The sequence below is a fragment of the Pituophis catenifer genome, unplaced genomic scaffold (genome assembly GCF_029215685.1).
Source record: "Pituophis catenifer annectens isolate HBS135680 unplaced genomic scaffold, rPitCat1.0.hap2 SCAF_6, whole genome shotgun sequence".
Taxonomy (NCBI): Eukaryota; Metazoa; Chordata; class Lepidosauria; order Squamata; family Colubridae; genus Pituophis; species Pituophis catenifer.
Window position 1 is genome coordinate 15,520,313 of NW_027256886.1, and position 132,172 is coordinate 15,652,484.

The 132,172-nt window shown below is 39.1% G+C and overlaps 4 protein-coding genes and 1 pseudogene across 6 annotated transcripts in view; 1 reads left to right on the plus strand and 4 right to left on the minus strand.

The window, feature by feature from the left end:
* The window catches only part of SKIL (SKI like proto-oncogene), a 19,262-nt gene extending 8,811 nt beyond the window's left edge, over positions 1-10,451 (minus strand). For 2 of the 3 annotated variants that reach the window (XM_070944972.1, XM_070944971.1), the window contains exons 1-2: positions 10,375-10,451; positions 5,118-6,217 (exon numbers count right to left, since the gene is read on the minus strand). In XM_070944972.1, the coding sequence (XP_070801073.1) occupies positions 5,118-6,217; positions 10,375-10,381 (1,107 nt within the window). In that variant the 5' untranslated portion in view covers positions 10,382-10,451. Of the gene's footprint in view, positions 1-5,117; positions 6,218-8,447; positions 8,472-10,374 lie in introns of those variants that run through there. The other variant, XM_070944973.1, reaches the window with a different exon arrangement.
* An 8,866-nt stretch (positions 10,452-19,317) lies between these two features.
* On the minus strand, positions 19,318-61,944 carry PRKCI (protein kinase C iota). The gene is made up of 18 exons (XM_070944878.1): positions 61,732-61,944; positions 48,973-49,094; positions 44,422-44,511; positions 43,040-43,090; positions 41,115-41,200; positions 34,610-34,750; positions 34,191-34,236; positions 33,141-33,199; positions 32,783-32,956; positions 31,820-31,917; positions 30,565-30,651; positions 29,008-29,143; positions 27,101-27,188; positions 26,460-26,585; positions 25,885-25,964; positions 23,614-23,703; positions 22,339-22,454; positions 19,318-19,934 (listed from the first exon to the last, which is right to left on the minus strand). Exons 1-18 carry the CDS (start codon positions 61,884-61,886, stop codon positions 19,847-19,849), a joined length of 1,833 nt encoding a protein of 610 aa, XP_070800979.1. The 5' UTR covers positions 61,887-61,944; the 3' UTR covers positions 19,318-19,846.
* A 145-nt stretch (positions 61,945-62,089) lies between these two features.
* PHC3 (polyhomeotic homolog 3) lies at positions 62,090-116,634 on the plus strand. The gene is made up of 15 exons (XM_070946442.1): positions 62,090-62,221; positions 69,199-69,345; positions 72,051-72,209; positions 74,670-74,747; positions 76,342-76,500; positions 79,154-79,252; positions 97,150-97,387; positions 98,785-99,641; positions 101,212-101,362; positions 104,456-104,709; positions 107,272-107,431; positions 110,274-110,388; positions 112,057-112,207; positions 112,304-112,535; positions 116,128-116,634. Exons 1-15 carry the CDS (start codon positions 62,090-62,092, stop codon positions 116,280-116,282), a joined length of 3,087 nt encoding a protein of 1,028 aa, XP_070802543.1. The 3' UTR covers positions 116,283-116,634.
* LOC139318819 (A-kinase anchor protein 4 pseudogene) lies at positions 81,292-83,634 on the minus strand (annotated as a pseudogene).
* Positions 90,388-92,439, minus strand: LOC139318219 (A-kinase anchor protein 4-like). Its single transcript, XM_070945558.1, has one exon. It carries the CDS (start codon positions 92,437-92,439, stop codon positions 90,388-90,390), a length of 2,052 nt encoding a protein of 683 aa, XP_070801659.1.
* Positions 116,635-132,172: the final 15,538 nt, after the last annotated feature.

A 132,172-nucleotide genomic window follows, 5' to 3' on the forward strand; every position in this document is an offset into this window, starting at 1 on the left:
GCAGTGCAGTTGTAAAGTATAGCATCACATGACTGTATCACATAGTGATAGCAATCCCAGCAGTCTCTGTTGCCAAAAAAAGGGGCTGTGGATCATTAAGTGAGACCTCACGTGACTGAGATTTGCAACTTCCTACCAAGTTCTAACAAGCAAAGTCAATGGGGAAGCGGCAGGAAGTAGCAAGCCCCAATCACAAGCTTTTCCTTAGGTGACTTAAAAGCAGGCCGGACAGCTGACACCTACTATGGAGTGTAAGGAGATGGGATGGACATTGTGGAACGAATGCAGCAGGGAGGTAGGCATTAAATGCGTGCAATGGGTGTGCACAGGTGGGCACTGTGGTGTTAGTGCAGGAGAGGTGCTGCAGTGTGAGCGGGTTCTGCAGTGTGGCCCAAGGACAGGCAGGTGGTGGGACCCACGCTCACCCTGCCACTGAGTGTTCCTCAGGACAAAAAGCATCTGCAGGGGCAACTGACAGGAATGATTTGCAACCCTTCGTGCCAGCTTGCTGCCTGCCTTTCCTGTGAGAGGCTGTAGGGAAGGTTGCAAATGGCGATCACATGTCTGAGGAATGATGAAGTCATCCTAAATGTGAGCCAGTTGCCAAATGCCTGCTACAACTTAGAGGACCCTTGTCATAAATCCTTGTTTAGCACCCTAACTTTGAAGGGCCACAGAATGAATGGTCATTAAGCAAGGACTATCTGTATTTTTAATGTGCACAAGCAATTGGCTTATAATGACCCTAAGAAGGAATTCAGATCAAAACTAGAGATCATCCCTTTTCCCTAAAAATAATTTTTTAGATCTGTATTATTAAAGCTCCAAAGGGTTCATATGTATTTATTCATATATATATACATATATATATACTATATGTATATGTATATATATGTTTTCTTTTCTTTTCGTAGGTCTTTATGTGTATTTCTCTTTAGCCAGGTTCTTCCTACGTAAACCAAGATTTTTATGCAGCCCTAATTCAGTGAAATCCCAATCCACTAGTTTCTAGGCTTTTTTTCTCCAGCAGCCAGCAAGCTTCCTGCTGCCCATTGTCCATAGTCTAGGCAGCTCCCTGCTGCCCAGACTAAGTCCCCTTAGTCTCCCAATGGGCAGCAGGGAGCTTGCTGGCTGCTGGAGAAAAAAAGCCTAGAAACTAGTGGATTGGGATTTCACTGAACTAGGGCTGCATAAAAATCTTGGTTTACGTAGGAAGAACCTGGCTAAAGAGAAATACACACACACACACACACACACACACACACACACACACACACACACATATGTATGTATACACACATTCAGCACAATAGCTTGAAAATACACTGCAGATCATATATCAAAACAGATGAGGTCATTTATAAGACTTAGGATGTAAGGCCTTTAATTTATTCAGTATTTTTATTAGTATACATTATTATGAAAGGTAATTACTTTAGACAAATATAGTACTGCAGCTGAATGCAAAACAAGTCAATTGGCTACATCATTAATGAGTAAATAAATCATGTTAAGTTTACAAATGTAATTTCAGCTTCCATAAGCTGAGCTGTATCCTATTTACATAGTTAACCAAATAATCTCTTAAAAACTGATCTGTACTACAAGACTAATTTAAAACATGATATTATTGCCAGTCATCATATCAAGACTGGATTTGCTCCTGTATGTATAGCCTTAAATGAACCCTACTTCTCTCTGTTTCAGTTATTTTATTTTTACTTTACCCTTCCAATGTGCAGGCAAACAAGAAACAAACTAGTTTTTCTTTTCATGGATGAATTTCGTCCTATAATTGGGAAATCAATGCTACTGAAAATGGAAGCAAATTTTCTGGAGCAAATTTTCCTTGTCAAAAACTTAATATTCTAAGTGAAAAGGCTAAGGCATGATCTTGGCATTTTCCAGCTATGAATTTTCAGTCTCTTTCCTGATTATGAAGAAAAACATAGATGATTCTCCTACATCTTTGGCATATGAATTGTTCAGGGATAGGAATATAAAATGGCTAGGTTTACAAACATGCTTCACCTGATTCCTGAATTAATCCATGTTATAAATGCACACAATCCTTTAAATAGTGACTAATTAGACAGCAGGATTCACAACTTTCTAAGGTTAAAACTATCCCATTTTGTGTGAATGCAGCCATTAGGTCTTTGACTGGTATAGTTAAATATGCTGTGTTCATACAACCTATAAAGCACAAACCCAATGCTCATTGAGAAAATTTGAATGACATGTTTTCATCATAATATTAAGCTATAATAGCTTGATTTGTTCATGTAGATGATAAAAAGAAAAATGATTGGCTAAGCATTTTACATGTATTTGACCAAACAGATGCTCTTCATGAAAGACCTAAGAAATGCCCCTAACTGTCTTAAAAGAATCTTTGACAGCTATTGTAATTTGTCTCAGGATCAATTGTGTTGTTTTGTTTTTTTGTCATTCAAAAAATATGTTTAACTGTTGCCCAGAATTTAGGCTTTCGCAGTACTTTAGCCCAGAATTTAGGCTTTAGCAATACGAATAACTGCGGTGGGGGTTCCTTGGAGTCATTGCTGACTCCTGGCAACTGCCTGAACAAGATCCTTTTGCTTTCTTGGCAAGATTTCAGAAGTGATTTGCACTGTCCCCTTCCTAAGGCTCACAGGAAGAGACTAGCGCAAGGTCACTTAGCTGGCTGTGTGCCTAAAGTCGGATTAGAACTCATGGTCTTCTGTACCGCTTATAGAAATAGCACTGAGATTTATATACTGCTTCACAGTGCTTTACAGCCTTTTCTAAGCCATTTACAGAGTCAGCATATGGTCCCCAACAATCTGGGTAATTTTACCAACCTCAGAAGAATGGAAGGCTGAGTCAATCTTTAGCCTGTGAGAATCAAACTGCTGCCAGTTGGCAAAATTAACCTGCAATACTGCATTCTAACCACTTCACCACCATGGTTCATGGTAATTAGTTGTTCCTTGTTTCTAAGAAATTCCACATTAAGCAGATATTTATCACATATTTCTTTGTGCATTTCAAGCGACTTCTCAACAGTAGAATATAGTGGCAGGTTGTATATTTTAGTTAGAAGGTCTACAATCTCAGCTTTAAGCCACTTAAGTGGAGGCTATCAAGGCCTGGTGATTTGTTTATGGTCAATAAGTCCTAGCAATTATAAAATATATATATTTAAATGGCAAACTATTTCTGTATTACTGCAAAGAAAATCATATGTAGGTAGCTCAACAATTAGGCCTGAAGATAAAATGGTCAAGACAAAGTTGAAAAGAATGGACCAATATCAGAAGAAGAGTTCCTCAAAGTGCATATAATTGGAACATGGAATATGAAAGCAAGGAAGCAAAAATAAATAAATAAATCTGAAACTGTCAAGGTGAAATAAAGCATGCTAATTGGAAGATTTATAAATAAGTGGTATATTAGATAGATTGAATGGGCCACTTTAAAATCAGATAATTGTATGTTATCTATGTTGTCAGACCATACAAAAAATGGAAATGTCTCTAGGATTTTAAAAAATGTGCTTGGCTTTACCTAAATAACTGACAGGATTATATCTATTATGGTAGAATTAGTGAATATCAATGTTACACAAGTATTTGAACTTGTAACTGCAGTGGTGGAAGACACTAAGAAATTATATGAGAAATTACAAAAGATACTAAATGCAACTTCAAGAAAAGACATACTGCTACTAATGGATGAATGGAATATAATATAGAAGAAATGGAGAAACCTGAAATTACAGGAAGGTTTGGACTGGATATCTCTCAATTAAAGCATATAAAACTATACATGAAAGTAACAAATTAAGAGAATTAAGAAATATTTCAAAACAAAAAACAGAGAGTCAAGGATGGACATTACCTGCAGGTCTATTAAATGTTTTCAGTGAATATATTATAAGAATGGCAGGATTGGAAGAAATTACAGGCTAAAAACTGGAGGTCAAAACATACCCAGAAATCATCACTTTGTAGCTTGATGTTAGAAAAGCTCATTATGTAAGTAAACCAGAAAGTATAATCTTAAATATTAAATGGTAATGTCAACCAGTGTGCTTAATGAATTTACAATTGACAACCAAGAAGTGAATAATAGGGGAGGGGGGAATTGGACAGAGAGGCTTAATAAATTATAGGACTAGACTGTCTGTTTAAGAAATAGAAAAGGAATTAATTGTAGGAAGGGACACAATTACAAACATAAATAAACTATGAAGACTAAAGATTTTCTACAACAAAACCATTGTAATAAAACATTGGTCTTTCTGGTATCACAATAGTGAAAGCAATGGTCTCGCCAGTAAAAATGTACAGCTGTGAAAGCTGGGAATTGAAACCAAGATAAAGATAGATGCCTTTGAATTATGCCTCTGGAGATGCTTATTAATAATAACATGGATCACAAGAAAAATAAATTAGCCAATCCTGGATCAAATGGATTGCTCCTTTAAGGCAGTGTCAGTCAGCAAAAACTCACTCTAAACATGGAGATGGATGATGGAGTACCAAAACAATTTAGCAACACAGAGAGAAATAAGAGAGAACTAAAAAAAATAGACAGACAGAATCAAAATGATTACAGGATTGGCCATAAAAGAGCTATGTCATACTACAGTAGACAGATCAAAATGGTTATTATCTAACTACACAATTATCAGAAGTCAAACCAGACTTGATGGAACCTATCTAATCAATGGTATTCTTCCATTCCGGATACCATTTAGCCATGGGTCTAAATAACTACAGCATTTGAAAATCTCCTCCATATTTTTTTTTCAGTAAAAACCCTTGCTCCAAACACTCCTGAATGTCCTTTTTTTATACTGCTGCACATGCAGACTGAGCTGCATCTTTACTTTTATCAATGCACAATTCGTGACTATTTTAGACATTCGGGGGTTTTATACCTGAAGCAAAATCACTTAAGACATTTTTACAACAAAATTCTATCCCCTGTCATAGTCATACATCAGAAATAACTATCCAAGTACAGTATTTGAAACATATTACTTTCCCAGTATTGGCTATCATATTTTGTGGTCATAATTTAATTTTTTCAAAAATATAAAGAAACAACTTTATAAAGTATACACTTACCTTAGACTGGGGGATTTTTTGAGTTTTCGTGCTAAATTTTTCTTTCATTTGTTCTAAGAGTTGCTTCACATTTCTTTCTTCAGACGTTCCTAAATATTTTTGGTTAATGTGAAGATAACAGTGCCACTTTGCTGACTCAAAGCCCCAGTGACAAGTCCTCTTGTCTGGAGATCGATGGGAATGCATCACAAAGGTTTGGGGTGAAAACATCCCATAGCATTCTGAACACTGGATACATGGGGAATCTGGCTGAAGATAAAATTGTGGAGCAAACAAACCTTGACACTTGCCCAAGCATTCATGTTCTACTTCAAAGGCACTTCCAGTCTCCTTTAGTTGGGCCAGTGAACTTTTAGCATGAAGCAGGCTGCCATTTTGAGGAAAAGTGCGAGGGCGCAACAATGCATTGCATAATCTTTGAGCATCGGTCAAAGTGATAAGTCCACAAGAAGGGGCATTAAAGGGTAGAATCCCCAAAACTTTTAAGATGTGAAGCTGATCAGAACTGCATCTAGAACAATAGATGTAAAGTTCATCACACACTGTGTTAATTTGCTGTAGAGAATAGTCTCTGAGGACAGAATTCAAAACTTGAGGCAAACAAAGTCTTTTTTCTCCTCCAACTTTAAAACAAGATATAGACTCCCCTTCCAATAAAGTCTGAGTCAACTCTGTAGAACTATCTGAAGGAACAAGCAATGGGCCAGGAAGGATCTGAGGTGATGGAAGAGGTACAAAAACAGATGACATGTTTTCTTGTGAATGTCGAGCAGAAAATGCTGCTGGTCCACCAAGTGAACTCTGACTGCTTAAATGGAACTGTGCCAATGTATGTTTCAAACCAGGATTTAAGTTCAAAGGCTCTGTTGCTGCAGCAATATTTGGCTTGGCATCTTCTTCTCTGTCATCTATAGGATTTTCTTCACATTCATCCAAATGTTCCTTCTTAATGACTGGCAACTTATTTACCATTGTGTGTATTTTATCCTTTACATGGATTTCTGTCATGACTTTTTTTGATGGAGGGCTGCCATCTTCTTGAGCAACAGTCCCTTTTGATGGATGTCCCAGGATGATTTTTTTCTGTGGAGCTTCCATAGCTAAATTTGAAATAGGTAAATTTGAAATTTTAACAAAGGTAGCTAATTCACATCTCAGTTTCCAGTTAGCTTAGTTGCAAAAAACTAATATGGCTTTTTTGAGGTAAATATAAAGAATTACATGAAATTTCTGATATTTAATACAGTATTCTTTCAAAATGACAATATAAAATGTACAACTCAATATCAGACCAAAATAGTTGGCTCAGACCTTTAGATCACTTTGTTTTAAAATGATCCAATGCTATAATCCAACATAAAACTGTGATTTAACATAAAATCTACTTTTGAAATTTTCTATTTTTATACAAATAAAGGATCATATTTCTTTCCATTTGAACCTGAATCACATAAATGCACCTGTTCTCATATCCAAGCATGCCAATTTCAAATTAGACTGAGAGATTAGATGGAGGTAGTTTTATGCAAAAGAATTCTGATATTCCCAGTATCACAAGCAACACTTTGAGTTTATTGGGCAGAAAAACTGTCCAGCAAGAATGACACTTGTTCTTCTAAAAGAAAGCCAAAGGAATCTGATACCAGAGTCCTGGTTTTAACACTATCTATACGTATCAGACGAGCAGCACATCCATACAGAAATAAAGGCCACTGTAAATTCCAGTGTTCCAATCACAATACTTAATCAGGACAAGTAAGTTTGAGACATCAGCAAAATTAACTTCTAGAGCCAGTATTTTACATATATTTATCCATTAAAGGAATATGAACAAAGGGAAGAAAAACAAGAAATTTATAGGAATAGGTTAAAATCTAAAAGCTCCAAATATAATAGGATGCATCCTAAATGGATATATTACTATATTGGGCCCAGAGATTAAAGCATATTAAATACTTGCACACCAACGGTTCCAGAGTGAATATAATTTATATTTTAAAATGCTGGATTAAAAGATAAAGATTTTAGACATGTCTCTAAAACTATTTAATTAACATACTCTAATGTATCCTCTTAGAATCCAAACAATTTCTCTTGCAAAAAAAAAATCCATGATCAATCTTGTAAAGCACAAATCAGCCAAAAAATAAATAAATAAATAAAAAATAGAATAGCAGCAAAGAGCAAAATGTGTTTTAACTGTCCCCCCCCATGATAATCCTCTCCCTGTACATGCTATTTTCTCTCCTGGACATTGGGGGGGGAGGGGATGCCTTATTTCTCCTTTCTACTCTCATACTTCCTATTACATTTATTCATCTATGCAAGCTCAAAAAGGACAGCTGCATCCATAAATTCCAATGACCTCCAGTTCTTGTAAATGTGTCATTTAAAATATAATTTAGGCAATTTGATTGCACTATAACCTGACCATCTTTTCCTGTTTTTAGAGGGAAATATTTCCCTTTACCTCTACATAAAGATACTAACATAATGATAATAATAATGATCCTTCCACTTATTTTGAAAGAAAGGAGAATACAAGAAAAGCTTTTGCTAAATTTTCTCCTTCTCCAATGAGATATTTTACACTTTCATAAAGCCCTCAATTACTAGTGCTTGATTTCATAAATACATACATGGTGCCACATTTCCTCAATTTTCTTTTAAAAAACATCTTTCCTCCAGATCTTTAATTTTGCTGCAAAGCTGTAGACTTCCTCTGACTAGAAGCCCATTCCTATAGTTCCCCATTTTCATCTGAAACTTATTCTGAGTTCAGAAAGCACCAAAGACTCCACAATTTATCCCTCAGCTACATTTATTGCCTTCTACACTTACATACACAATTAGAAAATATATTAAAATGTTTTACACAAATTATTTCTAAGTAATGTTTTCTAGGGATCTGGAGAAGAGACTTCAATCTTTTAAGAGTAATGATGGTGGCAACACTCCAACCACACTCATACTTAAAATTAATTTCTATACTGCACATTCTACCAGAAATCTTTGGAATAAAAAAATTCAAAACACTAAAATCATTAGTATATTTTAAAAACACTAAAACTACAGTCAAATGCTAAAATAACTACTCTATATTTAGAGCAACTTTGAAATCAACATAAAACTAAAGTTAGATGAGCCTCCTATTATGGAAACTTCTGTTGTATACCAGTTGTTGTGCAAAAACAAAACAAACCCCCTCACTATTGTTTTACATAAAGCAACTCAAGCATAATGAGTTTTAAACAATGCAGATTGTATTACAAAACATGACCAGCCAATATTCTTTGTTTTCTATTATTCAGCATATTTCTCAAAACCTACCTCCTCAGCACTAGAGAATCACTCTCTCCCATCAACTAATGTAAAAAGAAATGTAAATCATCTTCTATGACTGTGTATGTATATTCAACATACTTTGTCTAAATTTCAAACGCATGCTACAATATATTTTACTCCTAAACTGAATCATCCTAGTTTCCTATTTACTAGTTATATTCTCATCCTCACTCAATGAAAAAAAAAACCTGCATTATTTTCCCATAAAAGCAGCAAAGCCCTCAGAGTAAAAAAAAAGTCTCCCTTTATTAATTGCCACACAAGTTCCCATGTCACACCAATTTCACACGAAATCTTTCTGAAACTAAAGCGTTCAAATAATTCAGCGCTTATATTGCGCAACCACAGCAAACCACCTCCATATTTATACAATAACCTTAAGAAAGCTATCTGAAAGCTCGGCGTGGCAGTTAGCCGAACCTATATGCTCCTGACAGCGGTTATTTTCAAAGAAAACAAGAGTTAGAAAATGGCAGGCAAAGCTTCCCCGAAAGGCTGATTTAACCGCTTTAAGTCTGCAGAGAACTACCACAACTGATCGGTTGAGGTACTTCTTTAAAGGTTTGCCGTTTACACCCTTTGCCCAAAAGAACAAAAATTGGGCCCGATCCACTGAAAAAACAAACAACAACAAAAACAAACCCCTATACTCCGCCTGGAATCCTTGCAGCCGGCAGACACGCCAAAAAGAGGAGCAAAACTTCCCCCAAGCAGACATTCCGTTCACCTGAATAAGATTACCTGAAGCTGGAAAACGCAACCCCCTCCCCCGAGGGCTTCCTCTGTGTGTGTGTGTGGCCGTCGCTCCTCTCTTAACACCCCCCTCCCCAAAATATAATAACCTGCCCGCCCCCTGAGAAAAAGCGAGGAAACTCCTCCTTTGTCCCTGACCCAATTCTTTGGGTCCAGGACTTTTTGCTCTCCCGCAAATATCACTTGCTGAAGCTAAGCAGCTTCAAAGCCGCCCCTCCTCCTCCTCCAGAAAGCCTCCGGCCCCCCCCCCCCCCGCCTTCCTGTCTTTTAGCCCGGGCGAGAGGCTGGCTGCGTTCGCGGGCGGAATTCCCCCTCCTTTGCCCTGCCTTCAACTCTCCCCCTTCCCCCTTTCTTCAGCCAGACGGGCTGGCTCGTCTGCTGCTCCAGACGCTCCTCCTTCCTCCTCCTCCCCCGCGGGGGTGAGGAAGGTGAAGTCTAGCAGTGGAGGCGGGGAGGGCGACGGCGACGCCGCGCGGGGCTTGGGAGAGACTGAAAGGGGCTGCTGCCCCCCCCACTCACCCTCCTCTGTCTGTCCCCCCCCAACACTCACCCCCAGGACGATGAGGGGGGGGCTTTCCCGCTCCTCCTGCCCCCCCCCCACAGGAAGCTTTATTCCGCCCCGCAGCCCTGCTTCTCACCCCACAGGCGGCGCCTCCCCCCCAAACCTACTCTCGGACCCTCCCTCCGCTCCTGCTTCCAAGCGCCCCCCCACCCCACCCTGGCGATCTAGCCCCCCCCCCCCACCCGGCCTTCCCTAACTCCGAGCTCTCTCTCCCCGCCGAACGGCTGGATTACAACTCCCATCCTCCACCCTCCCCCACACCCGCTCCGGGGAGCACCGGCGTCGTGGCGCAGCTCAGGTGGAGAAGAGGGGGAGGGGGGGGTGAAAAAACGAGTCCTGACTCTGAGGCGGCGGCGTTTCCCCCCCACCCCCGTAACTCCCTCCCACCCACCCACCCACCCCGGGTCGGAGGTGGGTGGGGGGATGGGTGCTCGCCCCTCATCTCTCTCCTTCCCCCCCCCTTTCGCCGCCGTTCCATTACCTCAGTGTAACCTACACGCCGCGCGCGCGCTGCCCTCCGCCCACCCGCCTGCTCTTCTTTTCCCCCCGACTGGCCCTGCTCCCCCCCGCGGGGGGGGGGAAACGTCCTCTCCTTACCGCACATCCCAGCGGGCGCCCCGGTTCTTCCCAAGAGTGGAAGAGAAGCGGCTGCCGCCGCCAACGTACCGCCCACCCGTGACCTCACTGCAGAGACAGGAGGAGGAGGAGGAAGAGGGTGGAAAAGCCGCCGTGACGGAGGAGGCGGCGGCGGCGGCGGTGCTGGTGGCGGCGGCGCACGGGCAGGAATCCGCCCGGCTCGCGCGTCCCGCCAAGCCCCGCCCCTGTCTGGGCCAGGCGGCGCCGGCGCTGCGCTGCGGCGCGTGTGTGTCTGCCAAGAGACGTCATCCTGCTTCCCCCGCCTTGGGCTGGCGGGTGGGGGGGGGGGAATGGTGGAGGCGAGCGAGGGAACCCCCGTCTGCGGCGCCGTTGAAATGCCGCTCGGCTGGAATCGATCCAAGCGTGGGTCAAACCAAGATCACGGGTGGGGGGGATGGGAAGGGAAAAAAAGAGGTCGTTAGATTTCCCTAACCCCGTTCAGGTGCAGTCAGTGCCTGAGGCCACGTGACTCCCCGGCGTCTCTCCCGCCCTGGCATGGTACGATCCTGAGCCGACCTTGGTTGACCTCGAAAACCTGAGCCGGCTCTGTGGGAGAGGAGACCATCAGGAAATCCCAAGCTAGGGAAGTGGTGGTGGTGGTGGGGGGGAAATACTATAAAGCAACCACTTCCCTATCGCTGCAAGCAAAGTATATAGGGACATAGGCTAGCCATGAAGTCCTCCGGATCTAAGGTGACTGGGAGATTTTTATCTTTCCACTGCCTCGACCCTCCATCTCGTCCTCCCCAGAATGTCTCCTCCAAACCACATAGCGTGTTTTATGAGTAGGCAGCGTCTCTTGCCTGGGGTCGTTTCAGAAGAGGAAGCCGCAGGGCGAGGGTGCCGCAGAGGTTTTGCACGGTGCTCCATTCGGGGTGCGGGTGTGAAAACTGAGTTCACGATAAAAGGATGCCTTTGGCGGAGGAGTTCGAGGGGGGGGGGCGCAGACTGATCTTACGTGGTATTTAAGGACCAGACAGAGAAACTAGCCGCCTTCGGATTTTCCGGGATTTTACATCCCAGCATTTCCGAATCTTGATCTGAAGCCAGAATCAGGGCATCTTGACTTAGTGGGTTTGGTGATTCCAGCAATGGGCGTCTAAATGCTAATTCCTGGCTAAGGATTCTGGGAGTTGCAGTTCTGGCACATCTGGAGTTCACCTGATTGGCAAAAGCTAAAGCAGACTCTCTGCTGCCATTTCGAAAACGAAGGGTTCGTGCAATTAATTGCTTAAGGCAGAAAATCCAAATGATGCCTCCCCCTCCCACTTCCATTACCCGAAAGTATCAAGACTTGCCTCTGGATTGCGTTGTGACTCTGATGTCATTCGATGGGGAATTTATATCATCTCGTGATAAACTCTCTTGATGTGTTTGGTTTTAGGTTGTCTGGTCAAAACCCCCATTATTATTATTATTATTATTTATTGGTTAATCTTTAGTGAGATTCACAGCCTTTGAGGCTGGTTAATAGCTCAGCAGCTCGAGTCCTAACCAAGGACCTAGGAACTGTTAAGGTATCGTCAGAGGATGTAAGCTGTTCCGAGTAAGGTGGTTTTTTGTAGAGTCAAAATGTTCAAGTCCGGCAAATTTAGAATTTCTAAATAGCGGGGTAGCCCTTTGGGTATTGCTCCGAGGGCTCCAATTACAATCGGGACAACACACGATTTTTTTCCACAGTCGCTCAACTTCAATTTGTAAGTCCCGGTACTTGTGTGATTTTTTCTTGCTGCTTATCTTCAATTCGTGCATTATTATTATTATTATTATTATTATTATTATTATTATTATTATTATTTATTGGTTAATCTTTAGTGAGATTCACAGCCTTTGAGGCTGGTTAATAGCTCAGCAGCTCGAGTCCTAACCAAGGACCTAGGAACTGTTAAGGTATCGTCGGAGGATGTAAGCTGTTCCGAGTAAGGTGGTTTTTTTGTAGAGTCAAAATGTTCAAGTCCGGCAAATTTAGAATTTCTAAATAGCGGGGTAGCCCTTTGGGTATTGCTCCGAGGGCTCCAATTACAATCGGGACAACACACAATTTCTTTTTCCACAGTCACTCAACTTCAACTTATTATTATTATTATTATTATTATTATTATTATTATTATTATTAATGTAGCTTGCAATCACCGTTGAACCCACAGTTTATAAACCTTAGCCTGGGATTCTGGGAAGTGAAATCCACATAGTTTAAAGTAGCTGAGATTTAGAAACCATGCTTTAACCTCTACATATATTCTGACTGTAAAGTTGGAGCTTACAAGTAACAAGTCCCCCCCCCCTTTTACAGTATTGCTTTCCATCACAGCTGTTAGAATCAGTTTATTTGGCAATACTTTTTTTTAATGTGGGGAGGAGTCATTGTTAACCAGTTTTCTCTCCTTTAAAGATACTTCCTGTATATTTCTCAAACATCTGTGTAGCCTCTAATCACAATTAAATATATGATCCAGTTATAGGTGCACGTAAACCAGGAATTTCAGGATGTGCACAATAAGTGTGTGTGGTTTCAAGACATTTTTGACTTTCAGTGACTACCTGGACTATTCAGTTTTCTTGGAAAACTATTTTTAGAAGTGGTTTGTCCTTACCTTCTTTTTGGACTGAGAGTGACTGGCCCAAAGTTACCCAGCTACCTTCATGCCTAAAACAGTCTCAATTACTAAGGCAGGATGATTAAAACAATATGCAGTGCATCCTAAGCAAAAATATCAAATCTTTGATTTAAGGATCAAGTCCTCTAAGGGTGAAAACAAAGGGAAGAGAGAGGCAACATATTTGAATTTGAAAAAATACATCTGCAATGAATTCAATGATGTCTGCATTTACAAGACTCACTGAAAAAGAAATGACTATACTGTGCCGGAATAACACTACTGGTACAAACAAGTTGTTAAAGACATTTTAAAGTCATCCTAAAATAGAAACAATTGTGATCAATCACAATTTGTACAGTCATGATTTGCTGAGTAAAACATGAGTTTTTGGGTAGCAGATAGCACAAAGAAACATTGACATTGGGTGTATAATTTTTATATAAATATATATATATAGTATTTATATGTTTATAATGTATGTTTAATATTACAAATATATATATGTACAATAGTAATGTAAGTATACAATAGTAATTTAATTATAATTTATATATATATATAGAGAGAGAGGGGGGGATCATGTGTATGGTCTCATTCTTTATGAACAGAAAGCAAGCTGAATGGAAAGAGGAAGAAAGTGATGAAAGATCTAAAAATTCCAGTTGTACTAATAAGGGGCATGTTAAAATAGTAATATGCAAACTAAGTCATTCAAGAAAAGGAGACGTAATGCTCTGCTAGCTACCTCTGTTTCGATTGGCGCTGATGATAGATTTTTCAGTTCAAAAAGCCACTGCTTGCAAAGTTGAATTCCCATGCAAACTATTTGCTCAGCCATAAAACACTGCTTTCAAATCACAATGGATAGGTTCATGTATCACATATACTACACTCAAAGCAAACAGACAATATGATGGAATATTAGGACTATAAATTTGTATTATGGATAACATGCTATGGGAACCCAAATTAGAAGTGTAGTTGTCAATTGGATTGATCTAACAGATTCAGATCATTTAGTAAGAGGTCAGAAAACTGCCTAAGAAACAATAAAAAATGAATTCAAATAGGAATGGGAAAGAGAAATACAGAGTATTTCTTGCAAAGTAACTTGCAAGCAGCACCTGAATAAATCTGGTTGTATTTGACGATTATCTGTAAACCAGCCAGAACCAAATGTGTTTTTACCAGTAGTCCTCAAATACAACCATTGGTTTAGTGAGCCTTTGGGGAAAAAATGAGTTCTGACCATTTTTCGCACTTATGACCATTGCAGCATTCCCATGGTCATTAGCATTAGCATTACATCCTCCTGTGGTATATCGTATATCAGGCAATAAGGGTTCTCTAGCATTATCTCTTTAGCGTGAGTGTCTTCCTATGCAGTCTTTCCATGCAATGTGTCCTATCCCCATGGTCACATGATCAAAATTCAGATGCTTAGGAACTGGCTCATATTTATGACTGTTACAGTGTCCCGGAGTCATGTGATCACCCTTTGCAACTTTCTGACAAGCGAAGTCAATGAGGAAGCCAGATTCATTTAACAACCATGTTACTAACTTGGCAACTGCATCAAGAAAATTTGTAAAATGGGGAAAAGCTCACTTAACATCTGTTTCACTTAGCACTGGAAATTTTGGGCTCATTTGCGGTTGTGATTCGAGAACCATCGTTATTAGGTTCTAATTTATTATTTTTTTTAAATCCAACTTCCTCTCTTAAGAGCCTTGGGTGGTGAGCTCAATTTAAGAAATTTAAACTGGGAACGAGCAAAGGAAAATGGATGGTGGAAGCCATGTAATTGATATAATCAGAACGCCAAACCCACAACTTCCATTATGGTCCACAAGATTGCTAGCGAAGTTGTAAAGCTCTGAGTTCTCATACAAGATAAAATAAATGTAACAAGTTCTTTTAAGGAGCTTTCTATGTGGCAGTGTGAAAATTCCACGGTGCAATTTTAAAATCTCTTTATAGCTCACCTTTCACATTTTTTTTATGTGGTTTCTGATAGGTGATGTCTCTCTCACCCACACATGAACGGAAAAGCGAGACAACTGATCTGCATTTTTAATACACAAGTGAAAATTGCTCTCCCGAATTGCTTCACGTTGAAAGGAAGGTGTTGACTAGGGTTGTACAAAAAATTAAAAATAACCTTCCTGTCAAACTGGTTAACACACACACCAAGCCTGTTTTTCAAACTGCTAAAATGGATTCAGAATTTTATCACACAGTTTTATGAATTAATTTTTCATGCCCATTGTAAACATCTGTCATGCAAAAGAAGATGATTTCTTACATTAACCGAGTACGTAATTAAAACAGGGCAAGAAAAAAGTGCCTTCTAAAAATTCCATAATTATGAAAATTGGTTTGATTTAAAAAAGAATAGTTAGCAACTGCTCAAGAACCATTTCTGATTTTATTTATTCAGAATTTATAACCAATGATCCTTCATCAGTTCCTAGCAGATGGGTGTTGAACAGATTCTAATGCTCAAATATATTGTTAATCCTCACCTAACAGATAATCCCTCAGATGAAATTTTTACTGAATGTGTCTTTAAAGCAATTTCTGAACATTGTGCTTCCAAAACCTATGAACAGAAAGGCCTATGAATATAGAAATCGGACATCTTGCCAAGTGAAATTCTTAGTATCCATTTGCTATCCTCCCTCTGTTTCCTGGCAAATTTTTAACTAAAACCAGATCTTATTATTAAGAAAAGTTATTCTAAATTTTACGTATTGTTAACAGTATGGTTACCAAGAATTAGCATCATGTGTTTGCAAATGATTGTTACAGCAACCATACAAAACAATTTTCATCTCGCTACTATTAATACCTTACCAGACGTAAAGGTAGGTATATATTGTAGAGATTAGAAGGAATGGCCTTAAAGGAACGCCCTTTCACACACAAACTTTGAAAGAAGAGTAAAATGATTGACAGTTGCGTCTTTTGTGGGAGGCAATGGGTTATCACAGAATTATCATCAGTGCCATGAAATAACGTAGGATCTTACTTGCTGTGTTTTGTAAATTCTCCTCCAAGTAATACCTGAAAAGCTTTAGTGGAGATAATGAATACTTATGAATGGCTCGACTATTTTCCTTAGACTTACAACCCAGCCTAAATTCAGTTTTCCCAGTTTTCTTAAAAGTCTACCTCTTTTCAAGGGCCACAAAATGTCTTCATTATTGTAATTCCTTTTCGGAGCTCAGTTGTGCACAGCCCATGTTCCCCATCCTGCAATCGAGGTCTACTTAAATCTTGTATTCTGTCTTTAGTGGCTCTAATGCATAGGCATTTTATTACGTACTTCTCGGTTCTGTATTCTCCTCTTTTTCTTGGTGCATAGTTCTCACTTCTGTATAAAATAAAATTTTCACACACCACCATGAGTGATGTAGCATGCATACTTTCTCTTAATGAAGCATACTTTAACACATTAGTTGTCAGTATGAAAGCTCTGTGTGGTGTTGGCGAGCTTCATAGTACCTCTAGGGAACAAGGAACAGATTTGATACTGGCACTTTCTCCCCCTGCCTCCAAAAGATAAAACTCAAGTACAAAAACAGTACTTTGGAACAAAGTTAACCTTCGCATAAGGCTGTTGTTAATTAATAAAAGAGATATGGGACCCACAGCTTCAACCAACCAGAGAATATAGCATTGCAAGTAATTTATACCTACACTGGTGTCGCACACTACCACCCAACTTATCATTGTTTACTCCTCTGCCAAATGAAGGAATGTAGCTGTGAGTAAGCTTGCGTTCTCTGCTTATCTTAGCTAGGTGGGGCATTAACTATTAGGTTGGCCCATTGAGGTTCTTGCTGCATCATATCCTACATTACAATGGACTTTTTGTCAACAAATGGGGACTCTCTTCAGGGTAGCTCCCTGAAGAAGGTTGCTGCACTATTGATGAATCAAAGAAAACCAAAACTGTAAATGCCAGTGGGGATATCTACAGTATGCTGGTTTTTGGTTACTGGTTAAGAGGTAGACAGACATGGATGGGATTACTCTGAACTGCATGATTATCTTGTCTGCATTCCAGGGCAATACACATCACTAATGTCTGTTTCTCGCCAGAGAAAGCAGAATTAACTGTAAGCAAAAGGCAATGTTTATACCACTCTTACATGAAAAATAGCAAATGTGGTCATTCAAAGGGTGTTTGAGAAAAAAGAGCAGGACGAATTGCAACACAGGATATAAACAAAAGCCCTGCTTTTTTTTTTATTTTGAAACTTAAAAATGACAGTTTAAAAAGTATGTAGAAATTTCAGGAGATGGTTACACAAATATCAAAGGCAACAAAAGAAGGAAACTCACAACAGAACAGAACAAGTTCAGTGAAAACATCCACCAACAGTTTTTATATAAAACCAACCGTTACAGCCCATCAGCTTGTCCATATCTGAATTCCTAATTCAATTATTTTAAAATAGCTTCTACATTTTCATAAAAAGGTTTAAAAATTAACACTTTAATATCATGGCATTTACCTGAAACAAATATGAAAAAAACCCTCAAAATACATGTTTTAATATTCAAATCTTCGTTAAAGTTGACATCACAAAATGAAATATACACTACACATGTACACAGTCAGTCAGACAGACAGACACATTTACAGGAGGGAGTAGAAGCAATTCTGTCTGTAAATGCATCAATTTTGTGCTTAGAATTCTTGAATGTTAAAATTTTATTCTAGACTTGTGCGAGTCAGACAAAGTACTTCTGGTAAGAAAACCATTTTGTACCGAGCCCATTGTAAGTAGCCTAATTTTATTTGCTGTAATGGAGAAATCTGAAAAGGAAGAGGGAAGGAGTCAAGCATTTAAGTTTATGCCACAGAAATAATTGCTGCCCCCCTCAAAAGATTACTAAAGATAATTTACCAGATCTAAAATTTACCAGGACTAAAAAGATGTTTAGATGTACCCTGAGTATGACACAGCTTGTTAGCATTATAATGAAAGTACAAGAATCAATTAGTGCTTTTATTTGAATAATACAAAATAATTCATACTATTCAAATAAACAAATTTTCCTCCATGCACTAAAGTTCAATAAATGCCATAGTAGCAAAAAGAGTAATCTGTACTTGTGAGGATTTAACTGGGAAATCTGTCACCTCATTGACTGCCAGACTGATTTGGCTGGTGTGACTATGTGGGTGCCCCCTTTCTCTCTCCTCCTGATCAGAACGGAGCTGGAAAGGATCTTGGAGGTGTTCTAGTCTAATCCTCTGCTCAAGCAGGAGACCCTATACATTTCAGACAGGGGTCTGTCCAGTCTTTTCTTAAGAACCTCCAGTGATGAAGCACCTACAACTTCTGGAGGTAAGCCATCCCACTGGTTAATTGTCCTCACTGTTAGGAAGTTTCTCCTTAATTCTCTCCCTGATTGGTTTCCCTCCGCTGTTTCTTGTCTTGCCTTCTGGTCCTTTGGAAAATAAGTTGACCCCCTCTTCCATGTGGCAGTCCCTCAAATACTGGAACACTGCTATCATGTCTCTCCTAGTCCTTTTCTCTAGACTGGCCATACCCATACCCAATTCCTATTCAACCATTCCTCTTATGTTTTGGTCTCCAGGCCCTTCATTGCTCTTAGGCCCTTAGTTGCTCCAGGCCCTTAGTTGCTCCTCTTTGCATTTTTTCCCGAAGTCTCAACATCTTTTTTGTTTTATATTATGTATAAATAAAAACATTGTGTAAGTAAATTATGGTCCCCGTTAATATGATGAAATAGCCACATGGAACATTATCTACCTATTTCTCCTCAAAAAGACCCAACAACTGATTTTTTTTTTTTGCTTAAATTAGTTTTATACTATATAATAATCCAAAAGCTGAGGAAGGCACTCATTTATATAGCATAAGTTATTGAAGACTTCACTAAAAATTAAAAACAATGTAATACATGTGCTTGATAAGAAAATTCTCTTTTACAATAGAACCGTTAATGTCATTGCATTATCCATGATTCTATCACTGTCACCGGAAATGCTATACCACTTTCATTTAGTCTGCAGAATGTAGGCTTCATTCATAATTCTTAAGGGATACAGATAATAAGTATACATAAGATGTTTCGAAGTCAGAATTGTCGCAAGAGAGTAATTATACGGAGATTTAATCAGAAGCACAACTCACCCAATTCAATGGGGTCTCAATAACGAAGTCAATTCACAGTAAATTCAGAACGTTTACAAAATGAGAGCAGCTTTTTATACTATCTGTATAAAAGCTCCTATCTTGTGTGGACATAACATTTAGTACATTCAGTGTGGGGATACTTCTTATTTTGCAATTTTTTTTACAATTAAAAGTGTTTTCAAAATTAATTTGGTAGCTTAATTTGGATAATGTAGTAAGTAAAAATAAGTAAAAATGGAGGGAGGAAAAAAAACCCGATGCAGTCTTACTATCTCTAAACCTAGCTGTCAGAAAACCACGCTTTATATACAATTTGCTAAACATCACTTAATGAAACAGCAAATCTATAAAACACAAACTAACTTTACATGTGAAGCAGAACATCTGGCAAAATCTTTTATTTCATATTAGATAACTCCTGCCCAGAACAATTACCGTGTCTTAGACTCCAATTTTGGTGGAATTGTTACTATTCTTTTGTTTCCTTTTATATCAGTGAGAAAGTATTCTGCTTATAGCATGTTAATGATATGTTATGATAAAGTTCATACCAGATGACAAATGCATTGGATCCATTGCTTCCCAACAGAAACATTTTTCACCCATGCAGGCAAAACATTTATAAAAAAGATGGCACAGGTCACGCGTAGGAGATCAGACACATTCTTCGGCTGACATCAGGAGGGGATTGATATATTCAAATCCTTCAAACTCGGACTGATCAATCTTCTTTACAATATCACTGAAAATATGAGCAACAATACCAAAATCAAATTTCTATTCCAAAATTAAAATACAGTTAGTCCTCATTTTAAGACTGGTTACTTAGCAACTGAGTTGCCCCGTTACAATGGACCTCCCCAGGATTACTTATGATTGAGATTTGACGTTCCAAAGGCCACTCCCCCATAGTCACATGACTGCATTTTGAATGCTCTGTATCTGTAACGGGGCCACATTTAAAGCCAGTTGCCCCATCTTGGAGTCACGTGACTATGATTTATGACTTTTTTTGCCATAAACTGGCATGTTTCCAGCAAAACCTACCCATTGCAGACAATGGATTCACATAACAACCATGACCATTCCCTGCAAGTTTTGATTTACAACTGCTGCATTCACTTAACAACTGCCATAGAAAAGATAGTAAAATAGTCAAGGCCACATGGTGACTCAGTTAATAACCAGCACAACTTACAACTGTAATTCTGGGCTCAATTATGGTCATTAGGTCGAGGATCTTAAATGTCTAATATACATCGTCCTCAGATATTCTTCTCTCCACGAATCATAAATAATAAACTCTAGAAGAAGTAAAAGCTTGCTCATTGTTTACAGGAATGGACTCAGATAGAAAAATCCTTGAACGGGCATGTTTGGCTGAACATTTCATCGTTTTGCATCACTCCTCCTAAGCATGTGTCTGCAGAAATACAGGGTATAGGCTGTTTTGTTTTTAATTGAGATCCACCTCCATCCTCTGTTGGCATGGCTGTCAAGTGTAGGAGGACTGGCAGAACCAAGGGGAGGAGTTAAAGAGGCATCAGTTTAGACTCATTATATAGCCACAAGTGAACTTTTATCTATGACCCTTATCTAGTTCTAACCAGGTTAGTCTGAGAAGATTCCTGTACATCAATCTGTGGCATCTTCAGCTAGAATCACACAGTAACTCCTCAACCCAAAGGTTTCATGAAGTGATGTTAGATAATTTTGGACTATATGTGTCAGTCTCTTACACTGAATTATCAGTACACGACCAAAACATTAGATTGGACCCACTGAACTTGAATTTCAGAAGTTAATGTAACTAGACTTTTATTCTCCAATTTACCACCAGCCTTTCTATTCATTACATTAAGAAAGTCATTTCTAATGAAGAATCCAAGTCCATGTTCAATCAGACCATGGATCTATCAAGTTAAATATCCTGCTTCTAAGTGGTCATTCATACTGTATCAAGGACATGAGGGTATAACTTCAAATTGACAGGAAATCCCAAAGGTGCTTTTTCAGGAGGCAACTGGACTTTCTTGTTTTTTCTTTGAAGACAGTAAAAGTAACAGATTTGGAAGGGACCTTGGAGGTCATCTAGTCCAACCCCCTGCTCACACACTAGGGATTCGAACCGCCGAACTGCCGACCTTTCTGACTGACAAGCTCAGCATCTTAGCCACTGAGCCACCTAGCCAGGCATTTCAAATTTCACTTCTCATCCAAGAAGCTTCTTCAGTTCTGACTGGATGGTGGGGAACGGAAGGATTTATATTCTTTGCAGACAGCTGGTCATTTACATCCTTTTTGAGGGTCGTTGAAGGACTTGGATATTTATTTGTGTCCTCAGGGTCACCTGAGCAGTGCTTGCTGGTTCCTGTAGTCTGCAATTTTTCTGGAAATCCGTTCATACTCCCACGCCATTAGAAGGGTGTTCATCCCAAATTGCATAGCTGAAAGTCTATAGAGATTCTCAGTCATCCAGGTCATGACACTCAGGTGACCCTGAGGACACAGATAAATATCCAAGTGCTTCAAGGACCATCAAAAAGAATGCAAATGACCAGCTGCAGAGTATAAATCCTTCCACTCCCCACCATCCAGTCAGAACTGAAGAAGCTTTTTGGATGAGAAGTGAAACACGACTTCAGAGAGAGTAGTCCAAGCTTGAAACTAACTTCCAGCAGAGATAGTGGGTCAATCATTAGTAATTGAGTTTAAAATTGCTTGGGATAAAACACATGTCCATCATCCAACAAAAATAAATAAATAAATAAATAAATAAATAAATAAATAAATAAATAAATAAATATTAATAAAATATAAAAATGATTATTAAAATTAAGAAAGAAAAAAATAACTAAAAAACCAAATAAACTCAAAAGGCAGACTCGATGGACCACTAGGTATTTTTCTGCCATGAATTTTCTATGTTTGTGTATCATTCAAGATACCTGTAAGCCATATCATTCAAGATACCTGTAAGCCATAGAAGATATTTGCCTCCACACTAAGCCACCAACATTCGAAAATGAGCATGAACATGAGCATACATAGCTCTCTTGCACTTCACAGAACATGGTTTCATGACAGCTGCTAGGTTTACAAGAGTATTTTTTCTGATATATTAACTTCTGAAATCATTTACTTACTCATCGTCCGGTGTGAGTTGTACAGGTTCATTGGTAAACTGAGAATCAAAGTTGTCCAGACCAAATTCTCCAGAAATATTTGGTTTAAATGGAGGAACAACCTGTTTTTGTTCCATCTAGGAATAAAGCGTTCAGCATTAAAATATATCTTTTTATAAATAATGGGTAACATTTCCAAGATTACTGAAGTTGTATCTGATCTTTAATTTTACCATTTCCTTGATTGCCCTACAAATTTTAATTCAGATTCTTACTTAGTATGTTATTACAAAACCTCTAATTTGGACTGAATTTTGAATTTGATTGTGCTTTTGAATTATGTAAATAAGCAATACACTGCAGAATCCATAAGTCTTAATTTAGAGAAATAGAAATTCCAGAGGGAAGAATATTTTCCATCATTTTCAGAAAAACAAGACTTTTCAGAGAAAGGGAAATGGAAATAATTAAGGAAAAAGCATTACAAATCTAAACTTCAGAAATATAAAATATATCATGTACAATTTTATTTTTCACATGGTTGGTATATTAAAATATTTTCAGCAAAATATCTGATTAGTAAGATTTCAAACCTGTGAAAATGTGATATAATAGCTAAAATAGGATCTTATGCTTGTCTTTCAATATGGAGTCTTTTTAGTTTGGGCAATAGTAAAGTACTCATTTCTGGATTTTAAAAATTGATTTACATTCCCAAGAAATCCTTCAGCTTCCAAGACTTTTAGCCCTTCCTTCTCTGTCCTCTTAAACAAGAAGAACAAATTATTCCTTATTTCTAATTTAAACTCTAAAAAGTATTGCTGTCCAACCAACTGTACACTAGGCCCTCTAAGAGTGGGAGATCTAGCAACCCTTTGAAATGTAAACCAGAAAGCCACAAGCAAAGAAAGCATGATAGCAGAAGATCCCCTGGCTTTTTCCTTATTCTCACGACAAGAGTTATATAGTGCACAGATTTCAGAAATGATTTTGAGAAGCTGAACAGTGTTAATCTTTTGTCATAGTTATCTTAGTTTTTAAAGACAGTATTTCTTAATTCTTTTAAAAATCTAAGCAACCTCACATACCAAATTCCTCCCTCTGAATTTGTTGTTACCTCAGATTCTTACATAAAAGATTTGCCTGAATCTTACTGAGTTACAAAAGGCAAATTATATAGGGAAATCTCAAAGCATTTAACAACTTTGTCCTATGGGTATTAGAAACTGACTGATTGAATCAGACTACAAAGATCCACTAGTGGTGTCTGAATGTAGTATTTACAGAGACGCTTACCAGATCCCAATCAACATTGCGAAAAAACGGATGTCCTTGAATGTCTGCAAAACCTGTTTGAGGATGGCATCCTAAACGTTCTTTTGGATCCTACGAATGGAAAAAAATAAGCATATATTTGAATAATAAAAGCTACATGAATACTTTTGAAGTAGATACATAGGAACTCCTGCACAACTACTATGACCGTATCTATTTAGCTTTTAGCAAATCTGTGGCATCACGTTCTTTCACACAGACACTGCCTTGAATGACAAGTTTATTTTTTTGCTATTTTTATGCCAAAGCATGACAGCTGGAACATCTGTATTGTTTAACTGTAGATTAAAGTTATGTCTCAATTATAAGCCTATAAAGGTAAAGGCAAATTCATTTAGTTTACAGCTGCTACCCCATGCCATCTTTGTACTTGCATTTTTAGCTAATGTTCCTTTTAAAACAATCTGGAAAAATTACGATTTCTGCAAAGGGGAGATAGCTTTTCATTATCCATTTATAATTACTGCTATAAATGATAGATGTCTGATTTTTTTTATCTTGAGTCTTCTCTTTAAACTATTCACCTTTAATGCTAACACAACAATTAATTACTACTTTATGTAGAAATGGATCAATTTAGGAAATGGTACAAGTACCCAGAGACCTTGAACCTCAATCCTGTAAATCTACCTGTATACACTGGCCATTCCCACTTGAACTATTCTGAGATCTCTTCTCTAAAATAGTGTTTTTCTCCCGCACTGAGAAATAGATGATGCTATCAAAATGGTTGTGGAGGCCTCTCTAACCGATTCCTTGCCTAGATAAATAATTAAAAACTAAGATCAAAGACAAATTTCTTCCACTGTCAAGGCATGCAGGACAGGCAAGCTTTCATTAGAACCCTTCTACTTGACACCATTAAAGACAAATCACCACGCAAGGTCAAGCATCAAATTCAGTTGGGCTCTAAGCAGCCAGAAGAGTTAAAGGTAAAGTCTTAAGTATGTTTGCATTGGGAACAGATTCCACTAGTGGGTTTTGCCTGCAAATAAACCCAGACTAAAATAAAAAGGATGTGGTGGCTCAGTGGCTAAGACGCTGAGCTTGTTGATCGAAAGGTCAGTAGTTCAGCGGTTTGAATCCCTAGTGCTGCATAATGGGGTGAGCTCCCGTTACTTGTCCCAGCTTCTGTCAACCTAGCAGTTCGAAAGCACATAAAAAATGCAAGTAGAAAAATAGGGACCACTTTTGGTGGGAAGGCAACAGCGTTCCATGCGCCTTTGGCATTTAGTCATGCTGGCCACATGACCATGGAGACATCTTCGGATAGCGCTGGCTCTTCGGCTTTGAAATGGAGATAAGCACAGCCCCCTAGAGTCGGGAACAACTAGCACAGTGATGGCTAATCTTTTTGCCATCGCGTGCCAAAAGTGGGGGGAGCGCGGGGAGGGTCGCGCACGTTCATGCCCACACCCATAATTCTATGCGCCCTGCCCCCCGCGCTGCACATGTGACGCTCCCACGTGCTCCTCCCGCTTTTGGCACATGATGGCCTGGTGGGCTCGGTAGACCCATTTTTTGCTCTCCCCAGGCTCCAGAGCCTTTCTAGGACTTCCAGTGGGACCGGAAGTTGGCAAACAGGCTGTTTCCGGCCTCCGGAGGGCCTCGTGGGAGGGGGAGGAAGGCCGTTTTCACCCTCCCCAATTTCCTAGAAAGGCTCTGGAGAGCAAAAAACAGGCCTTCTGGTCCCACTGGAAGTTGGCAAACGGGCCGTTTCCTGCCTCCGGAGGTCTTCCGGGGGGGGAGGCCATTTCTGCCCTCCCCAGGCTCCTAGAAAGGCTCTGGAGCCTGGGGAGAGCAAAAAACGGGCCTTCCCCCCCACACTCAGGTCCTCCAGAGGCAGGAAACAACCTGTTTCCCTACTTCCGGTGGGCCCAGAAGGCCCGAAAATTAGCTGGCTGACACGCACATGCGTGCTGGAGCTGAGCTTGCGTGCCCACCGATATGGCTCCGCATGCCACCTGTGGCACACGTGCCATAGGTTCACCATCACGGAACTAGCACATATGTGCAAGGGGAACCTTTACCTTCAAATAAAATATAAACTCCAGGCAAATACTTAATAAGCTGATCTCATAACAAACTGGCTTTGATCATTCTAAAGGCTTCTTTCTCTTTCTTTTTTTTTAAATAGTTTTTATTAAGCATTTTTACCTTCTTTTTTAACTTTGTAACTGCAAGGTGTTATTTAACCTCGGAATTTTCAAACTATGTATGGCAAACTCTCACCTTGTTTAAAAAGCTTTTTAGAACACTTGCTGCCTTCACAGAAAGGGAACGTGGGATACGGATTTGCTTCTCCAGAATAACTAGAAGAAATAATTAAGGATCACTGAAATTTCATAAATTAGCAATCTCAACATATATCTGAGGACTGGAGTTAAAGTCCCCTTTAAACTGAGTGTAATTTCTGGTGACATCATGAACACAACTTGTAGGGACTTTTCAGCAATAATATGAAAGGGGGGGTTTCCACTGCCTTCTTTCAAAGAGAACAATAGTGTAATCTTTCCTATCCATTTGTTCTGCTAAACCAGACATTTTTTAATGCCACACAGTATCTTTTTATTAATTATTAATTAATTTCTATGTTGATTTCTGTGGAACGCAGTTTTTCCCCCCTAGCAACAAATAATTTACTTACATCTCCTGTGGTGTTTTAAGTATATGATGTGATTAAACATATATTTTCAGCAAGCATGAATGGAAATGAAAATCAAAAGGCAAGATCTGCTATACTCTTTCAGTTTTACCATGTAAGTGATTTTTCTTCATTGACTACTAGCCATTTAGAGTTAACTAACCTTGGAAGAGGTAATCTTCTGTATTTTGATCAGGATTATCAGAACTTCCAACAATATCAAACGGAGATCTTCCCGCCATCATTTCAAACATCAGGACACCTAAAGCCCACCAGTCCACACTAAATCCTAAGAGTTAGAGGAAGATAATATAACAAAACTTGATCAGTGGTGGGATTCAAGTAATTTAACAACCGGTTCTCTGCCCTAATGATTTCTTCCAACAATCAGTTTGCCAAACTGCTCAGAAAGTTAACAACCGGTTATCCCGAAGTGGTGCGAACTGGCTGAATCCCAGCACTGAACTTGATGTTGATTTTAAAAACTGAATTAGTAAGAATTAGCTACAGAAGACTCCACAGAATTTGGCCGAATCCGTTGAAACCATCTTACAAGGGTATTATGAGGAAAAAATAGGAGGAGTCATGTACATTGCTTAGAGTTCCTACTATAAAAGTGAGATATAAACATAATTGATAACTAAAAGCAGGATCAAAACATATTTTTCTGAAACGTATATTTTATTTTTTGATGGCAAGATTAAAATTCAGAGATAGAGTGAATGGTATTGACTGATCAAGGAAAGCGCAACCCTTGCTTGTTTAGGATATTAACTACACATTTTACAAAATAGTAAGAGTTACCATAATCTTCTCCACGTAAAATTTCAGGAGCAATATAATTAGGAGTGCCACAGAAAGTGCTGGTGGTGTCGCCAGGTCTTAATCCTTCCTTTTAAAATAGAAACAAGGAAAAAGTATCTTACACAGTTCAAATATATCTTTTGCTTCCAATTCATTTTAGGAATATCAAGGAATATAAATTTACATTCTAGCAAGGACAAGACTTAGGATATGGACGTTCTGGTTGCTTATTGTAAACAAAAAAGTAAGTCATGCTAACAAATTTCCTAATGATCTGTACTTTAATTTCCTTCTTTTCCAGTATGGACACCTACATCCTTTCAAACTGGAAAAACCAGACTGGAATAAGCTTGTATTTTTTAGCCAATAGGAGTATCTATTTGATATTGCTTATGAATAACCTGGTAATGCAAGTTTAAATCGAGATACCTGTAATCTATTAATAAAATAAAATTTGTAACTTGAACCAATCTTCTAAGGCAAAGAGGTGTCAATTAAAACCAAATGTATCTAACTGACATAGTAGATGTGACTAATTGCAATTAATTGCACAACACTGGACAACAAGATTTTGCTTCCTAAAAACATTTGGATGAATCTTATGGATTTTGAATTGCTAATCATGAAAATAACCTGTAATTTAATCTATCACGTAGCATTTTACAGAAATCTTCTGTTTTTACACAATGGCAATGCCCTTTATGACCTGTTGGCTACAACGCACACATAAAACATACAGAAACATGGAGCTGTTGTTGAAGTACATCTACTGTACAACTGGAATGTCTGTGGAGATCTAAAGTTGCAATACATTAAAAAGAAATGGCCATTCATATTTATCAAGATCCCTCCTGATCAGGGGTGGGTTCTAAAAATTTTTACTACTGGTTCTGTGGGCATGACTTATTTTGTGGGCGTGGTTTGATGGTCATGTGATAAACAATTCTTTAGGATTTAGAAGAGGTACTGGTCTACCAGGTTTTTAACTGCTTTTAGAGCCGTACTGGTCTACCCATTTGTTTTTGGAGGCACCGGTCTACCCATTTGCTTTTAGAGCGCACTGGTCTACCACCACACTGCCTTTTACTGCTGATCAGCTGTAGGGCGGCCCTTTGAAGCGCCATGGCAAGAGTTTAAACAGTTTTTTGCCGCTCTGCCACCACCGAGAGCATCGGAAACCACTTTCAGGCAGCTTGGCCTCAATTGCCAATCTACCACCACCGAGCGGTTTACAAGGAGCGGATCAGTTCTAGCCGATCAGTTGAGAGGCTTCTTGGCTTCTCAATATAAAGCTAAGGTGTCTTGTTTTTTTTTTCTCTTCTTTGTCAAGTGAGCCCTGACTTTTTCCTTCTAGCCGATCAGCTGGACTTGGGAGGCAGCGAATAGATTGGGGGCGGGGGCAGGCAGAGGTGGTATTTACCGGTTCTCCGAACTACTCAAAATTTCCACTACCGGTTCGCAAGAACGGGGGAGAACCGGTAGCAACCCACCACTGCTCCTGATAAAGTAATTCTGAAATTATATTTGTGTTCTGTTTGAAGGGGCCTATTATTATCACCAAGTTTTTCTGAAAGCAAAACCTTTGAAAAAAATCTGTTGTCCAATGTCGACATTTCTACTTCATGTAAACAAATGGCATAAGTTGGTATAAATAAAACATTACACAAATGATATAAAAGACACAAATTATGCCAACTATTACCAACTATTGACACCAACCACTGATAACTTTAGGAAAGAAGTCCACAGGAAAAAATTGCATTCTTACCCCATTAAATGAAGCTCCAGAAAACCAAGGTTTTACTACATTTTAATCATTTTTAAGGTTTTGAAGCTAGCAATTTCTGATCAAAAGGCATTCATCAAGAAATGTTCAGATTTCAATTTGTGGATATTTTGCTTCTCACCTTGCACATGCCATAGTCAGTCAACTTGATATGTCCCTCAGAATCCAGCAAAACATTGTCCAGCTTCAAGTCTCTATAAATTATTCCTCGTTCATGAAGGTAGTTTAAAGCTAAACTGATTTCTGCAGAGTAAAACCTAAAATGAAATCAGCATTTTAAAATACACTTCCAAAAATTTGGATAGATCCCTGCCTACTAAGTCATTTTCCTCAGAAAAATGAAAGCACTTATTCTTTCTTCTCACTGCGCCTTTTTAGGCCATGGCATCACATTGCTCCTAAACCAGGTATTGGATGGGAAGATCCATGGAATATTTTGAATCAGAAACGGGGCAAGGTTAACATTTGTTTTTTAACTCAAGGTTGCTTAAAACCACCATAAATTTCCCAGTTTTATGCCAGATCAGCTTTTTGCTGAGCTGGTTTTAATCCTTTACTACCAGACTCATTGCTAAGCTTCTGTGCCCAAGATTCCTTCTACAGTTTATCTTGCTATTTTTTTAAGGTTTTGCTTTTTATATGCCGTTATCTGAGGAAGCTGGAAGAAAATGGGTATAATTACTAGTACCAGCCAGACGCCACCAAGTTTCAGTTGAGCACCAATAATTGCACAGAGCAGTAGCAGTGGTAATTACTGTTAATTCCACATTAACTGTAATTGTTACTTTTTTTGGCTTTGAATGACAAAAAAAAGTTAAATAGTTTACTATCACTTCTTTAACACTTTTGGAGGCTCTTTGAGGCGGAACTGAATCCACTGGGCCTGGGGCAGCGGTGAAATGCTCCCGGTTTGGACCAGATCGCCCGATCTGGTAGCGATGGTGGCGGGTGGTTCGGAGAACCGGTAGCAAAAATCCCTGCGCCCCCCCCATGCCCAGCTCTGCCCATCAGAGGCTGTTTTTTTTTTTTTTTTTTACTTTTAAAAGCATATTTTCTACCTCTTCGGCCAAAAAAAATGCTTTTAAAAGTAAAAAAAAAAAGCCTCTGATGATCACGCAGCTCAGCTGGGATTGTCAGAGGCTTTTTAAAAAAATGCTTTGAAAAGCCTCTGACGATCCCAGCTGAATTTCCTGATCATCAGAGACTTTTCAAAGCATTTTTTTCTGCAACCTCTTCGGCCGAAGAGGTTGTAGAAAAAAATGCTTTAAAAAAAAAAGTTAGTCACACCCATCCAGTCACATTACCCTCACCACCAAGCCACGCCCACAGAACCGGTAGTAACAAATTTTACATTTCACCACTGGCCTGGGGAAATCAATCTGTGGCTCTTGACAAATTCAAAAAAATATCCTTGGAAAGGCAAGGAAAACTAATCTGGAAAAAAATATGAATATGTAACCAGGAGAGAGAGAGAGAGATTGTTCTCCCTTTCTCAGCCAAGCTGGAAAGAATAAACAGAAGAGGCAGTGCTAGAATCAGAGCCGTTCAACTCCCAGAAAAAGGAGACAAAGAAAACATGCTGATACTCAGGGGGAAAAAACAATAATATGCTGCATTCAAATATATTTGTTTTCTCTCTCTAACTAGTCTGAAAAATTCCCATCAAAGAAGCACACACCTGGCATGCTCTTCTGGCAATTTCCTTTGTCGCTGCATGTGGAACATGAGATCTCCTCCATTCACATATTCGATAACGAAAAATAGCCTAAATCACAAAGAGAGATTATGTAATGGATAACTTTCACATATCCAGTTACCATCATTCACCTTCTTCTCACTTATGAATCTTAAGGGATCATAATTCTCACAATATGACTTCTTCACTATTCATTGTAAAATGTATTTATCCTTTACCAACTTGCAAATTTTTTTTCCATATATGATTGTGCTTTATTTATAAATTTCCCTCTTACTTTTTTTTGTTTGTTTGTTTGATAATGATAGAAGATAGGGAGAACACCAAGCATTCCGAAACACCTCAGGACTAATTATTTCCTTTTATTAAGTCTTCCTTAGAGAATTTCAGTGAGAATTTATTCATCACTACCATGTAAGTATAGAAGTAGGACAGCAGATATGAAAATTACTAAAGATTAATTTGTTGCAACCTACTTTTTTGGGCTGTTTTCCACTCTGTTTTACCAGATTTTCTAACCCTAGTATCAAGAGCTGCATCTATTCGACATAGGAAGTTGTATTTTCAAAGGGTCATTTACGTGTTACATTATTTTGTTCACATCATCACTCTTGATCAGTTTTTCAACACTCAAAGCCATTTTTTAAACTTTTGTACATAGATCTACGTAATCTATAGCTGAAATTTCCAAATACTATTACCATGTTTCCACGAAAAATAAGATCCTGTCTTATATTTTTTTGAACCCTGAAATAAGCACTTGGCCTTATTGCCATGTGCTCAAAAGCCCAATTGGGCTTATTATCAGGGGATGTCTTATTTTGGGGAAAACAGGATATGTGAAAACAAAGTCAAATCTATTCAGAATTCTCATCAAGTCATCCTGTTAGCTTATTATAACACTATAGTCAAATAATATTTTTTCAGAATTTAGATATCCTGCTTTCTCCTTAAGGCTATCGAAAGTCTTTTTTTGTGAAACTTTTCTCCTCATCTCTCCATCTTGAAAACTCTGTATATGTGTATGTTGCTTTATGTGATTATATTTTAAATTACATAGATGATTTCCTTGTTTGATTATCTTTCTTCTGAAAATCACTTTTGCAAATAAGTAATTATGTAATTATTTTTTAAATGAAAGCAATACTTTATTTTTTTTTTTACAAAAGTATAAACAATCTCTTATAAAAAGAATAGAAAAATATATGCAAAAAAACAATCTTATTGCGCAGTTTACCTGCTTTCTGTCTGAAAACATGAGTGAAGACCAACAAGGAAAGGATGATTTGATGCTTGCTCGAAGACATGCTTTTCTGTTTGAACCCAATCAATATCCTGTAACAAATATACAGAGAATACTCTTGTCTTTGCAGTATTTCCGGGAAATGCAATTTAAACCTGTTAGCTAAAGTTGATTATTGAACAGGAGTTAAGCAGTGATATCTACTCTTATAATCACAAGGTGGAAAATCATGTACTCTCTATATCCACAAGCAACAATTGTTCATAAATTCTTAGGGCACCACTGAGGAGTCTAAGGTTTCCAACTTTACTTATCAGTGCAAATTCAAGATAAACTTACATTTCCCACAGTTCTTACACTGGGTTTATTCCACTGCATTCCATCACTGTATTCAATCAATTCTCTTGACACTACATGATGATTTGAGATTTACTAATACATTTATGCATTATTGGGCATATTTAGGTTGAATATATCACAAAATGCAACAAAACTACACTTGAACGTCAAAGATTTCTGACTTCAAACTGTTCCTCTTGTAAAAATTCAGCCTTGTTTACAACATTTCCAGCCTTTTTGTTAATGGAAAAAGTAGCTAAGCATAATAGGAGATCAGAAGTGGAATTCTTCAAGAAGCAAAATCTGATCACAAATTTCAAGAAATTATTAACTGTCTAATCTACTGACAGCTTCATTAAACATTTCCCTGGCTTATCCATAATAAATGTTGTAGGTCGAACAATCATTGAATAAACAATCCCCTTTCCAAGAACTATTCCAGCTCCCTGAAATGGCATAAGGCACCATGTAACAGCCCATTCAAGAAAGAGAAGGTATTCCACTGGATTTGACTGGAATCCAGTCATAGAACAATTTCAGCAGGTAAGGCAGAGGATAAAATTGCGAAAGAGATAATGTGGTATGTAAAAATTAAAAACATTGTTAAGTATCGCTCACCTCATCATCATTAACTAATTCTTTTTTCACAACTTTCATGGCATAAATGCGCTCCGTCTTCTTTAATCGAACTAAAAGTACTTTTGCGTAACTTCCTCTCCCTATAACACGAAGTAAATCGAAATCTTGGAGACCTAGACTGGAAGATACTTTGCCACTTTCTCTACTCTTTGCCTGTAAGTAGAGAAATTCCTTTAATTTAGTGAGGATGCAATGCAGAACCATTCTTATAGCCAACAATTCTTACTACTAATTTGTGGTAAGGTAACCACTTGAAGTGGCACTGCCAATTAAAGGCATTTTCAGTTACGGACTTACAAAGGCACTAACAATTTTAGTAGAAAAGAATTAAGAGTACCTCCTTTTCTTCACCAACGTGGTCTAAACTTTCATGACTTGAAGGATGATAGGGAATCACTAAAAGGAAAAGAAATAAAAAGCTCAGATCACTAGATAAATGCAAATATTTGTAAAAGGCGTGTGTTAAAACTGAATTGGATTGATGCAATTAATCTATATGGCACTGCCCCTGAAGAGTATTTGTAAGTTTCAGTGCGTAATAGCGCAGGGAATTATAGATACCGGTCACTCGGCACCAGGGGTGAAATCCAGCATGTTCTGACAGGTTCTGGAGAACAGGTAACGGAAATTTTGAGCAGTTCGGAGAACCGGTAGCAGAAATTTTGAGTAGTTCGGAGAACCGGCAAATGCCACCTCCGGCTGGTCCCAGTGTGGGGTGGGAATGGAGATTTTGCAATATCTTTCCCCTGCCACGCCCACCAAGCCACACCATGCCCACCAAGCTACACCCACAGAACCGGTAGTAAAAAAATTGGATTTCACCAGTGCTCGGCACATGTGACACTTATGCTCTGCAAGCTGCAATGGCTGCAGGTACAGGTAGCCCTTGTCTTATGACCATAGTTGGAATAGTAATCTCCATAGTTGAGTAAATAAGTCGTTTAGCGAGACGTCACATGACCGCCCACATGACTGCTTTACTCCAAGACTGCATTGCTAGAGGCTGGCTTCAAGAGCTTCCGGTCGAAAGAGTTCAGCTCTTGTTGGTGCACGGAAAGTATCTCCTTTGGCGAGGTGCAGAAATGGTGCCAAAATCTTTTAGGATTTCGGCTCCATTTCTGCACCCCACCAAAGGAGTTCAGGTCCCCTCAGGAGGCAGCTCTTTCAAGCCAGCTCCCAGAGATCAGAGGAAGTCCTCTCGGTAAGTGGCAGCACCTCACAACCTTCCATGTTGGTTTCCTCATGACCTTCTGGGTAGCCCAGCAGAGAAGGTTTCAAATTGGGATCCCGTGATCATGAGGCATTTGATAATCAGTTATAAGTGTGAATAGGTTGCCAAGCACATAGACAGCAATCATGTGACGGTGGGGGTGAATGTTGCAATTACCTGGTTCTATATTATCAGAGTGCAATGAGGAATGATCCATAGGCTCCTAAAAAATACATAAATGAAAAGAAAAGGAAAAATGTAAGATCATAATTTTTCAATCACCTGCCATTTCTGAAAAGAGGCAGTGTGTTTATTTTGGGATAAATTTCACTATTTTCCAAGGAAACCCGAAAACATGCAAGAGATCAAGCTGCATGGTCCCTTCATTAGAAATGGTTTAGTTAAAATAAAGTAACCCTATGATAACTTCACTTAAATAGTTCAACGTACATAAAAATGCTTTAACAATGTAGGAAAAATCAAAACCACCCCACAACCAGATTTCAAGCGTTATTTCTTACTAATGTATTCAGTGTACTGCTATACATGTAAACACACATACACTTGAGAGAAGTACAACTATCGGTTTTACTTACCGGTGGTAAAGCATGACGGCCACATTCTATGCTGACAAGTTTATGACATTTTTTATGAACTAGAAGTTTACAATTGATGCATTTATATCCCTGGCGTCCTAATCCCCATATTCGGTCAGTACAGATGGCACAATGAGCTCTCTAGGAAAAAAAAAGAACATAAATAGTATCTGAATATCAGCTCTCAATCTTGAATTGCACTTAATTCCTATTCTCTGCTTTACTTGTAAATTATTACATAGGAAACACACCAATAGTCTACTTTATTACTCCTAATATTTGTTCTTCATTAAGTGTTGTTTTTAGTTAATTTTCTGCTTTTTTTCCAGGTTTTCTTTATATTCTGAAGCTGTGCTAAACATCATATATTCTACAAGCGCTTATTTTCTATTATTTTGTTAATGTTTGCAAAAGTATCAATAGCTTCCCCAATTATATCTATATATAATATATATGGTATATGGTACCAAACATAATGTAGAATATATGTTTGGTATCATATATTCATATAGTATTTTAACCTATAGCTGGCTTAACAGTAGGGTTTTAAAATATATATATATTTTTTTTATAAATATTTTTTTATTTTTTTTTCAAACTTAAACATAAAATATAACTTTCAAGAGCAGAGTCTCGATCCAGTCCATAGATGGTTACCACGCTTACATTTCTTTAACAAGCTCCATTCACAATTTCCCATTACAGCTTTTACAAATAAAAATTCAAAACATAAAAGAACAAGTTTTAACATAAATTCTAACATCTTCATCTAAACAAATCCATTATATCAATACAATTTTAATTTCAAATTAACTTTCACTCATTTTTATATCTATATATCAATCTTAATTAGATCTTCTTCTTCACCTTATATCTTTTACCATCAGCATCAAAAAAAATTTTTTAACAATATTTTAACTTCTTATTCTAATTATTTACCCTACAATTTTATCACCACAAATCTTAATTTCAAATTCCATACCACTCCATTTTATTACACTTTATAAGACAAAGTTCTATCTAATTCTTAATCTCTTGACCCTTTCCTCGATTCTTAATATCTTAAACTTTATCACTTTATCTTTGATTTTATCCCACTTATCATCTATTACACTTTTCATGTTACACAGATTTATCACAAAAACATGTTTTATTTAGTCTAATTTCCAGCATATTTTCTTCCATACCTCCCTCTATTATTTGGTTATTATCCAACGTATTCTGTTTGGCTGATTCCCAGCATATTCTTCTCCAGAGCACCAACTATTTTTGGCTAATTTCAATATAGTCTCCTCTAAGCCTACCACCATTATTGGCTGATTTCCAGCATATTTTATCTGGCTGATTTCCAGCATAGTCTCCTCCTATACTCCCTCCATTGTTTGGCTGATTTCCAGCATATTCTCCTCCAACTCTCCTCCTGTTTGTTTGGCTGGTTTCCAGCATTTTATTGGCTGATTTCCAGCATATTATGTTTGGCTGATTTCCAGCATAGTTTCCTCCAGGACTCCCACTCTTGTTTGGCTGATTTCCAGCATAGTTTCCTCCAACTCTCCTATAATTGTTTGGCTGATTTCCAGCATTTTAACTAGTTTCCAACATATTTCCTCCGAGTCTCAAACTCTTATTTAGTTGGTATCCATCCCTCTTATTTTAACTTCCTCTTAACATATAATTATCTATTTTATGTCAGTTTCCAGCGCAGTCTTTCAAATTAATTCTCAATATATTTCATAATAATCATCCTTTCCAGCATATATTAAATTAAATCACAATTTGTTGCTAATATCTGTGTGTCTGATAGTTTGTTCAATAAAACCTTAATCCAGCATAATCATCAATCTAACATTTGTTTGCAAATTAAAATTAAAACATATTACATCAAGCAGTAAATTTTTCTTAAAGTTGTCTCACAGTAATATATACTCTTCTTTATTGTTTTAACCACCTGTATATCATCCTCTATTTTAATTGCCATCTCTTATTTTCTATTTTTATTACTCCAGAAACCTTTCTGTTTTTATCCAAAAATCATGTATACCTTTAGGCTTTTAATCTTTACATTTCAGTTTAGTTACATTTAAAATTTATTACTTTATTTCCTCCTTTTCTTCCTTTTTCTATCTGTCCATACATGTTCCATTTCAAAGTTCATCTGTTCAAGTTAAAAAATTCTGTATGTTCCTTTAATGCTTTTATAACGTCTGTTCCATGTGTAATGCATCAACTTCCTGTCTTTTTTTTCCTGCGCCACACCTAATTTTTTTTGCCAAGCTTGTTAATTTCCATTGTCAAATGTCCAAAATATTCCTTCTTTCTTCTTAAAATTATCTGGGACAGAATAGAAATCTCCAAAGTCCATAGATCTAATGTTAATTTCAAAGTAATCCAAAGTAAAAAGCCATTTAAAATGTTTCTTTTTCAAACGGAAAGAAAAATATCTTCAATCCACTTTCCTGCTTAGTCACCACAGACTCCATGGCAATTTTGTAGCCATCCGTCTGTCTGTCTTCATTAGCTTCGTTAACTTTCAAAGGTGTAAACTCCCAAAGAGACATTTCTCCAGTCCGTTCCAAATAAAAGCAAAGTCAATTTACTGAGTTGTTAAAAGCCAATTCTTCCAAGCCAAATTTAATAAAGCAAAGTCTATTTCGGGTCTTCATTTCCATTTTTTTTTTCCTTTTCAATCTTCAAGCCCCACGGCTCTGTAGCCGCTATTTGAAGTTTGGGGTCTTTTTTAAAAAAATCCAAATATATGTGTTGTTTTGCCTGGGTTGGTGTCACTCACCCGGCTTCGAGATACTCGCTCTCTATTCTTCTCCGCTTCTCCTCCTCTCCTCCAGCACGATCTTTGTTCCCAGTTGCCGCAGTTTCGGGACAGCCGCCATGGCTGTCGTTCCACTGCCGCTAGTGTGAAGGGAAAGCCTCCGGCCCCGAGGAATCTGCCCGTTCCTCTCACCCGCCCAAGGGTCCCTTCTTGTCCCCCTGTCCCTGCAAGACAGGGGAGGTCCGCAGACCTGTCGGCGGCAGCTTAGCAGACAGGCTTTTGGCGAAGCTCTGCAGAGCTCGCCATTTCCCCGTCTGTGTCCCTGCGGCACCAACCGGAAGTCCTCGGGTTTTAAAATATTTATTGATCATTTCTAAAAGAATAAAGGGGGATGATGTGATTGAAAAAGCAAAAGGAGAAAAAGAAAAATTGCTGATACATAAATCTAGTATCAGTAAGTGGACAAAGGAATTACTGAAATTGCATAGTTAATACTTAGTGTATTGTTGATGAAAAATTAATCATTAAAAAGTACATTAAATTATTTTAACAATATGAGAAAGGACAATTTGTTGAATGAACCACAATGTCAGATTTACACATTCATTACTGTCATAATCATATACAACAATGACTATGTTTTTAACACCATGATAAACAAACAGACAAACAAAGCGGAGTATAGTTTAGAAATATGTTTACATAATTTAATTTCCAGACGGACAGCAATGTTTAATGCATTGCATCAAAACCAAAAAGACTTGCAGGATTTAAAAGATTATGGCATAAACTTAAAACTTGGCCCAGACAAGTTTTTTTCAACTTGTAAAACAATATCATTTTCCTTTTCTTGAGGAGATCACGAGACTTCACTCTGGCTTCAATTATGTCAAACTGTGTATTTGGCAACTGAAAGCTATTCAAAATAATTCCCACAATATTGTTTTGAGAAAAAAGACTGGGATTTATCTTCGCAGTTTATGTAGTTGTGGCTTTTCCATGTTGGTTAACAGATTGAGCTGACTATCAAGAAGCCCTGGTTTTCAATCTCTGAAACAGTTTTCTAACTTCTAGGTGTGTAACAAACTTTTTTTTTAAAAAAATGCAAATATTTAGGATAACAGTGCTTATCCATACATCCTTCTTCTTTGTGGTGGTGGGTAACAGTACTAATAACCTTTATTAAGAAGGCTATACTCGTTCTACATTTAGAAAAACAATGACTCTCAATATTAATTTCTCTGAATGTGACAGTTTAATTCTCTGCCCTCATATGCTTTCATATGCACCTAGATGATGGAATATTCTCAGAATAGGATGAAAGGCTAGAAAAATTCTTTTGTTTGATCCAAAGTGGGTCTTCTTAAAATAAAGTTTTGGATTATTGCAATGCTCTCTACATAGGGCTGTCCTTGAAGACCACCCAGAAACTTCAACTGATCCAAATTACCACAGGGCACCCAATAATGGGGGCTATAGGTTTGTCCATATACTGCCTCTGTTGCACAAAATGCACTGGCTTCCAGTTTCTTTTCTGGTACAGTTCAAGGTGCTGGTCATCACCTTTAAAGGCCTAGATGGCATAGGGCCAGGCTTCCTGCAGGACGGCCTTTCTCTAAGGCAGGGGTCTGCAACCTTAAACACTCAAAGAGCCATTTGGACCTGTTTCCCACAGAAAAGAACTCACTGGGAGCCACAAAACCTGGGTGGGCGTGGCCAACTTGACATCACTCACTCCCAGCCAGTCACATGACACACAAACCAGCCACACTTACCCAGGTTTTGTGCCTTCTGGTGTTACCTTAGGTAATCACCCTTACCTTCTTAGGCCAGGCGAGGACTGACTGGGAGGGGAGGGTGAGGGGCAGGGCCAGCCAGTGGTGGGTTCAGCGGACAGGGAGCCACAGCAGGATGAAAGAGCCACATGCGGCTCCAGAGCCGCAGGTTGCAGACACCTGCTCTAAGGACATCTACGTATCCTACCAGTTCAGATAGAGTGGACAGGCTCCTGGTCCCTTCTCTTAAGTGCTACTGTCTTAAAGGACCTAGCAAAAAGTGACTTTTTCTATGGCAGCCCCTGCCCTATGGGAAACTCTGCCCCCTGACGTTCAGCAGGCCTCTATCCTCCATGCCTTTCATAAAGCTTTTCCCCAAGCCCTAGGACAGTGATGATGAATGTTTTCGGCACTGAGTGCCAAAAAGGTCGCACGGAAACGTCACGAGTGCACTCGCTCGTCAGGGCTGTGCTCCGGAAAAGCCAAACCTCCGGATTCTAGCAGGCATGCATGCCCGACGATCAGCTGGCTGGCACACATGCCCAGGCTGGTTTCCGGCACTGCCACATGCGTGAAGGGATCACGCTCCAGAAAAGCCGAACTTCCAGGTTTCTAGCACACATGCGCACCCGACAATCAGCTGGCCAGTGCGCATGCGCACACCTGTTTTCAGCACTGCCACGCGCCTGAAGGACAGTTGATCATCACGTGTGCATGTTTCCAGAAATCCGGAAGACAAACAGGCAAGGCCGCGCATGCCAGGCAACATGGCTTCACGTGTCACTTTGGGCACGCATGCCATAGGTTTGCTATCATGGCCCTAGGATAAGATTGGATAATTACACATTACAAAGTTGACTTAGCACCAGGTCTTCATTGTTTTTAGTATTTTAATTTACCCTTTATAGTTTTAATAAGGTTTTTTATATACTGTTTTAAATTTTGATTGGGAGCTGCCCATAGTTGGTTAAAAGATGGACAACTAGATAAATGCTTTAAATAAACAAATAAATCTCCAATTAATCAGAGTTTGCCGTAATGTTCCAAAGCAGGAAGTTATGGTTCCCAGCTTATGATGTTCAAGTATATGTTCAATTCATTTGACTATTATGTTTTTTAATTGAGCTGATAACTATGCTATAGATAAATTTTTTAAAAAATATTACTAAAATCTTCCTGATTTGCTTGCTCATGTTGCAAAGGTGGAGCAAATAGCATAAACAATGAAGCAACCCACATGCCATCACTCTACATGAAGCAGTTTGATACTTCCAAAGCATTGTATATTTTTTAGTTGTCACAATCCTTCATGGCAGATCTGGGCATTTTACGGCCCCTGGGCCACATCTGGCCCTTTGGCTGTCCCTATCCAGCCCGCTTGAGATCAACCGGAAATTAGAAATCAAATGTAAATAAGATGTGGCATGTATTCTTAGCAGTAGCAGCTAATCAAAACCATGTAATTTTCTGCTTTTTATAAAAGTGATAAAATTAATATTGAGCAGAATTAAGTTCAGCCTGTTGGTTGGCCCTCCACAACAGTTCCAGTTTCTCATGTGGCCTATTGAGAAAATTAATTTCCCACCCGTTTTGTGGTTTACAGCTGTTAAGGATGACTATAAGCTATACAATAATCGCGGTATATGTGTACAGACCAGTGGACGATTAGATCCTTTAATTCTGCAGAAATACTTGCAAGATATTTCTTCCCTTTTAAGGATGTAGAAGTAATGCCATTGGTTGAAAATCAAAAGGTTATCAAAAATAAAAATTCTTATTGATAAAATTGTATTATAGTGAATGTAAATAAATTCTGGGTTAAAAGCTGATAAAGTAAATTTGAAGTCTATTTTCTTAGCATCAGTACTTAAATAAAAGGAAATAGTTATCTGACACCACAAAAGATCAAAGTCCAATTTTGAAAAGTGAAAACCGCAATGAAATTTATTAGCACTTAACTTACTCTGTTAAAACGCTTGGCTTGAAACGTATGACCATTTGCACAATAGAGCTTTCTCCATCTCCGTGCACCCCTACGATAAATAGATTCTAAGGAAAAATAAATAAATTTAAGTTAAACTAGTAATTATGACAAAACAGACAAAGCTGTACATTTCATCACTATCTTCTAATTAAGCAGAGCCCTTGTTCAAGAACTGCCTAAATCAAGCTTCTATGTACAGATTTCACAAAGACTGAATAAGCAAATAAGAACAATTTACATATAATACTAAGAAACAAGAAAACAGATATATTGAAAACTAACAGTGTCCTCATTAATATGGGCTTTTCCTGGTTTTCATATATTAAAAAAGTTAAAGCTAGCTTAAAAGGTTCAGATAATATTTTAAGATGTTTTTTCTCTTTTTTTACAACTGTAATCTCTTGATTCGGGTTGGGGTTGGGGTGACTGAATGGAGCTGAGCTTTTCCTGGCCAGATGCCCTTCCTGACGCCTACGTGGAGTTCGCAGCAGATATTTTCTCTTTGCACCCTGATAGAGAAACTTCTGTCGCTGCCTAGGATTGAACTTTCAACCTTCCAAGTAGGAGGCGAGAGTCTTCACCTCTAAGCCATGGCACCATTCAGATAATATTTTAGGAGATTATCTTGGCAGAAAAGCAAGTAGGCTTTGGATCAGGTCCATCCACTCTATACATCAGTTAATACTTTAATCATCTGATTCAAAAACAATAACCTAAAACAGGTTTGTACACTACCTTCTGTGATTTTAAGCAGGATTTCCACCTAATATCTAGGAAAATCTTTACTGCAGAAACCCAAAGTCACAATACCAGTCTCATGGGAAAGTGTAACTTAATATGGTATCTCTTCGAACTGGAAACTAAGTTAAACAAGAATGCATCCTTATCCCATTATTATTCTATTTTACACCAAGAGTGGGGTATTTATCCATAGAGAAACTCCTCCTCAAATTAGCTAATCTCCACCCCCATAACAACACTGGTATATAGAAGATGCAGTAGTTGCATGGTAGCCCTCAGGAGGTCTAAAGGAGGGGTGTCCAATCCTGGCCATTATAAGACCTGTGGACTTCAACTCCCAGAATTCACCAGCCACTAGCAAATACAATAGCTCATCTCTAATGCTTTTTTCTATCTGCTTTCTGAAATGGGTGCATTTAAAAGCACTGAAATTTCTCAATTGTAAATAGGCCAGAGCTATTTTATAAATACAAGCTGTTGCTTTTTATAGGAAAAATAATTCTCTCCTATCTCAATTTATCACTCAGAATTGTACTAAAGCCTGAAAATAGATGTAATATGAAATTCAGTTTTTCTGTTGGATTTGGGGGGAAATATTTATATTTTAGGTCTTCTATGGCGAACCCATTATGGACTATTGGTAGTCCTTATGACCACAATTCAGACTGGAATTTTGGTCTGTGGTCATACCAATGTGAGACACCAATATGTTTGACTGTTCTTACAGTGCTCATTCAGTGAATCATGCAGTCATTAAACCCAAATCATGCAGTTTTAAGTCCGAATCCCATAGTTATTAGGCAAATCACTCGTTTGTTAAGCAAATCCATACTCCCAAATGGGCATTCTTTGCCAGAAACCGACAAAATGTATAGCAAATCACATAAATGCAAGCTGGTTGCCAAGCAGCAAAATGCAGTCATGTGACCGCAGATACGTTTGCGCATTGCATGACATTTTACGATGGCCACTGTAAATTTGAACAGTCATAAGTTGAGGAATACCTGTTTTCTTTTTTTGTTTGATCCACTTTTATTTCCATTTAAAATAAGTAATTTCAATTTATAAAAATAATGCTGTCATATATTCCATTTACAAAGTCTATATCATAGCATCAATTTAAATGGTATGGCTGTGTTACTTATTAACTTTAATATACTTACTATCTTCCCCTGGACAGGGCATTCCCGGCCTTTCTGGTACACAAGGAAATACTAGAAAGGAAAGTAGTAATAGTAGATTAGTCATTAATTCAAAGATGTCAGAAGCAACAATAATAGCATACAGTTAGATTTATATACCAGCTCATAGTGCTTTACAGCCCTCTCTAAGCAGTTTACAGAGACAACATATCACCCCCAACAATCTGGGTCTTCATTTTACCAACCTTGGAAGGATGGAAGGCTGAGTCAACCTTGAGCCTGTCAAGATCAAACTCCTGGCAGTGGGCAGAAACAGCATGCACTAATTCGTTCTAACTGCTGCGCCAGCACAGCTCAGGGTTTGATGCATCATTAAAGAGGATGAAAGATGCATGAGCAGGCCTATCAAACTGGTGGCGCACGGGTCGGATATGTCACGCACAGGTCATGCCTACCCTGGCTCTGGAAAGGCAAAACATGTTGCGATACATCATGATCCAGCCCGTGATGCGATTGAGTTTGACACCTGTGCCTTGGGGGAACTGAAAAATCACCTGAAAATTAATTTAAAATTTTACAGTATCTAGAATTACATCGTTCTAGTATCATACTGTGTTTCCTGGAACCCCAAGGTTCTGTGAGAATCATCCAAGGGTTCAACATGACAATTTCTGTTCACGCTGTGTGAAATGTATTATTGTAACATTTTGCTTAATAAAATGTATTATAGGAAATGATTTATCAGTGGATTATACACTGATTGTACACTGATTTTTCACACTGAAAAGGGTTCCTCAGGTATCTCGTTTGAAGACCATTGCTCTCGACCAAGAATGGACAATTAATTTTCCCAAGGGGTCGCATGAGTAACTGGGATAGTTGTGGAGAGACGAACCAATAAGGCTATAAAGATGCATAGGCATTCATTCACCCACATACATATTCATGCACGCATTCACATACTATATTTTTTAAAAAGTCATCAAATAAAAGCATTCCATGTGGGCTGGACAGGGATAGCCAAAGGGCCAGATGTGGCCCAGGGGATGTAAAATACCTAGGTCTGCTCTAGACCATCATATATACAATGCAACATGTCAAGTAGCAATCTCCAGTATTCTTTTTAAAGAATTTATTTGAGTTATTTTATGAGTTCATCCAATAAAATCAGTAATCACAGTAGCGTTAAGGAATTGCACAGATTGTTCTGTCTACTACCACCCGATTACAAAGATGAATAAAATCTAGAATTATTGCTAAAGAGAAAACAGTTTCAAGCATCTTCATTTTGTTGAATCACTTTCTATTCAGGAAGGAATTATCTACCTGTTCCACAATATTCACCTCTATCTCTCTAATCTTTGGAGAGACACAGGTGGAAGAATGAGATTATACCATGTTACCATGTATTAGAAGTTCAGAATCCTTATTTAATTCATATAGACGAAAAGCCTCTTCCAGTTCCAGCTGGGAAGAAACAGTACATGGATCTCCTTAAAAAAAAAAGAGGCAATTCAAGTTTAGTTATTTTTACTTAACCACATATATTCCCTGCCACAATCCAGACTGCCAGATGCTTTTGTCATATAACTAAATTTAAATCAAGATGTTTTTTAAAAAAATTTTTTTCCAGAAACATATAGCCACAGACGAGCATAATTTCCATCAATATACTTTCTTTAAAGTTCTCACTCTTGCCATTTCATAGGGTAACTGCACAACTTAAACAAGGAAACTGATGAAGTATTTATTTTAGAAACATTGTTCTTCAATACTAGATCTGTTATTGCAATACACACCCTTATTTCTGAATAAAATAAATGTGCACCAACCTGTTGCTACAATTGTATTTGTTTTATAAATTGATTAGTGTGTCAGACTGGATATTTCTATGAGAGCGTCTCATGACAGCACTATTTTTTATTTAGAAAGTTTTTAGGTTTTAGATTCTCAGAGCTATATTAATGCTTCCGTTTTATCAGTTTCACAAGATGGGCATGGAATTATGAATGAAAAATCCATCAAAAAGATCACATGATTCATTCTTCAATGGTCAGCAATCTCTCTTGCCAGCAACCCTTCTTCTCAGGAATATTTACCACATGGTAAGTACTAGTGATGAACTTTTAATTCTGTTTTTCTCCACGGTCCCTGACCATTTTTGAACTTAAATCTTTCTCTGGCCGCTTCCCCTCTTATGCCACATTCAGACCTGTTTGGTCCTTGGAAAGTTAGCCTTCCAAAAGATGGACCTAATCCTAAATCTCTTTCCCTAATTCATTTCTGATTTGGGAAGAAATCATAACCCTTTCAGAACATTTAGAGATTTTTTAAATTAATGTATCATTTTAATTTTGCACATTAAACTGACTTTTTGAATTTTCAGTATTTTTTTCAGTCCTTATTCCTTAATTTTTAAGAATAGTTTGTCATATTTTTGTGAAACAGTATTTGAAGCATATATTTCTTCTTCATAATAATTACTTTCTTGCACTTTTTCTCCTCACCATTTTCTAACAACAATGTCTTACATCTTATTCTCTGGAGTGCTGGTGCTACCAGCTGTAATTTGAACAAGCAGAACTTATGGTCCTCGGAGTTCTGCCTATCACAGCATTCCAGCAGTCATATGATGCGAACCAGGCACCCAGTACAGTTACGACATTCCAGAAGGTTGCCATTTGCAACCTTCGCTGCTGGCTTCTGGGAAACATGAGTCTATGAGGAAGCCAGCAGGAGGCCCTTATCACTAAGTGTTGTATCTTATGAGTCATGATGAATGTATTTATGATGACAATGATCATGATTTTTCACTTATATCTTTTATGTACACTGAGAGCTTATGCACCAACGACAAATTCCTTGTGTGTCCAATCACACTTGGCCAATAAAGAATCCAATCCAATCCAATCCAATCCAATCCAATCCAATCCAATCCAATCCAATCCAATCCAATCCAATCCAATCCAATCCAATCCTATCCTATCCTACCCTATCCCTATCCCTATCCCATCCTAGGCAACCACAAGCCCTTGCACTTAACTCTGCAGGATTCACTTAACAATGGCAACCAAAAGTACCAGGACTGCCATTACTAAGTAGTGCAGTTACACGATGTTATGCTTTGCAACCGTTGCTTAGTGTAGTGGTTCTCAACCTGTGGTCTGCAGACCCCTGGAGAAGGCAATGTCATTACAGGGAGTCCACGAAGGCTTTTAGAAATGCTTTGATTTAAATCTTGAGTTAAGTGTCTATGGAGATTCTCAGTCCTCCAGGTCATGGTTGTCCCAAAGGTGTTTTTTTCAAGAGGTAACTTCCTTGTTTTTCTTTGAAAACGTTTTGCTTCTCATCCAAGAAGCTTCTTCAGCTCTGACTGGATGGCGGGGAGTGAGTTAAGTCTTGGGGTTAACTCTTGAGTTAAACCTTGGGGGGGTCAGTGCTATGGTCCAGGGCTACAAAAGGTATTTAAAAAGGGATCTCTGGTGAAGAAAAGGTTGAGAACCACTGGCTTAGTGATTAAAATTCCAGCCCAAATTGCCATTGTTAAGAGCTACCTTAGGTTTATATGGCTGCCTAATTTGCAAAAAGCAATTTGCAGTAATTTACAGTGTGAAGAAAGATGAAAATAAGAAGTTATTTTTTTTTAAAAAAAAAGGATGTATAAAATAATTTTTAAAAATACAACAAGAGAGTCATTGTCATAACCATAACAACAAAAACAATTGATGCCAACCAAAACATTCAAGGGTTTACATTTTACAAAGGTACATCCCATGACTTGGCTCAAAGAGAAAGAGTTAACCCTTTAGGGCCTTGAGGAAGGACAGAAAGATAAATGCCCTCTGAACCTCGGTGGTAATGAAGTTCCCCAGAGCAGACACTGACACAAAGAAGTCCACAAGTCTCACAACGTAATATTGTTGCCTAAAGTGGGCATGCATCTAAAGCAGGGGTCTCCAACCTTGGCAACTTTAAGACTTGTGGACTTCAACTCCCAGAGTTCCTCAGCCAGCAAAGCTCTGAGAGTTGAAGTCCACAAGTCTTAAAACTGCCAAGGTTGGAGACCCCTGATCTAAAGCTCTGCTAGATTTCATGGGCTAAGCAGAAACGAATCAAATAGTTTGTGGATGTTAAACATTTTATTTCCTTTGCTTACTTTGGGTGTTAGTGGTATTTTTTGTTTGTTTGTTTGTTTGATGAGTGTAGGCCTATACCTTGAGTCCTTCCTTCCAATGTATCCAAATGGCTCCTGCGTTTAAACAAGCATTTGGACATTCATTTGAAAGATATTTACCATTCAAAATTCAAGGATTACATTTCCTTCTTTGCAGCCCTTAAAAAGGCCAGCTAATGCATGCACTGAAGCACCTAACATAATTAATTGCAGATTTTTTGTTTGTTTTTTAAAAAGAACTTATATTAGGACTTGTTTAGAGAACCTGTTCTTCTTCAAGCAGAACTACAGAGCAATTTAAAAAAAAAATACAGTGCTAATACAAGAAGCATGTTCTCAAATATGCCTTGAGGGCATTTAATGCCTATAATCTTCCTGGAATTAATGTTTATTTTCTTTAACAATACTTCTATGCATGCCAAAGTTTAAAACTTTCCTGTTCTATCTAACCATCGTCACAAAGTCCTCCCTGCTATCATCATGTAAGTAGCTGGAAAAAGGGTTAAATACTGAAATAGCTAAAACTGGATTTCTAACTCTATAATATATTCATTATATTCATTGAATATAATGAAACATGGTCAATAGACAAAAAAAAATGCAGATCTAGAATTAGATTGCTGTAAGTGGCCAGCAGGCTACTGATTCCTACCTGTATCTCACCATACCTTTTAAACAATTAAATATAGTACAGGTAGTCCTTGACTTACAACCATAACGGAGCCCAAAATTTCCATTGCTAAGCAAGATAGTTGTTAAGTGAATTTTGCCCCATTTTACGACCTTTCTTGCCACAGTTTTTAAGCAAATCACTGTACATCTTAAATAAGTAACACGGTTGTTTAATGAATCTGGCTCCCCATTGACTTTGCTTGTCAGAAGGTTGCAAAAGAGGATCATATGACCTTGGGACACTGCAACTGTCATAAAGATGAACCAGTTGCCAAAAAAAAATCTAAATTCTGATCACATGACAATGGGGATGCTGCAACAGAAGTGTGAAAAATTTCACTTTTTTCAATGCTTCAAATGCATTGTTAATGCTTTTAACTTCAAATGGTCACTAAATGAATGGTTGTAAATCAAGGACTATGAATATTATTCACTTTTAAGATTCCCTCTCCAGTATTCTGAATTAAGATAAAATATCAGGAAGTTTACGCTGCAGGTCACTTGGAATGAAATACAATAAAGAACTTGTCTTGCCACTTTCCAGTTCAATAATTTTATTTACATCTCTTTCCACAGTTAATGCCTGATATTTTTACTCAACTGAGCTTGACCAGCTACATGAGCTAGTACTTTTGGAGTTTTTGGCCAGTCTGCAGGACAATCTTTTTTCTATGAATCAACTGGAAATGTAATAAGACGCAGTCAAAAGCATTTGAGAGGAACAAGAGACATATAAATTTCCACATGTTCTAAAACAATTACTGTATTCTTTTTCAATATATTTCCTACATTATTTGAAAGTAAACTAAAGCAGGATAAGCAAATTAACTATGTATGAAACAGGGAAGCCTAAATTCTAATATTCTTTTCTCGTTTTTCATTTCAAACATAAAAAAACAGTTATCCGTACAACCGTAATGAAACCTAAAGCAATGCAAATATCATTTGATAACCCTGATGCTATTATAAATTTGAATCTAGAGTCAAGACCAAAACCACAAAACCACAAAGTGCCTTGTGACTTTTTACAGCACTGCAAAAAGTTACAGAGGCACTTGACGGAGCATGCTAATAATTTATGAAATAGTTTTATTTTGTACTAACTTACCTTCTTCGTCAATCCATTTCATAGTGAATAACTGTTCATTATCGAAGGCGCACATGTCTCGAACTTCATTACATAGTCCCTCAAAGGAGATAGAAGGCTCAAAATAAGTTATCATAATGTCCCTGAAAAGAATACAATGAATAGACTATTAATTCAGAACGGAACATCCATCTGTCACTGTATCTATTTTATTTGCTTCTAATTGATCAATTTACATGCAACTGCCTATATGTTCAAAACAACTTCATGCCAATTTAAATGTGCATGAGCCCCTACTTTCTCTAGAAACAAAATGTATATAAGATTTATTTATCCATTCCTAGTATATATCTCCAAATCCAAGCAGACATGTGGTAGTTTAGAAAACAATCATCAAAAACATGGATAACAGTTAAATCTTCCATGGTAAACACGAATATGTCAAAACAACTAATGACTAACCAAAGCCTCAATAATATAGGTAGTCCTCGACTTACAACCATTCGTTTAGTGACCGGTTACAACAGCACAGAAAAGTGGCTTAGGACCATTTTTCACGCTTATGTGAAAACCACTGCAACATCCTCAGGGTCACATGATCAAAATTCAGTTGCTTGGCAACTATATATAAATATAGTTAATACATATAAATACATGAAATAAATAAATAAATAAATAAATAAATAAACAAACAAACAAACAAACAAACTGGTTCATATTTATGACGGTTGCGGTATCCCAGAGTCACGGTTTGCAACCCTCTGACAAGCAAAGTCAATGAGGAAACCGGATTCATTTAACAACCTTTTTGCTAACTGAGCAACTACAGGGATTCACTTAACAATGGTGGCCAAACTCACTTAACTGTCTCGCTTAGCAATAGAAATTTTGGGCTCCATTGGGATCGTAAGTCGAAGACTGCCAGTACAAGAATAAATTACAGTGCGGCTGAAAATGAAAAATATGTAAAATGACTTTGAATCAAACAGTAACAGGAATTAAATATGCTAATTCAAAGGAAAATATAATGACAACAAACTACAGGTAGCCTTTGACTTATCACCACAATTGAGCCCAGAATTTATGTTGCTAAGTGAGAAATTTGTTAAGTGAGTTTTGTCCCACTTTACGACTTGTCTTGTCAAGTTTAAGGGGATTGTTACAGTTGTTAAATTAGTAACACAGTTGTTAAATGAATCTGGCTTCCCCATTGATTTTGCTTGTCAGGTGGTCACAAACGATGATCACATGATCCAGGGACACTGCAACTGTCATAAATATGAACCAGCTGTCAAGTATCTGAATGTAAATCACGTGACCGTATAGATGCTACAACGGTCATAAGTGTGAAAAACTTTTCCAGTGCCATTGTAACTTTGAATGGCCACTAAATGAACTGCTGTAAGTTTGTTTTTGATTTTTTTTTGCAAAACTTCTGTCTTCAGTCATTTTTGGATTGTTAAAAGAAATGGAGGAGCAGTCTTTAGAGATTCTCAGTCATCCAGGTCATGGTTGTCCCAAAGGTGCTTTTTCAGGAGACAACTGGGCTTTTCTTGTTTTTTCTTTGCTGTCCGCAAGGAATATAAATCCTTCCATTCCCCACTATCCTATCAGAGCTGAAGAAGCTTCTTGGATGAGAAGCGAAATGTCTTCAAAGAAAAAACAAGGAAGTCCAGTTGCCTCTTGAAAAAGCACCTTTGGGACAAAATGGAGCCAGCCTTGATTCTATAGGCCAAAGGGAGAAAAGCAACCAGGAAACAATTCCTGGTCTTCGTTCCTCTCCCTTCGTGAAAGTGGGCATGACCAAAAGCTCTTTCTAGGAAGTATTTATTGGACAGGCTAAAAGGTGGATTCTGCAAGTACCTAAGAGCAGGGCCATAAGGGATTGAGACCAAAAACAGCACTCTGCTTTGCCTAGGGAACTCTACAAACAACCAGAACAGGGACTGAGAGGCAAATTATGGCTCTTGGTTGGCTAACATTGGCCACTAACAAAGTCACACTGCCTTTTGCATTAATCGCTGCATCCAGGGTGGTTTCAAAGGCAACCCAGGGGTGAAATCCAGCAGGTTCTGACAGGTTCTGGAGAACCGGTAGTGGAAATTTTGAATAGTTCGGAGAACCGGCAAATACCACCTCTGACTGGCCCCAGAGTGGGGAGGGAATGGGGATTTTGCAGTATCTTTCTCCTGGAGTGGTGTGGGAATGGAGATTTTGCCATATCCTTCCCCTGCCACGCCCACCAAGCCACGCCCACAGAACCGGTAGTAAAAAAATTTGGATTTCACCACTGAGGCAACCCTGTACAAAATGCACTGCAGTAATCTAATAAAAGTGACGAAAGCGTTATTCCCATTGTGATTACATTGTTAAAGAGTTTTTTAAAAAAAAAAAAAACAAGGGCATAATAAGAGTTTAGAAATATTTTTAAAATAGGCCACTCCTCAATGAATTCTTCTGGCTAGGACTCTTTTAAACTTGAATCACCACCATTAGTTAAAAGCCATGTGTAATAAAAGGCTCAAACTTACAAGAAGATAAATACGGTTCTACGGCATTTATGGTGAAGTTTCCGGACGTTTCATTATTGATGAACTCATCACAATAAAAGTAGGTTAAAACCAAGAGTTACCATATTTATGGCCTAGCTTATCCACATTCTTCATGATTCTTGGCCAACAGATAATGCAATAAAAACACTGAGGGTTTTGCATTACATTACAAATAGTCCTTGACTTACGACCACTGTTGAGCCCAATATTTCTGTTGCTAAGTGAAACATTTTAAGTGAATTTTGCCCCATTTTACAACCTTCCTTGCCACCATTGTTAAGTGAATCACTGCAGTTGTTCAGTTAGTAACACGGTTGCTAAGTGAACCTGGTTTCCCCATTGACTTTGCTTGTCAAAAGGCGGTCGCAAAAGGGGATCACATGACACCCCCGGGACATCGCAAATATGAGTCAGTTGCCAACCATCCATATTTTAATCACGTGACCATGGGAACGCTGCAATTGTTGTAAGCATGAAAAATGGTCATAAGTCACTTTTTTCACTGGCATTTTAACTTTGAAGGGTCACTAGATGAACTATTATAAGTCAAGGACTACCTGTACTTTGTCTTCTCAATAGCAATACATTTAATTGCATCTGGAAGTCTCCTTCCACCAGGTGTATAGACATATTGGTGAATTAAATTCTTTCTTTCCCTCAACAGTACCTCAGTGAATCTTCATTCAATTCCTAATATAAAATAACGGCTTGATATATGGCCCCAAACTACACCATTGTTTCTGCACTTTTGTAGCCATACATTAGAATTTAGCCACAGAAAAGCTTATTCTTGCCAACGAAAACAAGCAAGGAAAAAGGAGTCAGGAGAAGAAATGAAGTTTATGGTTATACAAACAATTTACAGGCCTACAGTTAAATCTGAACATGCTAAAACATTTCATGTAATAAACTTCAAATTCCCTGTTTGTTTTACTGTTCAAGTTAAAGAGAATAACCTATTATAAATAAGAAAATTAATAACTCAAAAGATCTTCAGAAGCACGTTCAATAATATTTTCTAGACAGAAAAAACACATTGTTTTTCAAATGTCATTAATCTTAATCAACTTTTTCTTCTTTTTTCTTCATCAATTACTGCCCATGTTTAAAACATAATTCAACAAATACTGTTTTGCGATTAAAGGTTTGTCTACTTTGGTTTTTCTCTTAAAAATAAATAGGACAGAGAGAGTAAAGAAAAGGTATTCCTCAACCTTTTACAGGCATGACACCTTAACTGTGACTAAGTATAATTCCAGTTAGCTAACCTGTTTATGCCAGACCATGAAACAACTCCCTCTGACTCATTTAAACTCCAGATGTAATAGTCAGCTGCGGATACATTAACTTTTAACATTTACATAAAAGTTAACAGAGCATCAGAGAGAACAAAACCACCTCTCTACATTATTGAACAAATGATATAATTTGTTCAGTGTTTTTAGCAATCTATTTAAGAATCGCCCTGAAATGTATAAAGTTCACCAGACATTTAAATAGCAATAGCATTTAGATTTATATATTGCTACATAGTGCTTTACAGCTCTTTCTAAGCAGTTAACAATGTCAGCATACTGCTCCCACCAATCTGGGTCCTCATTTTACCAACCGCAGAAGGATGGAAGGTCAACCTTGAGCTGGTCAGGATCGAAGGAATCGAACTCCTGGCAAGGTGGACAGAGTTAGCCTGCAATACTGCATTCTAGCCACTGCACCACCATTGCTCTTAAATGAAACACACACAACAGCTGGCATGGCTTAAACAGATCTTCATACATATGAAAGTTTAGATCTATGCCAAAATACAAATTATATTAAGTATTAATTAGAATGGGAGTTAGTTTAGATACTAAAACAGTATCTAAACCATGGATATCCACACTGAGTGAAGAGGAATTCTCTTTAGTCGTATATAAACAAAGGATAAACAAATATCCTTTTTTTAAAAACATTTTTTACGTTCTTCTGGGGTCGCATTACTAGCTATCCAGAGCCAGACATGGCCTGCAGGCCACGGATTGGACACACCTGATCTGAATTGTGTTTAGTATCAATAGCTAAAAACAGGAGACAAACTGCTTTTCTCTTTTCATCAGTTAAGAGAAGGCAAGCAGGCAAGAATCAATATCTGGGAAAGACAATCCAAAAGCTTAGGGAATAATAGTTTTGTGCCTATGTCACTTCCTTCAATAAAGTTAAGAGACCATCTTTTTATGAGCACTAGAAACTAGCTATCAACAAAAGGAATTCACTGACTGAGATTTCTTACATACAATATTTTTATCTCGAACATTAGTTCTTAAAGAACATTAAAGAATAATAGAACATTCTATATTTACTTTGGTTATCATCACCAAACTGGAGTTATGTTCAGAAGCAAGTATGTTTAAGAACTCTGTGAGATTAATATGTATTTTCCAACTATGCTCCAGCTTTACCTGGACATCCCGATACATGTAATGTTTAAGTTATTTCTTTGAAAACATCTACAGGATGCAAGAGGTTTTTTAATAACCAAAGTCGACTTAGAGTTTTTCCTTTCATGTTCTACTGGCAGTTACTCTCTCATTTAGTCAATCAAGAGAACAGAATAAATATTGCAGGTTTTTCAACATATCAGATTTAACTCTTGCACAAATAGAGCAATGGATGCCTGCATATGCAATTTGCATATGATACAAAGTTGGAATAGACTACTTAAGACCTCAGGCTCAAGATTCAAAAGGATCTTGGTAAGACTTAAACATTGGACCCGATCCAACAAAATGCTATTCAACAGTGAGGGGAAAAAAGGTTCTGCACTTTACGCACAAAAAATCAGATGCACAGGTATAATATAGGTGGTTTGGCAATAGTACTACTGAAAAGGCTCCTGGCAGACCACAAATTAAGCATAACCCTGCACTGCATTGCAGCTGCCAAAAGAACCAATTCAATTGTGGGCTGAATCAACAGTCATATAATGTCAAGATCAGAGGAAGTGATAGCTCTACTTTAGATTGTGCTGATCAGATTGGAATACAGTGCCCAGTCTGGCTCACTGCAATACAAGGAGGAAGCTGAAGACCTGGAAGGTGTAGAGTTGGGTTTTATTATTTATTTGTCCCTGTTTTAATTGATTTTTAATTAGGATTTTCCTTTATTATTGTATGTTTTTTAACTTGTGTTCGCCGCCCTGAGTCCTTTGGGTGAAGGGTGGCATATATTTGTAAATAAATAAATAAATAAATAAATAAATAAATAAATAAACAAACAAATAGATAGATAGATAGATAAATAGATAAATAGATAAATAAATAGAGAAAGAAAGAAAGAAAGAAAGAAAGAAAGAAAGAAAGAAAGAAAGAAAGAAAGAAAAGCAACCAAGAAAATGAGGGCTTTTAAGGGTAAGTCCTATGACAGTGATGGCGAACCTTTTCGAATACACATGCATGTGTTCGTGCCGGAGCACCAGAAACCCGAAGACCAGCTGGCCGGCGCACACATGCCTGTTTTTTGGGCGTTTTTCAGGCTGTTTTTTTGGACCATTTCCAGGTCATTTTTCAGGATGTTTTTGGCCGGAAAATGGTCCAAAACACAACCTGAAAATGGCCAAAAAAATGGCCTTCTGGCCCGTTTTCTGGCACTCTGGCGCCTGCAAAGACCAGCTGGCGGGTGCACTGGAAACCAGAAGAGCAGCTGGCGACGGCATGCGTGCCCACAGAGAGGGCTCTGCGTCCCTTCTCTGGCACACGTGCCATAGGTTCGCTATCACGGTCCTATGAAAAGGTTTTTAAAAATCTGGGCATTTTCAGCCTGTGAAAGCTGAGGGAAGACATACAAGTCTTCCAATACTGGAAGGGCTGTCATAGAGGCTATGGATCAGCGGTGAAATCCCCGATTCTATCCAGCTCGCCAAACTGGTAGCACTGGCAGCGGGAGACTCCAACCCGCCGGAACATCATTACATTCCTTTTTTTACCATCTGTGCATGCACAGAAGAGGCGCGTGCATGCATAGTGCGCTCCCGTTCCCGAACCGGTAGCGAAGGTAAGTGGATTTCACCGCTGCTATGGATTTATTCTCTGTGGTGTCCAATAAGAACCAATAGCCTTTACACAAGGAAAACCTTGAAAAAAGGAGGAATCTCCTGACTGAGAATCATTACAATCAGTGGATCAATCTGTCTTCTAGAGTTGGAGATGGTCCTTTATCAGAAATTTTCAAATAAAGATAGTCAACCATTTGTCTTGGTCGGTCTGACGATTCCTGCCCTGGGCAGGGAGTTGCACTACAACAGGGGTGTTAAACTGGCGGCCTGTGGGCCGGATGCATCTCGTGCAGCCCATGCCCACCGCCAACTCCGCAAAAAAAAAAAAGTTGCAATATGTCACGTGACAGCAACGTGATACCACAAGTTTGACACCCGTGCACTAGAAGATCTCCAAAATCCTTTACAATCCTATACCTCTGTTCTTCTTGAGATGCATTATTAAAAAGGTTCATGCTTCCAAATGACGACTAAATATTAAGACAAAATAGAAAAGATGAACAATGAATGCTTCCTTTTTTTCCTACAAAAATACTGGATGCTAACAGAACAGCTGTTGAGCTGTTCTCGTTTTCTCAATTTGGTGTTACACTTTGTTCTAACGGTATGAAGTTCTGTATTTCCCCGTGGCTGGGGAAAGGGGGTGTGTCATGTGACTGGGTGGGAATGAGTGATGTCGAGTTGGCCACACCCACCCAATTTTGTGGCTCCCGATGATTTCTTTTCTGTGGGAAACGGGTCCAAATGGCTCTTTGAGTGTTTAAGGTTGCAGACCCCTGAACTAGAGTGATTCGCTCAACAACTATGGCAAAAAGGTTGTAAAATCAGGTGTGACTCATTTAACAACCACATTGCTTAGCAACGGACATTTTGGATTCAACTGTGATCATAAAACCGCAAGATTACTAAATCAAAAGCATCCCAATGAAAAAATGGGCGTTATTTAAAATATTATACCTAATAGAAAGAGACATTCCTTATCCAAAAAGAAATATTTTTTTGAGTCCGTACCCGGTGTAATTCACACAAGCACTACAATGAAAACAAAGAAAGAATGCTGCTTTTTAGAAATGCTGCTTTAATAGCAGCATTTACTTGCTTGATTTATGATAAGCAGTACATTTAATTTGAAACTGGGAAACAAAAAACACAGCCTTTAAAAGAATCTCTGACAATTACTAGGTAAAAAAATCACACTTCAAACAAGTTAGACTCCTGGTGATTTTATAGATATATCCATGCAGTTTTCTCTAGCAAGAATTTATTTATTTTATTTATTTTATTAAAATTTATATGCCGCCCTTCTCCCGAAGGACTCGGGGCGGCTCACAAGTATAAAATGACAATAAAAACAATATCACTAAATAACATTAAAAGTCCGATTTAAAATCCCCCAGTTAACTAAAAAACCCAACCAGATAAGGTGATTTGAGTAAAAAACAGGTCTTAAGATCTTTGCAGAAGGAACGGAGATCAGGGGCTGTCCGGAGCTTGGTGGGTAATTCATTCCAGAGAGTCGGCGCGGCCAACGAGAACGCCCTCAATCTGGGGGCCACCAGCTGACATTGTCTGGCCGATGGCACCCGGAGGGCAGCCCTATGTGACCGCACTGGGCGGTGGGAGGCCAGTAGGAGGTTGTTCCGCAAGTACCCCCGTGCCCGTGCCCATGAAACGATTTGTTATTTTCAATATGTTTTTTGACTTTCTAGTCTAGTTGTAGCCCTGATTTCCTTTTGGTAATTTCCCATTCAAATTATTTGCAAGCAGAAATGTTTATATCTAGAGTTCAGCAAAAACAGCATGGAATTTCTTCAACGAGATCTATAAGTTACGACCTTGGGCCAAATCATTCAGTCTCACCCCAACTTACCTCACAGGGTGGTTGATGTGGGGAAAATAGGAGGAGAAAGTTATGTTGGATACACTGACTACCTTGAGTAATTCATAAAAGTAATAAAAGTTGGATGCAATTAAATAAAACATGAAGTTGCATGAACAGGTAATCCTCAACTTACGACAATTGAGCTGAGCCCAAAATTTCTGTTGCTAAGTGAGACAGGTGCTAAGTGAGTTTTGCTCCATTTTACGACTTTCTTGCCACTGCTGTTAAGTGAATCACTGCAGTTCTTAAGTTGGTAACAAGGCTGTTAAGTGAAACTGGCTTTCCCTAAAATATACGGAAATGTATGACTAGTTTTTTTCCCCCAATTATTTGTAACTATTCTCTATACTATCTATGTCGTTTTGTATTTTCTGTTATGGATTGCACCAGAGAGGCTAAACCAATTTCGTTGCATATATGCTATACAACAGGAGTGGGTTCTACCCACCTTTACTACCGGTTCGCAATGGGGCTGCGCACGCGTGTGAGCAATGCTCACACACACATGTGCTCTTCTGCGCATGTGCAGAAGCTTCTGCGCATGCACAGCATTCTGATGACGTCAGGGTCGATGGATGGAGCCTTCCGCCAGTTTTACGACCGGTTCTATAGAACTGGTGCGAACCGGTGCAACCCACCACTGCTGTACAATGACAATAAAGGCTATACTATACTATTGACTTTGCTTGTCAGAAGGTCTCAAAACGGAACCACGTGACCCCAGGATACTGCAACCGTCATAAATATGAGTCAGTTGCTAGGTGTCTAATGTTTGTCATGTGACTGTTGGAATGCTACAATGGTCATAAATGTGAAAAATGGTCATAAGTCACTTTTTTCAGTGCTGTTGTAACTTCAAAAGGTCATTAAATGAACTTCTATAAGTGGATGAGTATCTGTATAAGTGAAAAGCCTTGTTTGAAGATATACCGCTATATTTAACTCTTTCACAAATAAAAGGAAAACGAAGGATTCAGAGATTGCAAGATGCTATTTAAATGGGATCTAAGAGGTGGTAATATTATGTTAAACTCTTACCTGTCCCTAGCTGCTAATACTTCATGAAGCTGGATTAATAATTTAAGAGTAAATTCAAACTGCAAATAAATATTTCTTTAAATATCATCGGTTCCCCAAACCAAGAATCTGTAAGGAATTTGTAATTCCCCAACACTTGCTAAAAACAATGAGTCAGTTTATGACTCAAGGGTGAAAATAAAACAAAAAGTAGTTCTTTATGTCCAATATGATTGACAAATGTCATGGAGAGGTCCAAGTATTTTTTTTCACATATTCAGCAAAATCAAATGACATGCTTCAATTAATCTGTGACCGGCACACTCACAGAATTGATTTCTCACAACTCATTTTCAATGGACTGTTATTAGCACTGTAGTTTCCCCAACTTGATTCTGCTTCATGTGCTAGCGTTAGCCTATGAATTCTTATCACCTTTCAGTTACCAAACCTACTCGACTACGATGGAAACTATAGTCCAAGTTGTCTGGAGAACACAAAGCTGATTCCTTTAAAATACATATTTGAAGAATCAGCCAGTCTTCTAGTCATTTGACTTAATTTTGATGATTGTCTAAATCCAAAGCTCTCTCCCACTTCATGTGTGTGTGTGTGTGTGTGTGTGTGTGTGTGTGTGTGTGTGTGTGACACATTAAACAAGTTTCAATTCCATGAAATAAACACTGTTATCACACCCCGTGAATCTAAATAGTTATCTGCAACTGGCATGAAACATAAACAAAGAACCACAAAATGCATAAAGTGGTAATTCAGGCTTGACGTACTTTAGACCATATTGCTATGCTTGTTGTGTTATTTCAAGAGTGAGCTCAAATCTCAGCTTTACCAATCATTCATGAAGTCTCACTGCGTACATATTCCTTAACTTTCACTATGCTTCATTCCTGAGATTCTGACCTTGACATGCTTTCTCTTCCTGAATTCCCTTCCTGCCCCCTTCCCTAGTAACACAAGCATTCCTTGGACAATTGGCATCCCACACATTTTTGTCCCTCCTGCTTTACACCAGCACTCCTTTCCTTTATTAAAGCTGCCATTCCACAACATCGTTTACTTGCTTCTATGTGAGGAATATTAAAACTGCTCATCCCCACCCATTCCCAAAGCCCCACAGCATTCTTCCCTTGACAATTAAATCCTGAGTACCTACAACCACAAGGCCCAGTGAGTGAGAATGCCATCCTCTTACTGCTGTTAAGGAATGTATGAAAATGCAACCATCTAAGCCTGTAGCTCCCTATTCATTTCATAAACATCCCTTATCCCTGTCAACTCGTTTGCCATCCACGGGAAAGGCCCGTTTACATTTGATATTTAATTTAATTTAATTAATTCAATTTATATGCCGCCCCTCTCCGAAGACTCAGGGCGGCTCACAATACATTTTAAAAAATCATTATAAAAAACATTTAAAAATTAAAAACATTAAAAACATTAAAAACTCATTCACGCCATTCATGGCCGGATCTCGCCAGATCACAAGAGCGAGATCAACCGCCCCAGGCCTGCCGGAAAAGCCAGGTCTTCACCGCTTTTCGGAAGGCCAATAGGGTGGAGATGGTCCGGATCTCAGGAGATAACTGGTTTGAGAGAGCTGGGGCCTCCACAGAGAAGGACCTCCTCCGCGGGGGACAATTTCTCTTCCCCCCCCCAGAACCAAGGTATCCTGTAGTTGAGGGGTTTTGGTTTTTTTGTGTCTTCAAATCAGCCTTTAACTCCTGGCAACTGCTTGATTGAGTCCCTCCAGTTTTCTGGACAAGGTTTTTTAGGAAATGGGTTGGCCATTGCATTCTTCCTCCTTGGGCTAAGGAAGACTGGCCCAAGGTCACCCAGCAAGCCTTTGTGCCTTCAGAAAAACTAGAATTTGTGTCTCCCTGTTTTTAATCTGGTACTGTACCAAACTGGCTGTCCTAGGTGAGTTAGTTAAGTCATTCTGAACCATCATGGGCTTAATGGTTGAGAGTAATCAACCATTCCCTAAAGACCCGCGTGGAGGGCTACCACCAGCAGGGCATCTCATGTCAGTCAACCCATGCAACTGTCCCTTATTATTTTGCATAAGGGACTTCCTTTGAAGCAGATTAAGAATTCAAAGGTAGGATATTAACCTGGATCCAACTACAGCCAGTTTCTAAGGCCACACATAGAAATAGCAGGCTGCCCAGCAATTTGACCCTTAACCCAATCTCGGCTCAAGAACCAGCCTCCCTGCTCTCTCTCTAAAGATAGATAGATAGATAGAAAGAAGATATATATATATATATATATATATATATATATATATATATATATATATATATATATATTTCTATCTAGATATGTATAAATATGTATATCTATCTAGATGTGTGTGTGTGTGTGTGTATAGATATGTATATAAATACATGGTGTTGGCAACTCTCTCAATATATAAATTTATATGTGTGTGTGTGTTATAAATACTCTCTCTCTCTCTCTCTATATATATATATAAACAAACATGGTGTCGGCTACTCTCTCTCTCTCTAAATATATACATTTATATATATATATATAAATACATGGTGTTGGCAACTCTCTCAATATATAAATTTATATGTGTGTGTGTGTTATAAATTCTCTCTCTCTCTCTCTCTCTCTCTCTCTCTCTCTCTCTATATATATATATATATATATATATATATATATAAACAAACATGGTGTTGGCTACTCTCTCTCTCTCTAAATATATACATTTATATATATATAAATACATGGTGTTGGCAACTCTCTCAATATATAAATTTATATGTGTGTGTGTGTGTTATAAATACTCTCTCTCTCTCTCTCTCTCTCTCTATATATATATATATATATAAACAAACATGATGTCGGCTACTCTCTCTCTCTCTAAATATATACATTTATATATATATATATATATATATAAGTACATGGTGTCGGCAATTGCATTGAGGCAATCCAGCCATTATGGTCAGGAAATCGCAGCGGATGGCTCAGCGCGGCATGCAAACCGAGCTCGCTCTGGCTTAGCTAGATCGATTGCCGCGGCAGTGAGGGGGGGAGGAAGGTCGGGGCGAGGGGGGGAGGCAGCCGGGCTTGAAGAGCCATCCTCCTCCTTCCTTGGAAGCCCTGCGAGCCCCGGGCTCTTCTTGCGGGGGGAAGGGGGGGCAGAGGATCCCCACCAGGGGGAACCTGATCATCTTCCTTTTGTCTCGGTTGAAGCGGCGGCTGCGCCTCACGCCGTCCACCCTGTTCTTCTCGCCTCTCTTCCCGCTTCGTCCGGGCTGGCCACTCACCCTTTATAATAAGCCTTGACGCGGACCTGATGGGCGCTGTCCCCTCCGAGGCCACCAAGGCTACCGATCCCGCCGCCGCCGCTTCCCGGGCCCGGGTGCGACATGCTAGTGCCGCCGCCGCCGCTGTTGCTGCCGCTCTCGCGCTGAGTCGGCATCGCCCCTCCGCCGTGCCTCGCCGCGCTTCGCCCGGCCCCGCCTGCCTGCCTGCCTGCCTGCCTCCCTGGCGGCCCCACCCCGGACCTGCAGAGGGGGGGGGTGGAGGAATGTGTGTGTGTGTGAAGGAAGGAGGGAGGACTGTGCGTGCGTCTCCTCCCCACGCCCCCCCCCCTCCCCAAAGCCACAGCCGCCGCTGTAACGGATGCCCGGCTCAGACCGCTCCGCCTTCCCCCTCCTTGTTTTCTCCCCCCTCTCCTCCTCCTCCTCCTCCTCCCCACCACCACCACACCCTCCTGCGAGGTCGCGCGCTGGAGGCGAGCGCGCGCGCGGGCAGGTACGTCCCTTCGGCGAACGCGCCAAAGTGGCGGAGCGGAAAGGGAGAAGCAGGGGAGGGCCCGAGTGCGTGGCTGAGGAGCGAACCACTTTCGCCGGGGCGTAAGGGGGGAGGGGGGGAGAGAAGACAGGAAAGGATGAAAAAAACCGGGCGGAGAGGGGAGGCTTAAGATCCTCTGGAGCCGGGAGGCGGCACGGAGGATACGTTGTTTTCATGAATCCGAAGCATGGCATATTCTTTCTTTTTAGGAAATAGGTTGGATGGCTTGTGAGCCTTTTTTGCAACACTCCCCCTCTTTTTTTTTTTTTCTTTCTGTCCGCGCACCTGACGAATAGATCATAGAGAGGAGACTTTGGCATAGCACTGTTGTACTCAGGCTAGCATTGCTGAAAGCAAAAGACGGTAGAACACGGGTGTCAAACTCGATCGCGTCACGTGACGTATCGCGATTTTTTTTTGCCTTTGCGGAGCCGGGGTGGGCGTGACCTGCGCGTGACGCATCCGGCCCGGGGGCCGCCAGTTCATCGCAGCTTTCGAAATTAAAGCGTGCTGTAAAACTATGGTGTGTTTTATTGGTACAAACCGGGTATTTCTAAAGTGGGAATACTACAAATCGCAGGATGCATAGAACTGTAGAAGTCTTCAAAGTATGGATCAGTGCACTGCAGTGATTGTTCTAACGGGCATCGATTTCTGGCTTGTACTTTACACTACTCAGATTTCTGTAGAATTTGAAAACTCCTTTAATATTTTGCAGAGAAGTAATGCTACAGTATGCGTGGAGCTGTAGAAGGGGCATGATCTTTAAAACGTGGGAGCGTGATTTATTGAAAAACAATTGCTTCTGCGTGAGAACATGGATTTTAGTCTTGGAATTTTTCATTGTCTGTTTAGTCATGGAATTAATGGAATTTAGACTCGTTTAGAGACCCAGATGTTGAAATTCACCTTATTCTTCCTCTTGCTTCCATGTTTTGTTCATGGGGGGGGGGAGAAAAGAAAGAATGGTAGCACATTGGATTTTAACATCATGGGGAGACATCCTTCTGGCAGCCTCCTGTGATAAAGGTTTTTGAACATGCTAGACTAGACCAAAATGGGATTAGATTGTTTAGTTCCATGTATTGTGGAAACTCGGCAATTATCTCAGCACATTGTAAATGCTAGTCTATTAGCTTTAATTCACAACATGGTATGAACAAATTATGATATATATTGAAGCAGAGTAGTATATTTGGCAAAACTGTTTGCTTTACTAGCTGTTTGAGCCCAGTAATGAAAGTCTTGAAAAAAATATTCAAATGCTGTGATGTAGCTGTATCCAAAATAACTAGAATAGTACTGTAGACAATAGCATTGTTGCTTGTAACACTCGGTGTTACACTCTGTGTATGCAATCACTCTGTGAATGCAAAAGTTGGACTTTGAAGAGCCAGACAAAAACGACAAATGCTTTTGAACTTTGATGTTGGAGAACATTCCTGAGAATGCCATAGATAGCCAGGAAAACAAATAGTTGCTAAAACAAATGAATCCAGACTTATTGAGGAACAATTGGTCAGACTCAAAACAATCAGATTTTGGGAAGATCCAGATCTCTTGAGAAGTACATAATGATGGGAAAAGTCGAAGGAAAAAAAAGAGGACTATCCGCAGCAAGATGAATTGCATTATAACAAATGAACGCACCATTTCAAGACATAAAAAGCCAACATGTGGACACATCATCCTGGAGAAAAGTCTTATCTGTGTGGTCCCTAAGACTTGACCTTGACTTGACATAATTTTGTTTTAAATAAATAAATTTTTATGACTCAGATTAGAGTGCATATACCAAGCTGTGTATCATCATATTTGTGATATCATGACCTGCATTGACAAATTAACTTTCTCATTGGTTTCTTACATATGTTAATACTGGGGAGAGGATCAAATACATGATCACCCATTAGACTGCCCTCTCTTTCCCCATTAATACTGAAACTACTCTCTTAAAAAAGTGGACAGTTGAAGCATTTGCTCTTAACAGTCTTAAAAAGTGGTCAGAAAATACCTTGGTTGATAGTATTCATACACTTCTAAGCTGTCAAAGGATAACTGGAGGGGTGCATTCCTCCAATGAGGTCCCAACAAAGATTATCCACAAGGGTAAACAATTCCCCTACTGTCCCATGCTTGGGTCTTTAAAAAAATCCAGATGTTTCTTCTGTGGATAACTACTTACCACATTCTTGACAACCTTCCCTAAATATGGTGAGAGACTGAGCAATAGTAGGTATCTCCTTCACAACAGGTGATAACACACCTTCCCCTCAAAGTTTGCCATCTTTTGAATTGATCCTGTCACAGTCTCCCTACCATCCTAAAGGAACCAAGAAAAACATAATTCAAGGCTATAGCTGGTAGAGGGTACACTGGAGAGCATCCTCCCTTCAGGCCCCAAAAAGTTGCAGATAACATTGCAAGGTGGTTCCAGGCATCACATCAGATTCTGCTCATGAAAGCCAGTGTGAAATTTAAGTTGTGTTGCCCATAAAAACTCAGGCACACAAGTTGGTGTGGAGCTAAAAAGAACATTGTCCCTGAATTTGAGAGAAACGCGCAATACATTTGCAAAGTAGCTTTAGCTCCCTGACAATGCAAATCACAAATGCTTCAGGTAAAACAAAAAAAGTGTTTAGAATATTGAGTAAATTCAAGGCTTTATATAAAGTACAGAAACAAATGATTTGCATTCAGTAAATGATAGGTGTATATAAAAAGCAAACCATTGGTGGGCAATACAAGCTTTGCTTTTATTAAATGTGAGAAAATTTTATCCTTAGATAAAATTCCTCTAGTGACAAATGTATATGTCTAGAGATAGCTGTGGGTTGCAGGAACCCCTTTATCTTTTGTAAAATGTGTAACTTTTCATCCTTTCCCACACAGTTTGTTCCTTTCTTAGCTTTGATCAAGGACTTTAGAATACTGTCCTATTGTTTGATTGTTGAGGTTAGTTTTTGCACATCAAAGGACATCGCTTTGGTTCGAAGCAAAACATACTTCCCTAAACTTAATCCTTAAAATTCTACACAACAGTTGGACTAGGAACAGGAACATTTCAAGTCCATTGTTTCCCAATCTCAACAACTTTTAAGATGTGTGAACTCAATTAATCTAAACAGAAATAAAGCCTCAGCTACAATGTAAATCTGAACAAAAACTGTAGTGCTTTAAAGAGCACTTAAGAGCCAGTTTGGTACAGTGCTTAAGTCATCAGGCTAAAAACCAGGAAACCCTGAGAGGTCTAGTCCTGTCTTGGGCACAAAGCCACTAGGTGACCATGGGCCAGTCACATTCTCTTGGCTCCAGAAAGAAAGAAATGGCAAATCGCTTCTGAAAAATGTTGCCCCAAAACTGCAGGGACTTGTCCAGATATCGGAACAGAAGGGGGAAAAAAAACCCATGTGTAATTAAACTGTTTTTAATTAACCCAGTTGTCCACTTTTTAATCCAACATCTTGTTCTCTGGCTACAAGAAAAGCCCTATGCAGGGTATTTTTATAGCCCTTGTTATGGCCACCAGGATTTTTATTGCATTAACCCCGCTTTCTCCATTAACACAAAGGAATCACTCAGGCTGGAAGTGTGTAATACCTAAACCTAAAAGCAGAGTTGGCTGGCCTGCGGGTCCCCGTCTCTTGCAAACGTTTTATGAAAGCTTTTCTTCCCATTCTTTGAAAAACCATTGTTTATATGGCTTATCACAAGACCCCAGGCAACGGCGGTTTGTTCGTGGCTTCCCGAAACGTCCGAATCCAGCTGACGCGTGCCTTTGGAAGCCTCCACACACACCCCTCCCCAATCTTGCGGCAGAGGATCAGGATGGGACAGCACACGCGGGGAATTTCCCTTATTCAATCTTCCCCGGATCCTCAAGAGAACCAGGAGAGGAGGGAGAAAAAAATCCCCATCCAGTTTTCCCGTCATCTGGAAGAATGACAAGCCTAAGCGGGCTGCAAAAAAAAATAAAAATACAAAAATAAAGGCCTCCCCGCCCCTCCCCCACCCCAAAATCGGAAGAATTCAGGACCAGGACACGGGAACGGCCCATTCACACGCGATTCCTCCCCCTCAAAGCGTGTCGAGCGCAACCTCCCGGCCGCGAGGCGCGTGCGCGCTGCCTCCCTGTGAGGGAGGCGAGAACATGGCGGAAGCGGAGTGAAGGGTTCGTACGCCGAGCGGGTGCGTTTCTCTTTCGCGCGGGAGTGGGGGGGGGCGGGGGGGAGGGAGCGGCCGCCCGACGCGGGAGGGGCTCCTGGCCGACGGGGAGAGTGGGCTGGCGCAAAGCGATCCTCAACGCGTCCGGGCTGTGGGGATGGCAGGAACGGGCAGTGGAAGCCGCTGGGCCCCGGGCTTCTCTCGTCTCTCTTTCCCCAACCTGGCGCCCTCCAGAGGTGCGCGCGCCCTCCCTGGCTCGGGAGTTGTTACCCAGGTGCCGGTCTGGATGGAGAAGGTTGCATTGGCTCAGCCTTGCGTGAAGGGTGAACCCCAGGCCAGAGGTTGGCCCGGGTAAATCACCTGCGTAGAGAGAGCTATGCCTTGAGCCGCGTATTTTATTTTATTTTTTAATTCCCTTGTGGGGCTCAATCTCCTTTCTTAAAGGCGCTGACAATCCCTCCTGCTGTGCAACGTCTATTATTGGGGACCAGAAATGAAAGTTGCCCCATGTTTGAACAGCCCCACGTGCAATGATTTAGCTAAGCAAAGCAGGATGCCCTGGGAGAGAGAGCGAGAGAGAGAAACCCTGCACACACCTATGTGCACCCCTTCATCTGAGTTGCTAGATGGATTGGTTTGATTTGATTCCTTTCCCTGGAATCAAAATGAAGCGTGCTGGTTAAAAATCAGAAATCCGTGTCAGGCTCATTCTCTAGATCTCACTGATGAGATAAAATAGCAGCTGTTAAATTTATATTTGCTGGGCTGGTGGTGAAGTGAAATCGTTCACTTGCTGGCTTTCCTACAATCCCATTAGGTTTAGATTACTATTGGTGTAACGTGAATGACAAAGAATCTTGTGGCATCCGAAATACCATTCATTTATTACTGTTATTGTTTGTTAAAATTTGTAGGCTGTTGACTCTCACCATCTGAATAACACACATGTTTTAAGGTGCCACAGTGCTAGATTATGCTGTATTCATGAACAGGACATACCTTCTCCTCAGTGAGTTTAATAATGTTTCCTCCCAGGTAAAGTATAGACCAGTGTTTCTCAATCTTGGCACCTTGAAGATGTGTCGAACTTCAGTTTCCAGAATTCCCTAGCCAGCAAAGATGACAATGCCACAAATTGTTGAGATGGTAGGAGTCAGCAGCCTTCAGTTCTAGAGTTGAAGTCCACACATCTTCAAGCTGCCAAAGTTGAGACATTACCAGGATAAAGAATGCTGATAGAGCAGCCCAATACTGTATTTCTGGATTGCAAAATTTTGCATGGCCACTAAATGAAGGTAGAGAGAGTTTTGCAGAACAGATACAATCTGCTAGCAGCAGATAACCTGCAATTCTTCTGCTATTATTGGACTTAATTTCCTGTCATGCCTGATCATTTGATATGATGGCTAGGCTGGTGGAATTTGGAGTCTCACATTATCATCTGGATGGCTGTATGATGCTACTCTTGTATAGGGTTGCAACCTAATCCAGATTATAAAAAAATTTCAACCTCATTTTCTATCTGTAATGTGGGTGAAATACTTTTTACTCAAACGGTTTCAGTAGGAATAGAAAATACATAATGCAGGTGAAGTGTTTCTGAACCCTTAAAAATATCCAAATGCTAAATATGACTGTAAAAATGACTAGATAGGTGGCAGTTGAAAAATGACAATGATAACAACAGGTATCTCAATTGTTTTAACAAATAGCTGCTAATTTTTGCAATTCACAAGTCAAGCAGCATGTACCACCTGCAATAAAAGTTGCATTTTCTCTAAAATGTTGTGGTTCCACAACATCTTTGATTCCATAAAAGTTATCTGAAAATATAACTGATTTATAAGATTCCTGTTTCAGGTAACTAGTTATATGTTCATTTTGCATAGTACAACACACAGGAGAAATGGATCAGCTAAACATTGATGATATATAGGTCAGAGTGATGCAGATACGATTATTAGTCTTACATAGTAATCCCATGCAGACTTCTTTGAAAGTAAACAATATTAAACACAGTGGGATTTAATTCTGAGTGCATTTGCATATTTTGTGCTATTAAACTTGGAGATCTGAGTTCAAATCACATATCAAACATACATTTTAATTAACTTGCTAAAGGTGGGCCATTTGTTTTCGTTCCCTTGAAAATAAAACACTATATGTGCAGTCTTGAGTATGGTTTGTTCCCAAGGCAAAACGTATTTGCCATTTAAATTGTACTAATATGTCTGGCAGCCTTCTGTATCAGCTATGCAAAATTTTCAGGGGCAACTTCAACAGCAGAGTATCTACAACAGGTACAGCTATTTAAAATAAAAGAAATATCACCATTTCAGTCCTGAAACTCTTTATTTTTTAAATAAAGAACCTAATGCTGGAAAAGATTGAGGGCAAAAGAAGAAGGGGACGACAGAGAATGAAGTGGCTGGATGGAGTCACTGAACCAATAGGCATGAGCTTAAATAGACTCCAGAGGATGGTAGAGGCCTGGAGGAACATTGTCCATGGGGTCACGATGGATTGGACACGACTTCGCAACTAACAACAACAACAAATTTTAAATGATATCTGCAACAGTATTTTGAGATAGACTGATTCTGGTTCTCTAAGTATGAAACTTCAGGCATGCGATTTGGACTTGCATTATTGAATGTTGTGGAATTTGATCTTGTTTTCTATATAGAATCCTACCTACATGTGTGTTTCCTTTAGAGTCTAGGTTGAAGAATATGGTATTCATTTGGTGTGGTTTTTTTAAATATTTTGTTCAGAGGCAGAATCATTCCACAGCTATGGAGAATGAATCAAGCACAACTTCTTCTACAGGCACAACAACCATTGCTACTACATCTTCCCCCTCCCGTACACAACCACCCCAGATATCTGTCTACAGTGGCTCAGATCGACATGCTGTGCAGGTATTTAACTGAGGAAACACTGTTAATATGTATTGCAATTGAAAACCATTGCTAAAAAGATTCTGATTAAGTGCAGCTTCTATGATTTCAATAATAATTCTTGATCAGCCCCTCCTCTTGCTTTTCTTTTCTTTTCTTTTCTTTTCTTTTCTTTTCTTTTCTTTTCTTTTCTTTTCTTTTCTTTTTTGCAACCAGTTTAGAGTTTTGGAGAGATTAAATGCTTGCAAACTATTTTGGGAAATGTGCAGCTTTAAGAATATTTATGTTCTGATCTATAGCAATCTAGGAACTGTTAGTTCATTTACTTAAAACCATAGACCAAATGAAGGTCTTTGCTATCCTTTGTTGGAGTCAACATTATTTCTGGATTTAGCAGCAGGGGCAACTATAGGGAGAAGTGAGGTAATTAAAAAAAAAGATAGTGACTGTGAATACACATGCAAAATAGGGTAGGTTTCTATTAGATGGTTGTGGCCATTGTCTTGACTTTTTTGACTCCATGTGGATGCCTCTGTTTACAGGGAAAATAAAGAATAATTAGCTTAGCTTTTAAAAACCTCATTCTACCTGTACTCTTTCATCCTTTTCTATCACATTCTTTCTTTCTCTCTTTTTTAATGTTCCTCTTCTATCTCAGTGCTTCTCTTCTTGGTTCTTTAATTCTTTCCAGGCTCCTTCTAAACACCAATTTATCTTTGATCCTAATTTTGCTACTGGTAGCTTTATTTGGTTCATATAGAATCAAAGATTTTGAAAGTTATTTAATACAGTTCATTTCTATTTGGCAAGTAAATGCTTGATCGTTACAAAACTATGGTGTTGTGTGGAATGTTAGTAAAACAGCCCATTGCAACCTGATACCTTCCAGGTGGGTTAGATCAAGAATTCTTAACCAGGATAGCCTGAGGCTGAGAATTCTTGGAATGGCAACTCCCATGACTTAGTCATGAGGACTGGGGAAAAACCATTTAAAATATGCAGTTCAATTATTTGAGAGAAGCCATGTTTATAAAAGTTCAGTTGAGGGCACTTCCACCAAGAATTTGGTCCTTGTTGAGCAGTGGAGCTAATATTTTGTCTGAACTGCCCAAAATTTCAAATGGCAAAATTTTTTTGCCAGTTCAGATGCTGAAGCTCCTTGAAAGCCTGGGGGTGGGCTAAAATCCTATTTGGCAGGAATTCCCACCAATCCTTGCTTCCCGACTGTTTGACATTCCCCAACCCCTAGAGCGTTGTTTTTCAGACTTGCTGCCTGGGGAATTCTTGGAGTTGAGACCCTCACTTCTTAAAGTTGGCAAGTTTGAAAAACACGGTCCTAGACACATCAGGCAAGCCACCATTGTGTTGTGGTAGCCTACAACACAGATTTGGGGGCTTCTAGTTGGCCAATGATAAGTCAGGCTACAGGGGAAGGACATAGAGCCTTCCAAAGGGAGACTGATTTTGGCATTCCATCGATGGTCCTGGAAGGAATATGTTTGGATGTAAGTAAAACACTTGCACTGCAGTGACTGTTTTGGAGATAAGCATGGGCTGTTAGAAAACTATACCTGAGGGTTTGGGGGAACATCAGATACAGAATAGAATAGAATTCTTATTGGCCAAGTGTGATTGGACACACAAGAAATTTGTCTCTGGTGCATAAACTCTCAGTGTACATACAAACAACAAAGTGATGGGTCACAGATCGGACATCATAGTTGCAATCATTAATCATAAGAGACAAACAAGTGATAAATCATAAAATACTAATAGGAGCAGATAGTAGGAAAGACGATAAAAGGTGAGAAATGAAAAGGTGAGAAAGATGATAAGGATAATAACAATTTAGCCTACTACATGGGTAAATATCTTTGGGCCTGAATTATTGCTGTGGGAATTGGGTATTCAGCAGAGTGATGGCACGGGGGAGTGGGGGGAACTGTCTTTGTGTCTACTTGTTTTGGCATTCAATGCCCTATAGCAGCGTCCTGAGGGGAGAAGTTGAAACAGTTTATGACAAGGATGTGAAGGGTCTGTAGATATTTTCTCAGCCCTCTTTCTGGTTCGTGCAGTGTACAGTCAATATAGTTGGTTAACTTTAAGCATTGGCATCTGATAGGATAGTCCAGACTAAGACAAGATGTTCTTGGCCTTGTGGCATGGTGACTACGCAGTGACACACCACTTGTCTTGGACTGATGTCTTGTCAAGCTGAGCCCAAATACAACGTTGGACAATTCAAACCGAGTTCAGTTCTTTAATTGTTTACACATACTGTAGCGAACAGAATTTTGCCAGACTAAACTCTTTACCTCTCCCAGCCTAACAAATACATCCTGAGAGATTCTAGAGAGTGGCTATTCTAATTCTCTTCCCCTGTTTCCTATCTAGACTGTGCTGCCTTTTGTCTCCCTTTCCTTTCTGGAATGTGCTTCCTCCTTCCTGTGAGAAATTGCCATTTCACTATCATTTATCACCTCAACTCCATGGACATCACCTCTCACGTGTCTTCCATATATTTTGATGCTGGACATGGAAGCCTGTGATCATAGAGCTAGCAGTGAACTTAGTGGTCAGATGAATTAATGTTTCTGGTTACAAAGGCAGTGACGCAGTTTCTTAGAAGTACAGGCTATGCTAATGCTTAAATGGCTGTTATGATAGGACTGATCTTTCTCCATCTCTTGTTCTTGTCATGGTTACCGCTACTCAAAACCCCACAGGTCATTCAGCAGGCCTTGCATCGTCCCCCCAGCTCAGCTGCACAATACCTTCAGCAGATGTATGCAGCTCAGCAGCAGCATCTAATGTTACAAACTGCAGCTTTACAACAGCAACATTTGAGCAGTACTCCGTTCCAGAGTTTGGCCAATGTTCCACAGGTAAGACTGGGGTAGATTAGAAAATAAAGATCAGGAAGTTGACCTTAATTCTTCATATTATTATTATTATCTCTTTTATTAATTAAACATGAAAGTCAACTGAACATTTTTAAATGTGTCACAAATACAATTGACTGGTGCTAATGGTTGATACAGGTTGCTGCCAGCGTCCTAGGTATCAACCAAGTATCTTCTTAAAATATATGATGTTCTGAATAGTGCAGTTTTTTGCAGTTCCACTGCAAGGAAGCAGTGGAGGAAGCTGCAATTTCTCGATGTGTTTTGTAAAATTCTTGGACATGGTACCAAGTGCCCCGATTACAATGGGTATCACCGTTACATGTTCCATCCATAGCCGCGTAGTTTCGATGGCCAGATTGCGATATTTCGTGATTTTTTTTTCCAGTTCTTTTTCTTCGACTCTGGCATCTCCTGGTACAGCGATATCAATAAACTGTACGCTTCGGCCCTCGACAACCATGATATCTGGAGTGTTATGTTCCAAATTATAATCCTATTATTATTATTATTAATATTAATATTATTAATATTATTATTATTATTATTATCTAAGCTAGGATGCTGGCAGCAACCAGTATTAACCATCAGTGCCAGTCAATATTTGTGATACATTTTTAAATGTTCAGTTGACTGAGTTTCATGTTTAATGAATAAGTTGTTTGTTTGTTTGTTTGTTTGTTTGTTTATTTATTTATTTATTTATTTATTTATTTGTTCGATTTATATGCCGCCCTTCTCCGGAGACTCAGGGCAGCTTACAATGCGTTAAGCAATAGCCTTCATACTTTTTGTATATACCTGCTTAATAGGGCTTTTGCCCCCCCCCCAAGTGGTGTTCTTTTTTATACAAAGTCAGCTTATTGCCCCCCACAATCCAGGTCCTCATTTTACCTACCTCGGAAGGGTGGAAGGCTGAGTCAACCTTGAGCCTGGTGAGATTTGAACTCGCAATAATTGCAGGCAGATGGCAGCTAAGTGCTAATTAACAGCACTTTAGTCCGCTGCACCACTAAGGCTCTTTAATGAATAATAATAATAATAATAATAATAATAATAATAATAACAATACATCAAGAAATTACAGGTTCCTGCAATAACACCAGCAGAACTGCAAAAAACTGCGCTATTCGGAACATCATACATTTTAAGAAGATACTTGGTTGATACCTAGGATGCTGGCAGCAACCTGTATCAACCATCAGTCAATAATATTTGTGATACATTTTTAAATGTTCAGTTGACTGAGTTTCATGTTTAATGAATAAAATTAAATAATAATAATATATTACAATACTTTGATTTTAAGGGAAAGTTTTCCAACCTTCTTCCCACCCCACAAATATTTGTCTGCAGCACTTAAAGCAGAATTTGGTACCTAACAGCAGTGGAACTTTAATACCCAATAGCATAGGCAATAGTGAGGCATGCTGGGAGCTCAATTTTGGCAATATTAAAAGATCCCAAATTTCCTACCTCTGATATAAATAGTTAAGAAAATCTTCATAAGTGGAAGAGGTCATTTTTTTAAAAAAAGTAATATTTTAACCCAGTAATTTAATGGTCTGTTGATATAATAATAATAAAATAACTTACTATTAAGGAACAGAAGCCTGAGACTAGAGACTGAACCAATTTGATTTTTATTTTGAAACCGTGTAACAATTCAAAATCATTAGTCGTGAATATCTGACTATTTTAATCTCTTGTGTTATTGACACAGTGAATTTCATTTCGCTCTTTTCACATCAGAGAATGTGTTCTGATATCATTTTTGTCTAGTATCTTTCTATAATAATTGCACGTACAAAGATTTCTAAGCTTCCAGCAATATTAAACAAAAGAATGAAAGTGACCTATCAAAATACAGTAAAAAGTTAGAACTTATTGATTTTTTTATTTATTTGGATAATATAATCCCATTTTCCCATTTATACCACCCAGAGATTTACTGCTTCATTTTTTCATCCTTACGATCCAAGCAAAGGAAGAGGAAAACAAAATAAGAGAGGGGACAAAAATTGTTCTCACTATTGCAAAAACCATCATTGGTTGGTTGAAGGAAATCACTATGGAATTCCTTACTGGGTGGATGGAGTGTTAGTTCAGGATAACATATGACTCTTTAAGCCAGAGGTCTTCAAACTTGGCAGTTTTAAGACTTGTGGACTTCAACTCCCAGGATTCTCCAGCCAGCTATGCTGGGAGTTGAAGTCCACAAGTCTTAAAGCTGCCAAGTTTGAAGACCTGTGCTTTAAGCTTTCAAAAGAGATAGCAAGCCGACTGGAATGAAAGAGAATGGAGACCACAAATAAAAGTGATTATGAGAATTGTGGCTTTGGGGCTGGCTGCCGTTGAGTTTAATGCGGGTACACTCTTGTTAGTCAAGCATTTTTTCTTGCAATGCATATGACTCATTTGATAGATATGCTTGCTGTTTAGGCAAATCTTTCAGGTGGGAGGCAGTGTGCTTCTCCTAATGGCAGTGTCAGTCAGCAGTCCAGCATGTCAGAAACCTCGGTAAGTGTCTAGCAAAAGTATTTCTCTTAATCTATAAGGTTTCCATGTTTATTCTTTATATTCACATTGTTTATGCAAACGTTTGAGGAGCAACAACTGGAATTCTTAACCTATTAAAGCAGGGGTGTTAAACTCAAGGCCTGGGGGCCAAATCTGGTCCATGGAGTGCTTAGATCTAGCCGATGAGGCTGCCCTGGAAACAGCAAAGGACCGGCCTGCAGTGCCTCTGCCAACGAAAACGGAACTCGGGAGGGCTGCATGCGGCCCTCCCAAGCTCCGTTTTTGCTGGCAGAGGGTTGCAGGAGGCCGTCGCAGCCAAAACCGGACCTCTGGTCTCCACAGGTGCCCCCGATACGAGTGACATCAAGCTGGTCACGGCCACCCTGGCCACGCCCCCCATCTGGCCCCCCAAAGGTCCTCAATGAAATCAAGTTTGACACCCCTGTATTAAAGTCTCAGTGCATTTATGCTGTAAATAGTAATATAGACATTTAAACATTATTTTGCTGTGAAAAAATGGTCTGGTTGAGTTCATTCTGAATGCAAGACTAAAAGAGGTTCAAACCTTTTGGGATGATATATATTGAACTTGCTAGATTTATTTGGAGAAAGAAATTACAAGAGTAATGGGAATTCACTAAGAGTCCTGATTTCACCTACTGAGAACCTGCTGACTTGATATTAGCTTATTTAGGCAACCTTTTCAGTGTTGAAGACTATATGACATTTACAATTTACCAAAAGTTGTTGGACTTTTATTGCAAGAGAGTGTTTCAAGTTTAGAACTGAACAGCAATTCCAGCTTCAAATTTAATAGCTGGCTAAAAAAAATGGGCAAAGCTTACATAAAAAACATATGGCTGTTAATTCCCATGTTTAAGCTTGGAAAATTATCTTATTATTTGTTAGCAAATGTTAGCATGTAATAAACTGTGTCCAGTATTCTTTTTAATGAAGAAAAACTTCAGGCTAAAATACAGTTTTAAAAGCTGAGACTACTTAGCATTTTACCATATCCAAATTCTGTCCCACGGAGCATAATTTCAAAACAAAAATATTACTGTATTTTTTGGAGTATAAGATGCACCTTTTTCCCCCCAAAAAGAGGGTGAAAATCCGGGTGCGTCTTACATTCCGAATGTAGCCCGGCCCAGCTTCTCAAACGGAGGTTTCAGAGGCTGAAAAAAGCATCAGAAAAGAAGCCCCCAACAGAGCTTTAGAGGCTTTTTTTCTGAAGCTCTGTTTCAGAGGCTTTCAGAGGCAGAAAAAAAAGTAGGAAAAAAAAAAAAACAAGTCACAGAGCTCACAACCAAGGAACCTGTTGCTAAAATTCACCTCTGGGAAAAGCTGATTGGGGGTATTCCGGGAGGCTGATCCACCTGCCAATCAGCTTTTTCTTAGTTTCTTCCCCAAAAACTAAGGTGCGTCTTATACTCCAAAAAATATGGTATTTCACTGCATAATGTGAATGATACTTAGGCATCTTGTTATCTTGTTTTCAGTATAATGGACAATTGAATAGAATTGTTGGGTGCACCTGCTTTTAGATGAGTGGACTAAAGATAGTTAATGATAATTTATTTTTCTTCCCTAGATTAATCTTTCTGCTTCTCCTACACCTGCACAGCTAATAAGCCGTTCACAGACCTCCAACACTAGTAGCAGCAGCCTTACGCAGCAGACCATGTTGTTAGGCAGCACTTCTCCTAATCTGACTGCCAGTCAGGCTCAGATGTATCTCCGAGCTCAGATGGTAAGTCTTGCCGATTGATTGTTACCATTTTTGGTGTTTTTGTCTTGTCCTGTCTCTTATGTATGGCTTTTGGCTGCATGTTGTAAGTGCACTTACGCTCTATATGCCCTTGAAGGCAGTGGTGGAATTCAAATTTTTTTACTACCGGTTCTGTGGGCGTGGCTTGGTGGGCGTGGTGTGGCTTGGTGGGCGTGGCAAGGGAAGGAACATGCAAAATCTCCATTCCCACCCCACTCCAAGGGAAGGAAACTACAAAATCTCCATTCCCACTCCACTCTGGGGTCAGACAGAGGTGGTATTTGCCGGTTCTCTGAACTACTCAAAATTTCCGCTATCAGTTCTCCAGAACCTGCTGAATAGCACCCCTGCTTGAAGGGCGTTCAGAGGCTCTAGTGGGGTAGTGGCGCAGCTGCACAGACAGTTCTTGGAGCTCCAAGAATAACCCATGTAACACCACTGCTCCATGAAATGCATTGGCTGCTGGTTTACTCCCAGATGCAATTCAAGGTGTTGATAATCATCTCTAAAGCCCTTATGTGTCCAGGTTACTTGAGGGACTGTCTCATCCCACTGGGATTAGTCTGCCCCACCCGTGCCAGCAGAGAAGACATACTGAGGGCCCCATCAGCCTGACTATTCCGACTGGTATGATCCAGGAGATGTCCTGCATCTGCTCTGTGGACTATCTTGGCCCCAGGGGTGAGGTCAGCCCCCATTCGCTGACCTTCCAGAAGAGCTTACTGGCTCTCCAGTTAGCTTGGGGTTCCAATTAGGGTATATCACAATGGGGGCGGTTGATCGATTAACAATGGATCCCACCTCTTCCCCCCATCCTGCTCTCTCCCCGCCCATTTTTTAATTGGCTGTAGTGTTTTGGATTTTACATTAACTTGTTTATGTTTTTAACCTGTATAGTTCTATTTTTTTATGATTGTAAGTTGCCCAGGGTTACCTTGAGATAAGATGGGCAGCCTATACATTTTATAAATAAATAAATAGTCTTTGACTCCAAACAGTGGCATCTCTAATTTTATAGTCTCTTATATTTGACATGTTTGGAGAGGTGTTTTCTATCATTCCTATTATTATAGGAATACTCCTATTCCTATTAGTAATGTCTTGGATAGGTATACAAGAAGCATCTGTGCCTCTTTTTGTAACTTTTAGATTGCTCTGTTCAGCCAGAGGTCTAAGGTTCCAAGAAGTAGGCATTCTCTTTCAACTCTGATTTTCTGATACAAACAGCAACTTGCTGAGGACTTTTTTCTCCCCAGCACAATGAAACGATTTTCATTTTTCTAAGTTTTAGTATGGCTTCCTTTATCCCTTACTAGAGCTACTGTTCACGCTTTTAAATTTTACATATTTGTTGCATTAACAGTTTATTTCTAATTTGGCCATAGCTAGGTTTTGAATTTAAAACGCTGAGATAGATACAAATCTAGGCTAAGATGAAATGGTAGATACCTTTAATCAAATTGATATTTGGTTTGATGGAGAATTTAGCCTCAACTTAAATGAGGAAAGTAAATTACGACTTAATGAAAAAACTCAGGGACGGAACAATTTCCATTCTTTCTTGATAATAATATGGAAGTGATTTGATCTTGTCTTCTTTTGGGAGATTTCTTTGATTTCCCATCCTAGTTCTCAACTCTGATACTTCGTAGTGGTGTCTCAACCAAGTACCTACTCCTAAGATCAGCCAAGGTTGGCCAGGTGTTTACGTCTATTTGACAGTTTCCTTTTTAGTAACTTTCAAATACCAATGAAGAACAGCATATAATTACGTTGTTTTGGGGAAAGCCTCAGGCTGCAGACATTCTTCTTCAAAGAAATGAAATAGCAAAGCGACTCAAAAAGTGTGAAGGTTCTTTTTAAGACATTAGAATAAGTATTTGTAGGTCTTGTGCTAAAGGAAAAGACACACCAATTTGTTTTCAGACTACAGGTAGTCCTCGACCACAATGGAGCCCAAATTTTCTGTTGCTAAGTGAAACATTTGTCAAGTGAGTTTTGCCCCTTTTTACGACCTTTGCCACAGTTCAGTGGTGAAATTCAATTTTTTTTTACTACCAGTTCTGTGGGCGTGGCTTGGTGGGCGTGGTGTGGCTTGGTGGGCGTGGCAGGGGAAGGATACTGCAAAATCCCCATTCCCTCCCCACTCCTGGGGGGAAGGATATTACAAAATCTCCATTCCCACACCATTCTGGGGCCAGCCAGCGGTGGCATTTGCTGGTTCTCCGAACTACTCAAAATTTCCGCTACCGGTTCTCCAGAACCTGTCAGAACTTGCTGGATTTCACCCCTGCCAGTTGTTAAGTGAATTGTTGCAGTTGTTGTTGTTGTTATTGTTAAGTGAATCTGGTTTCCCCATTGGCTTTGCTTGTCAGAAGGTGGCAAAGGGTGGTCCCATGACCCAGGGACACTGCAACCATCATAAATATGAATCAGTTGCCAAGCATCCGAATTTTGATCACGTGACCCTGGAGATGCCGCAATGGTCATAAGTGTGAAAAACGATAAGTCACTTTTTTCAGTCCCATTGTAACTTTGAACGGTCACTCAATGAACTGTTGTAAGCCAAGGACTGCCTCTATATACATGTGTGTGCTTTGTGTGGCTTTCAATTTTCTTTTTCCTGCCTTCACAGCTGATTTTTACGCCTGCTACCACTGTGGCGGCTGTCCAGTCTGACATTCCTGTTGTGTCCTCATCATCTTCGTTTCCCTGTCAGTCTGCAGCTACTCAGGTGAGGCTGCATGGATTGTGGGGAGTGTGTGTGTCTACCTGTAACCCAGAACCATTGTGAAGGACTGGGATGCAACTTTCCTCTTTGTGTTCATATGCATTGTTGTTGTTGTTGTTGTCAAAATATTATTGCATTAGTGATTTTGTGTGTGCAATCTCTCACAAAAAGCCAGAGGTTCTAAATGCTAAAGAAGCTTCAAACTCTTGCAAACACACATACAACATCTTCTAGATGCGCATTCTTTTTTGATCTATTGTAAATAATTTATAGTATAAAGTTTGTGAATTTGTGTTTTGTAGAAGACAAAATTATTATTTATTTTCTTTTTTTACCATGGAAAGTAGGATGATCACCCTCACAGAACTGATGCATGTAGTCATACTTAGCTAGTACATACTGAGGGAGAAAAACAACTTGGAAAACAATGCATCAAATATTATGCTTTAACCTTTAACATTAATTCTTTAAGCACCCAGTTAAGAAATGTATTTACACAGAGTCTGTGATCCTAACCATACCTATACTCTGTTAACAAGATTAATTTCTAAAAATGCCCATTGTTTAATACTGTCAGCTGAGTATTCAAACTTCCTTTAGCATATTTTCCTGGTATAAAATTTAAAGTTACACTGGTATTGTGGTGAAAGAAGAACTAACAGCAATCATTAATGTTCAGATTCTTAAACCTTCTTTAATTCATCGTTGAGCAAATAAGACATGCATTTAACAGTAATGGGATAGACTGCATACAGTGTGATATAATATTCAGAGTAGCTCCCTTCAGATTCAAGAATTTGATAGAGCAAGTAGGTTGGGTGTCTTTTATACCTATGTGAAAAACTTCCTCGGTTACTTGTTTTTTTAAAAAGATTGACACAGTAGGCAGCATTGGCTAATCACCTGTAACACTTGAGCCATTCTCACGGTTCCTATATATTTGTGTCTTTAATCAAAGTAATAAAAATTGACAATAGAGAACTTTATTGTTCAAATAATCTAACTGTGAAAATGCCTGCTTTCTTGTGTTTGGTAAAATCCAGTTATTTATACAAGCATGAACACAACTTTGGATGAATTAATTATAACAAACAATAAACAACCCCATATCAGAAGGGATTTTATGGTTTAGTGACATGGCAAATTTTGCAGAAGTGTACATAAAATTCTGGGTGTGTAAAAACTTTTCAGAAGAAACAAATCATAACAATTTCTACTGTTGATTAAAATATCTATCCCTCTATATTTGTTTTAGCATTACTATTATGGATTTTTTTAAAAAATGGCCATTATTTAATAAAACAACAAAGAGGAAAGGAATAAAAGTAAAATAAAATTTTAACAAAGACAAATCAGTACAGCAGTGTGTCTCTGTATGTGTATTAAGAGAGGGGGACAGAGACAGAGTTTGCCTACATGTAAATACATATATGAAACTTTTCACAACAGTTCTAGATCATCAGCAAGAATGACCATATTTCATTAATTTTAGTACAATGGACTGATACCAATGGAGTGACTAAATATCAATAAATATAGTAGCATAATTATTTTCATAAAGATGATAAAGTTTAATTGATTTTTATTAATATACAGTAAAAATTGGAAATATATATAAAAAAAGGTTTAGCAAGTACAATGTCAACATCCAACTTTGAATTATTTGCTAGAGTTAGTAATGAAGAGAAAAGGAACTCTAATTAGACCTAAAGTAGAAGGATATTAACTATGTCCTTTAAACAAAAGAAAAATCAAAGATGATACCATCAGTATACCAACAGCTTTGATAACAATCCATTAAAAACATACTTTTAGGATTTATTTTTACTCTTATAACTTATTTATAATATCTACATAAAAAATAATAAACAAATTAGTAACAGTTGACATTTGTATTTTTTTATTGGTGATTTTACCCAGCTTGTGTGTGTCAGCCTGTGGAACCGCTGTCTCTGGAAAATGAGCTGTATTGTTGTTCCATCTTACAAGTAAGATGGCACTTTGCTGGGTGGAAGCAATGAGAGGGAGGTGGTGTTACTTATCTACAGATTAGCAAGCAACCAGTCAAGTAATCCGCAACGAGGCATATTTCCCACAGCGGCGTCAACCTGTTGTTTCTCGAAATACTTCATTACCTCCTGCAAAATATCCCCTACACTTGCACCTTTCTTGGCTGCTTTGTCAGCCAGCTGTGGAAGCTTCTTCAGCTCGTCATCATTCTCATTCATGAAAGTGAGATTGGGCACTTGGAAATGAGAAGCAGCCATCCACTGGAGGACAGCCTGGAGTTCTCTGTTTTGAGAGCTGGTGTTGGAGCTCTGATTGTTTACTATCACCTCAGAACCAGCAGGCACAAGCGGTTTTCCAATATTAGTTCGTGGAGGTTTCTGGGATAACATTGAATCTGGAGTTGACATGCCTTTGTTTCTTGCTGTGATGTATGTGCCTTGCTCGTCAGAGTAATCTTCAACAACAAAATCAGGGCTTTTAGTCATGTACATACAGAGCTTCATCACAGATTCCATCAGCTGATCAATGAATTTCTTATTTATCTGCTCCATATTCTCACAATCCACATCTGAACTATTCTGTTTGGATGTAGGCTTTCTACTAGATCTATCATCATACGAGTTTGATTTGGTATTCTTGCTTATTTCACACTCATCTACATTGAAACCAGCCTCTTGTAGGACCTTCTGGATGATTGACAGAAGGGCACTTTGTATTTCCCCCCTCTGGTATTCTTGCTGCTGTGGATCACTCCTGGAATTGAAACTATGAGATTTAGAACCATGTTTGCCTCCCTTTTCATAAAATCCAAATGAAGATGTATTTGACTCACAAACAGGCTCTTTGTACTGAGTTAAGAGATGTTGTTGTATCAACATTAAAGCTGTCAAAATGAGGTCTTTTGCTAGAAACTCAGTGGTAGAGTTACTTTTTTCTGGCCTCTTATCATGACATCCCCTGTCTGAACCTTTGCCTCCTGCTCTTGATCTCAACATGCTAATTCCATCCTTAATTATTGTTTCACCTACTTTTTGTGCTGATGACTGTCCATCTTGCCTTACCTTTTCCCTCATATGGACCCCACCCTTCAAAGATGCAAAGTGCATATTTGGAGAATTGGGGTCTAACGAACATCCTGTTTTCAATAAAGAGTATACAAGACTATGCCCTCTGTCCTTAGTATCCGACATCAAAGCGTTATACATTCTTAATACCATTGCTTCTAAAATCTCAGTTGACTTCTGGGTTCCCGCATTGAAGAGGTTTTTCTTCACCATAGTAACAAAATCGGAGTCTGTCATGAGGACTCCAGTGACATTATGCAGATTTTTCATGGTAGAGTCAATTAAGTCCGATATGACATCCTTTGTATGTTTGAGAAACACTCTCTTCAGAATCACACAGGCTGGGAGTGGTGGCCTTTTGTGTATCTTGGTGGCATTCACAAATGAAAATGTCATATCCTTAGCATTTTTGTTTGCATATACCATTAGCCCTTTGTTGAAAGAACTAGTACCATCATTGCAAGACATCTGTTTTCTTGGATGTATCAAGTGGGCATGTGTTGGTCTTCCTTCTTCCTCTGGGCATGATTCGCTTTGGTTGGAACATAACTCACCATAAAAAAGTGATGTTTTCTTGGGGAGTCCTTTACCCTCCTCTTTCTTATCTTTATTGGCATCCTGAGCATTTTCCATAACATCATTCACCATCTTGGATGCAACCTTACTTACCGAACCAGAGGGATTAAGAGCTTTCCCATCTTTACTAGCATAAATTGCCTGGCGTATACATTTGCTGGCGGCGTCTTCCAAATTTTCAGAGATCTCTTTACTTGCCATTTGCATAACCAAAGCACACAGCTTTTGGACAGTGCATGCTACTTCATCTGATGGTGTTTTTTGACCTTCCGAAGCTTTGAAAGCTGTATTGTTGTTATTCTGGGACATCTTGTCCGCTGCTGATGGCTTTTGTGCAGGAGGGGCAGTTGAAGGGGACAGTGCATGCTGAAATCCACATGCATATTTTTGCAGGTCATCAAAAAGCCAGGACACAACATTAAGCTCTTCGGTTGAACCTTGTTTGAACAGACAAACTGCTCCTTCTGTCTTAGACTGTTCTGGTGTGTCACTGTCCTTGATTACTATGACCTCTTTGTCCTGCATTTTCCCCAGATCAAGTCCTGTGGCAGATTCACTGCTTTTAGACTGGCCAGCAGCATCTTTATCCGTATCATCTGTTTGCTTAATGTTCAGGCTGGAAACATCGACAAAACAAATCACTTTGCGTTCCTGATCCTTTCCTCCTCCAGGATTATAGAGATCGACCTTACACACACCTGCTTGGCTGTGTAACCAATCAACTTCCTGAGACATCTTCTGAGGCTTGGAAGTGGAAATGTACCTAAGACTATAAGGTTGTTCCTTATCAGCTGAACTGCTTTGATGACCCTGCCAGACCGAAGATGTTGCCTCCTCTCTCAACTTTCCATGCTCTTCTGCTGCCAGATGTCATTTTCACTTGTGTGCACACATAGTTTCTATGGCAGCAATGACATCACAAAGAAGCATCTTATCACCCTCTGATAATATATATTTCAGCTACTTTTTCTCATTCACCTACCCAGTTTATGAGAAATTTGTCTAGATTAGGAAAAAGTAATGTTGCATTCCTTGAAATAATAGTGGAGAATCAAGAGTAGTTAACTTATTTCTATACCAAACCTTACGGGACCTTTTAATTACAATGTCCTTCAGAGCATCACTGCAAAAGTAGTGTGACAAATTACAGGTAGTTGGAGAAGCACTTACAGTACATTTAGGGAATTCTTACGTTGTTTTCTGCGTGCTCAGCTGCCATATCCATAAAAAAAAGAATCTGCCATCTTTAGCTGCAGATCTGCTTGCAGTGGGTAAGAGCTGGTAGCAAACACTGAGCTGCATTTGGCACATTGTGGACATGCAAGAAGCAATAAAATATAGAGAAGACATCCGTGGGAAAGTTTTGACACTCCCTATATGGCATAAAAGCAGTTTAAGGTAGCTTGTCTAGTAGCCCTTGATAGATTTGGAAATTGACTGGTAAAGGATTTGCATTGCAAGTACAGCTTCATTCAAGATGAAGGTGGAGAACCCTTCATTAGAAAGCTTGGACAACTTTCGTCAAACGATGCTGACAGTATTGGAATGGCTTCCCATGTTTCTATTATTGATTGTCCAGTAGTCTGTGTACATTGTACCTATATTTTTATTTCTGAACAACCTACAACTGTTACTCTACCAATAATTATTAAGCTCCATGGAAGCATTCAGAAGTATGGAAAAGTCTAGCGTTACTTTCTTTGTAGGGCATGGAACAGCCATTCTTTGGAAGAACAGCAATAAAGCAATCACTCAGGAGCAGCCACAATCAAGGTTCCAAAGGGAGCCCCTGTCAATCAACAGAGAATAACAACTAGTTGTATTACAGCCACAGAGGTGGGGAAAGAAAAGATTCCCAGGCATCTGACACAACTAACACAAGGGGCAATATGCACACGCAGATTCAATTTTGTGTGTGTGTGTGTGTATGTGTGTGTCTTACTATAGAAAAATGACTGAGTTCTGCAGCTACTTATTAAATAATGAGTTAAACTATGAGTTGCTGTTTATTTAAGGAAGAAGTCATGAATATTTTTTTTAAAAAACCACCAATACAAACAGAGCCCTGAAAGTTCAGAGGAAAGAAAGATAGATGACCTGATAAGTGAAATTCAGCGTGGAAAGTAGTTCCTTTTCTCCAATATAATGTTCGAAATTTGAGATCTAATACTGTCTCAAGTTTCTTTTAGGTTAAGTGCTGTTGGCATTTCAAAAATATCACATACCTGGAAATAAGTTCCATAAAATTTGGAAATTCGGGGTATGGAACTTTCACAAGATCAAGAAACACAGCTTTTGATGATATGGTGGAGGACAGATTTTAAAAGGAACAATGCCAAAATGAAGAGAGAAATAGAACTGGCAGAGCAAAAAAAAAAAAAAATAGAATTAAATATTCATGTTACAATTAATTTATTTAAAATTTTAATGGGTGCACACTTATGATTCTCCAAATTCTCTTGCACCCCAATTGACTCAAACAAATTAAAACTATATGAGTAGAAAAATATGCCATGGGAACATGTCAAAGGCTGCATCCATATGTTTGACAGGTTCACATCCATTCTTATCCCTTTAGGGTGACAGGCTAAGTTATTCCATCTCAACCAGAGGTGCCTCACAGTTGTTTTGGGGATGAAATGAATTCCCATGGAAGCAATTTTGAACATTTTGAAGAAAGATAGGAAATCTAACAAATCAATAATTAATGTAGAGGATTTCACTTAAGCTTTTTATTCTCACTGAAATTCACAGTAGTATAAATACCGTTTGTAGCTTTTTCTACAGCAAAAATTGGTGGTAATAAATTGTTTTAGCTTGACTTCCTTATGTGTGCTACTATGTTTTCTGAAGCTAGCACAAAAAATAACATTTCGTACTGGCAGAGAATAGATAAGCTTTATACATCTCATTATGTGAAATTTGGAAACAGAATGTAAAGGAATCTAATAAACGTTGGAGTGATGTTGGCACATAATTTATTTGCTCAATCAAATCTCCCTATCTATTCTTCCGATGACAACACCATTCAGCTTTAATTTAAATTTGAATATAGGACTGAAAGTAATGGCCTTGTGGTTTCATATTTTTAACAAGGCTTCTTAATTGTTTCCCTTTCTCTTGTGTTTTAAGTGTACATCCCATCCATTCTGTGTATTGATAATTGTCCACTGAGGTGAATTCACAGTATGCCTGATCTATTAGTTATTTAAAGATTAGGTCTGTCAATCTATCTAACATTTTTGCGACTCAGTAGTAATCCTTTATTTACATTAATTTTGCAGAGAATGATAGAAATATTTCAAAAATAAAATTACATGATTCAAAATATGTACTCTTCTACTCAAAACTTTATACTCACCTTTCAATAGATTTCAGCTAGCTTCTAGGCATACAGTATCTTTGGTTTAGCCCAGGGGTCAGCAACTTGCGGCTCTGGAGCCACATGTGGCTCTTTCACCCCTCTGCTGCGGCTCCCTGTCACTCAAAATAGGTATCACAACCGCCAACGTGCGACACCCGCTGGCACATGATTTATTGAGCTTTTCAACCCCCGGTAGGCCAACCATGGATAAATCCAAGAAAAGAAAAGTTTCAGAAGAAAACAGAAAATTTAATTCAACTACATATGCTAGTTTTGTGGCTGCTCAACAAACAGGCAGGCACAGGAAGGGTTTTGTGGCTCCCAGTGTTTTCTTTTCTGTGGGAAACGGGTCCAAATGGCTCTTTGAGTGTTTAAGGTTGCAGACCCCTGGTTTAGCCCAAAGGTGCTTTTTTCAGAGGCAACTGGACTTTCTTGTTTTTCCGTGAAGACCTTTTGCTTCTCATCCAGGAAGCTTCTTCAGCTCTGACTGGACGGTGGGAGTGTAAAATTGGAACAATCAAGGGAGATAAACTTCCAAGTATATATTATCCTTAAGATCAAGCCACCGTGTTGCCCATGTTCATCCAACACAACCCCTAGGTACATTTTATATGGATATAAGCAGAACCAGAAAAGAAGTGTGGCTTGTCAAATTGTGCTTTTAAGATAAACGAACAAAAAAAAAAAACAGCATCCCAAATAAAAGTGTGTATAAAGGAAAGGAGGGAGACACTTGTGAGTTTTTCTTATTGTTTGTCTTGAAAAGTCTGCATTTTCATAGAATCATGGAGTTGAAAGGGGTCATTCAGGCTATCCTGATTATTCCTAAGTCAATACAGGTTGTCCTCTACTTATAACAATTCGTTTAGTGACCATTCAAAGTTACAACGGCATTGAAAAAAATGTGACTTATGACCGTTTTTCCACAGTTACGACCGTTGCAGCATCCCCACACTCACGTGATCAAAACTCAGATGCTTGGCAACTGGTTCATATTTATGACGGTTGCGGTGTCCCAAGGTCATGGGATCCCCTTTTGCGAACTGCTGACGAGCAAACTCAATGGGGAAGCCAGATTCACTTAACAACCGGGTTACTAACTTATCAACTGCAGCGATTCACTTAACAACCAGGGCAAGAAAAGTTGTAAAATGGGGCAAAACTCAACTTAACAAATGTCTCACTGAACAACAGAAATTTTGGACTCTATTGTGGTCGTAACTCAAGGACTCCCTGTATAGTAATCCAGGTTCAAAGTTTCCGGACAGGTAGTTCTCCAGCCAAGAGTTTGATGCCTTTGGAGAAATGTTTAGCTGTTGTTACCTAGGTAATTGGTAGTGCTGTAAAATTCCTCTCACTGTTAGGAAGCCGTTTCCTTACATTCAAACAGAATCTGCTTTTCTTTAGCTTTCTGCGTCCTGCTTTCTGGGGCGAGAGGAAACAAACTGTTCTGTTGTTCTTGTTCTGTTCTTCATTCTGCCAGGTTCTTTAAGTATCACGAAAAATGCTTCTATAATTGCAAAATCTTTAAAACCAATGTTATTATAAAATCTTGGCCTTTCCTGATTCCAGGGCTTTTCTATATAAATGTTGAGATGCATTATGACAAATCCTTGGCTTACTGGGTGATTTTACAGAAGAGAAGCACTTTTCCTCCCCTGTTAAGTGTTAAACTCTTCTAGCTGGTAATGTTTTCTGTGTTTTCTCTTCCCTTCAAAAAAAATAATTAGGGTGTAGGTCCCACTGCTAATTGTACTAACCCAAATGCAAAATTGTGTTAAGCTAAAAACGGCATTCAAATTACTATGTTCCGGTTTAGCGTTAACATAGTGCTAGTCACAGCACATGGTAGCTAGTCACGTAATCTTAATTTAACTCATTATATTGTTATTGCCGAGTTCCAGAAATGGAAGGTACCCACCAGCTTTGTGTTACATGCTAAATTACTCTAAAATGGGGTTGGGTAGTTTTCAGATCATGTATTCCACTAATCCAGATTCGTAGGGACGTAGTGGCTCAGTGGCTAAGACGCTGAGTTTGTCGATCAGAAGATTGGCAGTTCAGCAGTTCTAATCCCTAGAGCTGCGTAACAGAGTGAGCTCCTGTTACTTGTCCCAGCTTCTGCCAACCTAGCAGTTCGAAAACACATAAAAATGCAAGTAGAAAAATAGGGACCACTTTGGTGATAAGGTAACAGTGCTCCGTGCGCCTTCGGTATTTAGTCATGCCGGCCACATCACCATGGAGACGTCTTCGGACAGCGCTGGCTCTTCGGCTTTGAAACGGAGATGAGCACCACCCCCTAGAGCCGGAAAACGATTAGCATGCATGTGCGGGGAACCTTTACCTTAATCCAGATTCAGAGTATACAGTGTTGTATAAACCTAACCATCGAGTCCTTATTTTACCTGGTAAACCTGTAGTGAAATCTAATTCATGTTATTTACACTTGAAACTAATGCTTAAAAGCAGGATGCCATGATTGATGGAAGCCAGGTCCATGATTCTCATGATGAGGAAGTCCCATTCTCTTTCTTCTTCTTCTCAGGTTGTTCATGATTGAGATTTTTCTTACTAATTTGTATTTGTTAATGAGCAATAACCTCTGTGATTGAATAAAAGCTACAAGTATGTGACAGGATCTGATGATTCCATCTTTTCCATTATAGCTTGATTGCAGCCAAACTATTTGCTTCTGGTTAAAGAGGAGAATAAATTTCCCCTAAATATCGGAATGAACAGCTTGCCTAATGGTTTGTTAAATTCTTAAGCAACTGGCGGTGTGGGGAGGTGAGGAAATGCAACAGGATTTGGTTCTAGCCTGTTTCTGTTGGACGACCTGAAATCAGAATGGAGTCAAATGCCTAAACCCAATGAAAGTGCTTGGAAATAAACGCTTCAAAAGCCAAGATGGCTTGAAGGGACTCTTTTCTGAGGATCATGTTTGGCTGTCCTGTGTTCCCTCCCATCATGGAAAGTATGAGGCAACCAATGAATAATAGTCGAAGGATGACACGTCCTACTTTAGATGAGTGCAGGTTACTGAAAGATTTTTTTTTTTTTTTACTATTGGGAGGAATGAAAGATCTTGCGGGCTGCCCTGACCCATTAATTTGGAACCCAAGGGAGAGCTTCTCTATCTCTCTACATTTCAACACAATCTGTTAAATGATTGGCACCATTATTATATTGACTCAAGTGCTGTGGTGGCGATATGGATACTTTCGGATGTTTTCTGATTAAAACCATTAAAGCATAGAAAACCTATTATGGATTTATCTTGAAATGCCACGATCTGCTGTTACGCCCTCTGCCATAACTCTGTAGTAGAAGTGAGTTTTCTGTTGCCCACTGTTTGGAGCTAGAAAGGGTTGTATAAACAAGATTATTATTAGGAAAATCACATTCCAAATTATATGCTAGAGCTAAGTGGCATTTCAGTCAGTAGATTATGAAAGATGCCAAGAAAAAAATTAAGGAAGTTTATAGCAAAAAGATGTATCGGAATAATCAAAATGTGCATATTGCAAAAAGATGTCTTATTATACTACTGCAGATTTTCAAACTCTTTTTTTAAAAAAAAAAAAAGTTTGCCAAAAATTAAATTGAATGTAATACCATTTGAATACCTTTAGTATTAGCACCTGGTAGATTTATAAGCCGTACCTCCCTCCCCAAAAAATCATCCCAAATTCCCCCCTTCCCCCCCCCCCCTTTCTTTGTTCTTTGCTTTTTCTCATTAGTTTTCAATACCCTTTTATGGGGATGGTAGAAATCTGAACGGCTATAACCATGCCGCACTTCCTTTTTTTTTTTTTGCATAGTTGTTTATTTATTGTGCTTTTTTTTTTTTTTTTCAATCCTTGGATAATAGGATGGTAAAGCTAACTGGGACTTGGCTATCTGTAACGGTTTGTTTGAAGTGATCAATAAACAGCCTGTCTCCCCCCTCACTTTTTTTTATTCTTTTTTTTATTGATGAGCTTGCCCAGCTACCCTGCTTCAATTCAGTGCGTTATTGCTTGCAGTTGGGTTGCAATGGTGGTGTCTGATGCGCCAGAAAAGAATGGTTTAGGCGCCTACGCTGGGGACATGAGAGTAACATGAGAGGGAAGAGTTGGTTCTTACAGGTTACAAAGCAGCCAGTCGACCAGTCCACATTGAGGCCTGCATCCTGACATGGCATCCATCTGTTGTTTCTCGTAATACTTCATTACTTCCTGAACAATATCTCCCACACTGTAGCCTTTCTTGACTGCTTTATCAGCCAGCTGTGGAAGTCTGTTTAGTTCTCCATTGTGCTCGTTCATGAAAGTCAGGTTTGGCACGTTGAATTGTGAAGCAACCAACCACTGGAGCACAGCTTGCAGTTCTCTGTTTTGTGTACTGTTGTTGCAGTTCTGATTGTTCACAATCACCTCGGATCCTGTACCTACTAATGGTCTCCCGTTGCATCTTCCATCAGAGTCATTGCCTTTAGCCATCAGCATGCACAACTTCATCACAGATTCCACCAGCTGGTCGATAAATTGTCTGTTGATCTGTTCCATGTTGTCATACATCTCAGGGCATCCATTTGGTTTTGACAATGCCCTTTGTGGTCTGCTCTCAGCGAAAGAAGGTTGTTTGTAGCCTTTGTCAAAACTCTCGTCTGAACAGCCAGCTTCTCTCAGTACTTTCTGGATGATTGACAAAAGGATACTTGAGATATCACATTTTTGTGATTCAAGGCTATCCTGCCTTCCTCCACTTGGCCTTGAACCGTATTTGGAGCCACCAGTTCTGTCATGGACATAGCCAAACGATGTAGTATTTGACTCCCGGCATCCCTGGTCTTTGTTTTTTTCTAATAGATGTTGCTGTATTAACATTAATGCTGTTACAATAAGGTCTTTAGCATACACATCCATTGAACAGTGCTTATCTGAACCCTTGCTTCCGGATGGAAGAGGTCTCATCTGTCCATTTCCTCTGCCACCCATAGGGCCATGCATCTCACCCTTAAGTGATGCGAACTGCAGTCCTTGACCTCTGGAGTCACAATGAGCACCAGCTTTCAGTGCCGCAAAAGCTAAGCTTTGAGATTTCTTATCGTCCCCTGAAAGTGCTTTAAATAAGCGTTTCACCATTGCTTCCAGAATCTCCGTTGATTTCTGGGTCCCAGCGTTGAAAAGGTTCTTTTTCACAGTATTAATGAAATCCGAATCTGTCATGAGCACTCCTGTCACATTGTGTAAGTTTTTCATGGTGGAATCGATTAAGTCCGATATGACATCTCTGGTATGTTTGAGGAGAACTTTCTTTAATACCACACAGGCTGGTGGAGGATGCTTTCCCTTTTGGACTTTCATTGTTTTCATGAACGAGAACATCATATCGGAAGCAACCTGGTTTGCATACACCATCAGTCCCTTGCTACAAGAACCATCATCTTGGGCTGATTGTTTCCTTTCCAACATTTGTCTGTCTGCTCCCTGATTGTAGCCATTTTGCTTGCTCTGATTAGACATCTCACCGTAAAAGAGTGAGGTCTTTCTGGGGTCTTCCTGAGCTGATGGTTTGGGAGACAGCTTGCCATAGTCATCCCCATTCTTGCCATTAGATCCTCTGATGGACTGACGAATGCATCTTCCACTGCTTTCAAGTTTATCCTTCATTTCTTTGTGCGCCATTTGAACCACTAAGGAACAAAGTTTGTTAACATAATATGAAAGGTCATCTCCTCTCTGGCTACAAGAGCCTCTGAAAGACGTGTCGCTTCCCTGGGACATCTTTTCAATTGCAGGCGATTCGTAAGCTGATTTACGAGGGCCTGAGGGCCTTAGTGCATGCTTGAATCCAATTGCGTATTTCTGAAGATCGTTGCTGAGCCAGCTCACAACGTTAACTTCTTCAGAGGAGCCTTGTTTGAAAAGGCAGACTGCTCCTTCGGTATTGCTGTGCTGATTGTGTTCGTTGTCCTTAATTACAATGACTTCTTTTTCTTCAAGGTTAGTTAGGTCAAGGCAAGGGTCAGCGGCACTTCTTTTACGTCTGTCTCTATCCTTTATGTTAAGGTTAGCAACATCAACAAAACAGATAACTTTACGATCTTGATCCCTTTCTCCTTCAGAGCTGTATAGGTTTACTTTGCAAAGGCCAGATTGACTGTGTAACCAGTCAATCTCATGAGCCATACTATTTAAACGGAACCAGAATTGAAACCCGGGTCATTGACCGCTCTTCTTTCAGTTTTTGTTGACCTTGACCCTGCCCCACTCAAGATGTTGCCTCCTCTCTTAGCTTTCCATGCTCTTGTGCTGGCTGGTAGCATATTCATTTGTGTGCACAGATTGTTTCTATGACAGCAGTGACATCATAAAGCAGGAATATCATCCAGCAGCCAATCATCCCTTGGTCATGGTTAACACTCGATTGTTTTGCAGTTCCCATTGCCCAACCTGCACTAAAGTAAAACCAACGGATTAAACTCATCTTGTTAAGGATAGGGGATTTACATGAAAAAGTATTCTTTGCTGCTTAAATAAACCAATGTTTAGAACGTTATCCACAAAACAAATAACATTGATCCAAAAGTCGTTTTGTTTCCCCCAAAAAATATATTTTATTACATTTCATGAAGCTTGATAAATACTGCTTGATTTGAATGTGTTTGAAAAGTGAAGCGTAATCTTTGACATCTGTCCTTATCACAGAAAAGGACACCTTATTTTGTCCATTATTATTCCTTGTTTTAAAAATCTGCTCACTTATTCCTGAACCACTTTCCATTATGGTATTACAGTCTTCATTTTTCTTATCTATTATTTTTGTATGATTCGCATTTGCAGTTTCATCATATCATCTTGGCTTGGTTTTGTATATTATATACCCGGAAATAAATGGTACGTGAAATGAATGAGAAAAGAGCCTAAGATGGATGGGATTCTTACCAAAAAAAAAAGACATAAAGAATATAATAATAAAACATGACAGTATCACAATAAATCATAAGAATAACAGCCAATATTGTTACACAGAATGAGTGAAAATAAAAAGACAATTACAGGAGTTAAAAGAGGGACCAATCATCAAAGAATTGTATATACAAGCCATTCAGATTTGTAAAAATGGTGTTAATAAAAAAGCGAAAACTTGGTATCAGTTGAGGTGTCCAAGGTGCTCAAAACAGCAATTGGTTTCTTCAATTATGATGCAACGATGGCTGTGAGTCAGCATGAATTTGTCAAAAACTCAACTCATTTCATTTTTTGATCCAGTACAAATTGTGGGGGATGCTAAATAGAATATATTTTGACATAGGATATGTAATGATTAGCAATTAGTTAAATAGGGTCTGGATAATATTATGTCTGATCACTGGATTAGACATAATATTTGAAAAATGGTACTCAAAAGTTTTTATCGATGATTTCTAATCAAACTGAAGTTCAGTATCAAATGGCAACGTAGTTGGACCGTGGGGGCAGTATTCCTCACTATTTTAATTAAAGATTTGGACAAAGAGGTAAAAAAAAAAAAAAAAGCTTATCATATTTGTAGATGATCCAAAAGGGGACGAGATCACTAACATTCCAGAAGAAAGACAAAAATGATACAATATAGAATATAGCAGTAAGCTGAAAATAGTAGCCAGGAATTTAAACGCAAAGGAACTGGATATATTTAGCCTTAAGAAAAGATTATGGTGGGACAACATTTTCAAATACATGGAGGTCAAGACCATATAAGATTAAGTTAGAAGAAAGCAAATTTACATTGAAAAACTTCCTAACATCAGAAGTTCAATACTGGCAAGAGTAGCCACCCCTTCCCCTTCCAAAAATGTGGTTATCCTTCACTGCCTGTATTAAAGTAAGTCGAATTAGTCAACTACAGTATCAGGCCTAATTTAATTATACTGCTTCATAGAAAGTTGCACTATATACCATAATAGGTTGTAGCTACTCTCAAAAATAAAGAGTCACCTGTTCAATATTTGGAATATTTGGAAATCCCGAAGCCATCAGATTAGACAGTGTCCCTGGCAAATATTATTAAAAGTACAAACAAACCCTAGCTGTAATCTCAATGTGGAAGAATCTTACTTTTTTTCTGAATGGGGATTGTTGTCTGAAGTTTTTAAGTAATTTATTATAATTAAATAAATGAATAAACAAGATTTTGACCTAAACCAAATTAGTTTCAGGAACACATCTACATGGGTCTGCATTAGATAACATATAGCCAATGGCACCAAGGCAACAGTCACTTCAAAATACAAATCTGAAAGGCAGAAAGGAGCTTTTTAAAATAAGTTTAATGTTTTAAAATGAAGAAAATAGTTTGTGGAGTCCTTGGTTATTTGCTTACAGGCATTTCATTCCCCATATAGGTAACATTTTCAGTTCTAGAAGGAAGTGGAGTTTGCTCTCTGTTTATTGGTTTGCCTTTTTTGGGGGGACGAATTTCAATACCCTGCAAATAATAGCGAAAACACTGAAAATGTATTAAGCTCTTTTGAGATAACTTTAAATTTAGGAGATTTTGACAAATGTGGAGAGAGATGAGTGGCGCCAATGGAGTGACTAGGCAGTGTTTAGGTCACTTCTGCAGCTTGATCTATTAACCCTGACGAAGTCTTGAGGAAAACAACTGGGAGTTTTTTCCAAAAAATAATAATTAAAAAAACCCTCTTGTAAACATGACACAGAGAATTACCAAGTAGGGAATATGCAAAAGTTTCCATTACACAATATTTTGGTTTGGAAGTTATCCAGTCTCAAAACAAGCCTATTCAGAGATTGCCCTGTCTATGGGCCACTTCAAACTGCCTGATTGGAACAGTTCATGAGGGAACTTTTGTTCTTCCTTGCTACCATTAGCTCTTCCAGTGAGCCAAGAAGTTCCCAAACTACAGGCATACCTCGACTTACATCAGTTCATTCAGTGACTGTTCGAAGTTCCAACAGCACTGAAAAAAGTAACTTATGACCATTTTTCACACTTATGACCGTCACAGCATCCCCAGGGTCACGTGATCAAAAATCAGATGCTTGACAATTGGTTCATATTTATGACGGTTGCCATGTCCCAAGGTGTTGTGGCTCCGTTACCTGAGCCTCTGTCATCGGCAGGAGAGGACTCCAAGAGTGAAGGAGAGGAGTTGGCAAGGCCTCCCTCTCCAGGACCCTCCTCTTTGGCAATGCCTTCGGTGTCCGCCAAAGGGCAAGAGATAGGGCCGGGGCCAAGCATGTCCACGCAGCCACAGGTGGACAATGATGAGAGTAATGAGTCTTGGCTGGATCCACACCAGCGTCGCAGAGATAAGCACGCGCAACAGAAGAAAAGGCGTGCCCGAGATTAGGCTGAGTCACTGGACCATACCCCACAGGGTATAAAAGGGAGCGTGGTGGCCAGTCAAGCCTTGTGACGAACAAAGCTGAAAGCTTCCACGCCATTCTGCATTGCCGGACTTTTGCTATAGTCTTTGCTGGATTATCTTTGGACTTGATTTACTCTGTAATTATTGAACATTTTACTTTGATGTACCAGAAGCGGAGAGAAGTTATCTCTTTCCGTTGTAAGTAATAAACTCTTGACAGGCAGCCACTAGGTTGCTGCCAAGTTCCGTTATCATAAGGAAAAGGATTTTGTCGGCTGGTTTGGTCTTTAACTCTTGGACGTCTGTGGGTGTGTGTGCGTGTGGGACGGGGAAAGAACACAAGGTCACGTGATCATCTCTTGCGACTTCTGACAAGCAAAGTCAATGGGGAAACCAGATTCACTTAACAACATGTTACTAACTTAACAAAGGCAATGATTCACTTAACAACTGCAGCAAGAAAAGTCGTAAAATGGGGCAAACTCGCTTCACAAATGTTTCACTTAGCAACATAAATTTTGGGCTCAATTCTGGTCATAACTTGAGAACTACCTGTATTTGAAATCTATTCTTCGCTGCCAATGCAAGGCTTCTCAGTTTAATTTAGACTATATTCTTTTTCTCAGTTAAAACAATGCTTTTGTTATTTTCAATGTTTGGCATATCACTGACATGGTGCATATTAAATTCTTGTTATTGTGAAACTTGATCCTGGTTTGTTTTTCTGTCATGTATTAAAAATAGCCAAATTTCTTCAATATTAGAAAAAAAAATAATATACCGTTTCCCCCAAAATAAGACATCCCCTGATAATAAGCCCAATCGGGATTTTGAGCGCATGCGCTAAAATAAGCTTCTCCCCTGAAAATAAGCCCTCCCCAAAAATATTTAAACGCAGAGCTGGAAATCAGGTAAGATGGCAAAAGGAGACCATCTTGCTCCATGGGCCCCAAAATAATAAGACCCCCCTGAAAATAAGGCCAAGCTCTTATTTCAGGGTTGAAAAAAATATAAGACAGGGTCTTATTTTGGGGGAAACACGGTAGTGTGTGTCTGTGTATTTAAACCATTTATAGAGCTTCCCATCTCACAACAGCAACTCTGGGAAGCGTACAAAGATTAAATACATTTAACAATATGTTCCCCATGATGCCCAGATTAAAACAATAACCCTCAAAACAAAACAAAACCCATCACAACAAAACTCACCTAACTTCCTAGCCTAAATGACTGCCAGTACTTAAAACTTACAAAAAGTGAAAAGTAGTGTATATGGGAGGTGATGACCCTTTGAGAGCGGTATGCAATGAAATTTCATTTTAATGTATGCCAATTAGTGTACAATCAAAGTGACAATAAAGTTATTCTATGTCTAAGTCTAAAAGCTAAAAGAAGGAAAACCATCTAAATCTCTGTGAGGGATTGATGTTCCTCAGTACAGGCACAGCCCTAGAGAATGCATGTATTTACACGAAAATATACCTTTAAAAATATTTATTTGCCCTTTGTTATATATATATAGGTCCAGAATTTGACTTTGCGGAGTCAGAAGCTGGGTGTATTGTCTACTTCTCAAAATGGAACGCCCAAAAGCTCTAGTCAACCCCAGACATTAGCTGTGTGTCCTAGCAAATCTGTAACCGGTGCCAAAGCCAGCCATTCGGATCTAGAAAGCAAAAGGAAGGGAGACAGCCCAAATGCTGAGCCTCGAAATCCAGCTGTTACCCGTACATCAAGTATTCATCAGTTAATGGCACCAGGTAAGACAACCCAATTACATTTTTAAGGATGCTCTTTTATAGTTAAGACTTTTGTTTAAATATTTGTCCATTTGTTGCCACCTCAGTCACCAAGTACCAAAAACCCTTGATCTGTAGGCATTATTATGTCAGTTGGTTTGCATCCAATAATATGTCGGCTAGGCTACAAAACCTGAATCTCTACGGAACTAAAGGATGCTCTTCATTGGTGGGAACTTATTTCATGTGAAGCCCTTGGACTAAGGGAGCTGAAGTCTCTGCTCTTTTCTCTGTCTCTCCTGTATCCCAGATGTTGTTATTGACTAGATAGCTATGATATTAGGCGCATTGATCACATTTTTCCAAAGAAGAAATCAGTTCCTGAATAATTAGATATGGGAAGTCAGCATATACAATATTTTAATTTATTAAAAAAAGCTAAGAAAGAAAAGAAATGAATCCCCTGTGTGTAAACATTTGAAAAGGTTTTGCCACTTAATAGAACTAGTGGAACTTATTAGAAATTTAGTACTTCAGTACAGAATTCAGTAAATTCAGAAATCAGTAGGCATCAAATGTTAGATGCAGAGTTCTAGCTGAAAACTATGAGCCACGGTGGCGCAGTGGTTAGAGTGCAGTACTGCAGGCTACTTCTGCTGACTGCCGGCTGACTGCAATTTGGCAGTTCAAATCTCACCAGGCTCAAGGTTGACTCAGTCTTCCATATTTCCGAGGTCGGTAAAATGAGGATCCAGATTGTTGGGGGCAATATGCTGACTCTGTAAACTGCTTAGAGACGGCTGTAAAGCACTGTGAAGCAGTATATAAGTCTAAGTGCTATTGCTATTGCTATTGCTATCCTTGAATTACTTGTAGAGATTAGGCAGCATAAATAATCCAGTACATATATTTTCCTTGCATTGGATCCAATAATCCAGAAAATCGTACTCATTGCTTTCTTTTATTGTTTAATAAAATAAGGATAAAGTGGGATTTATTTAGTTATTGCTGTTAAAGTTCAAAGTGAGACATCTATTCTAAATCAGTTAAGGTATAAGATTTTTTCTCTTGCTTTGAATGTGTTTTTTTTCATAGAAATTCAGTTGTATAAATCCTTAGATAAAGCTGTTCATGTTAAAGATTTCTAAAATTATTTTTTTAAAAACCAAATCAAAACATCTTGGGGATTAATTTATACAAATTTACCATAAGTTTAATTGTACATGATCACAAATGTCTTTCTCTTAAGGCTTTGTGAAATTCAAGTATCATATTAAATGTAATGGATATTAAGCAGCAAACAGTAGGTAAACCTACCTACAAATATTGTTATTTATCTGAAAATAAGCATATTTTAATGGCTTTATGTGCTCTTAAAATAAATATTAATTGTAAATCTTCCCATTTTTATTGTGTAGCCTCATATTCTCCGATGCAACCTCATTCCCTGTTAAAACATCAGCACCCCTCTCTCCACTCACCACCTTCCAAGCTCTCTCACCATCAGCTAATCTTTCAGCAGCAGCAAGTCCAACCAATCACACTCCAGCTGCCTCCCAGCCACGAAGCCACTCCGTCCCAGCACTGTGCCCCACTTCAGGGCCATCCTCTGACTCCAGATCCCGCCATTACCCCATCCCAGCACTGTACTCCTGTCCATGTCCACCCTCCTCCACTTTCTCCAACCCCATCCCCATCCCCACAACAATCCGTTGTAGTATCTCCACCGCCACCTATTTCACCCAGCCAGTCCCCCAGTATAATTATCCACCCCCAGACTCTTATTCAGTCCCATCCACTGACATCGTCGGCGCACCAGTCCGAACATAACTCGGTGCAAGCTGACGAGAGTTCAACGGAATCGACCTCACAGTCCGCCGCTCATCCTCCCCAGTTGTCCCCTTCCCCGGTAGTCCATGGGGGCCCAGCAGACCGCCCTTCCATGCTGTCCCCCAGCCAACAGATGTCATCGCCATCATCTCATCAACCGTACCCAACTTTGCACCCAGCGCCAGCTCCACTTGCAACCTCTCCACAGCTGTCATCAACTCCAGCCCACCCTCAACAGATGAGCCTTCCTCCTGTTCCGTCTTTGCAAGTCCAGCCTGAACTTTTGTCCCAAGATCAGGTGTTGGTACAAAATACCTTAGTTTCTGAAGAGGAGCTTCCCGCTGCTGAAGCTTTGGTCCAGCTGCCACTTCAGACTCTTCCACCTCCCCAAACAGTTGCAGTAAACCTCCAGGTACAACAAGCAGTACCTATTGAAACCCCAGTGGTAAGCCTCTGGTGAATGACTTCCTTTTGAGTTTTAAAACTATGTGAAAGATGGACAAGTAAAAGCTATCTGAAATATTTATTAGCATTAGGTTCCTGCTGAGGAAGCAGAATTTTGAAGCAATGTAAGCACTGTTGTAATATGGATTGTGCAGAGCTGTTGAAGGCAGACCTAAGTAGAGCATTTTGTATAGGAGAAGCAAATCCATTCCTCGGAGCATTAAAATGACTGTGTCTTTCAGAAAGCTCATGGTAATTGTTTTAGCTGTGCTGAGCATTCTGAAGAGAGTAGCTATTTTAATGCTCGAAGGAGAGGGGCTTTACCTGCCCCAGGGTGCTTGGCAATGCTCCCTTACTAATGCTTTGCAAAGCTCTAATAAAACTTGGTAAGGACTGACTTGTTTGAGAGGTAGTTGATGATGTCATAATTTATTTTGTCCATGTTTCCTTCCTAAAATGTCAATGGATTTTATCAGGGATGATTCCCAATTTCAAATTTAACATATTGTAGTTTTAGGCATTTTCTCTTTACAGAAATAATGTGTTTATATTCCGTATTCTCCATCTTTTTGAAAACTGCATGCTTGCTCCATGATTTGCAATATATGCTTCTTCATCTCCTAAACCAGGTTCTCAGAATAATTCCACTTAAAGTAGCTAATTTTAAAAAGCATCAGATTTCTGATTAATTTGTTTATCCCAAGAAATATGTTTAGGCAAGACAGGTTTACAGCAAAAACATCTTCTAAATTAATTTCTTCCTGGTGTATGTATGTATGTATGTATATATGTATGTTTGTATATGTGTGTCTACACACATACATATACATATGCAGTATATGCATATATATGTATGCATGTTTTGGTGTATTCGGCTCTTTTCCCGTGTAAGATTGAGAGTATCTTGGCGATGTTTCGACGAGATCTCACTCGTCGAAACGTCGCCAAGATACTCTCAATCTTACATAGGAAAAGACCCGAATACACCAAAACTTACATACCTCTACCCGTGAAAATCTACGAAAACATATATATGTATATATACATATACATATATAATATACATACATATACATACTGTGTTTCCCCAAAAATAAGACCCTGTTTTATATTTTTTTGAGCCCTGGAATAAGCGCTTGGCCTTATTTTTGGGGAGGTCTTATTTTGAGGCGCGTGAAGCAAGATGAAGCTCCTCTTGTCATCTTACCTGATTTCTAGCTCTACATTTCAATATTTTTGGGGAGGGCTTATTTTCAGGGGGAGGCTTATTTTAGTGCATGCGGTCAAAAGCCCAATTGGGCTTATTATCAGGGGATGTCTTATTTTTGGGGAAACGGTATATATATATATATGTTCTTTTGTAAATAATAATTTGATTGTTTAATAATTTGATTCAGCCTGCTATCTAATCTGTTTTTAAGGTTTTGCCTTTAAAAATTTAATACATTTCTTGAGAATTGATTTTAATAATAAATTGACAGTAGTTGCATTTACATTGTAATAATTTTTCAAATTGTTGACAAAATACCCACAAAGCTTGACTCTAAAGTGGGTTACTTTGTTCAATGCAGCTTTACCAGGAGGAAGATATCTGTGAAGATGAGATGCCTGAGGACTCAGATGTTGCTCGTATGGCTAGGACTCCCACCCCACCAACGCTGTCACCACCAGCTATCACTTTAAGAAGCCAAGAAGAGCTTTCTTATGAAGACGCTTTTCCAGGTGAGAAAAAGAACACATTGTGGTATTTTAACTGAGCCCAGTTTCTGGTTCGGATTTCTTGTTTCATGGTATCACCTGTAAGTCCCAAAGGTGCTTTTTTTCAACAGGCAACTGGACTCTTTGGTTTTTCTTTGAAGATGTTTCGCCTCTCATCCAAGAAGCTTCTTCAGCTCTGACTAGATAGCGGAGAATGGAAGGATTTATAGTCCTTGCAGACAGCTGGTCATTTGCATCCTTTTAGTGGGTCGATAAGGTCACCTGGAGGTTTATGTATGTCATTGGGGTCACCTGAGTGGTGCAAACGGGTGTGGGGCCTTCTTGGAACTGTTGAAAGGGCTGTGTTGTAGATTGGAGACAGATGATGTTGTATCCCTCCTACTCTGTTCAATTTTGACATAGATGGCCTCTTTAACACGGTCCTTTCCACAGTTCCAAGAAGGCTCCACACCAATTTGCACCACTCAGGTGACCCTTATGATTTAGATAAACCTCCAGGTGGCCTTAACAACCTGCTAAAAGAACAGAAATGACCAGCTGTCTGCAAGGAGTATAAATCTTTCCATTCCCCACCATCCAGTCAGAGCTGAAGAAGCTTCTTGGATGAGAAGCAAAACGAAAAACCAGAAAGTCCAGTTGCCACTTGAAAAAAGCACCTTGGGGACAACCATGACCTGGATGACTGAGCATCTCCATAGACATATCACCTTTAAGGTTTAAGGGCTGTGCAGTAATGCTGAAGGCATTTTGAAAGTCAGGGTTGTTGCTTTGTTGTTGTAAATTGAAAGCAAGAATGTGGAAGCTCATAGATTGGATTGGATTGCCTTGTCTTAAGAACATAAAGTCATCCTTGGTGCAAGGCAGAAAGAAGAGGAGGAATATCATCAAACTGATCTCTCTTGATCTTGGCACCTCAGGCTTAGGGCTTAAAATAAACCTTCTCCTTTTCGGGCTTGTAGTTTTGCAGCTCAAAAATATTGGAGGCAATGGAGAGAGCTAGTTGTATTGTGGGAACAAGTATATGGGGGCTACAGAGCTGACTGTCAGCGTTCCAGAAAACCCCAACTCCGAGTAAAGACGTGGAAGCAAGCATTTTCCAAAGTTCTGTTTACTAGAATAGGTAAACTGGCACATCTGGAAAAACCTGAATCTGAAAGGTCCGGGTTTTCCCTCAGTAAATCAAAACCCCCAAAACCATCCCCTCACTCCTCAGTCGATCACATGCTCCAATCAATGTCCGTCCCATCTCGACTCAGCACTCCGACCACTCCTTCTCCAGATGCAGGATTGCCCTGACCTTGACAGACAGGAAGAATGCTATTATTTCTAAAGACAACCCCTCTACTAAATCCCCCCTCCTACTTTCCCACACATGAGAAGGTGGCAGCATGGAAGCTTCTGGCCTAATATGTCTTCCAAAGCTGTCACTGGCAAGGAATCCCAACATCCATATAATCAGGTGAAGAAACTAGTAAGAGGCAAGCCTGACAGAGAAGACAACATAAAGCCCCCAGTAACTGACAGTAGGGTGTTGCTGAGCTATAGGAATTAGAGAAAATAATGAGACTATATATATTGCCTGAGGTGGGTTTTTCCCTATCTGGTGAAAGAGAACTATTAGGAAACCGAAACTTCCAAACTTTCTAGAGCTACAAAACTCTGTGATCCTCTGCAAGCCAGGTGTCGGTAATTGATAAAAAAATATATTGTGTCTATATTGTGTTCGTCATTGCATGCTAAATTCCCACAATGAACATTGCATTTCAACCCCCATTTTAGTCCACTGATTCATTTGGTTAGCTAAGTAATCTTCCATTATTGCACAAGATTACAATTACATAACATTAAAATTGAAGCAGGATTCAGGCAAATTAGAACAGCATCAGAGAAAGGTGGGCTAACCAGAGAGCTAGAAATGAAGTCCTATGAAGAGAGAAAAAGAAAAGGGACCGGGAATGGTCAGATTTGAGAAGAGAAGACTAAAAGGGGACACAGTGGATCTCTTCATATACTTGAAGAGATATCAGAGGGGCCCCTGGTGCTAGCTTGGTTGTTTTTTTGCAGGCATTTCATTACCGAAACTAGGTAACATTCAGACAAAAGCACTGATGATGTTACCTAGTTTGGGTAATGAAACATCTGCAAGAAAACAAACAAGCTCAGAGATCACCAAGGACTCCTCATTTCAGCCCTGAGCTACAAATATTCTCCTTTATTGAGAGAAATGTCAGAGGAAAGAAAGGCAAGAGCTGTTGTCTTAGAATGCAACACAAGGAATAATTAAGTTACAGGGAGGAAAAAAGCTAACAGCCATGCAGGTTAACAGAGCATGGTTGAGCCGCAAATTGTTTCACTTAAGATGTCTGCAAATCTCAGAAGAGCAGTAGATAAAAGTGCTACTTGAGTTATTCCTTGTGCGTTTTCATAAAAGCAAGCAGGAATGGATGCTTTCAAAGATAGAACATTGGTGGTGGGATATTGTCCACATGGGCTGTATGCAGAGTTTTGGTGGTAGGCTGGACATTGTCAAGAATATATTCACAAGGGGAGCCTTGTTACAACTGAGATTACTAGAAGAAAGAGGATTAAACCATTCTGCTCTTTATCCAGTGGCCTCTCCTTTACTAGCTTGTCAATCTTGAAGCCACTGATGGTTTTCTGATTTGTTGAAGACTTCTTTTGCAAAGCCCCAACAACCATAGAGTTCTTTTAGTCCAAAACCAGAGCCTTGATAAGTCAAAAGAAGTCTAATTTAGGCATTGGGTCTTGCAGAAGTAGAGCCGTCCAGAAATCTAGGGGTGGCTGCCAATGAGTAAATAAATTTGCTGGAGCAGGAGGAATCTGGAGATACGATCAATCTCATGAGGGCAGCAAAGCCCAAGTAGAACCATAGTCCGCCTGCTCCAGAAGAAATTAATGTGTGAAAGTTCTATATGGTCCCCAGTTCTGCTTCATTTTCCAAAGGTCCATGTCAGTTGATGCAATAAATATTGGAAGAGACTTCTGTAGTAGCCAAGTTATGAATAAAAGTATTGCTTTCTATAATTATGAAGATATTTGAGTTATTTAAAAATACATACATTACTTTTCTTCCAGAACAAGAGGGACATTCTTCAATGGCCTCATCAGTCAGCGCATCTGTAATTAAATCACCATCAGACCCTTCACATGCCTCTATTCCACAGCCACCTCTTTTGCTCCCAGCAATTGCAACAAGGACTAACAGCGCATCAGTGTCCAATAGAAACCCTAGTATAGAAAACAAACTTCCACAGGCTATCGTTAAACCACAAATCCTGACTCATGTCATTGAGGGCTTTGTGATCCAAGAGGGTTTAGAACCATTTCCTGTAAGTGTAAAAAAATACATCGTTGCACCTTGTATGTGTGATATTTTCCTTTTAAAAGGCAATGTGCTGTGGTTATTTGGGGCTTCTGTTTCTTTAATCTTTGTTATTCTGAATAATTTAGACTAACTGTCTTATTAGTAATTGTCTGTTCGTCATGAAGTCAGTGAAGTTTAAGTTTTCTGCCCAGCAATGTTCTGAACTTTGGTGACTGCAATCAGAATTATCTCTGCCGGAAAGAATCAGACAACTCACAAAAATGTATGCCTTTTAGTAAAATTTGTTGTTTAGTTTAGTTTAGTTTACTTTATTGTCATTGCACATCGTACAACAAAATTAAATGCCATCTTCAGTGTACATTATAACTATAAAAATAAAAACACCAACACATCCTTCACATTCTGTATAATTGAAATTGAAAACCCGATATTGCATTAATATTGCACTATACCGTAGAATTCAATATAGTTACTGCCCTGGGGTAGAAGCTGTTTTTCAGCCTATTTGTCCTTGTTTTTATTATCCTGTACCATCTGCCAGATGGTAATAGTTCAAAAAAAAAGGGTACCCAGGATGAGATGGATCGTTAAGAATTTTTTGAACTTTCTTAAGGCAGCGGGAGCTATAAAGTTCTTCCAAGGAGGGGAGAGGGCAACCAGTGATCCTCTGGGCAATAACAGAGCCTTGGTAGTACAGTGCCTTGGTAGTACAGTGAAAAGAGTAAAAGAGCCTTGGTAGTACAGTGGTTTAATGCACCCTGTAATTAACACAGCTGCCTGCAATTTCTGCAGGTTCGAATCTTACCAGGCTCAAGGTTGACTCAGCCTTCCATCCTTTCTAAGGTAGGTTAAATGAGGACCCAGTTTGTGGGGGCAATAAGCTGATTTTGTATAAATATACAAAAGTATGAAGGCTATTGCTTAACGCATTGTAAGCCGCCCTGAGTCTCCGGAGAAGGGCGGCATATAAATCAAATTTAAAAAAAAAATTAAAAAAAACATTGACCCTCTGGAGTGCTGTCCTATCTGCCACTGTGCAATTGGCAAACCATACACAGGTACAGTAAGTTAAAGTACTCTCTATGGTGCAGCGGTAGAAGGTCACCAGTTGGTTGGAAAAGGTGGGCCAGATGCTTTGAGAATATTTGCCACCAGAGACTCTTCCTACAATCTCTGCCTCAAAGGTTCATGTTCCTACCCACCAAATTTTGTAAGTTAATCATAAAATACATGTTGAGTGTTATCAAGAGTAAGCATAAAAGCAAAATGACCAGCATCAACAGCATTCTCACCAGAGTCACTTCTGGTGAACTGGGTAGCTAAATATATTTGATAAATAAAATTCTGATGGACCGGTAAGTCTTAGTAATGATTGTATTTGCTCCCTGCAAATCTCTGTAAACCACGTTGATTCTGGGAAGGAAAAAGCATAACCTGAACATAGATGTCAGGGATCAATCCATCAATAATTTTGGATTGGGGATTTTAAAAAACAAAACAATGTCTCTTTAAAGTTACATTTAAACTATATTTAAAACTGATTTGTTTTAAGTTATTTTTGTTTGGATTTTTTTTAAAAAAAAATACTTATGCTGGGGGCAGGGGTTCAAGAGAGACAAGATCCGTAGTTGAGGATTAATCAGTGTATGGTTGAGAAGTGTGATTCCTTGTCTTGATTTTTGTTTGTCCTTCCCATTGTCTTTTTGAGTGAAAACAGTTCTTTCCCAAGGGTAGGTTGCTTCTCAAAGAAGATAAGCCATCAGGGTAGAAGTAAGGTGACATTTTCCATTGGGCAGGAAGCATGGACTCTTCTGCCTTTTTGTTGAAGACAGTTTTTAAATACAACTAAGGCTCAATACTTTTCTGTTTCATAAATGCAATTATTTGTACTCCTTTATTATTAAATGTATTGTTAAATTTAAATGTACTGTTAGCATTCAGCGCAGCTTGCAAAATTGCACATAAGAGCTGCGTATTCAAAGGCAAATGGAAAATACCAGCACACACATACACACACACAGAGTAAATATAAATGTGTGTTTTCAACTTACGGCCTTTCATCCTAAAGTTGGTTACTCTCTTTCATAACAAAAAAAAGTTATATTTCTCAGTCTGTTTTCCTGTGCATGGAAAACAGGATTATAATAATACTGTTATATAATAATCCATTTCCTCTGAAAAGAATAGAACAGTAGCTCAGAATGTGTTCAGAAGATGACATTTTTGTTTTTCTGTGGCATCTCATTCCAAAGCCACAAATGGAAGATTCAAACAAAGGTTTTTTCATATTAAAAATCTGATTTTTCCTCTTCATATCTCCATGTTTCATTTCCCATTTTCTTCCATATGTTGGTTCACCCATAGCCTCTGGACCCCAAACGGCTACACTAGTGCCTATCTTTGAAATTGACGGAAGCATCTAATCTATGGCTCTGTATGTCCTTGTAGCAGTAACTAGACTATAAGATCAGCAAAGCCCTGAAATCTTCAGACACTTGATATGAGAAACCAAACTTCTTTTTTTTTTCTTTTTTTGGTTAATGATTTCATCTTTCTCTCTTAACAGGTAAGTTGTTCATCTCTTCTGATTGACGAGCCTGCAAAAAAGAGACTCTTGTTGGAAGAGCAAGTTGTGAATGTTCTGTGTGTCGAACCAGAGCTTCAGAACAATGCCAAACATGCAGACAACTCCTCAGACACAGAGATGGAGGACATAATTACTGAAGGTTTTTGTATTTCACTTAATCTGAATATTTAGCCCTCTATTTTACCAGGAGATTTAAATATCATCCAGAGTCACCTTCCCACCTTTGAGATACCAGATTCTTAAAAGAGTTCGTTGCAATGAAGTTACAAATCAACTGTAAGGTGTCAGTGCTGAAAATTGCAAGGGAACACCCTGTACCTGGCTTTAGGTTTTCATGTTAGATTAATTTAAGAGCTCTGGAAGAAGATATGGAAGCACTGTTGTAACTAAACGGGAATAAAAGTTGCATTGGCTGCATGAATGGGTCACTTGAATCCATCTTTAAATTCCTGCTGGTGGTAATCTGGTGAATGCTTCAGCTCATCCAAGGTTTATTGAATATTAACAGTGAATTTAAATACAGCAATTTGCACTGCACAGAATAAGGTGGAAAATTCAAATGTTTATACCGGTAGGTTAAAATGTGTATTGTTATTATTACCATGGGCAAGCAATATTCATTCTTTCAGGGAATACAGGTAGTCCTTGGCTTACAACCACAATTGAGCCCAACATTTCTGTTGTGAAGTGAGGCATTTGTCTCTTTCTTCCCACAGTTGTTAAGTGAATCACTTAATGTTGATGTTTAGTTAATAACATGGTTGTTAAGTAAAACTGGCTTCCCCATTTATTTTGTTAGAAGGTCACAAAAGAGGCCTTGGGACGAATGCAACTATCATAAATATAAGTCAGTTGCCAAGCATCTGAATTTTGATCACATGAGCATGGGGATGCTGCAACAATCGTATGTGTGAAAAATGGTCATAAGTCACCTTTTCAGTGCTGTTGCAACTTTGAACAGTCACTAAATGAACTGTTGTAAGTTGAGGACTACCTTTAATTCTGTGAATTAAAGGTTTAAGTTTTGAATATTTTGAATTTTAAAATTGCATGTGGGATATAATATAGTTAAACTTGGCACACCAGGTTATTATTGGAGGCTTTTTTCCTCACTATATAAAAGTCAGAGGTTTGATTGACATATGACTGAGCAGTGCGAGTGATGGAAATTGATATTAGATACTGTTTATGGGCTTTTAAAAAAAAAAGATAAGAATTTACTTGGAAAATACCATGTCTCTTTCATTAGTCCTAAATTTATTAACTTGGAGGACAAGCCATATTGTTATCAATCTTTTTTTTTTTTAATTTTAATGAGCCTTGATCTCAGAAACTCTATGCAGGACTGGAGTTTTGAATGCTGACACTTGTAAACCTGTGTATGTAGGAACTCTTATTTGCTAAAGTATGTATGGTTTTACAGGCTCAAAAGTCATACAATTTCAAGCCAAAATGCACAGGACAACACAATGTGCCTGTTTTTGTGTACTAGACACTAGAGAGTAAAATCGAATCACATATACCCGTGATGGCGAACCTGTGGCATGCGTGCCACAGGTGGCACGTGGAGCCATATCGGTGGGCATGCGAGTGTTGCCCTAGCTCAGCTTTCTGGGCCCACCGGAAGTCAGGAAACAGGCTGTTTCTGGCCTCTGGAGGGCCTCCGGGGTGGGTCGGGAAGGCCCTTTTTTTGCTCTCCCCAGGCTCCAGAGGCTTTCTAGGAGCCTGTGGAGGGCAAAAACGGCCACCTCCCACCCACCCCCCCGGAGCCCTCAGGAGGCCGGAAATGGCCCCACGGGGGGGGGGGGTCGCATGTGCATGCACATTGAATTATGGGTGTGGGCACGCGCGCATGTGACACCCCCGCACTCCCCCCACTTTTGGCACGCGATGGCAAAAAGGTTAGCCATCACTGACATATACTGTGATGGCGCAGTGGTTAGAATGCAGTACTGCAGGCTACTTCTGCTGACTGCCTGTGGCCAGCAATTTGGCAGTTCAAATCTCACCAGGCTCAAGGTTGACTCAGCCTTCCATCCTTCTGAGGTGAGTAAAATGAGGACCCAGATTGTTGGGGGGCAATATGCTGACTCTGTAAACCACTTAGAGAGGGCTGTGAAGTAGTATATAAGTTTAAGTGCTATTGCTATATATGTGGATGGTCTTGGTATTAAAAACTCTGGTGTTCAGTTTAAAAGAATCTGGTTACCGAATAGGAAGTTACAGGTAGTCCTTGCTAAACAATGTCAGTTGTCAGTAGTTGCTATCTTTAAATGAGGACTGCACAAGTTGTTGAATTGAGGATGTCATGTGATCATGACTTCTGCCTCTTCTCCATTGATTTTACTTGTGAGAAGCTGGAAAGAAAAGTCTCAAACATGATCATGGGATTGTTACAGCAGCTGGAATTTAGAGAAGCAGTTGTCAGTACCACTTGTTCAGTGGTATTGCAAGTTCCAACACTTGTTAGAGTTTCATTAATTAAGTACGCCTGTCATTAACTAAGTATTACTAAGTATTACAGAAGCACCTGTATTTCTGATGGTGAGCCCTGATATTTTAAGAAGTTGGAACTAGGCAGGCTGGACATATAGTTTGATTGCAGAAAAACATTTTCAATTTCTAATTTTATTTGTGAATCTATTCACAATTAATGAGGTTAATTGTAATAATATATGAGGTTCCTAGGGTGAGTTGGTCCACGGATAGATTTTTAAAAATTTGATCTTAATCTGGCAGAACTAATGATGCGTTCTTGATTTACTTCATTTTTCCTTTGTTTAAAAAAAAAAATCTTGTCTTTAAATCAAGGAAGGTTCAATCATGAGGAAAGGCCTTCCTCATGACCACTAGCTTTTCAGAGTCGCTGCCAAACACCAGGTCATTTTGGCATACAATTCCCCAAGACATGGGCGTTTCAAAGACTTCTGCTGCAATGGAATGGTTCAAACTAACTTCATTTATTCTGCTCTTTCCTTTAGAGGGATTGGATGAGATGGAGACAGATCTCCTCAAGTGTGAATTTTGTGGGAAAATGGGGTACGCAAACAAGTTCCTGAGGTCGAAACGGTTCTGCACCATGGCCTGCGCTAAGAGGTATTCTTCATTAGTTATCATTTTAGAGTTTGTAAAAACCATGAATACATCGCACGATTTGGAATCAAATTCTTATGTACTAGATCAGATGAGTCCCAAACATACCGTGTTTTCCCAAAAATAAGACCCTGTTTTATATTTTTTTGAACCCTGAAATAAGCGCTTGGCCTTATTGCCATGCGCTCAAAAGCCCGATTGGGTTTATTATCAGGGGATGTCTTATTTTGGGAGAAACAGGGTAGGTACTCGCTGTGATGATCCTAAGTAAAGGATTTGCTGGTTCCATCCATAAGGATATGGTATTAAATGGTTGGGTATATATATATTTAAAAGACAAGCTTGGAAATCAGAAATATTATTTATACACTGGAACAGACTAATACCTGTCCTTGTATCAAAGGAATATAAGCTCGAAGAAAAAGTTGTACATTATATAAACTAGTTCACTAATCTTTCTTTCTCCCTCTCTCTCTTTCTATAAATCAAGTTTCTGCCTCCAAAGTTTTACTGAGGTGAATTTGCAAACTTTCGTCCCTTCAAATGGATTTTTTTTTTTTTTCAGTTTTCTTCTTCTGTCCCTTCAGGTTTTTAAGATTCTTAAAAATCTTTAAGAAAGATTGTATTTAATCAGAAACTTGTAACACCATAAACAACATTAGAGAACAATAATATTTTGAAAATAGAGATCAAGTTCATTGGAAAAATTATTTTTTGTAAGTCAAAAGCAATTAAAACAAAAAAGGAAATAGGTTTTCAACCTAAGCAATGTTAAAGGGAAACAACAACGCTCATTTTAAATTGTAGTAGTATTCAGTTGGTACATTTTAAAAATCATTGAAGAATCGTTAAAGTATGTAAAAAATCAAAAGTGATAAATCTCCACCAAGTACAGATGAGGAATGGAGAAATACAGTTTATAGCCTGTCCTCAGCCAAGTTTTTGAACCAATAACTCTCTCATCCCAATCTATCTCATGGGTGGGAATTGCAGGAATAAAATTAAAAATCCACTGTATTAGCCACAGTGAACCTTTGGGGGAAATGCAAGCTATAAAAGAAATGCACATACACACACACAGAGCGCTTAATGTAAACATTTCAAATCAAATCTTTACTTTTTTAAAATTTGTGAATATATTTTGCAATGAAGTGACTACATCAGTTAAAGCCATAATAATAATAGGTAGTGAGTAAATTACTTCCAGTGTGTACATGGTTGTATGTATTTCATCCAGAGTATTGAAATAAACATTATTTATTTGAATTACAAGTTGTAGTGACTGAATCTTAACATCTTTTTTGCGATGAGACTAAAGGCACTCTGCCATCAATTCTAACCCCATTTTAGAAGAATAGAATAGAATAGAATAGAATAGAATAGAATAGAATAGAATAGAATAGAATAGAATAGAATAGAATAGTTGGAAGGGACCTTGGAGGTCTTCTAGACCAACCCCCTGTTCAGGCAGGAAACCCTATACCATTTCAGACAAATGGTTGTCCAGTCTCTTCTTAAAAACTTCCAGTGTTGCAGCATTCACAACTTCTGGAGGCAAGTCGTTCCGCTGGTTAATTGTTCGATCTGTTTACCTCAGCTGAAATTTTTGATGGTTTTCATTGTAGAAGCATTATAATGATGATTGCATACCTTTTCATCATTTGCATCTAGGTATAATGTGAGCTGTGGTAAGAAATTTGGATTATACTCATCAGACAAGAGCAGCCGTTGGAGCCGTAGTCCAGATAACCCAGCTCTTGGGCGGCGAGGGCGGCGTCCCAGTGGCTCTGATGGAGCTCCAAGGGAGCACTTCCTTCGCCAGGTCTGTAGAATACTAATTGAACTCCACGGTGTCCTTTTAACAAGAGTTGCAAAGGAAAATGGTTATACTCTGGTTTGTCTGTACTGCATTTTCCAGCTACCAATTACTTATCCATCTGCAGAAGAAGACTTGGCCTCTCAAGAAGACAGCGTGCCAGTTGCCATGACCACTCGCCTGCGAAGGCAAAGCGAGAGAGAAAGGGAGCGGGAACTTAGGGAACTGAGAATTCGGAAAACAGCCGACAACATGGATTTGTCGCCAGCCATGCCGTCGGTCCCATCGGGCTGGACCGTTGAAGATGTCTGGGCCTTCATCCGTTCGTTACCTGGTACGCAGCAGAAATCTGTGTCAATTTGCTAAGACAGTTTCGCAGGGAGGGAAATACAGGTAGTCCTCGACTTACGGCCACCTTTGAGCCCAACATTTTTGTTGCTAAGTGAAATGTTTGTTAAGTTGCATTTTGCCCCATTTTACGACTTTTCATGCCGCAATTGTTAAGTGAATCCCTGCAGTTGCTACGTTAGTAACACGGTTGTTAAATGAATCTGGCTTCCCCATTGACTCTGCTTGTAAGGAGGTCGCAAAAGGGGAACACATGACCGCGGGACACTGCAACCGTCATAAATACGAGTTAGTTGCCAAGCATCTGCATTTTGATCATCTGACCATGGAGAGGCTGTAACAGTTGTTAAGTGTGAAAAAAAAACAGTCACAAGTCACTTTTTTCAGTGCTGTTGTAACTTTGAACGGTCACTAAATGAATTGTGTAAGTCGAGGACTACTTGTATATGAGGTCCATACTTCGTTGCAAAAACATTGGGAAAATGTCAGATGTACAGCCTATTGCATGTGATATATCTAGAATTTACTTTCAGAATATTTTGAGAAGACTTGCTTGTGTGTGAAAACTCTTTTTCTGGTTCTTTTCTCAGATTCCACAAGAATAATTTGCATGTGTGACAGGTGACATAACAGGATGGCAGACAGTCTGTATCTTCTGCATTCTGTCTTAACTCATCTGCCATACAGTAAGGCTATCAAAAATCCTGGAATGTATTCCCACACCATTTTAAAAGAATGACTCCGTGTTCCATGTAAAGGGGTTGCATATTAATATAGGGTGTTCATTTTTATATAATAATTTATAATAACAAAACTCTGTTAAAGTTTAGAAACACAAAGATGAAAAACTAATACAAGCTAAGAAGAATATAAGAAGGAAAAGAAAAAGTATAGAAAATATATATATATACTAGCTGTACCCGGCCACGCGTTGCCGTGGCTCAGTCTTGTGGCTATACAATATTTTTTGACCAAGTGCCAATAATTTCCCTCTGTGAACATTGAAATGGAATCGTAAAATATTTAGTATAGCGTGTGTTGCTTTTACTCCAACAGATGGTGCTGTTTTTCAAAAAAGCATGTTTTTACCTGTCAGAGGTGTGACATCTATATAATATAGGTATATAAAAACACGTGCGTATTCGAATGCAACATTGTGTCAAAATTTCAAAGCAATCTGAACTTTCGGAGATTTAAGATTTTGAACAAACGAACATTTACATTTTTATTTATATAGATTATATTTATATATAAATATACATAGTTCTTGAGGTTAGTGGTTTTCTTTGCAGCACACAAGGTTCTGAGTTTTTTTAAAGTGAATATTAGGTACACCTAGAGAGTTTGATAATCAGCAGGAAATATGTGATGAACAGTACTTCTAATTGCCTATTTCAGCCCTTCTTTAAATTATAAATTTAATTATAATATTGTGGACCTATTTTCTTTTGCGTTTAGATACCTTAGCATTCTTTATAAACAAACATATGTCAGTATTTCTCCACCTTCCTCTAGTTAAGTTTCCACTTTAGGTTGATTCAGCCCTCCATCCTTCCGATGTCAGTAAAATGAGGACGCAGATGGTTAGGGGCCATATGCTGACTATGTAAACTGCTTAGAGAGGGTTACACAGTTATCTCCCATAACACCTAAATAGCTGCACTAAAAACCCGGTTACTCCAAAGCAGAGGACAGCCTGTTCATACTATTTGAGTAAGAAAATAGGTCTTCAATATCATTCCTGTCCTCTGCAGAATCTCTTCAGAAGATCGTTAAACAGATATCCAAGAGAGCTTTAAGCCTGTCGTTTTTATGACGGGAAAAAATAGTTTGTTACTCTTATCGTTCTATTGTAACTCTAGCCTTAATCAACATTCAGCCAATACCGTAAAAGATAATGTAAAACTTGAAAGGTAGCCAGCTCCCTGAGTTCATTTGCACAAGGCAACCCTGTAGTGTTTCACCATCCAGCAAATTTGAATTCTTGATTACTCAGAAGCTCTCAAAGGTGTAATTGTACATACTAGAGTTTCACCCTGCCGACATTCAGATTGCTTACCCAGTTGTTAAGAAGAAAAAAAAAGAATACTTCACACCTGTAACATAGTGTGTAGATTAAATTCAGTCTCCTCATGTATTGGATAAATATGTTGATAAAAGTTGTGACTAGAACAAAATATCAGGATTGCAACATTGATTAAAATGCAACAGAATCCATTTTAGAACTGGTGCATCTTTATCTGTATACATCATCACTGTAGATCTAACGCAACACTAGAATCAAGATTACGTGAAGTGTTAATACCACTTTATAATGCCTTGGTAAGGTCACACTTGGAATACTGCCTTCAGTTTTGGTTGCCACGATGTAAAAAAGATGTTGAGACTCTAGAAAGAGTGCAGAGAAGAGCAACAAAGATGATTAGGGGACTGGAGGCTAAAACATATGAAGAACGGTTGCAGGAACTGAGTATGTCTAGTCTAATGAAAAGAAGGACTAGGGGAGACATGATAGCAGTGTTCCAATATCTCAGGGGCTACCATAAAGAAGACGGAGTCAAGCTATTTTCCAAAGCAACTGAGGGTAGGACAAGAAGCAATGGGTGGAAACTAATCAAGGAGAGAAGCAACTTAGAATTAAGGAGAAGTTTCCTGACAGTTAGAACAATTAAACAGTGGAACAACTTGCCTGCAGAAGTTGTGAAAGCTCCAACATTGGAAGTTTTTAAAAAGATGTTGGATAACCATTTGTCTGAAGTGGTGTAGGGTTTCCTGCCTAAGCAGGGGGTTGGACTAGAAGACCTCCAAGGTCTTTTCCAGCTCTGTTATTCTATTCTGTTCTGTTCTGTTCTGTTCTATTCTATTCTATTCTATTCTATTCTATTCTATTCTATTCTATTCTATTCTATTCTATTCTATTCTATTCTATTCTATTCTATTCTATTCTATTCTATTCTATTCTATTCTATTCTATTCTTGGGTGATTCTAGGAGAGGCTTCCCCAGCCCTGGCCATCCACAGATGTATTGCACATTCTAGGAATTACAGTCTAATAAAACTGGAGAGCCTCAAAATAGAAGTTAGTTCTACACTGATAGAAATAGAAGCATAATAATAGGAATAGCACTTAGACTTATATACTGCTTCACAATGCTTTACAGCCCTCTCTAAGCGGTTTTCAGAGTCAGCATATTTCCCCCAATAATCTGGGTCCCCATTTTACGAATCTCAGAAGGATGGAAGACTGAGTCAACCTTGAGCTGGTGAGATTTGAACTGCCGAACTGCTGGCAGCTCACAGTCAGCAGAAGTAGCCTGCAGTACTACATTCCAATCACTGCACCACCACGGCTCTTATATAGTTCATAAAAGAATGGAAATCCCTGAGAATTAAATGCAATTTATTCTATAAAATGCAAACGTGACTAACTAAATTCAGCGCGATTACTAAATTCAGATTAGACTCTGATAAATACGATCCTTTTAATGTACCAAAAAGTTACTGAACAAAGCTGGAAAATCCCTAATTTCAAGGCAACCATGCCTTCTTTTCTTAGTAATGTTTGTTATTTGTTGCAGGTTGTCAAGATATTGCTGATGAATTTCGAGCCCAAGAGATTGATGGGCAGGCTCTTCTCTTATTAAAAGAGGATCATCTCATGAGTGCAATGAATATTAAGCTAGGACCTGCACTAAAAATCTGTGCACGGATCAACTCTCTGAAGGAATTGTAGTGGAAAACCAAGGTTTAAACCACAGTTTTAAATTGACTTGTAAAGTAATAAGCCAACATCTCAGTGTTTGATGCAATTATTACTGCTTTGCTTTGCTAAGCATTTTTTTTCCACATAAAAACTGTTGGAGGAACATTTTTAATATGAACTTTCAAAACTTTCCAGCTATTCAGGAAGCATAAGCTGTGCTGGTTTTAAAAAAAAATTAGTCAAAACCTGAGTGAGGTAGAGTCAGTGGGAAGCTCTAAGAAGTGTATGTAAAATGTTATGGGTGATGCTTATTCCAAAAAAAAAAAAAAAAAAGGCTATTACAAGAATTAAGCTTCTTTTGAATATATAACCTCGATTACAGTTTTACATTGTGTTTCTATACACTTTTTTCCTTTATAGAAAGCTTTTACAAATATGGATTAACAGAAGAGTCCACAGAGTCTGTGGAAGCATTGACTATGGTAAAATGCTATGCATTTAATTGTGCTCATTGGATTTCAGTTAATCTTGAGCCTATGGTTTGAAGAGAACCTGTAGTTCACCTTCTCTTCTCTCTTAATCCTACAGCTCAATCACCATGATACCATTTCCTTTAAGCATGGAAGCTTTTCTGTAAACGTGGATCATATTTTGGGAATCCTGCAAGCCTTCCACCATTACCGTAGAAATTTTGATCTTACAGATCACGTGTGCCCTCCTTGCCAGTTTAAGCAGAACCCCCATCGATGTTTAGATTTTTTTCCCCCTTAGTCAATGGGGAGGTATGAATGGGTGGAGCTTCAGAGTGAGTATGATGCATGCAGTAGTATAGCTGCAGAGCACGGTTAACAAAAGCACATACATTATCTCTTTGTATGATGCTATGTATTGAAGAGGGCATTATGTTACTGTCTTTTTGCCTTTGCTGCTGGTTCATGTAGACCAAAGGAGTTGACACTCATCTGTCCAATCCCTAGAATAGAGGCACCCTTCATCCATATGCTAGTGTGCAGCTCTGATAGAGTAGTTTTTAAAGAAGTAAAATGGCTACTGTGCTTTGTTTACATCTGTCTTTTGTATCCTTCCTTCCTTCCTTCCTTCCTTCCTTCCTTCCTTCCTTCCTTCCTTCCTTCCTTCCTTCCCTCCCTCCCTCCCTCCCTCCCTCCCTCCCTCCCTGAATGCTGTTAGGGATGTTATTGGAAGAAGCACAGGTTGAAATTACATTGGTTTCAGCTCTTAACGTTTTCTCACAACTCAGTGTTATCTGCAGAAACTGCAAGGATCCTAAATCAATGGCACCGAAGTATTATTAGCAAGTGGTCAGATGTTCGCCCTCTGCATCTGCTTAATATTTTGCACTATAAACCAAAAGATCTTGTTGCCATGATAGGGCTTGATCAGCCATGCACATCGATGATTTTTCTTGTGTAGGATAACACTTGAGAAGGGTGACCTTTATGGTAGAAAAGAAATTCCTTGTAGCAGATTTCTTCCAATTCAGAACTCCCCAGGGAACTACAGTTTCCGTCAGCCCTAGCTAGGATGACCAGGTTAGGGGAAGCCTCCATGTAATTGAATGTAAATCATAGGGTCTCATAAGGTCTGTATTCATTTCCGACATAGGTAGACTTCAGTATAATATAATTAATACCAATTTGTTTCTTGGGAAGAAGTTAAAGAAAGCTACTGTAGTTAATTCCTCGGTACTAGCAAAGATACCTGGTTATTGTTATTCCAATGAAGGAATCTGTCAAAATAGATAAAAGGGTGATTTTTCATTTATTTCCTTCCTGTCTATCGGAGGTTCTAAAATTGCAAAACTGGAAGACTCCCAAAATCAGTCTGAATGGGGAGCAAATAATCACTCTGCTCACACGTCTTTCACTGACGGATAGAAGGTTAGTCATTAGGAACTACATGGGTATCATTGTGATAAGTGATAAATAGTATTACAGTTACAAATCTCGTTTAAAAAATTCTCTATTTGATTAGAGAATTATTAGATAATAATGCTTATTACCTCTATTTATTGATTGACAGTTATTTAGAGCTAGCAAGAGCACTTAAGGCTTAAACGGCGTTTTACTGATTTCATATCTGGTATTTTGGAATACTTTCAAAAGGATTCCTAGCTGTTTATGTATTGACAGATGAATATTGAAGGTTATTGGAAACTCAAAACAATCCATTTCTATATAAGTTAAGAAAGTTAACTGCTGTTGTGGAAACGTGCCCATGGAAAAAAAAATCAAAGATAGTATTGCATTATTCTCCAATTCTCAACTTTTACTGTGATTACATTATTCATACAGCAAGGCTTTGTGGCTATAGAGCAAAAATCTGACAATTTGTTTTTAGCCAAGCAAAGATTATGAGCAACTATTGGAAATAAAGATAGCTTTGTGAAGGGAACTTATGCCAAAGCAGAATTACAAATTGGCCCCATTTCTTGAACTTCCAAACAAAAATAGCACTTCAGTCCCATTCACCTGAAATAATTTAAGAGTGGGGTCACTTAAAGGACTAAATTAAAGAGTACACACATATGCTGATTTATAAATCACTTTTAGCAAACGATTTCAATTTTACCGAGTTGAATATCAGGTTGATTTAGTTTTGTGAATGACTTTTCTTTGAAAGTTTATATTTTAAATATCTAAATGCTACAGCATTATTATTATTATTATTTTTGCATATTCTGTAGTTGTTGGCAGAGCACAATTTCATATTCATAATAGTGTGATAAGTATTATATATTTTAACCCAAATGCACACTTGACTTTCATTAGCTGCACAATGTTATAACCTTAACAGTAATTTTCTAAAGAGGATTATGGTATTACTCTTACGTAATCAGTAGTGATATTGTTCCTCTGAAGAACACAGGATATGAAGAGAAGCACAAAGGATTCTGTCTGTGAGAGGAAAAATGTATTTTGTTTTAGCTTAATCCCCAACAAAACGATTTGACATGTGGAGTGTCTGCTTGCAAACAAGAGCTGAAAGAAAATGCAAGCATTGCTATTCGGGTGATTGGCATCTGGATAATTTGACAGACATGCTTCCTTCCTCTTGCATTGAGGAGGTGATAAATGTTTTTATCAGATCGAATTGTCAGGCTACTGTGGACCCCACGGGTAGTCCTCGACTTAAAACCATCAACGGCACTGAAAAAAAGTTAACTTATGACCATTTTTCACAATTAACAACTGTTGCAACCTCCCCATGGTCATGTGATCATCAGACCCTTAGCGATTGGCATGTATTTATGACACTTGTAATGACCCTGGGTCATGCGATGAACTTTTGCAACCTTCTGAAAAGCAAAATTAATGGGGAAGCCAGATCCATTTAACAGCAGCGGTGATTCGCTTACAACTCTGTCAGTCAAGGCCGAAATCTATGACAAATTGAGCAATTAACAATTGCCTTGCCAAGCAACGCAAATTTTGTGCTCCATTGTGGTCATAAGTCAAGGACTACCTATGTTTGCATACAATCCCTTTCTGTCCCCCTGTGCCCCCTTGCCATCCACGGAGGAGGAGTTAGTCTTTTTAGCTCAAAAGAAAAAAATTCCAGTCCCATTTTCCCTTAGATGCAGAGTTTAGTCCTGGGTTAGTAAAAGGGCAGAATTTGCTGTCTTCTCTCTAGGCAGCTTCCTGCTTGGGAGGGAGTTGTCTTGAAGAAAGCTTTTTAGATTACCTGCAATTAGGATGCTCTCGTGTTTGCTTTCAGCATTTTTCACTGCCTTGGGTGCTGATGTTGGAAGCTGCATAGAAATAATTGTGCAAGTTGAACTCCCAGTGACTTGCCTGAACACAGTCATACAGTGAGAACACTTATTTGGAAGGTTATTGATTTTCTTTAGGTCAGAGGTCTCCAACCTTGGCAACTTTTAAGACTTGTGGACTTCAACTCCCAGAGTTCCTCAGCCAGCTTTGCAAAGCTGGCTGAGGAACTCTGGGAGTTGAAGTCCACAAGTCTTAAAAGTTGCCAAGGTTGGAGACCCCTGCTTTAGGTGATTTATCAGACAAAAAGCAAGGAGTTAATTGCAGGAGGAACCATTTTGCCTGAGGGATTTCTCTCTCCCCCCCCCCCGCATTCTCTTTCTAGCAATATCCTATTTCTTAAGTTCACTTGATGATGCATTAGCAGAGTCTTCCCATAAAAAGTGCACCGAGTGATAGTTATTTTTGTTTTATTTTGGCAAATTGGGACTGTTGCTGTAGGTGTCTGCAGAACAACTCTCGGGATACAAGGGTTATTGTATCAGAGTTGCCTCATCAGAGTTGTTGCATCCCACGACAAAAAAAAAAAAGTCTGAATGTATACAAAACACTGAATTTTGTTACTAGTTTGTCTAATTCTACTCTAGTTCCTAGGATTCCCTGAAAAGTTGTTTGTAATAGTTCCGGAACCATTTAGAAATAATAGTAGTATTGTTTACTACTTGTAGTAGTATGGCAAATGCGGGGGAGGGGGAGAAGATTGAGAAGATGAGTTTGCCTGACCGCCATAGCAGCTCTCCACTAAGGCTGCCCTTAGCTGCATCTCATAGACGTGAACAGAGCAGAGCTAGAAAACTTCCAGGCTTTGGAAAAAGAGTCATCTGCGCCTTCTTTTCAGGCTGCGGTTTTTTGTGGAAAGGAATACAGTGCAGGTAGTCCTCGACTTACAACCGGTCACTTAGCAGCGGTCAAAATTACAACGGATCTCCCTGGAAATACTTAACCTGGATTCGAAGTTTTGATGGTCAAGGTTGTCCCCTCTGCATCACATGACCATGATTGCATTTCGGGTGCAATCGGATGGGCCACTTTTACGGCTATTTGCAGCATCCCTCTGTCGCATCATTGCATTTTACAGTAATTTTGCTGAAAACCGGCATTTCCGGCAAAACCAGCCTATAGCAAACCAGTGCTTAATGATTGTGGCTTAAGAACCGTGGCAGCCATTGAACTGCAGCAGCTGTTTAATAACCATCGCCAAAAAAAAAAGGTCCTAAAAATGGGATCGGTCATGTGGGTGACCCGATTTACAGCCGTCATGTGTTATGACGACTTTGACAGGCAGGTACCATAACGGCTGTCACTTGAGGACTACCTAGGCAGTATGTATTTTGAATGGGATACAGCTTTTCTAAAGGGGGACGATAAAGCAGAGGTCCCCAACCTTTGCGGTTTGGTGGTCCGGCTGGGGGGGGAGGTTAGGGGAACTGGGCCGTGTGAGCGGCAGGACAGCTTGCTCAATTTGTACAAGCATGCGTGCAAGTGCCCATTGGCCCACCGCTCGTGCAAGTTAAGTTGCGCACACGCATGCCGGCATGCCACTTGTGTGGCCCAATTCCAAATAGGTCACGGCTTGTTAGTGGACCACGGCCCGGGAATTGGAGACCCCTATGATAAAGTAAGTCCTGATTCCAATTGTTTCACTTTTTTTGAACAGGATTGTGAAAACCAGTTTTTTAAGTGTACTTTCCTTGTAGAATGAAAATCCCTGTGTGTGTATATATATATATATATTTAAAAAAACCACAGATCCTTTAGTATCTTCTTTGCAAATAAGCCCGATAAGAGTTGACTGCACAAAAATGCAAATCTTATACAATAGAACAGTGTTTCTCAACTTTGGTAGCTTGAAGATGGGTGGACTTCAACTCCCAGAATCCCCCAGCCAGCGCTGCTGGCTGGGGGATTCTGGGAGTTGAAGTCCACCCATCTTCAAGCTACCAAGGTTGAGAAACACTGCAATAGAAGGTAGTAAGGCCTCGATTTAATGGACTGTGCCTATTACAGGTAGCCTCCAGACTTAACAACAGTTCATTTAGTGACCATTCAAAGTTACAGCAGCACTGAAAAAAGTGACTTATGACCATTTTCTCACTTAACGACCATTGAAGATTTCCCCATGGTCATGTGATCAAATTCAGATACTTGGCAGCCATCATATTTATAAAGACTGCAGTGTCCCAGGATCATGTGATCACTTTTTTGTGACCTCTACAAGCAAAGTCAATGGGGAAGCCAGGTTTACTTAACAGCCTTGCCACTAACTTAACTGCAGTGATTCACTTAACAACTATGGCAAGAAAGATTATAAAATGGGGCCGAAACTAACAAATGTCTTGCTTAACAACCCAAATTTTGGGCTCAGTTGTGATTGTAAGTCGAGGACTACCTGTATTTGGGGAGTGGCACGTATCCATTCAGGAACTTGCCTGCTACATATGAAGTCCATTAAATAGAAGTCTATTAAACCAACCAAGCTTTGCTGGCTGGGGAATTCTGGGAGTTGAAGTCCTCCAGCTTAAAGTTGCCAAGGTTGGAGACCCCTGTTAATTAAACAGAACTTGACTGTATGTTCTTCCTAGAATATTTGTATGATAGTTTTCTTCTTGTAAAATTTCACAGCATTTCGCAGTTTCTTATTCTAAAATATTTCTAAAGTATTTTTGATTTCCTTACTGAATGTGTTACTATTTTGTGTCAATCATGACAAGCTGGATAATGGTTGCAATCATGGAAAGAAGCTAGATGGAGGATAGGAGATGGCACTTTCTTGTTATGGCCATGGAGGGTATAACAAGTAAAATGATACATGATTATTTGCAATAATGACAGGCCTTAAAAAGGTTTCATGTAAGACAATGCTTTTCAGCCTTGTCAATGTGTGGGCCTCAACTCCCAGAATTCCTCAGCCAGCATGCTGTGTGGAGGATTCTGGGAATTGAAGTCCACACATCTTCAAGTTGGCAGCAGTGACAAATGTGGATGTAAGAGTTCCATAAATTGTCCCCTATTTTTTAATACAATCTACTTCTGTGGTTTCAGCTAGTGATTTAAGACGTAAGCTGTTTCAGAAATGATAGTAAAAGCATTTAACTTGAGGAGGTAGAGAGGAGCCTGTGAACTTCTCCTCATCCCTTACAAACAATGATTTATCGAGTCAGGTTCATTAGATCCTTATTTTGTTATCAAGGTCTAAGCTATTTTCCAGCTTAATAAAAGACTGAAGTGAACCTTTTAACTGGGCATCAGTATCTGGAATCTGGATGGTTAAAGAAAGAAAGAAAAAATCAGTTATTATTTATATTAAGAGAAGTTTGATCTACATAACATTTGATAAATTTCATGCTTTTGGAGTACCTTTGTAATATAATTTTTTCATAAGGGTTCATTTGATAAATATTTAAACCACTTTGAAGATTGTCAAATTTATGAAGTTTATTAAGAACTGTGTCCTGCGAAAGAAGACAAGTTTAACTGACCTGTAATCTTAAATGTTTTTAAAAGTTTATTGTCTCTGATTTTGTAAAATTAGTATTTTATATTCCCTTTTCTCTGTTCATGAAACAAGAATATAGGGACCAGCAAAATAGACAAAGTTACAGTTTATTGCAACAAAAGGTATTTATATTCCCCCCTTGTACTGCACTGGTTTTTGGAAAGCTATTTAAGTATGTCATGTTTGACTTTATTTGCTTCCAAGTTATTCTTGCTAATATGTTCTTTTTTTGTTTGTTTTTGGGGTCACTCTTTCCTCTTCAGTACTGTGTTTACCTGAAAGGAAGATTTGCCTGATTTTAATTTTCCTCCTAAAAGCAGAGTAGGTAATTGTGCTGTCCCATTCACACACACACAAACTGTGGTTTAGTGGGTTTATTAATATTCTCCTGCAACTCCCTTCACCAAAAACCCAGAACTGTCCCAATTAAGTCCAGCCACAAGCAGACCAATGCTAGCCCACAGAGTAATGGCCAATGCGGCCACAAGACACTTGAAAGTTTTCCAATCGAAACCCACCAGGCAAAATTAAATCCACAATACAAGTGGGTTCATGAAGCAAGAAAAGTCCAGCATTCACAAGGCACAATCCAAGTCAAAGCACGGTGTCAATCCAAAGCAAGGCAAGAATCACAACGACCAGAAAACACACAGCTGGGAAATGAACACATTGTTCCCAGCATCATTTCCATCTAATTGTTGTGCTAAATAGCCAGCTTCTGGTGCAGCCCATCAAGAAGGACGAGGCTTCCTCCTCGTGAGTCATGTGGCTGGCCTTCTCTGCTCCTGCCTTTTCTCTGCCCTACATGTTCTTGGATCAGTTTCAGCAGGCAGTTCCTCTTCCTCATCACTGACTGGCTCCAGCTGCATGCTTTCTCCACCTGAAGCCTCTGGGTTGTCCTGCTGCAGCTGTGTTTGAATCAAATCCCTCTCAGACGGTTGCTTGGAGCCATTAACCAACTCCTCTCCAGACATGCCTGGAACTGGTTCATCTTCCCCCGAGCTGACATCCGGAGAGATAACTGGGGAAGCATCCGGGGGGAGCGTCACAGTAATGTATAACAATTTCAGCCTTGGCAATTTCCACATGAAACCCAATTCAGGATATTTCCTTCTTTCAAATCTGTGAGTTTGGCTATTTGTACATGTGTGTCCATATATGTATGTATATATGTATGTACGGTAGTCGGAAGTCACACTCCAGCAAAAGACAGAAAAATAAATTGATATTGAGTTAATAGCTGTAGATTTAAGATTAATATTCTGTGAAAGTACATTTATAATTTCAATCGATCCCCAATCTAACTAAACCAATTAGTCTCATATATCCACACAAGTACACAGAGGCAAAGATGCTAGACAGTTTTCCCCCCTTTTCCATCAGAAAGAGCAAAAGGAAGTAATATAGGAGCTTCGGAAAGGGTTGTCCGCAGTGGATGTTCAGAACGGCAAAAGCAGCATTGCTGCATTGTGATGCGAACCTGGTCACTTGTGGTTGTGCGCACACCCAAAAGGAACAAAGCGCGCAATGCTGCAACCTTTTTGTCATTCCAGGAAAAGCAGTAAGGTCCTGTGATGCCACTGAGGCAGTAAATGGGGTGAAGCTATACATCCAGGAGTTGGGTGAGGGGAGCAGGGGGATGAAACATGCATGACATCATCACCCAAATGCTGCAGCTTTAACATACTTGCATGAGATATGAGGACACAAATATATAATGACCACTTTCAGCGGTGACACCAGTTTGCTACAAGGGCTATTGGGTGAGCAAAAAGGACAGTTACACTGGGACATATGGGAAGATAAAGGTGGGAACTATTTTGGATGGGTAGGAAGCAATACTATATCTGCCCAGGGTAGGGAAGTCCAGTTAAATTCAACCTGGCAAGCAATAATGTGCAAGTTGATTAGCAAAGCTGATTTTAATTTCAAAGCGACCCTGCAGGCCTCTGTCCCTCAGGGTTATCCAGTAGCCCCTTTCCAACAGTATCTTCTATTCGTAGCTAATTTTTGGTGAAGTCCCTTCCCCCCCACCCCCAACCATACTCACAGTCACAATTTACAGGGGAAAACCTCTTTCCTATCAGGTAAATGCAGTATATGTAAAAAAAACAAAAAGAGGAATCTGTTAGGAATGAGCTCATCTGTGTGAGAATGAGGCAGAACAGGATATTTCCAAATAAACTAACATGAGATTATAAAGATACCTATCTCTGTATCATGGAATATTTAGATTTTTGAATAAGTGTGGCACTAATTTGGGACTTTGGCTTTTTTTCCAGTGTTGAGTTGTTTTTTTAATTACTGCTTGTTCCAAATGAAGCCGAATCCTTTTTAACTTAAAAGAAAAATGCCACACAACGAATGAGGTAAAGTTTAAGCTATATGTATCTTGTATGTATGAATACAGATATACATACATACATGTATAGCATGTGGATGAATTTTAGATTCTCATATTTGTTATGGTCCGTAAAAGTGGTGTAAAATTTATTTGTTATTAATCTGTCTGTTGATAAACTGATTATATAAATGAAAAATCAAAGCACCTTATACTATTGCTGCTTCAATTTGCTTGTAATTGCACCTTTGTTATCAGCACACTTCTTTTTTATTGGACATTTTTATGTGGTAATATTGCTTTCTGTGAGATTACTGACAGTATCATCAAGTTGGTTTATATTTCAATTTTACATTAAAATTGTGAATACACACCTTCAGAAATAAAAACTGACTTTCATTTGTCTCCTTTGTTTATTGGACTCTCTTTTTTCACTTTTCAGAAAAAGAATAGCAACCAAGTATGTTGTTCAGTATACGTTCTGCCTTAGGAACTTCAACAGTGAGCTCAAATCATTTACAATAATGCAGAATTTTAAAAGACTTGATAGATGTAAATAAGTTTAATAGTATTTTTCTCCCATAAAATTAATTTCTGTTGCTATGTGGTCACATGATGTCATGCTCTACAACCACATCATTTAATGACAATCCTGGTCCCAATTATGTCATAACCAGGTGCTTACACTTAGATAAACAAGCAAGGATATCAACTATCCTTACCATGCAAGCATCCAACATAGCCATCATTTTCCAATTCACAGTGGGAAAGAAATGTATGTTAGGGCTGTGATTGCTGGCAACACTCAGTGGCTAAAACAAAACTTTACACTGAATCTATCTGCAATTTGTTGGGGGTTGAAGTGGGCAATGTTTAAGAGCAATATTGGTTAAGACACTCTGTGGAAGCTTCCACAGGAAAAATAAATATCTGCAAGTAGTCCTTATATAGTGAAGATGGCAAGTACAATCACAGTTTTACTTAACTCCTGCTTTGTTTGGTTACCGAATTGCGAGTCCCAATTGTGATAGCTAACAACCGTGACCAGGGGGGCATATGCCCAGATTCATCTGGTGCACCAGTTGCGCCCCTATTTGGACCGAGATGCCCTATGCACAGTTACTCATGCGCTAGTCACCTCCCGTATTGACTACTGTAATGCTCTCTACATGGGGCTGCCCTTGAGGACCACTCAGAGGCTTCAGCTGGTACAGAATGCAGCCGCGCGGGTTGTGATGGGAGAATCCCGATACTCCCATGTAACACCTCTCCTGCGCGGCTTGCGTTGGTTGCCGGTTGCCCTCTGGGTGAGATTCAAGGTGCTGCTAATGACCCATAAAGCTCTACATGGCTTAGGCCCAGGATACTTGGCGGACCATCTGCAACCAGCAACAGCTTCCCATCGCCCGGTGCGTTCCCACAGGGAAGGCCTGCTCCAGGTACCATCAGGTAGACAATGTCGGTTGGCAGCCCCCAGGGATAGAGCTTTCTGTGTGGGCGCGCCCACCCTTTGGAATCAACTCCCCCGGGGCTCCGGCTGACTCCTGACCTCCGCACCTTCTGCCACGAATTAAAAACATGGCTGTTCGCAGTGCCTAGCCTGGACTGAGTGGGTTTTTGATTATTTTAACGGGTTTTAATATTTGTTTATGTATGTATTTTGTTTTATTGGTTTGTTTTAATTGTTGTGAGCCGCCCTGAGTCCTATGGAGAGAGGGTGGTATATAAGTTATATTAAATAAATTAAATAAATAAATAAATAAATAAATGAGGACTACCTGTATTTTATAATGCTGAGTAAAAATGGAAGATACTTTAATGTAGCTTCTTAGTAGAAGTTCTACTAACTAGAAGTTCCAGATGCACTCAGAACAAGTGTGCTGTGACATTTGAGGGAAGTGTGAGAGTTGATTTGATAAAGTCATACATTTGTTAGCTCAATCCCATTAGAGTTGCAATAATCACTCTTGGTTCCCCAAACTGCCATGTTGCACAAAACACCTAGGCAATAATATTCCTGAACCTTTATTTGTGTTTCACCTGTCACACCAAAAATTTCTTGAGTCTACATAGAATTCAGATAAAATGCAATGACATGATTACCTGGTCTCAGTGGAATTGTCTTCCTTGGAGATTAAGGCTGAGAACTACTCATTCTAGAACCAAAAAAAAAAAATATATGAATTCCTTCTTCACTAAGCAAATGTTATCGCAAAGTGCTTTTTCAAAAGGCAACTGGACTTTGCTTTTTTTTTTTTTTTTTTTTTTTTTTTTGAAGCAGTTTTGCTTCTCATCCAAGAAGCTTGGTCATATAGCTGAAGAAGCTTCTTGGATGAGAAGCAAAACATGTTCAAGAACAAAACAAAATCCAGTTTCCTTTTGAAAAAGCACTTTTGGGACAACTATGACCTGGATGACTATAGAAATTAAGCAAGTGTTAGTTCTCCAGCCTCCTGGTTAATACTAAAATTGGCTTTTTAAAGCATGTTTTCCAAAGAAGATTCAAGTCTGGGAATTCAAAGGAAGTTTGAGTCTGCTACTTGTGGTATCTGCTACTTGTGGGATGAGGGAGGCATAGGAAGGGAAACATTGAGTTAAGCTAGAAAATGGGAACCCTAGCTAGTTTATAGCTAGAAAATGGGAATCCTTCATATGCCCACAACTTGCCTTTTTGAAAATATTCATGATTAATATCCACAGCTATCTACAGAATGTTAGGAATGTTTGAAACACAGTTTCTAACTGGAACTATCTTCTACTGTATATAGTTCTTGCTCTCTCATCTAAAACCTCCCTCCCTTAGAAGACAGCTAAGATGGTTGAAAAACTATAACTTGGGATGATTTCAATGCTGGCAATAATCCTTGTTCAAATACAAAGCCATTGTAGACCAGAATGTATAATTGATCCTCATGAAATCAACTTAGACATGGAAATGGCTTGACTAGGTCTTGCACTGAGATCTGTCAATTTGGTAATCAAATATTGGGGAAATGACCTGTCCCCACCAGTGTAGTGGCTGTAGATCTTGGATAGCAGTAGCACTTAGACTTAGACGTCAACATATTGTCCCCAACAATTTGGGTCCTCGTTTTACCAACTTCGAAAGGATGGAAGGCTGAGTCAACCTTGAGGTACGTTGTGGCCTGCCAGCGGACTGGCAGCAGATTCAGACAGTGAGGAGGTTGGGGAGAAACATGGGCCAGTCCTGGAGTCTGGGGAAGGCTCTGATGAGGCTCTGCATCAGAGGCAGAGAAGGGGCCAGGGCTGGATGCCAGTTATCAGCTGCCTTCGGAGTCAGACATCAGTGAGGCAGACAAACAGCTGGAGCCTGTTCCTAGTGTGTGCATTCATAGAGTTGCCAGACGAAGGGAACAGCTAAAGAACAAGGGTCAACTTGGGAGTAAGGCCACAGGTGGACGATGAATAGCCCCTCCCAGAAGGAATAAAAGAGGAGCGAAAGGGGAGTGGACTTTGCAAGAGACAATTAGTTTGCCTAATTGGTTTGTGACTCTCCGAGACTCTTTGCCAAGTTTTGAAGATAATCGGCCTGGCAGCTCTCCAAGCCAGAAAAGGTCTGTGACTCTAAATTCTCCCTTGAAAGACTTTGCTGAAGGTGAATGAGAGGAATTCACTGTTTGCTTAATAAAAGGGGTTTTGTCAGGACCAGGATTCTGCTTCGTGCTTTTTTGGGAAAGCCTAGGTCAGAACAAGGTAGTCGGAATCAAACTGCTGTCAGTCGGCAGAATTAGCCTGCAATACTGCATTCTAACCATTGCGCCACCACAGCTCTTATTCCCTAAAAATAAGAGACAATATAGAAAAGCACAGGAATAAGTTAAAGCTCATCCCTTGTGGAAAATAGTACGCTGTTGTTTCTGCATCAGTTACACTATTCATCACGCCAGGCTGACCTTTAGGAATGCACCCAGAAGCTGATGTGGCTAAAAGTACACAGGAAAGGGTGAAAAGCTAAATTGACAGGAAGCGTCTGTAGCTTGTGCATAGCTTAACCACAGTAGCTTATAGAAAAAGGTATACAGAGTAAGAGCATTATCAGGTAACCTTATCTTCTTAAGTTTATACAAATAGTTGATAGGAAACTGTAGCCAAAGCAACCAAAGCTAGACCTGCGGTCAAAAGGTGTTACAGCTGCCAAAATTCAAGCAGAGGCTATGCTAAAAAAAAAAGAAAGAAAGAATAAATAAATAAGGGGAAGGGGCAAATAAAGCATGGTAGTGGGAGATGTAAATAGGCGGAGATTCACGTAGGGCTATTAGGCACCTTCGAGAGGTTGTAAACCTTGGTGCACCCAGCCAATGGGGAGGCAAGGGAGGAACTACTATGTGGACAGGGATAGGGAATAAAACATTACTGAAATTTATCAGAGAGATAGTTGCTTTATGGCAGAAATGCTTCCAGAAAGATCCATTAATGAAGAGTATTGCTGCTTAGAACTGCAATAAGCTTACTCTAGGGCAGGGACGTCCAACCTCGCCAACTTTAAAGACTGGTGGACTTCAACTCCCAGAATTCCTCAGCCAGTCCTAACAATGGTCGCTTGTAGTCAAAAATGGCCACATTCCCATTTCAATTCTTTGGGTGGGAGAGCCTGGCCTCTTCTCTGTCATTTTGTCATATCAGAAGAGTACTGGGGGGTGGGGGTGGGGAATAAGGATATATTGTATTGCTAGGAAAAGCAGCTGCAATTTCTTTCAAGTCATCTTATTGCAGGAACTGAGCCAACTGATCCCAGACTTCGTCCAGGATAATCAGGAGGGAGCTTAGAAACTTCTGCTGTGGCAGAATATCAGTTGGAGACACCTTTGTTTTTCAGAAGCTTCCCTGAAAAGGGGAACAACCCCTTTACTTCCAAACGGAAATCTTGCAAGAATTTTATCTCTCTACCATCTAGAATTATGTTAGCTTGGGTAATATGATCAAGGTGTGTGCGTGTTCTTTCTTCCAAGTTGTCACAGAATAACTCAAGAATAAAAGAAGAGATCGGTTTGGCTTTTTGCTGGGCTCTTTGTTGAAACACAGAGATGAGGCTACTGAGATAAAAGCAAGCGGTACATTCTGGCATCTCCTTCAGGGTTATGACGCATTTCACATTTGCTTCTCAAAGGACAACATAAAGCATAGTGGTAGAGTATATTTGCAACACTTTTAAAGCACCTGAATATTTTACCTGGGATTGCACCGTCTCTCACACCTGCCATGTAATCATAGCAAAGATTTACAACAAAAACATTGCATGCAGATACTCCATTCACTGCCCTCTGTGCTTCGGAGTACTTTTTGGAGATCAAAAACAAAGCAGGACCCTGTTCTATGACAGAGGGAATTTCCATGCCTGTTCCAATAGTGAGCTTGAGAAACTGAAGACATTTTTGCTGGGGTGTCTTCAAGAATTTGTTTTGTTCAATCCTTGGAAAAGATATTTCCTTCTCTGGCCACAAAACAGACCGGAACACCAATTTTCCAACATCCCCATTGGTACTCCGGATGGGGCTTCTTCTCCATCCTTCATCTATCTAAGCCCCAGGAAAAAGTAATGAAGGCCGTGGAAATCTACAGCATGAAATAAGACATGAAGCCAATGGCTGTGTGAGCATGGTTTAAGTCTCTGCCATGCAATATATAACAACAGTGGAGGAAATGAAGGAAGGTCCTTCACAGACCACAATACAGGTATAGTCCTAGATTTAGGACCACAATTGACCCCAGAATTTCTATTGCCAAGTTGTTAACTTGAGTCTTGCCCAATTGTATGGCCTTTCTTGCCACAGTTGTTAAGTGTATCACTGCAGTTGTTAAATTAGTAACAGGGTTATTAAATGAATCTGGTTCCCCATTGACTTTGCTTGTCAGAAGGTCGCAAAAGGCGATCAATGACCCCGGGGACAGGGCAACCTTCATAAATGTGAACCTGTTACCAAGCATCTGATTTTCGATCACGTGACCATGGGAATGCTGCAACAGTCATAAGTGTGAAAAATTTATTTATTGTCATATTGGTCAAGTTATTTTTTTTTCAATACTGTTGTAACTTCAAACGGTTACTAAATGAATGGTTTTAGTCAAGGGCTATCTATATCCATTTGTTGCTAGGGACCTAGATCATTAAAGGTGTTAAATTTTATCCATCAGCCCTTAAAGGATAGGAAAATATATAATGCCATATAATTTGTAGTCCTGACTACCAAAATGCATTCTGCCATAGAAGTGAAGCCAAAAACTGGTGACTGGTGCTGTCCTTTCTGTTTTAATATGAGACAAGCTTTGGGGTATT

Bases quoted from the DNA above. Each gene is read 5' to 3' on its own strand.
- PHC3 (XM_070946442.1), top strand. From the start codon at position 62,090: ATGCCCGGCTCAGACCGCTCCGCCTTCCCCCTCCTTGTTTTCTCCCCC. The intron at 79,253-97,149 runs GTGAGGCTGCAT...ATATATATATAG, and splicing joins GTCAGTCTGCAGCTACTCAG to GTCCAGAATTTGACTTTGCG. The intron at 112,536-116,127 runs GTACGCAGCAGA...TATTTGTTGCAG, and splicing joins CTTCATCCGTTCGTTACCTG to GTTGTCAAGATATTGCTGAT.
- LOC139318219 (XM_070945558.1), bottom strand. From the start codon at position 92,439: ATGGCTCATGAGATTGACTGGTTACACAGTCAATCTGGCCTTTGCAAA.
- PRKCI (XM_070944878.1), bottom strand. From the start codon at position 61,886: ATGCCGACTCAGCGCGAGAGCGGCAGCAACAGCGGCGGCGGCGGCACT. The intron at 44,512-48,972 runs GTAAGTTAGTAC...TTTTTTTTTAAG, and splicing joins GAAATGGATTGACGAAGAAG to GAGATCCATGTACTGTTTCT. The intron at 27,189-29,007 runs GTGAGAAGCAAA...CTATTTTAAAAG, and splicing joins CTGACTATGGCATGTGCAAG to GAAGGATTAAGACCTGGCGA.